This window comes from Lactuca sativa, chromosome 7 (assembly GCF_002870075.4).
Source record: "Lactuca sativa cultivar Salinas chromosome 7, Lsat_Salinas_v11, whole genome shotgun sequence".
NCBI classification, from domain to species: domain Eukaryota; kingdom Viridiplantae; phylum Streptophyta; class Magnoliopsida; order Asterales; family Asteraceae; genus Lactuca; species Lactuca sativa.
The window spans coordinates 89,639,877-89,784,055 of record NC_056629.2 but is presented as its reverse complement, the minus strand read 5'-3'; positions in this window follow the sequence as shown (position 1 = coordinate 89,784,055).

Genomic DNA, 144,179 nt, shown 5'->3' with positions numbered 1-144,179 from the left:
CAAACTCTAGCCCTCAACTTGAGGAGGAAATTCCTGTTGAGCCAATTGACAAATCTGTACCTCTGAGACGTTCCACGAGAGTTAGGAGTGCACCTGAGCATTACTATGGATTCCATATTACTGCAGAAGGTGAGACACTTATTAGTGATGAAACACTAGTAAGTCAAGATGACCCTAACAGCTACGAGGAAGCCATGGCAGGCCCCGAGTCTGCTAAATGGAAGGAGGCTATGGATAGCGAGATACAATCCATGTATGACAATCAAGTTTGGAACTTGGTTGAAAATGTACCAGGTCGTAAGACAGTAGGGTGCAAATGGGTCTTCAAGAAGAAGACCGACATGGATGGTAAAGTACACACTTATAAGGCTAGACTGGTTGCAAAGGGCTTCTCTCAAATTCCTGGAGTGGATTATGATGAGACCTTTTCTCCGGTAGCCAAGATTAAGTCTATTCGGGTTCTGTTAGCCATAGCTGCATTTCATGACTATGAAATATGGCAGATGGATGTCAAAACCGCTTTCCTTAATGGAAAGTTGGCTGAAGATGTTTACATGAGTCAGCCAGAGGGTTTTGTCAGCAACGAGTACCCTAATAGAGTGTGTAAGCTTGAGAAATCCATTTATGGATTGAAGCAAGCACCTCGCAGATGGAATCTTTGCTTTGATGAAAAGGTCAAGGAATTTGGCTTTTCTAGAAGTGAAGATGAATCTTGTGTGTATGTCAAGGCTAGTGGGAGTATAGTTAGCTTTTTGGTATTGTATGTGGATGACATACTACTCATAGGAAACGACATTCCAACCCTGCAGGAAGTTAAGTCCTGGCTTGGGAAGTGTTTCGCTATGAAGGACCTTGGTGAAGCTGCCTATATTCTAGGGATAAGAATCTTGAGAGATCGGAGTAAAAGACTAATTGGACTTAGTCAGAGTACCTACTTGGATAAGGTGCTGAAGAGATTCAGCATGCAGGATTCCAAGAAAGGAGAGTTACCCATCCAGAGTACCACCAGATTGAGTAAGACACAAAGCCCTAGCACTGAGGCTGAGATAGCAGAAATGAGTCGAACACCTTACGCTTCGGCTGTAGGATCGATCATGTATGCTATGACGTGTACTCGACCCGATGTAGCTTTTGCCTTGAGCATGGTTAGCAGGTATCAGGCGAACCCTGGCAAGGCACACTGGACTGCGGTAAAGAATATCCTCAAGTACCTACGAAGGACTAAGGACTGGGTCCTTACCCTTGGTGGGAGTGATGACTTGAGAGTTGTTGGGTATAGTGATGCTAGCTTCCAGACTGATAGGGATAATTTCCGCTCTCAGTCGGGCTGGGTCTTTACCCTAAACGGAGGAGCAATTTCTTGGAAGAGTTCCAAGCAAGAGACAGTGGCAGATTCTACTTGTGAATCAGAGTATATTGCAGCTAGTGAAGCAGCAAAGGAGGCGATATGGCTGAAGAACTTCATTGGAGACCTTGGAGTTGTACCAGCTATTAAAGAGCCAATGGAAATTTTCTGTGATAGTGAAAGTGCTGTTGCCTTAGCCAAGGAACCAAGGGATCACGGGAGATCCAGACACATCGACAGAAAATACCATTTCATCAGACATCGGATCGAAGAAGGACTCCTCGTGGCAAAGAGGGTATCATCGGATGAGAACCCAGCAGATCCCCTCACGAAAGGACTGAGTAGGGTTAAGCATCTTCAGCATGCTCGGAGCATAGGGCTGAAGGATGATATAAGTTTTAGTAGTTAGATAACCCGGAAATTTGTAAAGTGTAATTGACATTTGATGATGAATAAAAGGTGTTTTATTTATGAGTAAAGTGTTGCTATCTCTTGTCAATCGTTTACTACATTTCTTTTGCATGTTTTGACTTCCAGAATAATTTTGTTTGGTATAACATATTATTCAAACCTCCACAGTCGGTCATATGTTGGAAGTAGATATGAATCAAGACTGTCATGTTTGGTTGTAGAGGTCTTGGACAAGGCTACAACAATCATGAGTGCTCATAAGTTCTGAGCATTGGACACAACCCACGCTCACTGGAATCACTTCATGGAATTTTATCTCGAGTGATCGTGAGACGGTAATATCATATAAGTCTTCAAACCTAGAGATATGATTTGTTACTTACAAGTTGGTTATGCATTGACTGTACGAAACCGCATTGGTAACTCGATGTTATAAAACATACTTTTGTGTGTAATTCAATAAGTGGTAGAACAAACATATGAGTCGAAGTTTATCTGTTCCTTCTTGGATTAGAAGCTGGTATCTGGGCCCCTCGATGATTTTGTTTTGACCCATGTACCGGGCCCGGTCAGAACTAAGTTGATGTGTTCAATTAAGTTCTATGTCAAACAAGTCGGAAATCGGGAAACAAATGTTGGACAATAAGCAAGACATGTTCCATGTATTTGTCCGGCTGATATCTAGAACAGAGGATTATATGATCACTTATCTTAAATGGCGTATCATCATCTTCTCAGTTCCGAGAGACCTTGAAAGAGCTACGATTGCCGGTCGGTTCCTGAAGTACTAGAGATATAGTTATTAGACTTATCCAAGTGGGAGACTGTTGGATAAGGTGTCTAAGTCCATAACTATTTCGGGCTTGTACTTGACCCGACCTGGCATGGTCCATTTGGGTTGCATGGCACCATGCAATTGGATAGACTAAATGAGAGAAATAACACTTGGAGATTATTAATATATTATAAGTTCTAATATATTAATAATATTATTTGATTAGTTTGATCAAGAATTAATTAAGTGATCAAAGGATAACTAATTAAATATATGGGTTGATTATGTAAATCATCCATATCTTGTATAGTGGGCTAAAAGGCTCCATGGATTATCAAGTTGGGTTCTACCCATAGGATGCTCCATGGATGCTCCATGGGAGTTACAAACCCATGGGTCATGGAAATGAAGAGTCATGACACATTAGGGTTTACATGGTGTAACCCTAGATGTGCCAACACTATATAAAGATCCCATTCTCCACCAAAATCGGTTAGACAAAAGAAACTAGAGGGCTTGGCCGATTTTGAGAAGTGTGTGTTATCTCAAGAGTCTTTCCAAGAGCATTTGGTGTTGTGTGAAGCATTTGAGGCATCACACTTGGGGTGCTAGGCTCACAAGGTTTCAAGGAACACAAGCAACAACAAGGTAAGTTATTCTATCTATGATTTCAAGTTAAAATTGTTCCCCATGTATGCTAGATAGGAATATAACCTTGGAATTCAACTTTGCGTGATAATTAGACAAACATAGATCCAAGGTTATTAGGGTTGCATGTACACTTAGGAAGTGTTAGAATGCTCAAAACTCATCACATATCAGCAAGCGAAGTAGCAAATGAGGCAATGTGTGTAACATCCGGAATTTCTGGTATTTTATTTATTCGTTAAATTTCAAGTTTTATGGAAGAACTTGACGAGTTGATGCGTAGACTCGCCGAGTAGAGACGCGAATCATTATCCGGGTGGATAGATGGACTCGGCGAGTCGCCCCAAGGACTCGGCGAGTCCACGCTGTTTAATGAAACCCTAATTCCTCGGGTTTGGTGCCTATTTAAAGGGCCTTATGGCCGTCATTTGCGGCTACCAGACCCCAGAAAGAAACTCTAAGTGAGCTAGAGCGTTTGTGAGAGGAAAAGAGTCATTTCTTAATCATTTGTTAGTGTTTTGCAAATAGAAGAGGACCAAGACAAGAGGAGGCTGAAGAGGGTGCTAATCCAGTGATTCTAGAGCTCAGAGACTTAATTTTGAGGTATTCATTCGACCCTCTTCAGTTTATAGTGTAATTCTTAGAGTTAGGGCTTTTTAGCCCTTTAGAGGATGGTTATATGGACTAATTGGTCCCTTCTCATGTGGGTGCTATAGATCTGGACCCAAAGAGGTCCAGAGACCCTTTTCCCTTGAGCTTTATGGGTGTTAATGGAGGTTATGAGCTTAGGATGTCATTTTAGAGGCCATATCTTCAAATAAGGCCTTTGAGCCTTTACATGAGCACCAAGATGCTAGCTTTACGTGATTATAATGCTTTGGCAAGCTGGATCTATGGTTTAGAGGAGCGGATCTGACCTCAGGAGGTCAGTTTAGCTTGAGCATGGCATGAACTCGCCGAGTTCAATAGTCGACTCGGCGAGTAGGATGAGGGTTTTCCCGATAATCACACAGTTGGCGACTCACTGAGTTGGGGAAGCGACTCGGTGAGTCAAAGGGAATCTAGAGGACAGAGTGCACGATGGTACTCGCCGAGTCAGGAGCCGGACTCGGCGAGTTGGGTCGGGACATTTCACAGAATGTGATCAGTGACGATTTGTAGTGTTGAGGTTGACTCAGTGAGTCGAATGAGGACTAGGAGAGTGAAGAACACGTGTGGACCCGCTGAGTCACAATTGTGCACTCGGCGAGTTTGGTCAAGGTTGACCGTTGACTTCGTTGACTTTTAGGGTTAGTCAATGTTTGGACCTTAGAGTCATTGGAAGGGTAGGATAGTCTTTTACCCTTCCTAGAGGATGTATAGAGAGAGAGAGAGAGAGAGAGAGAGAGATTAGCCTAGCCCGGAGGGTTGTATTAATTAGAGTATTTATTTCATGTGATTAGGTAGGGGCTAGACCAGAGTTTACCGAGTCAGAGATTTACTGAGATATACGAGGTGAGTCTTCTGATGGGTTTTGAGCATTCTAACACTTCCTAAGTGTACATGCAACCCTAATAACCTTGGATCTATGTTTGTCTAATTATCACGCAAAGTTGAATTCCAAGGTTATATTCCTATCTAGCATACATGGGGAACAATTTTAACTTGAAATCATAGATAGAATAACTTACCTTGTTGTTGCTTGTGTTCCTTGAAACCTTGTGAGCCTAGCACCCCAAGTGTGATGCCTCAAATGCTTCACACAACACCAAATGCTCTTGGAAAGACTCTTGAGATAACACACACTTCTCAAAATCGGCCAAGCCCTCTAGTTTCTTTTGTCTAACCGATTTTGGTGGAGAATGGGATCTTTATATAGTGTTGGCACATCTAGGGTTACACCATGTAAACCCTAATGTGTCATGACTCTTCATTTCCATGACCCATGGGTTTGTAACTCCCATGGAGCATCCATGGAGCATCCTATGGGTAGAACCCAACTTGATAATCCATGGAGCCTTTTAGCCCACTATACAAGATATGGATGATTTACATAATCAACCCATATATTTAATTAGTTATCCTTTGATCACTTAATTAATTCCAAATTAATTCTTGATCAAACTAATCAAATAATATTATTAACATATTAGAACTTATAATATATTAATAATCTCCAAGTGTTATTTCTCTCATTTAGTCTATCCAATTGCATGGTGCCATGCAACCCAAATGGACCATGCCGGGTCGGGTCAAGTACAAGCCCGAAATAGTTATGGACTTAGACACCTTATCCAACAGTCTCCCACTTGGATAAGTCTAATAACTATATCTCTAGTACTTCAGGAACCGACCGACAATCGTAGCTCTTTCAAGGTCTGTCGGAACTGAGAAGATGATGATACGCCATTTAAGATAAGTGATCATATAATCCTCTGTTCTAGATATCAGCCGGACAAATACATGGAACATGTCTTGCTTATTGTCCAGCATTTGTTTCCCGATTTCCGACTTGTTTGACATAGAACTTAATTGAACACATCAACTTAGTTCTGACCGGGCCCAGTACATGGGTCAAAACAAAATCATCAAGGGGCCCAGATACCAGCTTCTAATCCAAGAAGGAACAGATAAACTTCGACTCATATGTTTGTTCTACCACTTATTGAATTACACACAAAAGTACGTTTTATAACATCGAGTTACCAATGCGGTTTCGTACAGTCAATGCATAACCAACTTGTAAGTAACAAATCATATCTCTAGGTTTGAAGACTTATATGATATTACCGTCTCACGATCACTCGAGATAAAATTCCATGAAGTGATTCCAGTGAGCGTGGGTTGTGTCCAATGCTCAGAACTTATGAGCACTCATGATTGTTGTAGCCTTGTCCAAGACCTCTACAACCAAACATGACAGTCTTGATTCATATCTACTTCCAACATATGACCGACTGTGGAGATTTGAATAATATGTTATACCAAACAAAATTATTCTGGAAGTCAAAACATGCAAAAGAAATGTAGTAAATGATTGACAAGAGATAGCAACACTTTACTCATAAATAAAACACCTTTTATTCATCATCAAATGTCAATTACACTTTACAAATTTCCGGGTTATCTAACTACTAAAACTTATATCATCCTTCAGCCCTATGCTCCGAGCATGCTGAAGATGCTTAACCCTACTCAGTCCCTTCGTGAGGGGATCTGCTGGGTTCTCATCCGATGATATCCTCTTTGCCACGAGGAGTCCTTCTTCGATCCGATGTCTGATGAAATGGTATTTTCTATCAATGTGTCTGGATCTCCCGTGATCCCTTGGTTCCTTGGCTAAGGCAACAGCACTTTCACTATCACAGAAAATTTCCATTGGCTCTTTAATAGCTGGTACAACTCCAAGGTCTCCAATGAAGTTCTTCAGCCATATCGCCTCCTTTGCTGCTTCACTAGCTGCAATATACTCTGATTCACAAGTAGAATCTGCCACTGTCTCTTGCTTGGAACTCTTCCAAGAAATTGCTCCTCCGTTTAGGGTAAAGACCCAGCCCGACTGAGAGCGGAAATTATCCCTATCAGTCTGGAAGCTAGCATCACTATACCCAACAACTCTCAAGTCATCACTCCCACCAAGGGTAAGGACCTAGTCCTTAGTCCTTCGTAGGTACTTGAGGATATTCTTTACCGCAGTCCAGTGTGCCTTGCCAGGGTTCGCCTGATACCTGCTAACCATGCTCAAGGCAAAAGCTACATCGGGTCGAGTACACGTCATAGCATACATGATCGATCCTACAGCCGAAGCGTAAGGTGTTCGACTCATTTCTGCTATCTCAGCCTCAGTGCTAGGGCTTTGTGTCTTACTCAATCTGGTGTTACTCTGGATGGGTAACTCTCCTTTCTTAGAATCCTGCATGCTGAATCTCTTCAGCACCTTATCCAAGTAGGTACTCTGACTAAGTCCAATTAGTCTTTTACTCCGATCTCTCAAGATTCTTATCCCTAGAATATAGGCAGCTTCACCAAGGTCCTTCATAGCGAAACACTTCCCAAGCCAGGACTTAACTTCCTGCAGGGTTGGAATGTCGTTTCCTATGAGTAGTATGTCATCCACATACAATACCAAAAACCTAACTATACTCCCACTAGCCTTGACATACACACAAGATTCATCTTCACTTCTAGAAAAGCCAAATTCCTTGACCTTTTCATCAAAGCAAAGATTCCATCTGCGAGGTGCTTGCTTCAATCCATAAATGGATTTCTCAAGCTTACACACTCTATTAGGGTACTCGTTGCTGACAAAACCCTCTGGCTGACTCATGTAAACATCTTCAGCCAACTTTCCATTAAGGAAAGAGGTTTTGACATCCATCTGCCATATTTCATAGTCATGAAATGCAGCTATGGCTAACAGAACCCGAATAGACTTAATCTTGGCTACCGGAGAAAAGGTCTCATCATAATCCACTCCAGGAATTTGAGAGAAGCCCTTTGCAACCAGTCTAGCCTTATAAGTGTGTACTTTACCATCCATGTCGGTCTTCTTCTTGAAGACCCATTTGCACCCTACTGTCTTACGACCTGGTACATTTTCAACCAAGTTCCAAACTTGATTGTCATACATGGATTGTATCTCGCTATCCATAGCCTCCTTCCATTTAGCAGACTCGGGGCCTGCCATGGCTTCCTCGTAGCTGTTAGGGTCATCTTGACTTACTAGTGTTTCATCACTAATAAGTGTCTCACCTTCTGCAGTAATATGGAATCCATAGTAATGCTCAGGTGCACTCCTAACTCTCGTGGAACGTCTCAGAGGTACAGATTTGTCAATTGGCTCAACAGGAATTTCCTCCTCAAGTTGAGGGCTAGAGTTTGAAGTTCCTTCACCGCTTGATTCTTGAATTTCTTCAAGATCAATTTGCCTCCCACTGTCTCCTTGGCTTATAAACTCTCTTTCTCGAAAGACACCTCTTCTTGCTACAAAGACCACATTGTCACTAGGTCTGTAGAAGAGGTAACCAAAGGATCGCTGTGGGTAACCGATGAAAATACGCCTCTCGCTTCGAGGTTCGAGCTTATCATGAGTCTCGCGTCTCACGAAAGCCTCGCAACCCCAAATCTTGATGTGGTCTAGTTTAGGTACTTTACTAGTCCACATCTCGTGAGGAGTTTTGGCAACTTTCTTTGTAGGGACTAGATTAAGAATATGGGCGGCAGTCTCTAAGGCATACCCCCAGAATGAGATTGGTAGCGTAGCTCGACTCATCATGGAACGAACCATATCTAGCAAGGTTCGATTACCCCTCTCAGCCACACCATTCAACTGTGGTGTCCTGGGAGGTGTCAATTGTGAGACTATCCCACATTCCCTTAGATAGTCGAGGAACTCTGAACTAAGATACTCACCACCACGATTGGATCGAAGCATCTTAATGTTCCTGCCCAATTGATTCTCGACTTCCTGTTTAAATTCCTTAAACCTCTCGAAAGTCTCTGACTTATGCTTGATCAAGTAGACATATCCATATCTACTATAATCATCAGTAAAAGTCAAATAATAACGATTAGCATCCCTTGTGGCATGTTTGAATGGTCCACACACATCCGTGTGTATAAGGTCCATCAAACCTTCACCCCTCTCACACGAACCTGTGAAGGGTGACTTTGTCATTTTTCCAAGTAAGCATGATTCGCAACTATCATCTGACTTTAGGTCAAATGACTCCAAGACTCCATCCTTTTGGAGTTGGCCTATGCGCTTCTTGCTTATATGTCCAAGACGACAATGCCATAAAGATGCTTTATCCAAGTTATTATTAGTAGAATCAATACACAAAACATTATTTCCTAGGTTATCAACAACAGATACAACTTCATACACACCATCACAAGGTAATGCTTTAAAATAAAGAATATTATTAAAGAAAGCATCAATAGAACCAACTTCATTATTAAATGAAAAGGTAAACCCTTGTTTGTACAAAGCATGAAAGGAAATAATATTTCTTGCCATTCCTGGCGAATAACAACACTTATTCAAATCTAAACTAAACCCACTACTTAGCGATAAAGTATAAACTCCAATCTTGGTAACAGGTATAGCTTTCCTATTCCCCATGATCAAGTTTATCCTTCCTTGCTCCACATCCTCACTTCTTCTTAGTCCCTGCAAGTCACAACAAATGTGAATACCACAACCGGTATCAAGGACCCAAGAATTAGAATGGGGTGAGTTATTAGAAATGATAGTGTAAATACCTGCATGGTTGGGTTTAACTTTCCCATCCTTCACATCTTGCTGGTATTTTGGGCAGTTCCGCTTCCAATGAGCTTTTTCATGGCAATAGAAGCATTCAGCCTCTCTTGGGTCAGAAGAAGGAGTAATGAAACCTTTCTTGGTTCCACTTGAAGAAAAGCCATCAAGGGTCCGAGCCTTGGTACCCTTCGAAGATCTCTTTCTCTTCCTCCATCGATTCTTCCCAATTACCAAAACCGGAGTAGAGTTTTGAGTAGAAGTGATAGCAACCGACTTCCCCTTAAGACCTGATTCTGCGGTCTTGAGAAGTCCCTGAAGTTTGCTGAGGGTGACTTCTTCCTTGTTCATGTGATATGTCATGCGGAATTGATCATAGCACGATGGTAAGGAATGCAAAATAATATCTATTGCAAGATCCTCCGGGAAGTTCACATTAAGCTTCAGCAAACGATCCACATACCTTTGCATTTTTCTGCATGTGGCTCATGACGGATTCCCCGTCCTTCATCATGGTTGTTATCATGGAGCAGATGATTTCATACCTCTCTTGTCTTGCACTTTGATGGTATCTTTCCATCAAATCTTGGTGCATGTCATAAGGGTAGAAATCCTCATAAGACTTTTGGAGTTCCGCTGTCATCGTGGCCGTCATGATGCAAGCCACTTTCGTAGCATCCCTTTCATGTGCCCGAAATTCAGCGATCTCCTGAGGAGTTGCATTGGACTCATCAACCTCCTTAAGCTCCTTGTCAAGGACATATTCTTTGTCCTCGTAGCGGGTAATCATCCTGATGTTTCTGATCCACTCATTGAAGTTGGATCCATCAAAGGTGACTTTCCTACACAAGTTCATAAGGGTAAAGGAGCCATTAGGATTAGAGCCAGAAGCATTGTTGAAAGACATCTGAAGGAAAGAGGACAAGATTAGTTTACATATAAGAGAGTCCTTAATAAAACACCCAAATGTAGTATTAACGCTAGGATCCAATCACAATATAATATAACTTAGAAGAGGTATGCCGTAATCTAAGCTATATCATATTTGAAAGGTAGGTGAATGACGATTCACCAATTTCCACCACGAAAACCGCAATATTTTAGTATTAGGTTTTTGAATGGTTCTTAGAAATTCCTAGATTCTTTGAGATTCAATGAACTTTTCAAAGGCATGTTTCAATCTCGAGTGCCCTCCAAGTTTTGTGACTGGGATACCGAGGATCACAAAACGAGGTGTGAAGTAACCATGCAAATCACTTGGTACCCTTAAAGTTTATCACTCAATCGATGTGCCGGTTAACCACACACGCTCCATCGATACTATAATAAACCCTAAGTCACCCTTTACCTACCTTGTTAAGTCCAAGTTAGTGTGCCGGTTAACCACACACGCTCCACCAACGACTTAATCAAAGTGTAAAGTGTAATTTCATGGATTAGCACCTTATTCACATTTTTCCTAAAGTAACTAAGATTGGGAATTTAATAAAACATTTAGTTACTTTATAATATTCATCATACTTTGAATGAGAATTAATAAGTCCTTGTCTTACCCGTTCGGCTAACGACCCTCCACCGATCAAGCAAGCGGTGGGTGAGAGTGGACACCCATTAAGTCACCATTTTATAGGCAACAACCTTATACCCACCTTATAGACCGGCTTCGTGAATGAGGCGTACTAGCGGTAAGACGACTTTGTTCTTATACATATATATATATATATATATATATATATATATATATATATATATATATATATATATAATTATTAAATCATAATAATATAAGTATAAGGGTTGAATTTTAACTTTTAAAATTCTAGGGGTTGGAACTAAAGTTTTAACTTAACTTTACTTGTTCCAAAACTTGAGGGCAAGTTTTGTAAACTTTCAAAACTTTTCATTTCATGTAACTTATGAGTTTAATAGAGTAATAAAATGAGGACTTTTCATTTTTCCTAACTCTTGTGTTCTTTTAATGGTTTTTAACCCAAGAGACTTTTGGTTTTCCATAACTTGAGGACAAGTTATGGACTCCATTAAAAACACATTATGATCATGAATTAATCTACCACATAGGTTACAAATAATTCCTATGATCATCTAAACATCATAAGAACAAGAATATGAATATGAACACTTTCAAGAATCAAAATCACATTTAATCTTTGTAATTTTGATAACTAGTTGTTGTAAATGAGTTAGAAAAGACATTACACCTTCTAAAACAAGTTTTCAAGTACCAAAACATTTTAGGGTAATGATTCTAATCCATTTCCAACAACTTAAGTCGAAATTCTGCACTCTGTCGACCCTACTCGCCGAGTGCATAAACCTACTCGCCGAGTAGGTTGAAGATACACATGAACTCGACGAGTCCTCCCCATGGACTCGCCGAGTCCATCAGTCAGACAGTAAGATTTTCAACTTTCTTCAACTTTTAAGCACATATAACAAACAAACAAGCCTAGGCTCTGATACCACTGATGGGTTTTGAGCATTCTAACACTTCCTAAGTGTACATGCAACCCTAATAACCTTGGATCTATGTTTGTCTAATTATCACGCAAAGTTGAATTCCAAGGTTATATTCCTATCTAGCATACATGGGGAACAATTTTAACTTGAATCATAGATAGAATAACTTACCTTGTTGTTGCTTGTGTTCCTTGAAACCTTGTGAGCCTAGCACCCCAAGTGTGATGCCTCAAATGCTTCACACAACACCAAATGCTCTTGGAAAGACTCTTGAGATAACACACACTTCTCAAAATCAGCCAAGCCCTCTAGTTTCTTTTGTCTAACCGATTTTGGTGGAGAATGGGATCTTTATATAGTGTTGGCACATCTAGGGTTACACCATGTAAACCCTAATGTGTCATGACTCTTCATTTCCATGACCCATGGGTTTGTAACTCCCATGGAGCATCCATGGAGCATCCTATGGGTAGAACCCAACTTGATAATCCATGGAGCCTTTTAGCCCACTATACAAGATATGGATGATTTACATAATCAACCCATATATTTAATTAGTTATCCTTTGATCACTTAATTAATTCCAAATTAATTCTTGATCAAACTAATCAAATAATATTATTAATATATTAGAACTTATAATATATTAATAATCTCCAAGTGTTATTTCTCTCATTTAGTCTATCCAATTGCATGGTGCCATGCAACCCAAATGGACCATGCCGGGTCGGGTCAAGTACAAGCCCGAAATAGTTATGGACTTAGACACCTTATCCAACATCTTCTCACTATACTTTACCTTGAGTAGGTAACTAGAGTTATGTGATACAGTGTTTGTATGCTATATATGTGTTATGTGTTTCACTGCATTATTCTATGTGATTTATGTTGTGCATGTTTAGAAAGTTAGAACTTGAGGGTTCACAGAGTTTGGGTGCACGGACCCACAGAGTTATAGCCTCGAGTGGCTAATATGTGTTATATGTGGTATTTTGGGGAACTCACTAAGCTTGTGCTTACAGTGTTTTGTGTTATGTGTTTCAGGTACTAGTGAGGATCACGGAAAGGCGCCGACTTGATCAGTACACACACGGGATTTTTATGTTATGAGATCTTGGGATTGATATATGTTATGAATTGAGTTTTAAACAATGATGTTTTCATGAATAATGAATGAATTATGTTTTTATAAAATGCGAAAAATTGTTTGGAAATTTACGATGTTACAAGTTGGTATTAGAGCCTTGGTTTGAGGGATTCGAGTACACCTTCGGGCGTATTTGAACTCAAACTGAGGATTTGGGAAATATTTTCAAAAGAGAACCAAGTTTTCTAAAAAGAGTGAAAGATTTTTGGAAAACGCAGAGCAGATTCGTGTGTACGATCAGTCAACGCCCGAACGGTGATTTCCCAAAATACCCTTATGTTATATGTTTATGAGATTGATATGATGTATTCTCGTGCTAGAGTGGGCTAGGTATTCCTATTAGGACTAGAGTGGCCTGATTTGTGATGCCTTAGCGTAGGAGGGGGTGAGCTACTATGAGATGCTTGAGAGTGAGTAGGTAGCAGTGAGGAGCCTATGAGAGATCTGTTAGAGAATGGGTTATGCATAATAGAGTACTTGGGACTTGGGATCCTTACAAAAAGGATAATGGTAACCCCACCATTCACTACTTCATTCGCTACAGCACCCGCTGGTCTAGCTAATTGTCCACCCTTTCGAAGTGTGATTTCTATGGGGTGTATACTGATACGGTGTGGACGGTAGTATTGGGCCCGTACTACTGAAAACACCGGGGCGGTGTACAGTTCAAGTAAGAATCTTCGGGATGCCAGGGATCAAGGAGGGATGAGTTATCGAGTGCGAGTATGCTCGAGTGAGTTTCTAATATGTCGTATGTTGTATTTCAGAGGTAGATCATGGTGAGGACACGTCATACACCAGAGAGCAGCAGGGCTAATGATGAGGAGATCCGCCGGATCATCCATGAGGAGGTGGCTGCTGCCATCAGGGAAGAGATACCAGAGATGTTTGGGTGTATTAAGACCATGCTGATTGAGACTTTTGATGAGCGTTATGCCGCTCTTTCTGAGGCTGCTATTGCAGCGGCCATCGCAGCCGTCGCTGCTGCTAGGCCGCAGGGGGGGTGACTCGTTGTTGTTCAGGGAGTTCAGCAACACGAAGCCACCAGAGTTTGATGGGACGCAGGATCCGATTGCAGCGATGAGATGGGTATCTGACATTGAAGGGTGTTTCTATGCATGCTCGTGCCCGGAGCACTTGAGGGTTCGGTTTGCGCTGAACCAGCTTCGCCTGGGGGCGAAGGACTGGTGGAAGTTCGCGACAGCATACTGTTCTCCAGCAGAGCTTGCTGCGGTGACCTGGGAGAGGTTCACCACCATGTTTCGTGATGAGTACGTTCCCTCAGTGGAACGGGATCGGTTGGTACAGGATTTTTTGACCCTCAAGCAGGGTACGAAGTCGGTTACGGTTATTACCATGATGTTTCATGAGAGGGCGATGTTCTGCGCTGAGCACGTGTCTACTGAGCAGGCACGCATGAGCCGTTATCTAAGTATTTTGAGGAGAGATATTCGGGAGTTCATGGCGAACTCCTGGTACCGGACATTTGCCGAGCTTTAGGCAAATGCCTGGAAGAGGGAGATCGAGTTATAGACTCAGGCTAGGGAGGAGGCGGAGTCTCAGGGGAGGGATCGGCGACCGGCGTAGTCCCAGCCGGCAGCTAAGCAGGCCAAGCCCGCTGATTCCAGAGCAGGGAGCCAGAAGGGCCGCACTTGTGGAAAGTGCGGCAAGGGTCATGATGGAGTTTGTAGAGCTGGATCTTGCTACAAGTGTGGAAAGGAGGGGGATATGGCCAAGGACTGCCCCAAGGGGTTTGAAGTGTGTTTTCACTGCAACCAGACTGGACACTGGAAGGCCAAGTGTCCGCTACTGCGAGGGCAGCACAGGGAGCTTCTCAGGGGTCTTCCCCTGCTGCTGTTAGAGCTTCTAATAGTTAGCCGGTGAAGACCGAGACGCCGAAGGCTCGGGGGAGAGCCTTCCAGTTGACTGCGGAAGAGGTCCGCCCAACGCCCGATGTCGTGGCTGGTATGTATTCTTTCATGTATTTATTTTAATATTTGAGATTTTGTGCTTATATATGATATGCGTAGGTACTTTTCTTGTGAATTCTGTATCTGCTTTGGTGTTATTTGACTCGGGTGCGAGTCAATCTTTTATACTGTTGGATTTCAGTCAGCACATCAATATTAGTCGAGAGGCGTTGAGTCGCCCTATGAGAGTCTCCATCGCCGACGAGAGAGCAGTGTATGCCACAGAGGAGATTTGAGGATGTGTACTCGAGATTTTCGGTGTAGAGTTCCCTATTGATTTGGTCCTGATCGTGATGGGGTACGTTTGTGTCATCGTGGGCATGGATTGGTTGAGCAGATTTGGAGCAGTTATCGATTGCGAGCGGCAGCTGGTGGCTATACGAGACCCAAGTGGGGGAGTTCTTACGGTGTACGACGCGGGTACCCGTCCAGATTCAGCGTTTTGGTCGGCTGCTAGAGCGAGGCAGAGTCTACATCAGGGATGTAGTGGTTTTGTACCGTATGTGATGGATACGAGAGTTGATGCAGAGAGACCGAGTTCGGTTGAAGAGGTTCCGGTAGTGCGTGAATTCCCGGATGTCTTTCCGGAGGAGTTACCGGGTCTGTCTCCCGAGAGGCAGGTTGAGTTTCGCATTGATTTGATTCCAGGGGCAGCACCTATTGCCAAGGCGCCCTATCGCCTTGCACCTCCAGAGATGCAGGAGTTATCCTCGCAGCTTCAGGAGCTGTTGGGGAAGGGGTTTATTCGGTCGAGCAGCTCGCCGTGGGGAGCACCGATCCTTTTTATGAAGAAAAAGGATGGTTCGCACCGAATGTGCATAGTATATCGAGAGCTGAACAAGTTAACAGTTAAGAACCGTTATCCTTTGCCGAGGATCGACGATTTGTTCGATCAGCTGCAGGGAGCATCTTGGTTTTCCAAGATTGATTTGAGATCTGGATATCATCAGATGAGGGTGCGCGAGGAGGATATCCAGAAGACCGTATTCAGGACTCGTTATGGGCATTATGAGTTCGTGGTGATGCCATTCGGGCTCACCAATACACCTGCAGCGTTCATGGATCTCATGAACAGGGTATGCAGACCGATGCTGGATCGATCAGTGATTGTGTTCATTGACGACATTTTGGTGTATTCGAGATCCAGGGAGCAGCATGAGGAGCATTTCCGAGAAATCCTCAGTATGTTGAGATCGGAGAGGCTTTACGCCAAATTCTCCAAGTGCGATTTTTGGTTACGAGAGGTATAGTTCCTTGGTCACCTCGTTAACCAAAAAGGGATTTTGGTTGATCCGGCCAAGATCGAGGCAGTGATGAGATGGGAAGTGTCGAAATTTCCTTCTGAGATCAGGAGTTTTCTAGGGTTGGCCGGCTATTATCGGAGGTTCATCAGGGATTTCTCCAAGATTGCTGTTCCTCTCACCAGGTTGACCCGGAAGGGTGTGGTGTTCAGCTGGGGCCCAGAGCAGCAGGCCTCGTTTGAGACTCTTCGCCAGAGATTGTGCGAAGCCCAGGTGTTGGCTCTTCCAGAGGGAATGGAAGACTTCGTGGTGTATTGTGACGCATCGATATCTGGGTTGGGCGCGGTATTGATGCAGAGGGGGCATGTGATTGCGTACACATCGAGGCAGCTGAAGCCCCATGAGGCAAGGTATCCCACCCACAATCTAGAGTTGGGGGCTGTGGTGTTCGCCCTCAAGATTTGGCGCCATTATCTGTATGGGGTTCGGTGTACGATATACACGGACCACAAGAGTTTGAAGTATTTGATGGATCAGCCAAACCTGAACATGCATCAAAGGAGATGGTTGGATGTGGTAAAGGATTATGATTGCGAGATCCTGTACCACCCGGGCAAGGCTAATGTGGTAGCCGACGCCCTGAGTCGTAGGGCAGAGAGCGCCCCGATTCGGGATATTTGTATGAGATTGATAGCGATGACTTCAGTTTTGGACACCATCAGAGGGGCTTAGGCTGAGGCAGTGAGACCAGAGAACCGTAAGAGAGCGAGTTATCGGTCAAGTGTCGGAGTTCGTGACCGATAGCAGAGGGCTTATGACCTTCCAGGGTCGGATTTGGGTACCGTTTGCTGGAGGAACGCGTACCATCTTGATGGAGGAGGTGCATAGATCGAGATTCTCGATCCATCCCGGGGCCACTAAGATGTTTCTGGATCTTAAAAGGGAGTATTGGTGGCCCTGTATGAAGAGAGATGTAGCGTGGTTTGTTGAGAGGTGCCTAACCTGTCGTAGGGTTAAGGCCGAACTTCAGAGACCGCATGGTAAGTTGCAGCCACTGGAATGTTGGATAAGGTTTCTAAGTCCATAACTTATTTGGTATATACTTGACCCGACCGGCATGGTCCATTTGGGTTACATCTCATCCAAACTATTTATGGATAATTTTATGAGAGTTATACACATATGTTTATTAATATATTATAAGTTATAATATATTAATATGAAGTTATGTTATTTAATTAGTCTTAGTTTTAAATTAATTATGAATTAATTTAGAGATTAAAAGAAAGACTAATTAGATTATGGGCTATTGGTTTTATATGGTGTGGGCTAACACTCATTTGTTGATGGGCTAGGCTTTGATGGAAGTCCATGGATGATCCATGGAGCTTTTAACCCATGGATCCTTGGAAAGGAAAAGTCATGGGTTATTAGGGTTTCACCCTAACCATGTACACTATATAAGCATGCTTATGGAGCATGAAATGGAAACTAGTGAACTAGTGTGTGTGAGCTTGTGTGTGGCCGAAATATACAAGTGTATATACTCTCTCAAAGTTTTCCAAGAGTTTGTGGTGTTTTGTGATTCCATTTGAGGCATTCACACTATTGGTGCTTGGCCCTCAAACTCCTTAAGAACCAAACTCATCAAAAAGGTAAGTAATCTCTTCTAACTCTTTTATGTTGAAATGTTCCCCATCCCATGTTAGATAGGTTATAAACCTTGGAAAATTATTATTTTGTATGTATTTAGACAAACATAGATCCAAGGTTTATTAGGGTTCATGCACACTTAGGAAGTGTTAGATTGCTCAAAACCCAACATGGAAGTCCCAGAGTGGAAATGGGAGCAGATATCCATGGATTTTATCACCAAATTGCTGAGAACGGTGAGGGGTGTCGATGCAATTTGGGTGATAGTAGACCGCTTGACGAAGAGCGCTCACTTTCTCGCCATTAGTGAGAGTTCTTCTGTGGAGAAGTTAGCAGATATATATGTGAGAGAGGTGGTATCATGGCATGGGGTGCCGATCTCGATTGTGTCAGATCGAGATGTGCGTTTCACTTCCAGATTTTGGAAGAAATTCCATGAGGAGTTGGGTACAAGGCTACATTTTAGTACCGCATACCACCCACAGATTGACGGTCAGAGCGAGCGGACGATTCAGACGCTTGAGGACATGCTCCGAACATGTGTGTTGGATTTTGGAGGAAGTTGGGACACGTATTTTCCTTTAGCGGAGTTTTCCTACAACAACAACCATCGTTCGAGCATTGGTATGCCGCCCATTTGAGCTGTTGTATGGGAGGAGGTGTCGGACTCCCATTTGTTGGGGAGATGTAGGGCAACGAGTGATGGGTAGCACGGAGATTGTGCTTCAGATGACAGAGCAGATACAGCAGGTCAGGCAAAGATTGTTGACCGCTCAGAGTCGCCAGAAGAGCTATGCGGATAAGCGACGATCCGAGCTTGAGTTCCAAGTCAATGATTATGTTCTCCTGAAGGTATCAACTTGGAAAGAAGTGATTCAATTCAGGAAGAGGGTCAACCTAGGGCCCCGATATATTGGGTCGTTAAGAGTGATCGCGAGGGTGGGCAGGGTAGCGTATCGCTTGGAGCTACCTGCGGAGTTGGAGCGGATTCATAATACCTTCCACGTGTCTCAGTTGAGGAAGTGTATAGCCGACGAGTCGGCGGTAGTGCCGTTAGAGGACATTCAGGTGGATGCGAGCCTGAACTACGTGGAGAGACCAGTTGCGATTATGGATTGGAAGATCAAGGTTCTGAGGAACAAGGAGGTGCCTCTGGTGCAGGTTGAGTGGCAACATCGGAGAGGATCCGAGTTGACTTGGGAGCCAGAGCGGGAGATGCTTGAGTAGCATCCGGAGTTATTTCAGGGATGAGACTTCGAGGGCGAAGTCTGATTCATGTGGTGGAGAATTGTAACATCCGGAATTTCAGGTATTTTATTTATTCATTGAATTTCAAGTTTTATGGAAGAACTCGACGAGTTGATGCGTAGACTCGCCGAGTAGAGACGCGAATCATTATCCGGGTGGATGGCTGGACTCGGCGAGTCGCCCCAAGGACTCGGCGAGTCCACGCTATTTAATGAAACCCTAATTCCTCGTGTTTGGGGCCTATTTAAAGGGCCTTATGACCGTCATTTGCGGCTACCAGACCCCAAAGAGAAACCCTAAGTGAGCTAGAGCGTTTGTGAGAGGAAAGGAGTCATTTCTTGATCATTTTTTAGTGTTTTGCAAATAGAAGAGGACCAAGACAAGAGGAGGATGAAGAGGGTGCTAATCCAGTGATTCCAGAGTTCAGAGACTTAATTTTGAGGTATTCATTCGACCCTTCTTCAGTTTATGGTGTAATTCTTAGAGTTAGGGCTTTTTAGACCTTTAGAGGATGGTTATATGGAGTAATTGGTCCCTTCTCGTGTGGGTGCTGTAGATCTGGACCCAAAGAGGTCCAGAGACCCTTTTCCCTTGAGCTTTATGGGTGTTAATGGAGGTTATGAGCTTAGGATGTCATTTTAGAGGCCATATCTTCAAATAAGGCCTTTGAGCCTTTGCATGAGCACCAAGATGCTAGCTTTATGTGATTATAATGCTTTGGGAAGCTGGATCTATGGTTTAGAGGAGTAGATCTGACCTCAGGAGGTCAGTTTAGCTTGAGCATGGCATGAACTCGCCGAGTTCAATAGCCGACTCGGCGAGTAGGACGAGGGTTTTCCTGATAATCACACAGTTGGCGACTCACTGAGTTGGGGAAGCGACTCGGTGAGTCATAGGGAATCTAGAGGACAGAGTGCATGATGGTACTCACCGAGTCAGGAGCTAGACTCGGCGAGTTGGGTCGGGACATTTCACAGAATGTGATCAGTGATGATTTGTAGAGTTGAGGTTGACTCAGTGAGTCGAATGAGGACTAGGAGAGTGAAGAACACGTGTGTACTCGCCGAGTCACAGTTATGTACTCGACGAGTTTGGTCAAGGTTGACCGTTGACTTCGTTGACTTTTAGGGTTAGTTAATGTTTGGACCTTAGAGTCATCGGAAGGGTAGGATAGTCTTTTACCCTTCCTAGAGGATGTATAGAGAGAGAGAGAGATATTAGCCTTGCCCGGAGGGTTGTATTAATTAGAGTATTTATTTCATTTGATTAGGCAGGGGCTAGACAGAGTTTACCGAGTCAGAGATTTACTGTGATATCCGAGGTGAGTCTTCTCACTATACTTTACCTTGAGTAGGTAACTAGAGTTATGTGATACAGTGTTTGTATGCTATATATGTGTTATGTGTTGCACTGCATTATTCTATGTGATTTATGCTGTGCATGTTTACAGAGTTAGAACCTGAGGGTTCACAGAGTTTGGTTGCACGGACCCACAGAGTTATAGCCTCAAGTGGCTAATATGTGTTATATGTGGTATTTTGGGGAAGTCACTAAGCCCTTGCTTATAGTGTTTTGTGTTATGTGTTTCAGGTAGTAGTGAGGATCACGGAAAGGCGCCGACTTGCTCAGTACACACACAGGATTTTTATGTTATGAGATCTTGGGATTGATATATGTTATGAATTGAGTTTTAAACAATGATGTTTTCATGAATAATGAATGAATCATGTTTTTATAAAATGCGAAAAATTGTTTGGAAATTTACGGTGTTACAATACGGTTGAAAAACTTCATCGTAGACCTTGGAGTTATTCCTTCCATAAAGGAGCCTGGGGAAATTTTCTACGATAATGAAGGGGCGGTTGCCTTAACCAAGGGACCGAGAGATCATGGAAGATCCAGGCATATCGAAAGAAAGTACCACATCATAAGACATCAAGTAGAGGAAGGGCACCTCTTGGTGAAGATGATATCGTCAGAGGACAACCCAGTAGATCCTATTACAAAGGGACTGACTTGGGTTAAGTACTTGTAGCATGTGAGGGGCAATGGTCTAAAGGACGAAATTAGTTTTAGTGATTAGATAAACCGACACTTGTAATAGATAAATTGTAATTGACATTTGATAATAAATAAAAGGAGTTTTATTTATAACTAAAGTTACTTTTTGTGTCAATCGTTTACTATTGTTTGCCTTTGCATGTTTTGACTTCCAGAATAATAAGATTTATTCAGACTATCCATAGTCGATCATACTTTGGAAGTATGTATGAAAGAATACTGTCATGAGTTGGCTTATAGATTTTGTTGGATTAGGTGTCTAAGTTCATAACTATTTCTGGAATGTACTTGAGCTGATTAGCATGTTCCATTTGGGTTGCATGGCATTGCAACACTTGGATAGACTAAATGAGAGAAAGGACACCTAAGGATTATTAATATGTTACAAGTTCTAATATATTAATAATATTATTTAAATAGTATTGATCAAAGAATTAATTTAGAATTAATTAAGTGATCAAAAAGAGACTAATTAAATATATGGGGTAGATTGTGTAAATTATCTATTCTTGTATAGTGGGCTAATGATCCATGGTTTGTATGGATTGGGTTAAAACCCATAAGGTGATCCACGGATAGTCCATGGAGGTTATCATGAATATGTAAAGCCATGACAATTAGGGTTTACATGGTGCAACCCTAATTGTGCCACAACTATATAAAGACCCCTATGCAAGCAAAATCGAACTACTACTAGTACAAGATAGAGGGCTAGCCGATTTTGAGGTTTAGTGAACTTCTCTCAAGGTTATTCCAAGTTTTGTGGTGTTGTGTGAGACATTTGAAGCATCATACTTGAGGTTCTAGGCTCACAAGGTTCTCAAAGAATCCATACAACAAAAGGTATGTTCTTATTCTAGCATTTATGTTTAAAAGTTCCTCATCCTATGCTAGATAGGTTAAGAACCTTGGAAAATCAATTTTGCATGTATCATAGTAAAACATAGATCCAAGGTTTCTAGGGTTTGATGTACACCTTAGGAGTGTTAGAATGCTCAAAACCCTTCATTGGTATTAGAGCCTAGGCTTGTTTATTTGATACTTGATGCAATCTTGTTGAAAAAACTCAGTTTTCTGCATTCTGCAGCATGAAATCGCCGAGTCCATGGGGGGACTCGACGAGACCATGAGTAAAATCATCCTACTCGCCGAGTAGGTTTGTACACTCAAAGAGTAAGATCCCTAGAATGCAGATTTTCGAGTTTTGCTGCTGGAAATGGACTAGAAACATTACCCTAAACTGTTTTGGTGTTATAAAGCTTGTTTTAGATGGTGTAATAGTTATTCTAATCCAATGTCAATAGCTATTATCTAAATTTCAAGTTTTATATGGATAATTTATGATTCTTGAAATTGTTGATATGCACATTTATAAACTTATGAGTTTAGAAGATCATAGGAATTATTTGTAACTTGCTTGTTAGTTTAATTCTTGATCATTATGTGTTTTAATGGAATCCATAATTTGTCCTCAAGTTATGGATTACCAAAAGTCATTCTTTTGAAGTTCATTAAAGAAACACATAGGTTACATAAAATGAAAAGTCTCTCATTTTAATAAACCATTAACTCATAAGTTATGAAAGATGAAAAGTTTTGAAAGTTACAAAACTTGCCCTCAAGTTTTGGAACATGTAAAGTCACTTTAAAAACTTTAGTTCCAACCCCTAGAATTTTAAAATTTAATGTTCAACCCTTATACTTTATAATATTATAAGTTTAATAATAATTATATATGTATAAGAACAAGTCGTTTTACCGTTAGTAGGCATCATTCACGAAGCCAATCTACAAGGGGGTATAAGGTTGTTGCCTATAAAATGGCAGCTTAATGGGCGTCCACTCTCACCATCGCTTCCTTGATCAATGGAGTGTCGTTAGCCAAACGGGTAAGACAACGACTTTAAATCTTCATTAAAAGTATGATGAATATAAAGTAACTACATGTTTTTATAAATTCCCAATCTTAGTTACTTTAGGAAAATGTGAATAAGGTGCTAACCCATGAAATTACACTTTGCACTTTGATTAAGTCGTTAGTGGAGCGTGTGTTGTTAACCGGCACACTAACCCTGACTTAACAAGGTAGGAAAATGGTGGCTTAAGGTTTATCATAGGTCGGTGGAGTGTGTGTAGTTAACAGGCACATCGATTGAGTGATAAACATTAAGGGTACCAAGTAATTTGCATGGTTACTTCACACCTTGTTTTCTGATCCTCGGCATCCCAGTCACAAAACCTGAAGGGCACACTCGATATTGAAACATGTCATTGAAAAGTTCAATGAATCTCAAAGAATCTAGGAGTTTCAAAACCAATTAAAACCTAATAATTTATTTCGTTTTTCATTGTGGAAATTGGTGAATCATCATTCACATACCTTCAAATATTTTATAGCTTGGCTAACAGCATCCCTCTTCTAAGTTACAAAATATTGTGTTGGGTCCTAGACTTAATATTACATTTGGGTGTCTTATTAAGGACTATCTTTATATCTATTCTAAACTTGTCTTTCTTCTTTTCAGATGTCTTCCAACAATGCTGCTTCTGGCTCAAACCCTACTGGCTCCTTCTCTCACATGAACCTTTGTGGGAGAGTCATTTTTGATGGATCTAACTTTAAGGATTACATCAGGAACATCAGGATGGTCACTCGGTATGAGGACAAGGAATATGTCCTTGACAAGGAGCTTAAGGAACTTGAGTCGTCTGCTACTCCTGAGGAGATCGCTGAATATCAGACACATGAGAGAGATGATACCAAAGTGGCATGTATCATGTTGGCCATAATGACAGCCAAGCTCCAAAAGTCCTATGAGGACTATTATCCTTTTGAGATGCATCGGGATTTGATGGACCGCTACCATCAGAGTGCTCATCAAGAGCGATATGAAATTATCTCCTCTATGATAACAACCCAGATGAAGGATATATGGTGAATCCATCACAGGCCACATGCAGAAAATGCAAAGGTATGTGGACCGTTTGCTGAAACTGAATGTGAACTTCCTCGAGGAATTGGCAATAGAAATCATTTTGCACTCCCTAGCTTCATGTTATGATAATTTCTGTATGACATACCACCTAAACAAGGAGGAAGTTACACTTTGAAAACTTCAATGACTCTTGAAGACCGCGGAAAGTGGTCTTAAGAGTAAACCGGTTGTTACCACACCTACTCCTACCGCGGCCCCTGTCTTGGCAATCGGGCAAGGCAAAGGAAAGAAGAGGAAGAGCCCTTCGAAGGGTACCAAAGGAAAGTATCTGCCAACCCTAAAGAGGCTGAATGTTTCTATTGCCATGAAAAAGTCGCACTTGAAGCGAAACTGCCCAAAGTACCTGCAAGATGTGGAGGATGGGAAAGTGAAACTCAACCATGCTGGTATATAGACTATATCGTCTAATAATTCACCCCATTCTAATTCTTGGGTCCTTGATACAGGTTGTGGTATTCACATATGTACTTATAAGAAGAAGTGAGAATGTGGAGCATGGGAAGATAAACTTGATCACGGTGAATAGGAAAGATTCACCTGTCACCAGGATTGGAGTTTATTCTAAATTTCTAAGTAGTGGATTAGTGTTAGATTTGAATAATTTTTGTTACTCGTCTGAAATGGCGAGAAATATTATTTCCTTTCATGGTTTGTACAAACAAGGTTTTACCTTTTTATTTGATAATGATAGTGGTGGTATTAATGCTTTCTTTAATAATGTTTTTTATTTTAAAGCATGACCTTGTGATGGTGTATATGAAACTGTGTTGGTTGTTGATAACCTAAGAAATAATATATGACGTATCGATTCTTCAACTAGTTTGGATAAAGCATCATTATGGCATTGTCGTCTTGGACATGTAAGCAAGAAACGCATAGGCCAACTCCAAAAGGATGGAGTCTTGGAGTCGTTTGACCTAAAGTGAGATGATAGTTGTGAATCTTGTTTGCTTGGGAAAATGACAAAGTCACCCTTCACTGGTACTTGTGCTAGGGGTGAGGGTTTGTTGGACCTCATACATACTGATGTGTGTGGACCCTTCAGAACTGCCACAAGAGATGCTAACCGCTTCTATGTGACTTTTACTGATGATTTTAGTAGATATTGATATGTCTACTTAATCAAGCATAAATCAGAGACCTTTGAAAGATTCAATGAGTTCAAATAGGAAGTGGAGAATTAGTTGGGCGGGAACATTTAGATGCTTCGATCCGATTGAGGTGGTGAGTAACTTAGTAAAGAGTTCCTTGACTATCTTAAGGAATGTGGGATTATCTCACAATTGACACCTCCCAGGAAAACCACAACTTAATGGTGTGGCTGAGAGGCGCAATCGAACCTTGTTGGATATGGTTCGTTCCATGATGAGTCGAGCTTCGCTACCAATCTCATTTTGGGGGTATGACTTAAAGACTGTCGCCCATATCCTTAATCTAGTCCCAACAAAGAAGGTTGCCTAAACACCTTATGAGATGTGGACCGTAAAAGTTCCCAATCTGGACCACATCAAGATTTGAGGTTGCGAGGCTTTCGTGAGGCGCAAATCTCACGATAAGCTTGAACCTCGAAGTGAGAGATGTATTTTCATCGGCTACCCACAGAGATCCTTCAGTTACCTCTTCTACAGACCTACTGATAATGTGGTCTTTGTAGCAAGGTCAAGAGTCTTTCGCGAGAGAGAGTTCATAAGCCAAGGAAACAGTGGGAGGCAAATTGACCTTGAAGAAATTCAAGAGTCATGTGGTGAAGGAACTTCAAACCCTAGCAATCAACCTAAGTAGGAAACTCATGTTGATCCGACAGAAGATTCTGTACCTCTGAGGCGTTCCACGAGAGTTAGGAATGCACCTGCGCATTACTATGGTTTCCATATTACTGTGGAATGTGATATATTTATCATTGATAATACACTGGTGAGTTTGGATGAACCTAATAGCTACACGGAAGCCATAGCAGGCCCTGAGGCTGCTAAATGGAAAGAGGCTATGGACAGCGAGATACAATCCATGTATGACAATCAAGTTTGGAACTTGGTTGGCAATGTACCAAGTCGTAAGACATTCGGGTGCAAATGGATCTTCAATAAGAAGACTGGAATGGATGGTAATGTACACACTTAAAAGGCACGACTGGTTGCAAAGGGCATTTCTCAAACTCTGGGAGTTGATTATGATGAGACCTTCTCACCAGTTGCGAAGATTAAGTCTATTAGGGTTACGCTAGCCATTGCTGCATTTCATGATTATGAAATATGGCAAATGGATGTCAAAACCGCTTTCCTTAATGGAAAGTTGGTTGAGGATGTTTAGATGGGTCAGTTAGAGGGTTTTTTCAATACAGAGTACCCTACTAGAGTCTGTAAGCTTCAAAAATCCATCTATGGATTAAAGCAAGCACCTCGCAGATGGAATCTTTGTTTCGATGAGAAAGTCAAAGAGTTTGGCTTTTCGAGGAGTGAAGATGAATGTTTTGTATATGTCAAGTCTAGTAGGAGTATAGTCAGCTTTTTGGTATTGTATGTGGATGACATACTACTCATAGGAAATGACATCCCAACTCTGCAAGAAGTGAAGTCCTAGCTTGGGAAGTGTTTCGCTATGAAGGACCTCGAAGAAGCTGCCTATATCCTAGGGATAAGGATTTTGAGAGACAGGAGTAATAGACAAATTGGACTTAGTCAGAGTACCTACTTGGAGAAGGTGCTGAATAGGTTTAGCATGCAGAATTCCAAGAAAGGAGAGTTACCGATCTAGAGTAATGCCAGACTGAGTATGACTCAGAGCCCGAGTATAGAGGATGAGATAGCAGAGATGAGTCGAGTACTATATGCTTCCGCTATAGGCTCGATCATGTATGCTATGACTTGTACTCATCCTGATGTGGCCTTTGCATTCATCATAGTCAGCAGATATCAGGGGAACCTTGGCAAGGCTCACTGGACTGTGGTAAAGAACATTCTCAAGTACCTGCGGAGGACTAAGGATTGGGTCCTTACCCGCGGTGGGAGTGATGACTTGAGAGTATTAGGGTATATTGATGCTAGCTTTCAGACTGATAGGGATAATTTCTGCTCTCAGTCAGGCTGGGTCTTTAGCTTAAACGGAGGAGAAATTTCTTGGAAAAGTTCCAAGCAGGAGACAGTGGCTGATTCAACTTGTGAATCAGAGTATATAGGGGCAAGCGAGGTATCAAAGGAGGCTATATGGGTAAAGAACTTCATTGGAGACTTTGGAGTTGTACCAGCTATAAAGGAGCCTATCGAGATTTTTTGTGATATTGAAAGTGTAGTTGCCTTATCCAAGGAACCAATGGATCACGAGAGATCTAGACACATCGACAGAAAATACCATTTCATCAGACATCGAATAAAAGAAGGTCTCCTCATGGTAAAGAGGGTATCATCGGATGAGAACTCAGCAGATCCTCTCACGAAAGGACTGGGCAGGGTTAAGCATCTCCAGCATGCGAGGCGCACAGGGCTGAAGGATGATATTAGTTTTAGTAGTTAGATAGCTTTAAAATGTGTAAAGTGTAATTGACGTTTGATGATGAATAAAATTTCTATTTATTTATGAGTAAAGTGTTGCGTTCTTTTCAATCGTTTACCATCGTTTCAATTTGCATATTTTGACTTCCAAAATAATTATGTTATGTTATTTCATATTATTCAAATTCTCCACAGTCGGCCATATGTTGGAAGTAGATATAAATCAAGACTGTCATTTAGTTGGTTGTAGATGTCTAAGGTGTTGGACATTGCAAAGTGTTTCTACAACATTCATGAGTGCTCATAAGTTCTGAGTATTGGATTCAACCCATGCTCACTAGTATCACTTCATGGAATTTATCCCGAGTGATCGTGAGACAGTAATATCATATAAGTATTCAAACCTAGAGATATGAATTGTTGCCTATGAGTTGGTTATACATTGATTGTATGAAAACGCATTGGTAACTTGATGTTATAAAACATGCCTTTATGTATAATTCAACAAGTAGTAGAACAAGCATATGAGTCAAAGTTTATCTGTTCCTTCTTAGAATTAGAAGCGATATCTGGGCCCCTCGATGATTTTATGTTGACCCATGTACCGGGCCCGGTCAGAACTAAGATGATGTGTTCAATTAAGTTCTATGTCAAACAAATCAGAAATCAGGAAACAAACAATTGGACAATAAGTAATACATTGTTCCATGTATTTGTCCGACTAATATCTAGAACAAAGGATTATATGATCACTTATATTAAATGGTATATCATCATCATCTCATTTCCGCGAGACCTTGAAAGATATACGATTGTTGATCGGTTCCTGAAGTCATTCTTGCAGTTATAGTTATTAGACTTATCCAAGTGGGAGACTGTTGGATTAGGGGTCTAAGTTCATAACTATTTCTGGAATGTACTTGACCCGATTAGCATGGTCCATTTGGGTTGCATAGTATTGCAACACTTGGATAGACTAAATGAGAGAAAGGACACCTAAGGATTATTAATATATTACAAGTTCTAATATATTAATAATATTATTTAATTAGTATTGATCAAAGAATTAATTAAGTGATCAAAAAGAAACTAATTAAATACATGGGGTAGATTGTGTAAATTATCTATTCTTGTATAGTGGGCTAATGATCCGTGGTTTGTATGGATTGGGTTAAAACCCATAAGGTGCTCCATGGATAGTCCATAGAGGTTAAAAACCCATGGATCATGGAATAAGGAAATCCATGACAATTAGGGTTTACATGTTGTAACCCTAATTGTGCCACAACTATATAAAGACCCCTATGCAAGCAAAATCGGACTACTACTTGCACAAGATAGAGGGCTAGCCGATTTTGAGGTTTAGTGAACTTTTCTTAAGGTTATTCCAATTGTTGTGGTGTTGTGTGAGACATTGGAGGCATCACACTTGAGGTGCTAGGCTCACAAGTTTCTCAAGGTATCCTAAAAACAAAAGGTATGTTCTTCTTCTAGCATTTATGTTTAAAAGTTCCCCGTGGTATGCTAGATAGGTTAAGAACCTTGGAAAATCAATTTTGCATGTATCATAGTAAAACATAGATCCAAGGTTTCTAGGGTTGCATCTACACCTTAGGAGTGTTAGAATGCTCAAACCCCTTCAGATTTGTCTTAGGAGTTACGCATAGCAATAGGTGTGCTACACCATTCATGAGTACTTCTGAAATAAGATTTGAGTTTTGGATCAACCCGTGCTTACTTGAATCATTTCATGGAATTTATCTCGAGTGATCGTGAGATGATAATATCATATAAGTCTTCAAACCAAGATGTATGAGTTGTTGACTACAAGTTGGTTGTGCACCGATGATACGAAAACGCATCAGTAAGTTGATGTTATAAAATGTATCGGTGTGCATGATTTAATGGGTAGTTAGTACAAGCATATAATTTCAAAGTTTATTTGTTCCCTTTTATCCTAAGAGGATTAAAAGCGATATGTTGGGCCCCTCGATGATTCTGTTTTGACTTATGTACCAGGCCCGGTCAGAACTAAATTGATGTGTTCAGTTATGTTCTATGTCAGACGAATCAAAAATTGAGAAACAAACTGCTGGACAATAAGTATGACATTGTTTAATGTATTTGTCCAACTGATATCTTGAGAAAAAAGGATTATATGATCCCTTATCTAAAGTATGTGTCAATCACTAGGTCAGAGTTGACAGTGGCTTTTGAAAGCTTATGAATGCTAAGTCGGATCCTGCACATTGGCTGTTATGGTTACTAGACCTATCCAAGTAAGAGACTGTTGGATTTGGTGTCTAAGCCCATAACTACAACTGGGATGTACTTGCCCCAATTGTAGCATGGTCCTTTTTGGGTTGCCTTCACCAGTGCAACTTGATAGGATGGATTTGGGGAATAATGTTTTTTATGGTTTATTAAAATAGTACAAGTATAATATATTAATATAAAATCATATTATTTAATTAGTATTGATCAAGAATTAATTTGGAATTAATTTTGTGATCAAAAGAGACTAATTAAATATAGGGGGATTGATTATGTATATCAATCATTCTTATAGTGTGGGCCAATGATCCATGATTATGTAGGTGCGCTAAACTAATCCATGGATAGTCCATGGAGGTTAAACCCATGGAGCATGAGAATGTGGAAAGTCATGAGTTATTATGGTTTACAAATTGTAACCCTAGCATGTGCAACACTATAAATAAAACTCCCTAGAGCCAAAATCGTCTACACCATCTCTTCGAGATAGACAACTTATTCTCTTAAGCCTCCTCTTGCATTTTGGTGTTTGTGAACCAATAGAGGCATCCCACTTGAGGTGCTCAAGCTTTCAAAGGTCAAGAACTCTACCCAACTCAAGAGGTAAGCATCCAAACCATGTTTATATTGTATAGCTTAAATTGTGTATGCTAGATAGGGAGAATGCTTTGGAAAAATTGAAAATGCATGTATAATTAGAGAAAACATAGATCCAAAGCATTTAGGGTTGCATGTGCACCCAAGGAGTGTTATAGTGCTCAAAACTCAACACTATTTATAAGAAAACATCAAATATACGAAACTACGTTATTACCAAATTAGTAAACGTTTACATGCAAAATATATTAAAACGCAACACTTATCATTTTCAACGAAATATACATTTTAGACTATAATAGGTATAGTTTGGAGAACGTTCACATTATTTTACTCTTTTTGGGGCAAAGAAACGATTATATAAAAATACGATTATTTTTATATTTTATAACTATTACGAAAGAGGTAACAATTTTATATTAACGATTTCATTGCAAAAATACGTAAACTCGTTGGACATTTGTGAGACATTGTCTTCGTCGTACCTATCAAGGTATACATGGAAGTCCTATTTTATAACCTGAGTCTCCCTTCGGAGAGCGTGATACTTGTGTATATATCTATACGGGATAGATGCCCCTGCACCCTAGCTAATAGCTACAACCAAACCGGTAGGTTATGAGTGACAAATATCAAATAGTTTGACGCTTGAAGAATGTCGCGGCAGACAAATCATTTGTCAGTACAGTTATGAAAACGCACATGATAAACGACAATACATTATTTTACGTGAAATTGACTATACACTTTTTTTTACGCGAAAACACATATCTTCAATTGGTTTTATAAATGAATAAAACTACATGTCATATACTTAAGTATGGTAATATACTTACACTTTTTGGTCTTGGAGTAATTAAGACTACAATTAAGCTTTAAGTATGGTAATATACTTACACTTTTCGGTCTTGGAGTAATAAAACTACATTTCAACTTTAAGTATGGTAATATACTTACACTTTTCGATCTTGGAGTAATTAAGTTTACAATTCAGTTTTATGGAAAAATATAGGATTTTTTGGGATAAACATAATTAGTTTACAAGCAAAATAGTTAATAGTTCAGTTTATAGTTTACGGTTCACTTTACGATTTACAATTCAATTTTTTGGAAAATATAGGATTTTCCGGGATAAACATAATTACTTTACAAGCAAACAGTTCACAGTTCAATTTACAGTTCACAGTTCAGTTTTATAGAAAATATAGGATTTTCTGGATAAATTCACTTACATTTTCAAAGAACAAAGAACATACTTTTACATACCAAATGCTTATGAACTCACCAACTTAAATGTTGACACTTTTTCAAAACTACTTGTATTCTTAGGAAAATAGTAGACAGGTACACACACATGGTCTGAGAAGATGGAGCATAGTAGCTTCAAGTGTTTGTTTTGTTATTTACTTTTGGAGTCAATCAAGTTGTGCTTCGAATACAATGTAAACACTTTCTTATTAATACAATGGTTGTTATTGCTTTGATTACTATTATTCATTGTTATGATATTGTACATGATTTCCTCCGCCCCCGAACGTTTCCGCCGTTCCGGTTTGGGGGTGTGACACAAGTTTGGAAACAATTCGATGGGAGAAATTAAAGGTTATGTCATGATGACAAATGGGAAATTCACAATCCGCAAGGTAGCTTATGTTGCAGGATTACGAGACAATTTAATAGTTTTCTCAATTGATTGCTAGTACTGGGTAAAAAGTTTCATTTGATGAAGAAGGATACGTAATTGAACATAAAGAATCAAATAATGTTCTTCTTAAGTCCAAAAGAAAAAAGTAGATGCATCATCTTGATAAGAAGACTTTTGAAGGAACGCTATATGTTTTCTTCCTTGTGAAAGCAACTTCTGATGATAGTTGGTTCTGGCACAGGAGGCTCACGCATCTTAATTTTAAGGATATTAACAAACTCGTTTTGGGTGATCATATGTGAGGACTTCTACTGCTCTAACATGATATAGATCATTGGTGTGCTACTTGCTAAATGGGAAAGAAAAGTTACAATAGTCATTCATCTGTAATGTATACCAAGATTGTTGAGCCACTAGAATGACTTAACATTTATTTGTGTGGAACGTCTTCAATTGAGAGCATTGGTGGTAATAAGTATATAATTGTTATTCTTGATGATTTTTCTTTATTTATGTGAGTTTTCTTTCTTAAACAGAAATATGAGACCTCACAAAAGATGATTGATTTTGTGAAGAATGTTGAGTTACAACTACAAAAGCCAGTGTTGAAGATACATAGCGACAATGGAACTGAATTCAAGAATCAAGTATATGAGGAATTTTTGAAAAACAAAGGCATTAGTCATAATTTCTTATCTCCTTACACACCGCAACAAAATGGTGTTGTTGAATAGGACAATTAGTCATTATGTGAAGCTGTGAGAACAATGCTTTCATTTGCAAATCTATGACTCTATTTCTAGGTGGATGTTATTGAAACAACATGTTTTATTTACAATAGATCTTACATTAATAAGCAATTTTTAATTACTCCTTATGCAATCTTAAATAATCGCAAACCTGGTGTGAAATTTCTCCATGTGTTTGGTTCTGGGTGCTTCTTTCACAAGTCAAAAGAGAATGACAATAAGTTTGATGTGAAAGCAGATGGGGCTATTTTGTTGGGATATTCTCTTACTTAAAAATCTTATCGAGTTCTCAGTAAGAGATCAAGGAAAACTGAAGAAAGTTACTGATTCACTTTTGATGAAAAGTACATCAAAATTTTTTAACAAGATGTCAATCAAAGCAAAGAAAATTTTCCTTCATCATGTTCTAAAACAATTCCTCTTATGATTTTTTATTATGATTTCTTATATTTCTTTTATGAACCAGACAAGGAAATTTCATCTAAAGCAAAAGCAATAGATAATCACGATAATGAAGTTGGTTGATGAAGTGATAAATAACATTGATTTTCGTGTTGAGGGGGATGCTTCTATCTTAACTATTCATTCAAGTACTCCAGTTGAGTATGATAGCATGGAAACTCCGATTTCACGTACATGCGAAGTAGAACCTACTGCATGTGAAAATGCAAATGTGATACACTAGTACAGGGTAGAATTCAACAAATCAGGATGTTCAAATCCTAGGGGTGAACTCTTTCAATAACGATCATGTCCAGGGGCAATTAATAAATTGGTGATAATTGTGATTCTTTAGAAAACTTGAGAAATTAATTATGAAGTGTGATTTATGAGTAGGATCTCAACTATACACCTTTGGTAACATGCACAAAAGATCATCCATGATCACATGTGTTCGGTCAAAAATCGACTGGTGTTCTTACTCAATCTCAAAAAAGGGAGAAACAAGCATTGCTAAATGCAAATCAAGAATTTTACATGTGCAATTCATTTATTTCAAAAATTGAACCAAAGATAGTTAAAATTACTCTTCATCATTTGGACTAGGTTGAAAGAAACAATTTTTGGAGATTAATTCCAACATCTTTAAATGTTTCGGTTGAAAGCCTAAAATGGGTTTTCACAATAAATTAGACAAAGAAGGTAATGTTGTACGCAACAAGGCACATCTCATAATGAAAGGGTACTTCCAAGAGGAATGAATTGACTATGAAGAGACATTTTCTCTTGTTGCAAGACTGGAATCTGTTCGCATTTTCTTGGCATATTCTTCAAGGTTTAGGCATGATGGAAGCAAAATTCGTTCCTAATTCAAACTCAAATTGAAATTGCGAGAAAAAATGTATTCATATATGATGAGATGCAAGACGCCACAGGCCATCGCAATCTATTTCTTGTATCTAATGTTATGTTCATATGTGAGCGAGTGAGAAGTGTCGCAGGCTGGCACGATAGGTAATACTTTTTAGCTTCGTTGTTTGCAGTTTTATCATTTGTTATAGTTACTGTTTATCTGCAATAGGCTGCGACGCATCCTTGTCCCAGTCTATTTTTTTTCTTATTCTTATTTCTCTAAGTTACTTTTCATATGAAATGACCCGTAAGCCGTCACAACCCATTGTAGTCTTATTTTTTTCTAAAATCTTTAAAAATCCAAAAATATATTTTTTCTGTATTAAAAGTTTTCAAAAATCCAAAAGGATTTTATTTTTCTATAATTTAAAAAAACTCCGAAAAGATTTTGTTTTTCTAAAAATTTAAAAAATACAAAAATATTTTATCTTAAACTTTGAAAGAATTTGTGGTGAACAAATGTTGTTCAATTATGCAACTAAGGAATTGGCAAGAAACATTTTATGTTTCGCAATGCCAGGAACATTCAGTGTCCCTAGAAGCATGTTGCAGCATGATATCTTAAGACTCATAGTTTCTCTCTTTGCGAAGCCTTAATGAAATTTCTTTATTCTATGAATTTCTTCCCAATAGTCTATATTAATAGAGATCGACGAGCTACCCCACTCTAATCATGTTTGGAGCGTAGAGATTTTTGCTTGGTCAATGTATCTTATAGCAGAGGTACAATGATTCTTCTTTTAACCAATCTCAGAAACCCATGATGTCTTAGGTTTAAAATAAATTAAACATAAATTTCATAAGTTAGTGTCAATGATCTTTAGTCGTTGTTGCCATAGCTAGAGTAAAGCACCAACAAGTTATCACATTATAAATTGATGGTGAATTACAAAATTCTAGCATTAAATATCGAATTGATGGAAGAAAGGAAGTGTGTTTCACTATACCAACTGCACTTCATATATTTCTTTCAATAATATCTCTATTGAAAATTCATTTAAAAGCCTTGAGGTTTCATGTTATTTCCGACTTGAAACTTAAGTTTTATAAATTATTTGTTGATGACTTTGACATTCACAACATGGATAATGTGAGACACCAAAATCCCTACTTATTTTCCAAATCTCAATTCTTTAGCATAATCATACACTTACACTTAAAACCCATAAGGTTTTTCGTGCAAACAAATCAGAAACCAAGGTTTTACAAAGTCCAAGTTAATAATTATATATCATTATCACCATGGTACATATGAGGATCCTATCATTACATACTTCTTTCTATAATTTTCTATAGTATAAAACATGAACCAAGATTTTACCAACTCTATGTTTGTGATTCCAAACATTTTCAACATGGTTGTGATAAAATGCCACAAACTTTACCTTGGTTCTAGTAATGGATTTTTTCTTTGAAGTAATCTTGGTCATAATTCCAATGGATACTATTTCGATATATGCAATATTGGATGGTAGAATAAGTGATCACGAAACTGCTGCAAACTGAAATGGCATGTTTCTACATCGTGAGAAGGTTATTTGTGGTTATTCTATGAAGACTTTTCTGTGAAAGCTTTGCTGAATAACTGCTATATTTTCGTTGAAAGATTGATGACTTGGCATATTCTTATAGGACCACTCACAAGTGATGATGAGCGTGGGTGTAAATCTAACGTGGGATTAGACAAGCATTTCTTGCACGTATTTGGTGGTTTCTCTCTCCAAAATTTCTGGTCTTTTCTAATTCATAATGGACATTTCCAATTCCCAATTCATATAAATGCGCAAATTGTCTAAAATTATGTTCTTTATGCTTTTAGATGATTCTCAGGCAATTTTCAGCAATTAACAACAAATTCGAGTTTTCAATATTCTTTTCATTTTATTCAATCAATAATTCCTTCATCTACTGGTCATGTCTCTTTCATGGATCAATATGTTTCGTCAATTTCTCTGACGATCAAACCTAATCGAAATATGACCGTTGACCTGGATGCTTCGAAGTATGATCATGTAGTTCAACCTTTGATTGAATGCCTCAATAATTTTGCATTGAAGTAAGCTCTTGTTCATCATGACAAGTATTGATGACTACTTTCACATTATCCTACTCTACGACGTTATCTAATCCTACTATTTATGTGATGAACATTGAAGTGTATGGGCGTAAAACTGAAATTTGCTAGTTTTGTCAATTGGTGAGCCTTATTAGAAACCAAAATCAAATTTGACTGCTAATATTCTTCATATTTTCCATCTGATGGCGCTACACTCTAGTTTTGACGGTGGTATACTTTCCTGCAGAATGAAATGTTAAGTTTACCATCTTCTTCAAGTGTTTTTCTGAACACACTTCTGGTTCAGATAATACTAGCAAGTTATTTTATACCCTGATGTATGGGATTTATATTGGGGAGAAGGTTGATTTAGTTAATGTGTTATGGGATCAGTTTGTTCATAGTTCTACTTCAACTTCAAAGAATACTGAGATTTCTTGTGCTAGATTATGGCCAATAGTGGTTAAGAATGCATGTGATCACTATCATGTATCTCAAACAGAAGGACTTCATATGGATTTGATTCCAAGAAATAATATTAACACATACATTTGTTAGGGTGGATGATGCTTTCTTGAGAAAGTGTGAAACAATAGTAAAATTCTCAAGATGTACAAGCAATATTCAAAATTTGGTGAAATACATATTCCACCATCTGTAGAAGCTATTTTGGATGTTGGGAATGCACAATGTAGGCCAGGGGGAAAGAGGAAAGCCAAAGTATAGTAATCACCATTATTCCATCTCTATCACCACCTTAAACAACTTCTCATGTTCAAACCGCAACAGTTCAAATTCGAACACCACCAGTTTCATCAACTCAAACCACTATCCTAATTCAAGCACCAATCTTTTATAGTTTCCACGGCCCAACCATCTACATCACAACAACCATCTATGACTGTGATTCCACAGTATTTATATATTCCAACTTCTGAACCAATTCAGACTTCTCTGGTTAAGAATAATGCAATACCATCATGGGTTGATGATGAGTTTGCAGTTAATTTTGAAGATGCAGTGGAAATTATTGGGGTTTTTTTTATGGTTTTACTAAACTAGTATTGGCTCCATCTATTCTTGAAAATGAGAGTGGTATTGATGAAGCTACAACAACTACTCCTATCACGAAGAGGGAATACCTATTAACGAACATGGAGCTAAATGTCCTGGTTCGTAGAGCAGGCTCATTTTTTCCAATGAACTTTCAAAATACGATGTCACTTCATGAATCGAATATAAATACTATTCTTTTAGAGAGCAAGAGATTTTTTGATGCTCAGGACAAGTTAGTTAATGAAACAACTGCAAATTTTGATGTTGCTCTTTCTAGGCCACTGAAGCATTAATTATCTAAAGTGGATATTGTTCTCTCAGAAGTTCAAATTCTTATAGATTTAATTGTACCTGAGAACATGTAACATACACGTTCTGAAATTGTGTATTGTTATTATTAAAAGTGAATAAAATTGAGTGTTGAGTTCTAACATATAGTTTTTACTAGAAATGAAATAAAACTATGTTTAGAATCACTCATAAAATATTGGAAGTGTTATGAGATTCCAATTAATAGCCAAATAATGAAAATTTAGCGAAAATATATAATTTTAAATAAGTAAAATTTTATTATTTGATATTTTAGAGAATCTCGTTAGAAGTGTTTAGGTGAAAACCTCATCGAAATCCGAGTTATAACAAAGTTATGACCAATCGAAGATCCGCAACAAAACCAGCACAACGCCGAATGACGTAAAAAGTCAGTTTTTGATAAACTACTTTGTAGCCTTAGTAATCTAAATGAAAGTCGTAGTATTCGTTAAACAGAGAAGTTCGATAAAATGAACGCCAAAATCTGACTTCGTATGAGGAAGTTATGATTTTTCAAAGTTTCAGCTTAGCAGTAGACAACTAAAAACTCGAATTTTAGATCGAGTGATTTTAGCCGACACAACCTCAATGAGAATTGAAGGTCTCGTCATTTGTAGTACAACGGTAAAAAGTCTGACAAAAACGGATGTCAGATGAAGAAGTTATGGATTTTTAACGGATTTTCCTGCTCCGGTCTGTTAAAAATAATAATATTAAAATTAAATTCAAAATTAGCCGACGAAATCTAAATGAAAGTTGTAGAGCATAATTTTAGCTACACGTGCATATAAAGAACGTCAAAAACGGAGTTCATATGCGAAATTTATGAATTTCGGAAGATTTAGGCTCAAAATCCGAGAATTTCGGATAAACTCGCATGGATAAGCCTTGTCCGGAACCGGCCTCGTCACCCGATGCGCTGTGCGTCCGAACGTCCGATGCGTGTTGCCTTCTGATTGGAACGAGGCCGAAGCCTATCCCCGTCTGATGCGCCTCGCTCCGTGTCACCCTTCCGAGCCTCGCACCTGGCCGCCTCGCATGCGCGACGTCTGGCCTCTGAACCGAGCTACTGCTACCGCGTGGCCTTCGCAGCTGCTGACTCCTCCAGCCTCGGATCCGACCCTCACAATTTTCACCCTATAAATAAGAGGGCTGCGAACCCTCTCGAGGAAAATGGGAAATTAACCATTTTGACCCCCCTTTTTCATATTTTTGCTATTTTGACATAACCCGAAGCCCCGATATTAATTTTAGCACCCGAAATACGTACCGAAGTTCCCGTGAAGCCCGAAAATTTTTATCTTTTTGGTTTTGAAGCTCTACCTTCACAGAGTCCGGTTTTTCAATAAATCTCCCGGTTTTCAACGACTAAAGTCATATTTAGAGCCGAAATGCTACACAAATTATTATTTTGACCGCCAGATTATTTCAAGATGAGTTCAATATATAGGAAAAATTGTATGTTATGTGTTATATGTGTTGTGTGCTTTTCAGTGTTATTATTCTGAGTTATTTTCCCTTGTTATTTTATTCGCTATTTTTAATAGCAAAGTTATACTTTTAACCATGTGATCAGTGAAAGGACTTAGATTCACGGTGGTACTGGTATGTAGCCTCTGGCCATGTAGAACATGTCTCATAAGAGAATGACTTCTATTCTATGGCATTGGCATAAGGTTAGATAGGATTGGTATGTAGCCTGTGACCATGTAGATCATGACTCCGTAAGAGAATGAACTCTATTCTATGGTATTGGCGAATGGTTAGACAGTGCTATAAGCCTGAAATCTACTAAAATGTTAATCATAAATTATTTGTCTTCGGTGCCAGTTGGGCCAAAGCTTTATTGATGCATATCAAGTATTGAAATCGTTGTGTCTCATTGATCGTAAATCTTTGAACCAAATCTTGAGCTGATATTGAAAGCCTGGCATATGATACGCATATGTTATTGTCGTTCTTGTTCCCTATTGCTTCTGTCATATTGGTATATATAAGGCATGAGATTATATTGTGTGTATATATATATATATATATATATATATATATATATATATATATATATATATATATATATATATATATATATATATATTGAATTCACTAAGCGTTATCGCTTATCCCTCTCAATGTTAAACAATTGCAGGTGATGAGTATCCAGTATAGTTTTATACCGCTAGAAGATTTAGAATACTTAATACTATTTTTCTGTATTTTAATTTTCATGTATGTATATAAATAATAGATTCCTGGGCAGATATGTAATGTAATAAAACTTAGTCGGTTTGTATCCAATCTTTTGTAATCACTTTATCAATATAAAATATTGTTTTATAAATATGCATGTAGCATGTTTTGAGGAAGTAACTTAAGATTAATGTTGGAATAGTATGAAAGTTTGGGTATTTTAGAAATACGAAAGTTGGGGTCTTTCAATCATGGTATCAGAGCAGTGGTTTAAGTGAACTAAATACCACAGATTGGTATTTAGACTTAAACTATTGGAAGTTCAATATATGAACAGATTCATAATAAGTATATGGATACAAACCATAGGAAATACTTAAGTGGGGGATTGGGTAATGATAAACCCTAGTATTCTAAGATATTAAGTTACTTCAAAATTTTCAGAAAATTAGTTTAAGTGAACTAGGAATTTTGAGAATTTCTAAGCTTAAACAAGAATTGTTAAGTAAAGCTGATACGATATGTATCTGGTATATTTTAGGTTGAATACCTAATGGAGTCAAGCACTAGAATATTAAGAAGAGATATGCCTTATATTCTAATATGTGCTAAATGATAAATGAATATAGCATGCCTTAGGGTGCTTATCTATAATTGCTATTATTTGAGAAATTTTAAGGTCTGTTGCCGACCTTGGTTTAGAAAATTTTATGTTTAGAATTCTAAGAATTTTCGTCATAGAATTTTTCGAAGTGATAAAGTGACTTATGATAGTTGACATCGATAAGTTTATAAATAAGTGATCGCGAGATATCGTAAAATAATAAATATGAATTGTTATCGTAATAAGTGTATTAATACCAATAGAGTGGTAATATACATTTAAAGATGTTTGATATATAATAACATCTTTGGAAGAAAGATGTGTGTTTGAAACATGTTTGGGCAAGATAAATGTGTTGGTGCAAATCCACGAAGTTGTTCCACCGCTGTATAGATTGAAGAAGTGATTGTTTAATAGAGTCGAAAGAACCGAAGATGGTGATCAGTACTTCGGCAGTATCACAATTAATGTTGTGCAAGATTTAGAAGAATTAAAGGAAGATCAAAAGAAAGGCTAATGAAGTTTTCAGACTCAATAGGCCAAGACTTTGTGATGTAGTATGTAGTTCGAGTAGTAACCTTATAAAAGATGTTCAGACTTAGTATTTAATAATACTAAGTGATGATTGACTTCTATCCCATCCTTATCGAGGTCCCATTGTGTGTTAATCCGACTTTAACATACAAGATTGGGATGGTGAATTGAGTCATTTAGTGTTAAAAGGTTAAGCAACTTACTTGTTTAAGTAAGGTAGAATGCTTAGTTGAAGAAGCAATACACTCATAATATTGTATGAGAAGAGATGTTGTAGTCAGCAATAACAGAGAACCAACTTGAAGCTAGTAGAGCTTGCTAAGATGCAACCATATTGCATACTTCCTAGGATAGACTCCTATAAAGTAGACTTAAAGGAATACACCTAAGAGAAGAAGACTTACTCATATACAGGAATGACGATGACAAGGAAGAATAATGAAATAAACAAATGTGCATGGTGAATAATATGAGTTAAGAGATGATGCAGGTATTTGGAAACGCTTTGTCTTCATGCTAAAAGAGTAAATTTAGGTATTGCATGTCTTGCAGAGTAGACACTACCCGAGAAAGAATTTATACGAAGAATTTGGAAGTGAAATTCCTATTAACCTAGGAAAAGTATTAAAATATGCTAGATCAAGCATATGCAAGAGAAGAATCCTAGAAGGCGAATATAGGAAATCCAAGATATGTTCGATAGAAACGTGAAATCCTTAATTGAGTCTAGAGGAAATTGTTGTCTGTACTTGTTTGAACACATTCATGTGTGATAAGTCGCTTTGTGAAAACTTTTGAACAGTAACTTGGGAATTGCGAGACAATACTTGGGACGATTATGAGTAGGTGTGAATAGTAGTAGAGGCCTATACTACTGGAAGCACATGACTCACACTTGGATTAGGGAAAGTCACAAGGTTACCAAGGAGCTAGTAATTGATTCCGTTTTATTCATGCATACCGTTACCATGATTTCGGTAATGACTCAGAAGATGAATGTTTTTCCGACCTTAGTGGTCATATCAAACCGAGTCTAAAATAGACAAGTATGTTACATGGTTCAGAGAAACAAGATCGATGTAACATCCGACCTAATCCGGGAGATTGAAATGAAAGATAATCAAGGCGATCAATAGAAGTATCGCAATCACCGTTATAGTAAAGAATTTTGTAGCAAGAAGTGCTGCATACTAGAATATGATTATATTACATTAGAACATGAAGGAAGACGAGAGTTTGGTTCATTGTGTGTCTCTTATGTTATGCATTTGAAAGTCATTAGAATATGACCATTGGATTTGTTGTTGTAGAAAAAGTAAAGACAATATCTTGGGTTTAGTCTATAAACCAAGAAGAAGCAGGAGTCTGCAATGGAAATTTAGTTTTAACTCAAAGAATAGGATCGAAGGCCTAATAGAGAATGATGAGCGGGTGTAAGCTTGAACACCGCTAGTAACTAAGAAGTTTGAAGAATTTGACAATCGTTTGGCAAATAAAAAGTTAAATATCGTACATTTTAGATTACCACAAAGGAAGTAAGTTTAGACTCGAATGTTGTGACTAGTAATTTTCTCGTAAACTCTAGATCTGCTCACATCTTATTTGATTTCAATGCCTCAGATTCTTTCTTGCCTTATAAATTCACACATTCTTTTCAAATTACTTGTTACGCAACTGTTCAATCATCTCATATAGATGATATGGGAAGTATATCATTACTTACTAATAAAGTCTATAGAGATAGTACCATAGGAATTGAAGGTTATAATCTTCTTGCTAACCTAATTCCTATCTCCTTGCCCAACTTTGATATTATTCTCGGCATAGATTGGTTATCAAAGAACCACGCAAAACTCTTGTGCTATGAAAAGATGCTCCAATAGAGAAATACACACCAGTATACTTGGACGGAATTGTGGCGAGACATGGTGCGCCACTAAAGATTATTTCCGGTTGTGATACTCGTTTCACTTCTCACTTTTGGGCGAGAATGAAGCATGAATTAGGATCTCAGGTTGCTCTTAGTACAACTTATCATCCTCAGATAAATGGTCAGAAGAAGAGAGCAATCCAAACAGTAGAAAATATACTGAAGGTATATAATGTATTATATGAGCGTAAATGTCATACTCAAATATGTTGACATGACATAGGACAGAAGATCTTTGGAGGCTCTGAAATGATTCAAGACATCACTGACAAGATACAAATTTTCCGAGAACGAATGAAAGTGGCCTAAGATCGACAGATGTCCTATGCAGAAAAGAGGAGACGACCCGTAGAATTCCGGGTGGATGATTTAGTAATACTGAAGGTATTTCATGAAAAGGCGTTATGCTACTTTGGAAGAAAGAATGGTAAGATTTGTCAAGTATACATGATGTGTTTCATGTAAGTTATTTACATAAATGTTTGAGCAATTATGATGAGACGGTTCCATTTATCCGAGGTGAAACTGGATAATAAGTTAAGTAGAAGAGATCCTAAATGAAAGAACGACTAATATACGTAATAAAGAAGTGAAGTTGGTACTTCTCAAGTGGAAACACCATCGAGACTCAAATTATACTTGGGAAAAATAAGAGTGAAGTATCCCCAATTGTTTTAATCGTTATGATTTCGGGGACGAAATCCTCAAAAGGAGGAGGTATTTGTAACATACACGTTCTGGAATTGTGTATTGTTATTATTAAAAGTGAATAAAATTGAGTGTGGAGTTCTAATAGATAGTTTTTACTAGAAATGAAATAAAACTATGTTTAGAAGCACTCATAAAATATTGTAATTCTTCTGAGATTCCAATTAATAGCCAAATAATGAAAATTTAGCAAAAATATAAAATTTGAAATAAGTAAAATTTTATTAGTTGATACTATAGAGAATCTCGTTGGAAGTGTTTAGGCGAAAACTTCGTCGAAATCCGAGTTATAACGAAGAAGTTATGACCAACCGAAGATCCGCAACAAAACCGGCACGACGCCGAATGACGTAATAAGTGAGTTTTTGATAAACTACTTTTTATCCTTAGTAATATAAATGAAAGTCATACTATTCATGAAACCGAGAAGTTCGATAAAAAGAACGCCAAAATCTGACTTCGTATGAGGTCTCATCATTTTTAGATCGAGTGATTTTTAGCCGACACAACCTAAACGAGAATTGAAGGTCTCATCATTTTTAGTACAACGGTAAAAAATCTGACAAAAACGGATGTCGGATGAAGAAGTTATGGATTTTTAACAAATTTTCTTGTCCCGGTCTGTTAAATTCAAAATTAGCCGACGAAGTCTAAACGAAAGTTGTAGAACATAATTCTAGCTACACATGCATATAAAGAACGTCAAAAACGGAGTTCATATGCGAAAGTTATGAATTTCGGAAGATTTTGGCTCAAAATCCGAGAATTTCGGATAAACTCGCATGGATAAGCCTTGTCCGGAACTGGCCTCGTCAACCGATGCACTGTGCGTCTGAACGTCCGATGCGTGTTGCCTTCTGATTGGAACGAGGCCGAAGCCTATCCCCGTCCGATGCGCCTCGCTCCGTGTCACCCTTCCGAGCCTCGCACATGGCCACCTCGCATGCATGACATATGGCCTCCATACCGAGCTCCTACTGCCGCGTGGCCTTCGCAGCTGCTGACTCCTCCAACGTCGGATCCGACCCTTGCAATTTTCACCCTATAAATAAGAGGGTTGCGAACCCTCCCGAGGAAAATGGGAAATTAACCATTTTCACCCCCCCTTTTTCATATTTTTGCTATTTTGACATCCCCGAAGCCCCGATATTAATTTTAGCACCCGAAATACGTCCCGAAGTTCCCGTGAAGCCCGAAAAATTTATCTTTTCGGTTTTGAAGCTATACCTTCGCAGAGCCCGGTTTTTCAATAAATCTCCCGGTTTTCAACGAATAAAGTCATATTTAGAGCCGAAATGCTACACAAATTATTATTTTGACCGCCAGATTATTTCAACGTGAGTTCAATATGTAGGAACAATTGTATCTTATGTGTTATATGTGCTATGTGCTTTTTAGTGTTATTATGCTGAGTTATTTTCCCGTGTTATTTTATTCGCTATTTTTAATAGAAAAGTTATACATTTGACCATGTGATCAGTGAAAGGACTTAGATTCAAGGTGGTACCGGTATGTAGCCTCTGGCCATGTAGAACATGTCTCATAAGAGAATGACTTCTGTTCTATGGCATTGGCATAAGGTTAGATAGGACTGGTATGTAGCCTCTGACCATGTAGATCATGACTCCGTAAGAGAATGAACTATATTCTATGGTATTGGGGAATGGTTAGACAGGGCTATAAGCCTGAAATCTACCAAAATGTTAATCATAAACTATATGTCTTCGGTGCCATTTGGGCCAAAGCTTTATTGATGCATATCAAGTATTGAAATCATTATGTCTCATTGATCGTAAATCTTTGAACCATATCTTGAGTTGATATTGGAAACCTGACATATGATACACATATGCTATTGTCGTTCTGGTTCCCTATTGATTCTGTCATATTGGTATATATAAGGCATAAGATTATATTGTATCTATTTATTGAATTCACTAAGCGTTATCGCTTATCCCTCCCAATGTTAAACAATTGCAGGTGATGAGTATCCAGTATAGTTTTATACCGCTGAAAGATTTAGAATAGTTAATACTATTTCTCTATATTTTAATGTTCATGTATGTATATGAATAGTAGATTCCTGGGTAGATATGTAATGTAATAAAACTTAGTCGGTTTGTATCCAATCTTTTGTAATCACTTTATCAATATAAAATATTGTTTTATAAATATGCATGCAGCATGTTTTGAGGAAGTAACTTAAGAATAATGTTGGAATAGTATGAAAGTTTGGGTCTTTCAGAAATACGAAAGTTGGGGTCTTTCAGAACACTAGTTATCATCAAAAAATTACATGAGCTATTAATGCTCTTGCTGAGCACTATGGTATTGAGGCAAAAATGATAGATACTAGAGCAGAGAAAGAGAACAAAATGAAGTCTCTTAAGTTCGAGTTGAGAAATATGAAGAAAGATATTGTGAAGAATGGCGAGGAGCTACTACTTTTCAAAGGGAAGAATTTGAGAACAATCAGAGATTAGTTCGCATTATAGAACAAAAAGACACTCCTCACTTTGACTATATATCTAAAATGCTTGATGTAAAACTACAACCTATCATTTCGCAACTGTATGCTTCTTTAGGTGTTACGAGTAGTGATGCTACTTCGCAACAAGGGGGATATGGTTTTGCTTATGTAAGTATCAACAATCCATATGTTATTCCTCTAATGATGAAAAAACCTAATGCTCCAAATATTGTAATGGCTGGAAGATCTTTAAGAAGGCTTTTGGAAGATATCACTATAGAAATTCCTGATGTTAGTAATACTGAGGGAACAAGTTCTATTAGGATTTTATCGTATACTGAGGTTGACCCAAATGATGAAGATGCTGAGAAAGAAGCAAAATTGAAGAAAGATTAAAGCAACTTCAAATTGAACTAGATATACAAGAGGCTGAGAAGAGAGTAAAAGAAGTTGCAAAAGCAACTCTGAAAGCCTTATGGTCTGACTGGACGATTGAAAGAATTCAAGATGAGGCTATCAATAATGTTGAGAAGCTTTGGATAGATCTGGGATCAAAGTTTGTGGTTGAGAATAAAATTGATTGTCAATTGGACTTTCCATTAATAGCGAGAGCGTTTCAATTCTATAACATCCATGAAATTTCAATAAAATTTAAACTTTCAAAACAACCCATTTATTAAAGAAGTGTTTACAAAACCGTTGTTTCCAAAGCCTTTATTTAAAACCACAATCATTTACACATAGTTTTAAAAACAATAACGTTATTAGAGTTTACTAGAAACCATAAGTTCCAAAAATGTGAGCACGAAGCTTAGTGAGTGAAACTGTAAACCAAAATTGTAAGCACGAAGCTTAGTGAGTTCCCTCAAAGTTCCAATACACAAACAACAACACATATACAAAATAATAGCATGCAATGGGTCTATAGCTAACAAACTGGATTACCCCTAAGCCCACAACATAAATTTGGCTTGCCTCCTAGGCCCATAACTTATGCCTGGCTTACTCCCTGGCCCTTAGTACGAGTCTGGCATCGCTACCCAACCCTCAGCTCGTATCTGGAATGCCCATGAGCCCTCCGTACGAGTCTGATATGCCCTTCCTGGGCCACAACTCATATCTGGATTGCTCCAATACCCTCAAGCCCTCAGTACGAGTCTGGCATCTCAACTGGGTCCTTAGCTCATGTCTGGAATGCTATTAGTATGAGTCTGGAATGCCCTACCTGGCCCCTAGCTCCTACATGGAATGCTCCAAGGTTTGTTGGCTACAACACGAAGCAGTACTAGTCTGGCATGCCCTACCTGGCCCCCAGCTCCTACATGCAATGCTCCAAGGTTTGTTGGCTACAACACGAAGTAGTACTACCTCAACCCATTCACACCATATGTCGATATATATCAGATAATATCATAAACAGACAATTCACAGGTAGTCCTACAGATCTACCAGACTAGCATAACAAGACTAGCATGCATAACTATATCATACTCAGCATATCAACAATATCAGGTTATCAAACCAATGGGCCTTCCTTGGTACCTTCTACCCGAAAGTATAGTGAACAAAACTCAACTCGCACTGCTGATCACACTGACAATCCCTGGCTGCCAGATTCTGAATTTCCATAACAAGACATCACCCCATCAATAGTTGATTCCATGAATAACCTCTAGTTGCAGATCCGTTATCACCCACGCACTAACATATAACAAAATGACAGTCCATCAACATACTCATAATTCGAGTCCAATTCAGCGTAAAAGACCTTTTCACCTTCCTTAAGCTTGGCCCAAAGCTAAGGCCCAAACTAGATGATAAAAGGCCCAATATCAAAATAAACTCCTTAAGTCCAAATATGACCCACTTTTCCAAATTTGGCCATCACTCAAGAAGATCCAGCAAGCCAAAAGCCCAAACCATAAAATCCCAGATGGCCCAACACAACCCAATGCAAACCAAACCTGAATCTTGATCCAAAAATGCTCAAATTACATCAAGGCTGACACTTGACCCAAATATCAAAATTGGGCACAACTCCTTATTGGGCGTTATCCAAGGTCCGATCCTATAATTATCCCAAAACACACTTATCTAGGTAGTCCATTAGGGTTCATGAATCCAAGCACAAACAGATGGCCCAAACCCGCAGCCCAAAGTCTGAAACCCAACAGAGGTGTATAATGGGCTTACCCCTTTGGTACGTTGGGCATACCTGGCCTCGCATTAACCACCATCGGGGTGGTTGACTCAGTACGTAGGGCGTACATCAACTTATGCGGGGCGTACCCTTGTATTCCTTGAAATCCTTATAAGTGCTTAATGGATTAAGCACCTAAGCTCAAACTTTTGATCCATGACTCAGAGTAATCCCAAATCATAAAGTCTCAAACTTTAACACTTTAGACGTCCAAAAAGGTCTTAATACATGGTCTGGATTCATTAAGACCCCTTACAAAGAACAAGTGACCTCATTTTTATGCCTTAGGACCCATCCTTGGGTCTAAAAGGACAGCCCAACATGAACAAAACAAAACATGCACAATATTTGGACTTTTAGGACAAGAAGAATACCAAAAAGCAACCAAAACAAGATCTAAGAATCCAAGCATAAAGGTAGAAGCTTTATACCTCTTGAAGCTTAATAAGAAGATGATAATCCCATATCTAAAAGCTTGCTTCCTTCCTTGATTCCTTTGATGCACTAACTTCTCCTTCAACCAAACAAGAAACACACTCTTAACCCATATACACAAACTAAAGGAGTTAGGGTTGCCACAAACGATTCTAGAACTTAGAGGTTGAAAAGATGGGGGAAAGGGTCCATAATGAGGCTTAAATACTCCACAAACCCTTAAATTGAGGGTTTCACCCAGACACACGTACGCCCGGCGTACTCACATGTACGCCTTGCATACTACTCATGCTCCCATAATCACCATTTTGCCACTAGGGCTTCCCGTGGCCACTTTTTTCCAAACCAAGGACCAAAAATGACATAAATAAAACCCAAGGGATGAATTTGAAGTTACTTAAAAATCGGGGTGTTATAACTCTCCCCCACTTAAATTCGATTTTTCCTCAAAATCATTAGTTTCCATCCCTAGCAAGCCCAACATCCTAAGGGGCTTCCCCCACCGACCATTAACATGCAATGACCTTCCGAAGGCGACTAAACCTAAAAGAAATCTTTTCAACCCAACGAGAATGAATCCATAATCCCATGCATCAAACTAACCCTAGCTTATCTGAAACCTCAAGACTCAAAATGGGCCTGACTCCCTGATAGACCACCTTACTGAACAAATGCTAAATCCATGACACTTATCCATCAAACTATCTATTCAAGTCTTGTTGATAACAATTCCATGAACACAATGAGATACTAGACATGAGTTTCCTTAACTGTCAGAACGATACGCGGCTGCTATTAAAAACCATATGAGTTGCCCGACCTTCATACCGATACAACCATCCCATAGCAAACACACATGAATTAACTCCTGACCCTCCAGCTGATTCCCTTGACATACAGATCCCTTACCTCAAACTGCCCTGCCTTTCAGACCTTGCATGGATACACTCACAATTCTCAATGTGAGTTCCCACTAAAAATCATCCTGAAGTGGCCATCCATAAACTTTCTCATAAGTTCTTCCTTAAGGCTGATGTGCATCCATCCATGAATCTACCCCCAATCCCTGAATCGGAGTCACCACAATCGTGCAAAAAAGATCCTCAACACAAGTCGATAGCGAACCTATCCCAATCTAAAACCATATGATGTACCAAAATCTTAAAATAATTGTTGACTGCCTGCCATATTACCAACCTTCGACCCGATGAGAAAAGATGATCAAACCAAGAATTTCCGCATTTCATCTAACCCCGATCAACAATTTATGCACAAAAAGAATTACGATACATACGTTCCACCTACACTTTCTGATACCTGACTAATACTCCCAACAACCCTCGACCGCTCCCTGCCCAAACCAACTGATTTATGGGTCTTCCGATCCCCATCAACGTGTCAATACTGAGGGTATCATAAATAGAAGAAATGAATAATCATGTTTATTAGGCCCACAACTTATGACTGGAATTAGGGATGAGCATACGACCCATGGGACCGAACCGGACCGGAAAAAAACCGGGACCGGACCCGAACCGAACCGGATTATCATATTAATGGGCCGGTTTTCGGGTTTGGTTTTTATCAATAATCGGGTTTCGGGTTTGGACCGGACCGTACCCGAATTAAAGGATTTAACCCGAACCGGACCAGAAAACCAAAAATTATTTTCTTTTTTTTTATTGACAAACAGTAAGTAAGAATTACCAAAATAAAAAAATGTTGTCCCATTGAATTGATTCCACCTCTCCTGTGGATCACATTATAGTATCAATTTTTTTTGTTTCGACCTCTTCTCTTGATCGTATTATGATGTTGATTTTTTTTTTCTCCAAAAACCAAAAGTTACTTCCTACTACATTTTTTTTAATAAAAATAGTGCAATTTTTTTTAAATAATATAATATTTTTTGGTAAAAATAATGTTGTTAAGTGTAATTTTTTTTAAAAAAATAGTGCAGTTTTTTATATAAAAATAGTGATGTTAAGTGCAAATTTTTTATATATAAATAGTGTATGTTTTTTTTTAATAAAATAGTGTGACTTTTTACTAATGTTTTATTTGTTTGCATACACCTCATTTGCACGTATTCTAATTAGAGTCTCGCATCGTACCATTGTATTCATCATCTTTTATGTATTTTTTTAGTTGAATTGTGCAAACAACAAAGATACGAATGATGGATGTTACATAATAAGATTATAATTTGAAATACTATGCTAGAGAGTGACATGACAAACAAAACCTGAAACTGTAAACAACAAACATACGAAACCTAGTTCGGTACATGATTGGACCGAAACCGTAAACAATACTACTAAAGTCTAATTCGGTCCAAAACCCGAAACCCGGTTTAGTACCCGGAACCGGACCGGACCAAACCCGGACCCGCTACACCCAAAAACGGTCCGGTTTTCGGGTAAGGTAATTCACGATTTTCGGTTTTGTAGGTTTTCGGTCTTCGGGCCGGTCCGGTCCGGGTTCAGCCCGTTGCTCATCCCTAACTGGAATACCCCTACCAGTTCCACAACACAGGTCTGGATTGCCTCTGAGCCTACATCATGAATCTGGAAATACCCTCCCCTGCCCTCAGCCCATGTCTGGAATGCTCTCGATCTCACACCGACCTTGTCGGTATTACAACATTCGCCTGACACTCAAGGCCAAAAGATACTCACCACACTCCATTGCTTTGAAGGGACCTAAAAAACATCCCTCATAATTATTAATCGAGTACAACAATGTTGCAAAACTACCACACCCCATTCTCTTCATAGAGCATGCTACTACCCAAGCAAAATCTTAAGAAACCATGGTCGCACACGACCCGAGAATAGGATAATGGTCAAACTCTTGACCCAAAACGAAGGCTATAACCCAACAGAACTATGCACATTCTTATGGAACCTGAACCACATCTATAATGGAATATTTCCCAAGGTAAATCAACACACCGCCTCTATCAATAACAGAAAACATCCTCATCACCGATTGAAACAAGATCCCATACTTGATTGAGACTGCACGGATCCTACCAACACGAAACTAGCTCGAGAAGACTTCTAATACAAACTCAAAAATTGCCAAAATTAAGTCTACTATGAATCAAAACTTCCACTCCACCATTGAGGGCGAGCTTACCCATTGACCAAGGGAAACACAAACACACTACACAGGACGGTCGGTGACACATTCTTCGCTCTTAACTGTCACCAATTAAATCGTTCCGAGGATTCCTGCTGAATGACAAACTCAATGACCAATCGTTTAGGACACCTTGACACCAAAACAGAGGGCCACAAACCCACCTGGAGCTGAACATACCCGCTTTTGGAAAGTTTCACCGATCAAAATCTGTCCACTTAAATCTGAAAACAGCAATCCAAACAGCCACCGACAAAACCTTCAATGGCTGATGCTCAACCTGAAAATTCCCAATTCTCCCCCATTTAGAACACTAACCACCACCCACTGGTGGAGAAACCAAAACATAACTTAACCAACCCAGCCAGGTATCACCATACTTAACCATGGAAAGAATAACATATGTAGAATAATCCTCCAGATATGGATCAAACGTACCCCAAGAGAAACTAAATTCCATCTATGGAACTCGGAATGTCCCACTTATAACCTCTTACAAGCATCGACAGCTACCAATTTGATGGGTTTTGAGCACTATAACTTCCCTATGGTGCACATACAACCCTAATGCTTTGGATCTGAGTTTTCTCTAGTTATACATGTAATTTTCATTTTCCAAACCATGAAGCCTAACTAGTGTACAACATTGATATTTGAAACATAAAAACAAGTAAGATGATTACCTCTTTGTTGTACCTAGTAGAACTTGACATTTCAAGAGCTTAGCACCTAAAATTTGATGCCTCTAATAGAGTCACAAAACACCAAAAGCAAATGGAGAACAATGAGAGAGAGAGAGAGAGAGAGAGTGAGAGAGTGAGTGAGAGAGAGAGAGAGAGAGAGAGAGGCTAGGAGGCACCAAAACGATTAAGGTTCATGTTGGAACTCTTAGGCACCATTTTGGTGATGCTAGGGGTTACATTTATAGTATGGAATTCCTAGGGTTTCACATGTAAACGCTTTTCACTTCCTTGGGCCTTTAGTGCAATAATCCATATGATAAGCCCTTTGGACTAACTCTTCATGGACTCCCACATAAAATTAGTCCATACTAATCAACATGGATCATTAACCCAAACTATATATATATTATTGATTTACTTAATCACTCCCTGTTAATTTAATCAGTCTCTTTTGATCACTAAATTAATTTTAAATTAATTCTTGACGAATACCAATTAAATAATATGATTTATCAATTAATATAGTATTCTTATAATATAGTAATAAATCACAAATAACCTCTTTCTAAAATATTTATCCTATCAAATTGCTCTGGTGAATGCAACCCAAAAGGACCATGCTACTATGGGGTCAAGTACATACCAATTATAGTTATGGCTTAGACACCTAATCCAACAGTCTTTGTCCGTGTGTTGTTTCCCGAATTTCAGTTTTTGACGACTGAGAGCAAACCACATCGAACACATCAAGTTAGTCCAGGCTTGGTCAAGCGCTTAGGTTTCCATCACTAAATCATCAAGGGGCCCATAGATATCACTTTTATCCCACATTGGGTAAATGTAACGGATAAACTTCGACTCATATACTTGCTCAATTTGCTCATCAAATCACACACAACAATACGTTTTATAACACCAAGTTACTGGTGCGTTTACGTATCATCAATGTGCAACCGACTTGCAAACTATAGCTCATATGTCCGTTTCAAGAATATAAGATATTATCTTCTCACAATCAATCGCGGTAAAATCCATGAAGTGAGTCAGATGAACATGGGTTTAATCCAATATTCAAATCTTATTACAGGAGTACTCATGAACACTGTAGCAAACTTGTGCTATGTCTAAACGCTTAAACAATCTACAGTCAGATTCATGACAGTCTTACCTCATTACTTACTTCCAAAGTATGATTGACTATGGATTTTTGAATAATCCTATTTTTCGGGAAGTAAAACATGCAAAGTGAAACACAAGAATAATCGAATCCAATATGGTCTCAATACTTTTGAATATAAATATAACACTTATTATTTAATCACCATATTGATTACACATTATTCATTGTATAATGTTTCGACTAATCAACTTAACACTTGAATTAAAAAAATAGTCATCCCATGCTCTTAACATGCAAATTATGTTAATCTATGGTCCTTTCTTTTAATAAATAGCTCAATTGAACACATTTTCCAATGATATTCATTTCACAATTTCCTAATCCTTATCACAAGTATATGAATACCATATTTTTGCCACTACTAGAATCTTTTTGAGTCTTAACTTTCATGCAATGATCCTTTTGTAATGTCTAGGCACAAAACTTATAGGGACTTAGATAATGATATTACAAAGTATTCCATTTGAGAATGTTACAAGACAATTCCCAGGAATTGAAGTCTCACATTCAAAGAGAATTTCTTAAACATCCTTTTTGCATCAAAGTTTCTAACCTACGTATAGATTCTTAATATCCAACTCCCATTATGGAAACATAATTTCCATATGACTATCTATTCTAAATAGAATCTTATCTATTCAGAATCATATCAATATGGTTCATCTATTACTATACTTCCAATTGTCCACAAGCAAGCAATCTTCGATAAACCTTAGATTGTCCTTGACAGTTGTTTAACAGTTTCAGCTATATCCGATTCTGGACCTTTTTCCTTCTTAACGCACTAGGAATTTGAAAAATCGGAACAAGTGAATATTATATCATATGCAATCGATCCTATACCCGAAGCATATGGGATACGATTCATAATGTCTTACATAAAGACATGATACTTGACCAGTCCTTTGCTATAATGTTGCCATATTTAGAATTTCCAATGTTGAAACATTTCAACATTACATTCATATATATATACATATATATATATATATATATATATATATATATATATATATATATATATATATATATATATATATATATATATATCCAAGACTAAGTCCATTTAAAATTTCAATCTATGCTTTTAGATTCGAAATGAAGTATGATTTCCCTCTCCGTTAAATTTTACTATAGCGAAACAACTTTCCAACCTAAAACTGTGTTTCCTATATATATAGCATTGCTAAATTGCAACACTCAATGTAATAATTGTGCTCCTACTAGCATAATGATTATATACTTACACGCATAGCACTTATGCTCCCCCCTAGCTTTGACATGTACCTAGAAATCAGCTAGACTTCTAGAAATCACTACTTATTGACTTTCTTACCAAAGTTCAGATTTCTGATACGAAATGCTTCGATAAGCCATTATCTATGCTTCTTAAGTTCATATACCTTTCCTTAGATAGCTCATATGCGCGTCTAAACTATTTAAGAACTTACAACAGTAAGTCCCGAATGCTCAGACTATTTGCCATTTCTCACAATTCGAACCACGAAGAGGGATGTCGTAATCATAATTGAATTTGAGAATGCAATTAACACAATGCTATCTCTTTAAATCTACTTAGTAAAAGTGTTTCCTCACAATCATTTTCATGAAGTGGAGAGAAACCTTATGTCACTTAGATTTTATGGCGTATACGTTCCTATCCACGTGAATTTTTCATAACCATAAACACAAGACAAGGTTTGTGAAGAATCTGAACCCATATGGACTGAACTTGTTCAATCTTTATTTCTTGCCATGTGGTGGCACAAGGGCATACCATGTCTTCCAAGTTGTTCAGAAACTCACCCTTATTGATCAATGTACTTTCAGTGATCCATGTGCTTTGCCTTATGCAAACAATTGAAAATCATAGAACTCACATGCATAGTTAACTTTTACTGGAATGAGCACATAAATAAGAATATGTCCACACGATAGGATACAAACCTTAAGTTGTGTGCTAGTGTTTAACAATAGGTTTATTCTTGATTCGTTCTTGAAACTTTTCAAGATCTTTAAGACTCCCACTGACCTCTTGACATATAAGATTCTCTTCTCAAGAAACATTTCTTGACACACAAATATTCAAGAGTTAGTGTGGATTCTTATCATGAATGACACTTCATATAGTTGGTCTCCGTTGGTCTTTGTCTTATCTAAGACATCACAACTACCAATTACAAATGTGCGTGAGTAAGAAAACTTTTCAACTCCATATTTCATGATATGTTATAAACCTACTTGGGATATGTCACTCAAGACACAATCTTGGAGTATAACTCTAAGACTTGATTTTGGAACGAAGTATGACTCATCCTTTTGATTTTAACCAATTCAACAATTTCCGATACCTCTTCTTAGTCATGTAATTGCACTAAGTTGTACTTTGAGGATTAATTCTGACATGGTTCCATAATCATTAGGATGATCATAAAACACGATACTAAAGTATTCTCCTTTCCTTTCATATTGGAGAAACTTTTATCTTTCTGCCTAATTGATTCTTCTTATTCGTTCTGCTTATACTTCAAAACTTTTCAAGGTATCAAAATTATACTTAACCTTTTAAGCAAAACCATATTTACTAATCCACTAGTAAATCATGACGAATAGCCTTTATCATTCTTTGTGGTGGATATGACTTGTACACATTAAAGTGTACTAGATCCTTTAGTCCTTCACTTGACTCACATACATATGCGAACAAGAAATTAGTCTTAATTTTCCTAAGTACCAAGATTTTCATACATCATATGATTCCAATCACATGATTTCAAGTTTCTGTCCAATTGAAACTTGGGCGATGAAAATCTTTCCTTACTTAGAAAATTACGACAGTACCACAATCAATATAACTAAGAATCAAACATTTTCAACATTGCTATTAATAGAAACATATAAAAACAATTTTCACAAATGTCATTGCAATGAAACATAAAATATGATAAAACCAAATTTTTCTTTATTTATAAAAATGTGGAAAACTTTTCCTTTCAATTCAAATTCAAATGAAAACTATGTTACTAAATATTCCTAAGCAATCTATCATAACTCCTAAACAACCAGCTCGAAAATCTGGTCATCGAACCATGCGATCGAAATACATTTCTTCATGATCAGACTCAACATGCTATTTCCTTTAGGCTTCATTATTTCTCTTTGATTATGCAAGACATCAAAATGTAATCTTATCACATCATGTATTAAGAACCTATAAATAGGAACTTAATTGAGTTAAATAGTGGACTTACCTGAAGTAGAACCATACAATTTGATTTTACCCTCTCTTAGATCTCTCACGTAGTCAGGGCAGCTTCGCTTCCATTGTCCCTTTAAATGGCAGTTGAAACAAGTGGACTCTTTGGCATTCGCACATGAAACTATTTCAGAACTAGCTTTTCTCTTATGGTCAAATCTTTTGACCATGGCCAATTCCTTTCCCTTAGGAGAAGGAGTCATTTATGGGATGTCTATTTCATTACCTATGTCAATTTGGGATGTAGATCTTCCAATCAAATTTGCTTGACCAGTGTGCCAAATCATTGCTGATTCAGCAGCAATCAGCAAATATGTAATATCAATAAGGGTCACGTCGTGATCTGTCATAGAGTAGTCTTCAACAAACTGACCATACGACATGGGAAGTGATTGAAGAACCAAGTCAACAACCAGCTTCCTCGGGAAAGCGACACCCAACATTCCCAACTTGTCAATATGCAACTTCATCTCCAAGACGTGTGCACATACAGACTTTCCATCTTCATGTTTATTGGCCAATAGGGCTTTAGTGACCTTGAAATTTCAAGTTGACGAACATATGGGTTAGGGAGAATTAATTGAGGAGGTGGAGGAAGTGAAGAATGATTTCTAGTTCCTCGATCGAAATGTGGAACATAATCTTCATGAGGAAAGCTTTTTCCAAAAGGATAAGGTAGACCATAGTTGTCAAAACTAGACATCTAGAAGGGGAGAAATTCAAGTTAGTTGATTCAATCCTTAATATAACACCCAAATGAAATATTAAGGCTAGGACCCGGCAGAATAATTTACAATTCGGAAGAGGGATGTCGTAATCCAATTGCAAACTATTTGTCGGTAGGTAAATGACGATTTACCAATTCCATCATGAAAACGAATATATAAAAGAATTAGGTTTTTAAATGAAATTGAGATTCATTCAATTTTTCAATGGCATGTTTAATCTCGATTATGCCCTTCAACTTTGTAACTGGGATACCGAGGCTCACAAACAAGGTGTGAATAACCATGCAAATTAGCTCGGTACTCTCGAAGTTATTTACCACCTAATCAATGTGTCGGTTAGCTACACACGCTTCATTGATCTATGATAACCTACAAGCTATGATAACCAGACACACTCCACTGATGACCAATAAGGTGCAATGTGCAATTTCATAGGTTAGCATCAAATTCACATTTTTCCTAAAGTAACTAAGATTGGGAATTTATAAACTGTTTAGTTACTTTATATTTCATTATACTTTTAATGAGGATTTTAGTGTCCTATCAAACTCGTTCGGCTAACGACCCTCCACTGGTCAAAGGTGCAATGGGTAAGAGTGTATACCTAATGGCGGTCATTTTACAGGCTGCTTACTTAAACACCCCTTATAGACCAGCTTCATGAATAGGGCCAACTAACGGTAAGACTGACTTTCAACTTATACATATATAATATATTAGACTTTTCATTTTATATAGTATAAAGGTGTATTTTACACATTTAAAATACTAAGTGGTTTAATCTATTAATAAATTGGACATTTAATTTAATTAAACATAAACCATGGCATTATGGATTTATTAATTCTCTCTTTTAATTAACCACTTAATTAATTTAATAAAACCATAAGGGTGTAATTTGAACTATTCAAAATATCAAGGTTCTAAATTTAACATTTCACAATTAAGGCTACTTAATTAAATTTTAAGTTACAAAACCAAGAGATGTATCTTTTTAACCTTTTCAAATTACTAGGATTTTGAGATTTAATGTTTCATCAATGAGACTTTTCAAGTTCCAAAACTTGAGAGCAAGTTTTGAAACTCTTCAAAACTTTTTGAATTCCATAACTTAGAATTTAAAGTTCCATAAATAAGATTTATCAAATTCCAAAACATGAGAGCAAGTTTTGAAACTTGTCAAAACTCTCTTGGGTCAATTTGATTACAATTAAATTAAGCATATAATTAATTATATCACAAAATTGACCTTATCTAATTTCATATAGCAAGATGATTCAAATCCAATTCTACAAATAATTAGCATTCACAAAATCAAATAATTATCTTAAAAATTGACAATCATCATTCAATTTGGATGAGGATAATAATTACCTTATCAGAAAAATCAAATTTTATCATTCAAAACGGTTTGTGGTAATGATCTTAATCCAAAACTGGCCAAAAAACTCGAAAATATACAAACATGGGATCCTACTCGTCGAGTTCATGGCATGGACTCAACAACTTCAACACATATGATCCAACTTATCGAGTTCCCTTATGTGACTCGACGAGTCCAGCAGTCAGTGGCCAAAAATGTCATTTTTCCAGCTTTGAAAATCAAAGAATTGCATCAATATAATAGAAAACACCCTAGGATCTGATACCACTGATGGGTTTTGAGCACTATAACATCCCTATGGTCTACATACAACCCAAATGCTTTGGATCTAAGTTTCCTCTCGTTGTACATGCAATTTTCATTTTCCAAAGCATGAAGCCTAACTAGCATACAACATTGATATTTGAAACATAAAAACATGTAAGATGATTACCTCTTTGTTGTCGCTTGTAGAACTTGACATTTCAAGAGCTTAGAATGTCAAATGTGATGCCTGTAATGGAGTCATAAAACACCAAAAGCAAATGGAGAATAATGAGAGAGAGGCTAGGAGGCACCGAAACGACTAGGGTTCATCTTGGAAATCTTAGGCACCTTTTTGGTGATGCTAGGGGTTACATTTATAGTATGGAATTCCTAGGGTTTCACTTGTAAACCCTAATTCACATCCTTGGGCCTGTAGTGCAATAATCCATATGATAAGCCCTTTGTTGTCACCTGTAGAACTTGACGTTTCAAGAGCTTAGAACCTCAAATGTGATGCCTCTAATGGAGTCACAAAACACCAAAAGCAAATGGAGAATAATGATAGAGAGGCTAGGAGGCACCAAAACGACTAGGGTTCATCTTGGAACTCTTAGGCACCTTTTTGGTGATGCTAGAGATTACATTTATAGTATGGAATTCCTAGGGTTTCACTTGTAAACCCTAATTCACTTCCTTGGGCCTATAGTGCAATAATCCATATGATAAGCCCTTTGGACTAACTCTTCTTGGACTGCCACATAAAATTAGTCCATCTTAATCAACATGGATCATTAACCCAAACTATATTTATTAGTGCTTTACTTAATCAATCCCTGTTAATTTAATCAGTCTCTTTTGATCACTAAATTAATTCCAAATTAATTCTTGAAGAATACCAATTAAATGATATTAATTCTCAATTAATATATTATTCTTATAATATATTAATAAATCACAAATAACCTCTTTCTCAAATATTCATCCTATCAAATTGCTCTGGTAAATGCAACCCAAAAGGACCATGCTACTATCGGTTCAAGTACATACAAATTATAGTTATGGGCTTCGACACCTAATCCAACACAATTTATGAACCACACACACCTTCCTTGCTTGCAATCTGAATGAAGATCCGGCACCTGGGCTTCCCATCTCCCAAGAATACGGATCTTGCTCACATTGCTAAGATACTCGTGCCGCATCAAAACACTTGTGCACACCAGGGCAGACATGCTATTCCCAACCACCGTGACCAACATACCTCATGATGAGAATCCCATCTAACTCAGGAGGTGAAAAGACTGCCCACTCCCTCTAACTCGGAAAATCGAAGGCAAAAAAAATCGTTGTCGTAGATAACGACAATCCAACACTTAAATTCCAGATGCAATTCCAAATAGTTCATAACAACCACTCCTTCCCCCTTACTCGAGGCTCAATACACGACCCCTAACATAACCCTCGAGACTTCCAATTAACATACTCATCTGATTCTGAACCATTCCAGCCACATCAATTTCGCCACATAGCCTGAATAAACACAAAACGCATCATCACCTAAGCATCCCAAGCCAAAACATCAACAATTACCAAACCACTACTTTGAACCATGGTATCTAACCGTGCTTTTTTTTCCTGACCAGCCCCTAGATTTCCCAAAATCTTCCTTGAATAGAGTATGGATCATGTGCTTTCAGTAGTACGGGTCCAATACTACCTTCCACACCTATCCATACTTTCCTCAAGAATTATCTCAGGTCCTCTATGACGTAGTCACAATATTCCTGAATCCTACTTAACAACGAAACAACCACACTAAAGGGCTCCCTAGGCTATCCTAGGATTCCACACTTCTCTGCCATCAGCTGCTAAATAACTCCTCGCAATGTCAATTAGCCATTCCATGAATACAATCTCATGCGATAAAGCTCAGATAATCCTTCGAGTAACAGACTCATCCCTATAACGGTTGAACTCAGACAAAAGTTGTGCAGCAGGGTCAAATGTGTCACTCTGAGAGTATCCAACCTTTTTCACATGTGACTCGACATATTCACTTAATAGCTAACTCACATCACTCATGAGTTCCATAAAGCACAAAGTAAGCAACATTCGTGCAGTGGAGCATACTGACACCAAAAGCAATAAGACCAGACAGATTCTCCTATGAAATCCTCGATCTCAGACTCCCAACATCTCGCACGCATCTTCGCCCTGCCCTCACTCTCTCAACAGTGGCTAATCCTTCCTTATGCCGACCTACTATGAGCCGCGTCCAAACCAGGTAAACCACCGCTACCTCATCCAATAACACGACTGGCTGGCTGACCTCATACAACTCATCCATGAAACTTGCACCAACCCTGCAACACTCCTGTATGCTAGCCATACATAACACTGGACCCTATAGACATTTGAATATATGATCCTACCCTAAGCCCTTCATCAAACAAGAACAGAAAATGAGGCCAAACCAAATATTCTCAAGCTATAAGATCTTAGTTATATATAACCATGATGCACACACTAAGCAACTACAGTAATGATGTCAGTTTCATATAAAGGGGAATCCTAGGCTATCAAGCGTCATATAATCATGCAATTCCTGAAGATCCTTAGCCTATCACTATCATGTTGTTCTAACATATCACAATATCAAATAATAGTAAGGTACTTTGGGGTCAACTTATTGGCTACGACATATATTACACATCATATCCTCCTTAAGTATTTTTGAAAACTATTAGAACATCATTTTGAAAATGTTTTTCCGTAGTTTGAGAATAGATTCACATGAGTGTTCCTCCAATTCACTCAAACCAAGGCTCTGATACCAACTTGTAACATCCATAAAATTTCAATAAAATTTAAACTTTTCAAAACAACCCATTTATTTAAAAAGTGTTCACAAAACCGTTGTTTCCAAACCCGTTATTTAAAACTAGAATCATTTACACATAGTTTTCAAAACAATAAAGTTATCAAAGTTTCCTAGAAACCATAAGTTCCAAAAACGCGAGGATGTGTACGGTCATGCCTTCACCTTGCCACGATCCACTGAAGTACATGAAACTATAAACCAAAACTGTAACCACGAAGCTTAGTGAGTTCCCCCAAAGTACCAATAAAAATACAATAGCACATATACAAAATGACAGCATGCAATGGGTCCAAAACTAACATACTGGATTACCCCTGAGCCTACATCATAAGTTTGGCTTGACCCGTTGGCCTACAGCTTCTGTCTGGCTTGCTCCCCGGCCCTTAGTATGATTATGGCATGCCCTACCCGGCCTACAGCTCGTATCTGGAATGCCCATGATCCCTCAATATGTGTCTTTTATGCCCTTCCTGTCCCTCAACTCATATCTAGATTGCTCCAATACCCTCAAGCCCTAAGTACGAGTCTGGCATACCAACTGGGTCCTCAGCTCGTATTTGGAATGCTATTGAGCCCTCAATATGAGTCTAGCATGCCCTACCTGGCCCTTAACTCTTATATGGAATGCTCCAAGGTTTGTTGGGTATGGTACGAAACAGTACTACCTCAACCCATCCAAACAATCTGTCGTCATATAGCAGATAATATCATAAACACATAACCAAGCAACTCACAGGTGGTCCTACAGATCTACTAGACAAGCATAACAATACTAGCATGCATAACTATATCATACTCAACATATCAACAATATCAGGTTATCAAACCAATGGGTCGTCCTTAGTGCCTTTGACCCGGAAGTAGAGTGAGGAAAATTCACCTCGTACTGTCGATCACACATACGATCCCTGACTGCTAGATTCTGAACCGCCATATCAAGACAACACCCCATCAATAGTTGACTCCATGAATAACCTCTAGCTACAGATCCGCCATCACCCATGTGCTAACAAATACCAAAAATACAATCCATCAACATCTAGTCGCTGACTCATAATTCGAGTCCAATTCTGGGTAAATGACCTTTTTACCCTTCCTCAAGCTTGGCCCAAAGCTAAGGCCCAACACAACCCAATGCATACCAAATATGGCCTAATTTTCCAAATTGGGCCTTCACTCAAGAAGATCCAGCAAGCCAAAAGCCCAAACCATAAAATCCCAGATGGCCCAACACAACCCAATGCATACCAAACCTGAATCTTAATCCTAAAAGGATAAAATTACCTCAAGGTCCACACTTGGCCCAATTTTCCAAATTGGGCACAACTCCTTATTAGGCCTTATGCAAGTTTTGGTCCTCTAGTTTGCCCAAAACACACTTATCTTGATAGTCCACTAGGGCCCAAGAATCAACTCCAAAACAGATGGTCGAACTCGAAGCCCAAAGTTCGAAACTCAACATAGGCGTACACGGACGTACCCTTTTGCTACGTTGGGCGTACCTCGCCTCGCATTGACCACCACCAGGATGGTTGACTCAGTACACGAGGCGTACATCGACTTATGAGGTGCGTACCCTCCTTGTTATGATGAATTCAAGATAACTTATCATATGAACAAAGAGTTAATCACCTTGAGCAAACTTGCAGGATTGTTGAGAACTGCCGAAAGTGGACTTAAAGGCAAAGCTGTCGAGTCCGCCACTGCTGTTGTTTCCCCTGTCCTCGCTATAGGAAATAGAAAAGGGAATAAGAGGAAAGCTCCCTCTAAGAGACACAATGAAAAGTCCCATGATGGATCCCCTTCAAATGGATCCAAAGGTAAAGCCGGTTCTGCCACTCCCTCATTCGATCCTAAAGAAGCAACGTGCTTCTACTGTAACGACACGGGGCCTTGGAAACAAAGCTATCCGAAATACTTGCAGGACATCAAGGACGAGAAGATAAAGCCCTCATTCGTAGGTATTTATATTATTCAATCATATAACTCATCACATGCTAGTTCTTGGGTCCTTGATACAGGATGTGGTTTTCACATTTGTTCTGATTTGCAGGGGCTAAGAAGAAGTAGGGATGTGGAGCATGGGAAGATGAACCTGATAATGGGGAATAAGAAATCATCGCCTGTCACCAAGATTAGGATTTATTCTTTAGTAATTAGTAGTGGGTTAGGATTAAACTTAAAAGATTGTTCCTACTCGTCAGAGATGACGAAGAATATTATTTCTTTTCATGGTTTGTACAGAAAAGGTTTTAGATTTGAATTTAATAACGAAGTTGGTTCCATTAATGCTTTCTATAATGGTACTTTATATTTTGAAGATTTTGACTTGTAATGGTGTATATGAAACTCTGATGGTTGTAGACAAGTTAGGAAATAATATGTTGCATATCGATTCGTCTAATGGTTTAGACAAGGCATGCTTGTGGCATTATCGTCTTGGACATGTCAACAAGAAGCAAAGAGCCCAAATCCAAAAGTATGTAGTCTTGGAATCATTTAACCTAAAGTCGGATGACACATGCAAATCTTTTTTACTTCAAAACATGACTAAATCACCTTTCACTGGAACTTGTGAAAAAGGTGAGGGATTGATAGATCTATCACACACCGATGTGTGTAGGCCCTTCAGATCCACCACAAGGGATGCTAACCACTTCTATGTTATGTTCACCGACGATTATAGCAGATATGGGTATATCTACTTAATTAAGAAAAAGTTGGAAACTTTTGGAAAGTTTCAAAGAGTTTAAAAAAGAAGGGAAGAATCAATTGGGCAAGAAGATAAAGATGCTAAGATCCGATAGGGGTGATGAGTATCTTAGTATCGAGTTCCATGGCTATCTTAAGGAATGTGGAATTGTTTCTCAATTAAAGCCGCCTAGGACACCTCAGATCAATCGTGTGGCTGAGAGGTGCAATCGAACCTTATTGGACATGGTCCATTCCATGATGAGTCGAGCTTTGTTACCTATCTCGTTTTGGGGGTATGCCTTAGAGACTGCTGACCATATCCCTAATTTAGTCCCAACTAAGAAGGTTGTCAAAACATCTCACGAGATGTGGACAGGGAAGGTTCCCTCGTTGGCACATATCACGGTTTGGCGTTGCGAGACTTTTGTAATACGAGAGACTCATGACAAGCTTGAACCTCTTAGTGAGCGTTATATTTTCATTGGCTACCCACAAAAATCTTTTGTATGTCTTTTCAACAGACCGAGTCACAACGTGTTATTCGTAGCAATGAGAGGGGTTTCCCACGAGAGAGAACTCATATACCAAGAGGACAGTGGGAGGAAAATTGATCTTGAAGAGCTTTAAGATTCAAACGATGAAGGAACCTCTAACACTAGCACTCAACTTGAGGAAGAGATTCTTGTATAACCAGTTGATGAGTCCTTACCTCTAAGACGCTCCAATAGAGTTAGTGTTCCACCTGTGTTGTATGGTTTCCATATAAATGTTTAGTGTGATATGTTTATCAGTGATAGTACACTGATAAATTTGGATGAACCTAACAACTACAAGGATACCATGGCAAGCTCAGAGTCTGCAAAATGGAAAGAGGTAATGGACAAAGAGACCAGTCCATGTATGACAATCAAGTTTGGAACTTGGTTGACAATGTACCGGGACGTAAGACGGTCTGGTGCAAGTGGATATTCAAGAAGAAGACCGATACGGCTGGTTGTGAAAGGCTTTACTCAAACCCCTTGAGTTGACTATGATGAGTCCTTCTCACCAGTGACCAAGATTGTGACAACCGTCAAATTCTAGTCAAGTAGAAGTCAAACAAAGTCAACAAGTCAAACCGGTCAACTCAGTTAACCCTTATATACTAGGGTTTACGTTATGTAATTATTATAGAACTCGCCATTCTAATGAGAAATCAACAATTGAAAAATTCGTATATCTAGATTTCCTTAACCTAAAACTGTGGTAAGTAATGAACCAAAGCGATAAAACAATATTGCATACTCATCGGGAGTGTGTAAGATCCTTAAACATGGCTTAACCGGGTTTATGGACCTTGCGTTGCGATGCCAAACACTCAAAAAGGTCCCAAAAGAAGCCTCTCCCAATCTCTTTCACTCTAACTCTCTCTATTAAAAATCTCTCCCGAATATCTCTCAAAAAGTTCCTTTAACGTTTTGCAATCATTCGGGTCATCCTGACCCTTAACCGGGTCAAAAACCGCTTGAAACGGGGTAAAAACGGGTGAAATCCCTTAAGGACCCGAAACCCACTCTTTAGGGGCGAACTCTCTAAGGGTCGAAGGTCCCCTATTGGGACCGAAGCTGCTGAGAACCGAAGCCTCAGGACCGAACCCGAAGCCCTATTGAACCGAACCTGAAGCTGCCTACGAGCCGAACCCGAAGGTCCCTTCGGACCGAACCCCCCCCCCCCTTCGCCTTCGCTCCTTCTACCTTCACTCCATTTTGCCTTCGATTCCAGCCTTCTTAGGGCCGAACCCACGCACCTTCGGTCCCCTATGCGAGAAGCCTCATAGATTCAACTTTTCTTCCTGGTTCTCGACTAGTTTTACGTTTTAAGCCTGATTTTAATTATTTTAACGTGGTGTTTTCACCCAAAATCATATTTTAACTTATAGAACCCTTATTTCATAATTAATCATGTTTTTGGGGTACAATCCTTATCCAAGAAGAGTGGGTGGGATATTATTGGTGGAGTGTTGACTTTGCTTTAGTGTATGACACAAGCAACCACCCCATGCCCACTTCATGACCAACCCTTTTCCTTCCACCATACCTAGTCACTTCCATCGTCCTTCCCATCATTTCCTTCCAGCCACACACTTGAACAAAAGGTAGAATCATTATCTCTCCTCACATTTCTCTCATTTCACTCATTTTTCCTCCAAAAGACAAAAACCTTTCTCTCTCAATTTTCTCTTTAAATTTCGATATTCAAGGCCATTCTCGGAGCTTTTCTTCTACTTTTGGTATGTATTATCATCCTCCATAAGATTATTTCACTTCCTTCTACTCAAATCATAGATATCTTACACAAACATCATCACATTCATGTTAGATCTTCGAACCTTCAAGGCATCTTTTTAGTGTTCTCAAGTAGAACACTTCTTTTCTTCAACATCCATCCACTAAGAACACACAAGGTGAGTTGACATCCCTATATTTTCATGTTTTTTCTTAAGTTTTTAGGGGGGATACAAGTTAAAATACCAAGAACACAACTAAACTCAAACATCAGCTTTGAGCAGAAATGTTAATGTTCATTCACGGACTGTTTTGGGAAACATAAACATTTTAGTTTTCAAACCTGTATTAGATGCAAATATTTCAGGGTTATACCTTTAAAATGACTACTTGCAAATGTCCATACGATTTTTCTACAATTTATGGTGATTTTTGCAAAACTGCATATCACTGTAGCTATGAATTCAGACCAGTCCGTGAATATGGACATTTTCACACAAGTTAGAGACATCTAAAAATCACAATAAAATTTATGAACAAACTAAACCAATTTTCTAGACTCTAAGAGTTTGTGGATTTAGTTTTCGACTTCATATGATTTTTTTGTGATTTTTCCAAAACAACGCAGAAATGTTAAAAACAAGTTAAGAGCTTACAACTTTCATCACACTTTGTAACAAGTTGAGAAAAGTGTTAATCTTTGATGATTTCATGTTTTACCAATGTTTTCCATTGGGGTATAATTATATAATAGAAAATACTCACTGATTGGTAAGAGTCCTTTGTCATTACAAATAATACAAGATAACGCATGATACACATAGTTATGATTTTGCTATACATTCGACTCACATAAAATGGGGTTCATTTTCATTACAAACGTTTTGGATAAAGTATAATAGGTATAGTTTATGTTTCATATACCTTACAAATAGTTTTGTTAAACTATAGTAGGTATAGTTTATGTTCAATTACATTTCAAACTCATCACAAAGGGTTTTCAGTTTTGTTCACGTGAATCCGTTATTGAATAAATTTGTGAGACATTCGCTTCGCATTACATCTAATGTAACGAAATCAAAAGTCGTGTAAATTGTAACCAGAGTCTCTTGTAGGGAGAACATGATAGTTGTGTATAGATTTATATTGGGTCTGACAAACCCACACCTGAGCTGCATGCAACAGCTAGACCGGCAGGTCTGGGGTGATAAGTGTTTTTTAACTTGCGACACCTGAAGAATGTCATATTACGAGGCCGTCCACTACTAGAAAAACAGCCTTTAATGACGCGCAGTGATTTACGATTCGCAAAAACATGCATCCTAAAATAAATGCCATCTCTTATAAAATTTGAAAGATAGAGGACGCGTATTTGTGTGTGCCCTGAAATCATTGTTAGAAAAGAAAAAAAAAAAGAAATACGGAGGACGCCTATTGTAAAATGTGTGTCATGTAAGGATGTCGCTTTATATTTTTTAATGAAACACGCATTTTGAGTGGGAAATGAAATCCCCAAAAATTAAAAACCCCCCTGTGTGAAAAATTAAAACCCCCTCCGTTTCCAATCAGCAAGAAAGAAACCTAGGTCTTCATCTTCCTTTCTCTCTCTCTAACCTAAAACTGAAACTGTGATTTCACAGAGATCTCCCAAAGCTTTGCATATTTCACTTAAATCGTAATAAACGATCAATCATTATCTTCACCTATTCACTCGACAACAATCGTCCGATGTCGGCTTTGCGTCCTCAGCCCATCACCGTATGAGCCACCACCTCAGTCGGCTGCTTTTTCACCCTCCACTGAATCCTCTCTTTTTCACATCTCATCGATTTCCAAAAACTCCTTCACCAACACCGAGGACTTTCCCTTCTCCGCTGCTCTTTGGACATACTATCGCTTCCTCTTTAACTCTAAACAGTTCGCATGTTGCCCACCACCATCCTCTCCCACCTCTAACATTGCCTACCTATGCTAATACTACTGTACTCAAATCCCAGCGATGGAAGGAAACTCTCTATCACAGCAACAAAAAGTCGGAGACTGGAATGGGAGAAAGAGAAATAGAAATCGGAAAATCAACTTATACAGTAACTGGGGAAGAATCGATGATGCACACAACATGTTTGATAAAATGCCTCATCCGCCATGGTCTTAATCTACAAGTCTCTCTCTCTCTCTATCTCTCTCTCTCTCTCTCTCACTACCCCATACTGCTCGACAACCACCCAGGCACCCACCACCCTTCGTCTTCTCTCTGGTTCACCACACTTCTCCTTCCTGTGTTTGTTAGATTCGTCATCTGATTGGCGAGTTTTCTGTAAAAATGACCTTTCCGTTTCATATTTTATGGATACCTCAATCTTCCGTGATGATTATGAATGTAGTCATAGAGTACTCGCTTCACTATCATTTTCAATCATTTTAGGGCATGGAGAGGTAATTTTTCTAGTCGGGGAGGGTTTCAATTATATATCTACTATATCTATTTCTATCTTTTTATAGAGGATCGTTATGATTTAGGTTTCATTTTAGCGGCTTGCAGATGTTATCACTTATTGTTGGATCAAAAATAACTGATGGTGCTGATGAGGTACTTAATGTCTCTTTGTTTCTCTTAAATTTGAGGTAAATTAGGACTCACAATCATGTTTTTTCTCCTGGAAAGTATGTGAATAAGTGGATAACCATCGCAACCCCTTTCCAAGGTATGACCCATTATTATTAACTGCTGTTTTGCATAAATGATTTTAAAGAATATTTTTATGCGTGGTTAAGAAACCCAAGAAGAGATTATCCCTGAAACCAAGTATGTGTGTTTTTTGCATCTGTCTCATATTTACATCTTTTAATTTTTTCACATGAGGGAGTAGTAAATACTAAATACTTTTGAGCAAGCTAATGTTTAGGTATCTCATATGTGTATCAGGTGCACCAGGATGCATCAATGATTCTCTGTTAACTAGATTACAGTTTGTGGAGGGACTTGAAAGCTATTTCTTTGTGTCAAGGTGGCCATTCATGTCCCAATAGCCATCATAAAGGTAAGATTGTATCTATATAGATTATATAAAAAAAATTTATAACCATATTGATTACATGTTTTTGTGTCAAGTTGGACATTCATGTGCATACCACAGGCTATCTTAGGAATGGATGTCGTCTGTCAAGCCAAGTCTGGAATGGGGAAAACTGATGTTTTTGTTCTCTCTACACTACAGTAAATCGATCCTGTAGCAAGTCAAGTTGCTGCACATGTCCTTTGCCACACCAGAGAACTAGCTTATCATGTCAGATTTTCATTTGTAACCCTCCAACAATTTGAAAATGTTATCAGGTCAGATTTTTATTTGAACTAGCTTTCTCATTTCTATAAATTATACAAGATTGTATCTCATGCAAAATATTTATAATGTCTCTATTTTTTATTGTTGAACAAAGGAAGGATACCCTTCAATATGATGTCCCTGTTCAAATAATTGAGATTTGTGTCAAGGTGGCCATTCATGTGCATAAGGGTAAAGAAGAAGGTGATGTGATGATTAACTGATTACTAAAACTTTTAACATTCTTTTAACAGAAGTGCTAATACATTTTGGGTGCTATTTGGTGAATCTTTGTTACGCATGTGCTATATCAACTGATGAAAAATATGTTAATTTATGTCTCCATCATTATACAGGTAAGATTGGTGAAAAATAGGGACAACAATGAAATAAAGGGTTTTGTATTAATTTGTAGCATTCAGGCATCCATGGAATCCATTCACGACTCTCTTGCTGAGGCGTTGGTTAAATTGATAGAGGAGGTAGAGTTTCCTTTCTTTTCATTATGTTATACATTTTGGATGATAAATGTCTATATTACCCTTTGATCTCATATGCTTTTTTTGGTGCAGTGTGAAAAATTATGGTCAAAAGTGTATGTTGTATGGCCTAAAAGCAGAACTAGAAGCATTAAGACAAAGGCACTCTGATGTACTGTAGTTGATGGGTGAAAGAGATGAGGAGGTAAAATTACGTTTTCACCCTTGATTTATTAAGGGTAGTTTTGGTGTTTTCATATAACTAGTATCATCTTGGTAGTTATATCTTATTTTGTTTGTTTACTTATTTTATTATCACTAGTTTGTTTTATCTTAGTAACAAACGGAATAACTGATTGGTTTCATGGTAATTTTGCTTGTATGTTGCTGGGAGAGCTTTGTGCTAATATTGTGGACCTGAAGAAGACGTACAGAGAACAAGTACACATGCATGTAAATAAGGTAAAAGAATATATATTTTATAAATTTAGTAAAATGAAATTGATAAAAAATAGTATACTTTATAAAAATCAATAGCTACATAATAGTTTGGTGGCTAAATTAAAAAAAATGAGTATACGTTGTTTTTTTCCTGTAGATAACCCTTCCAAAATGAGGTAAACGAAATAAAATAATGTTTTTTTCATCATCATAAAACATATAAGTGCTCGATCACTACAGAAAATACCTAAGTGGCTAAAACAATAAAAAATGAAGAATCTCTATTCTATTTACGTTATTAAATGTTTGTATCTGCAGATTGCTGCTTCAGGGTAGTTTCTTACAAATGAATTTCAATTAATGGTACATGGTGTAGTATATGGTGGGTAATACATTATAACATTAAGATTTTTTTATGTTTATTTCAGTCTTCTTAATGCATATATGTATAAATACCTGAAAGATTTGACACACTAAATTATTAACCAGAAAACATAAGAAAATTGGATAAAAATATCTCACAATATGACACTCACATTTGTTTCTGATCATTCTTGTGATACGAACTTTTAGAATGATTTGTAGCTGAATACAACTTTTCTATAACATTTCTAAAGTCTTATAGAAAAAGAAATCAATTTGTGTATCTTAATGCACCATATAAGTAGCAATTATTACATGGTGATTGGAGACAAAATCAACACGTGTGGATTTCTATAAAAAAATGTTAAAAACTAATCATTTTTTGTTTTACAAATTCATATTTATGGACCTTCTATCACCTTATCAGTCCAACTGGTGGTATTTTCCCTGAAATAGGAACGACATCATTTTGTCCTCAATTCCCGTTTTTCCCCTGCTCCTCTACTAATGATGCAAGAACGGTTCCAGAGTGTTATCAGTCAACTTTTTCAATGTGAGTTGCTGCATCTTTAGCCTTATTTACAGTTCTGACTTCTGACTTCACTTATATACCTCTATGTGGTGTTTATAGAGAATTATCCATATGCTCACACAAATTTCTGTAGCTGATTACACATTAATTTAATTATGCAGGTTTTGAAGTTTTTGATGGAAAAGAATAGTGTTAATGCTCTTCATAGAAAAGTATGTTGGTATTTTAGGAAATTTGGCTAATAATTTAGTTAATTATATAAAAAATGTTGAAATGTTACATTTGTCTACTATTGGAATGATTATTTGTATGACATTAACTTTTGTGAAATGTATTGTATTTTTTGTATATGGTATTTTATTTTCTATTATGAGACATGATATGCAAATTTAATTTGAAATTCAGAAAATCTATAAATAAATTTTTTTTTTTTAAAAAAAATTAAAATTACGATACGCAAAAATGTGTGTCGTATTAATTTATGACATGGCCTTTCTTGACAAGGGCTTCCTTGGTACGCAATGCGTGTCATAAACACGCGCGTCGTAAGGTTACGACACCCAAATGCGTGTTGTCTTCCTTTATGACAGGGTCTTCCTTGATACGCGTCGTAAATGCGCGTCGTCTCTCTTTATGACAGGGCCTTTCTTGACGCGCATTTGCACGTCGTCTGAGCGTTTTACGACACGCAATGAGCGTCGTAAAAGGATGTTTTTCTAGTAGTGGTCTAAGTCATAGTATGGTGATAATAACTCACATGTGGTATTAACAAAACATAAGATTTACGGGTTTTACTTCCAAATTTAACGAGTTTATGTCGATTTAAATTTGCATAAATTTCTTTAAGTATGGTAAAATACTTGTACACTTCGGTCTTGAATTTTAAGACTACAATGCATTATATTAGAAAATATGGGATCATTCTTGAACAAACATCACTTTTACAAGAAAATGATTTTTGCATCACCTTCAAAAGCTTATGAACTCACCAACTTAATTGTTGACACTCTTTCAAAACTACTTGTATTCTCAGGAAATCAATAAATAGGTAACCATGTGCTTTTGAGGATGGGACGTAAGGCGTCAAACATTTCAGTTTTGTCAACATAATGTAATTGATTTGGAAACATGTAAACTCATACTATGGTGTAACTTTTTCAATTATATTTATGTTGGTTGTGTTACTTTGATCACTATTGTAATTATTGTTATGATACAATACATGAAGTCCTCCACCCCCGAACGTTTCCGCCATCCTAGGTATGGGGTGTTCTAATACTTTGATCTACTAGACGCACTGAGAGAACACAAACAAATCCTCCCCCGCCGCCTCCCCAATATGATCATGTTATGTTCTAGGTTGCGGTTACAGCCGTAGTGGCAGCTGCTCCGTCCCAAATCAGCACTGATGGTGCCAGGAGAACACGGAATGGTATTAACAACTCTACTCAAGGAGATAGCTAAGGGCGTTCGAGAGAATGTTCCTATAAAGACTTCACAAATGGCAAACCCGATTCTTTCAATGGAAGCAGGGGTGTCATCACTTTGATGCATTTGTTCGAGAGGACTGAATCCGTCTTTGAGATCTGTGCGTCCCCCGAAGCAGACAAAGTCAAATTTGCAGCTTGCACCTTCTCCGGTAGGGCCCTCACTTGGTGGAACGGCCACGTAAAATTGCTGATACTCTCCGTTGCAAATCCGCTAAGTAGGGAAGACTTGAAATCTATGATGCTGAAGGAGTATTGCCCAAGGTGTGAGGTGAAAAAATTAGAGCAGGAATTGTGGAGTCTCAAGATGACGGGCTCTGACCTTGCAACTTACACCGCCCGATTCAATGATCTAGCGCTCCTCTGTCTAGCGATGGTTACACCGGAAAGCAAGAAGGTGGAACGTTATCTCTGGGGACTATCATCCCAGATTCAAGATAGTGTGCTGGCCTCAAGACCAACCACTTTTGACAGTGCCAAGCAGTTGGCACAGCAACTCATTAATCATCGGGCCAGCCATGTCACTGTGCCAACCACCTCCGATCAAGCAAAAGGAGGGAACAACAAGAGGAAGTTCTGGAACTATAAAAGGAAGCAACTGGCGTAGGATCCTGCAAAGAAACAGCAAACTGTTGTCATCCATGCTGCCACTACTCCCTCCACTCTGGCTCCACGAAGGCAATACGTTGGAACTCTTCCCAAGTGTAAATTCCACCACACCGGTGCTTGTCGGGAAATGCACTGCAGTAATTACAACAAGAAGGGGCACACTGCTCAATTTTGTAAAGTGCCATCCCAATCCGCCCCGGTCGCCAACACCCGAGCAAGCCAAACATGTTACGATTGTGGAGAGGCAGGGCACTTTAAAAGAAACTACCCAAAACACGAAACCCCAATGTTGGGGGTGCAGGAACAGTCCTAGCATTAGGTCATGGAGAAGCATTCAAGGACCCCATGGTGGTTACCGGTACGTTCCTCCTCAATAACTCTTATGCATGCATACTTTTTGATAGTGGGGCCGAGAGGAGTTTTGTGAGCCACCAATACAAACATTTACTTAAACGAAATCCCCAGTCACTAAAAAATTCATACGTCTTAGAAATAGCAAACGGAAAGGAAGAGTGCACTAGTGATATATACACAGGGTGTAACCTCACTCTAGACAATCATTCGTTCAAAGTCGACCTAATGCCGGTCACAATAAAAAGTTTCGACGTAATCATCGGTATGGATTGGATAAGTTCTAATCGTGCCGACATTTAATGTTACGAAAGGGTCGTTCGCCTTAATCTGCCAAATGGCAAAACTCTTCTTATCTACAGCGATAAACCCAATACAAATCTACAAATCATTTCTTGCGTCAAGGCTCAAAAGTACCTCCGAAAGGAATACCACGCCTTCTTAGCCCACGTAGTAGATAAGAAACAAGAGGTGAAGGGTATCAAAGACATTCCGGAGCTGTGCAACTTCCCCGATGTATTCCCAGAAGATCTTCCAGGTGTACCACTCGTGCGACAAGTCGAATTCCGAATCGACTTGGTACCCGGAGCTACCCTAGTAGCCAAGGGTCCAGACCGTCTAGTGCCGGCAGAAATACATGAACTGTCTAGTCAACTGAACGAATTGTTAAGAAAAGGGTTCATCAGGCCGAATTTTTCACCCTGGGGAGCACCAGTCCTATTTGTGAAGAAGAAGGATGGATCTTTTCGCATGTGCATCGACTATCGGGAGCTAAACAAACTCACCGTCAAGAACCGATATCCCCTACCCCGAATCGACGACCTCTTCGACCAACTTCAGGGAGCAATCTACTTTTCAAAAATTGATTTGAGTGCAGGTTACCATCAACTGCGAGTTTAAGAGGATGATAATCCCAAGACAGCTTTCAGAACGTGCTACGGCCATTACGAATTTGTGGTGATGCCCTTTGGACTAACAAACGCACCTGCAATATTCATGGATCTGATGAACCAAGTGTTTCGACCCTTCTTAGACAAATTCGTAATCGTATTCATCGACGATATCTTGGTCTATTCACGAAGCGAAGAAGAACACAACCAACATCTGCGACTAGTATTGGAGACTCTAAGAGCTGAGAAGCTTTATGCTAAACTTTCAAAGTGCAGATTTTGGCTCCGAGAAGTGGGATTCCTTGGCCATGTAGTTAGCGAAAAGGGTTACATGTGGATCCCTCAAAATTCAAAGTGATCGAAAACTAGACTACACCGACAACACCAACGGAAATCCGACAATTCTTACGGCTTGCTGGATACTACCGAAGATTCATCCAAAACTTCTCCAAGATCGCTAAACCGCTCACCACCTTGAATAAAAAAGGTGTGATGCTTAAATGGGATGATAAGCAAGAAACAACATTCCAAACGCTGAAACGAGCCCTGTGCAACGCACCAATCTTGTATCTCCCAAAAGGAACCGAAGACTTCGTAGTGTATTGTGATGCCTCGAATCAAGGTCTTGGATGTGGAGTCATCCAGAGAAGGAAGGTCATCGCTTATGCGTCAAGAGAACTTAAGACGCACGAGGTTAATTATACTACTCACGACCTTGAACTGGGAGCAGTAGTGGTCTCTCTAAAGATCTGGAGACACTATCTCTACGTCACAAAATGCACTATCTTCACCAATCATAAAAGCCTTCAGCATATCCTCAACCAAAAAGAACTCAACATGCGACAGAGAAGATGGGTTGAATTGCTGAACGACTACGAGTGAGAAATTCGCTATCATCCAGGCAAGGCCAATATAGTGGCTGACGCCTTAAGCAGAAAGGAATATTTGGGTCACCGAGTAAAGTCATTAACAATGACAATCCATTCACACCTGACCACACAAATCAAGGAAGCTCAACTAGAAGCCTTGAAACCAGAGAATGTGGCAGGTGAGGCATTAAGAGGGGTGGATAAGAACCTAGAAGTCAAGGATGATGGAGCTCGATATCTCATGAACCAGATCTGGACACCGAAGTTCGGTGGGTTCCGGGACGTCGTCATGAACGAAGCACACAAGACTCGATACTCCATCCATCTAGGTTCGAATAAGTTGTATCTAGACCTCAAGAAATTGTACTGGTGGCCGAACATGAAAGCCGATATTGCTACCTATGTGGGCAAGTGTCTGACTTGCACCAACGTCAAGGTGGAATACCAAAAACCCTTAGCATTGCTGCAATAGCCTGGTATACCGGAGTGGAAGTGGGAACGAATAACCATGGACTTCATAACCAATTTACCTAAGACATCAGGCAGACTTGATACCATATGGGTAATCCTAGACAGATTGACCAAATCAGCGCACTTCATGCCAATAAAGGAAACCGACAAGATGGAAAAATTGACTTGAACATACATCAAAGAGGTTGTACGACTGCATGGTGTGCCGATATCCATTATCTCTGACAGAGATAATAGGTTTACATCACGGTTTTGGCAGTCTTTACAGAAATCCCTGGGGACTAGACTTGACATGAGTACGGCCTACCATCCACAAATCGACAGACAGAGCGAGCGAACCATACAAACACTAGAAGACATGTTGAGAGCCTGTGTAATAGACTTTGGTAAAGCATGGGATACCCATTTACCGCTTATCGAATTCTCCTACAATAACAACTATCACACTAGCATCAAGGTCGCTCCATTTGAAGATCTTGATGGTCGCAAGTGCAGATCACCCATGTCTTGAGCAGAAGTAGGGGACACACAGCTAGCTAGGGGACAAGTCCCTAATAGCACCCTCACTGGTCCTGAAATAATAAGGGAGACCACAGAAAAGATCGTTCAAATTCGGGAAAGACTGAAAGCATCTTGAGATCGACAGAAGAGTTATGCCGATAAACGATGCAAACCCTTGGAATTCCAGGTCGGTGATCGAGTACTAATGAAAGTTTCCCCTTGGAAAGGAATGATACGCTTTGGTAAACGTAGGAAACTAAACCGAAGGTACATCGGACCATTCGAAATCCTTGCCAGGATTGGCCTAGTGGCGTACAAACTCCGATTACCACAAGAACTAAATCAAGTACATCCTACCTTTCACGTGTCAAACCTAAAGAAGTGCCTGTCCAACGAGACTCTCGTGATACCCCTCGACAAAATTGAAGTTAATGAGAGTCTACACTTCATGGAAGAACCAGTTGAAATCATGGATCGAGAGATCAAAAGAACGAAAAAAAGTCGTGTATATATTCCCATAGTTAAGGTTCGTTGGAACGCTAAACGAGTACCCGAGTTCACCTACGAACGCGAGGACCAAATGAAAGAAAAATACCCACATCTCTTCCCGAACTCTTGAAGTCCCATTCAAAATGCAAATTTCGGGACAAAATTCCTTCTAACGGGCGGATTATGTGACAACCGTAAAATTCTGGTCAAGTCGAAGTCAAACAAAGTCAACAAGTCAAACCGGTCAACTCAATTAACCCTTGTATACTAAGGTTTACGTTATGTAATTACTGTACAGCTCGCTATTCTAATGAGAAATCAACAAATGAAAATTTCGTATATCTAGATTTCCTTAACCTAAAACTGTGGTAAGTAATGAACCAAAGCGATAAAACAATATTACATACTCATCGGGTGTGTAAGATCCTTAAACATGGCTTAGTAGGGTTTATGGACCTTGCGTTGCGAAGTCAAACACTCAAAAAGGTCACAAAAGAAGCCTCTCCCAATCTCTTTCACTCTATCTCTCTCTATTGAAATTCTCTCCCAAATCTCTCTCAAAAAGTTCCTTTAACTTTTTGTAATCATTCGGGTCATCCCAACCCTTAACCGGGTCAAAACCTGTTTGTAACGGGGTAAAAACGGGTAAAATAGCCTTAAGGACCCGAAACCCACTCTTTAAGGGCGAACCCTCTTAGGGCCGAAGGTCCCCTATTAGGACCGAACCTGTTGAGAACCGAAGCCTCAGGAAAAAACCCGAAGCCCCATTGAACCGAACCCGAAGCTGCCTGCGAGCCGAACCCGAAGGTCCCTTCGGACCGAACCCCCCCCCCCCTTCTCCTTCTCTCCTTCTACCTTCACTCCATTTCACCTTTGGTTCCAGCCTTCTCAGGGCCGAACCCTCGCACCTTCAGTCCCCCATGCGATAAGCCTCGTAGATTCAACTTTTCTTCCCGGTTCTCAACTAGTTTTGGATTCTAAGCCCGATTTTAATTACTTTAACTTGGTGTTTTCACCCAAAATCATATTTTAACATATAGAACCCCTTATTTCATAATTAATCATGTTTTTGGGGTATAATCCTTATCCAAGAAGAGTGGGTGGGATATTATTGGTGGAGTGTTGACTTTGCTTTAGTGTATGACACAAGCAACCACCCCATGCCCACTCCATGACCAACCCTTGTCCTCCACCATACCTAGTCACTTCCATCGTCCTTCCCATCATTTCCTTCCAGCCATACACTTGAACAAAAGGTAGAATCATTATCTCTCCTCACATTTCTCTCATTTCTCTCATTTCTCTCATTTTTCCTCCAAAAGACAAACACCTTTCTCTCTCAATTCTCTCTCTAAATTTCGAGATTCAAGGCCATTCTCGAATAATTTCTTCTACTTTTTGTAAGCATTATCATCCTCCATAATATTATTTCACTTCCTTCTACTCAAATCATAGATATCTTACACAAACATCATCACATTCATGTTAGATCTTCGAACCTTCAAGGCATCTTTTTAGTGTTCTCAAGTAGAACACTTCTTTTCTTCAACATCCATCCACTAAGAACACACAATGTGAGTTCACACCCCTATCTTTTCATGTTTTATTAAGTTTTAAGGTGGGGGGGATACAAGTTAAAACACCAAGAATACAACTAAACTCAAACATCAGCTTTCAACAGAAATGTTAATGTTCATTCACGGACTATTTTGGGAAACATAAACATTTTACTTTTCAAACCTGTATTAGATGCAAATAGTTCAGGGTTATAACTTTAAAATGACTACTTGCACATGTCGATACGAGTTTTCTACGATTTATGGTGATTTTTACAAAACTGCCTATCACTGTAGCTATGAATTCAGACCAGTCCGTGAATATGGACATTTTCACACAAGTTAGAGACATCTAAAAATCACAATAAAATTTATGAACAAACTAAACACATTTTCTAAACTCTCAGAGTTTACAGATTTAGTTTTTGACTTTGTATGATTTCTTTGTGATTTTTCCAAAACAATGCAGAAATGTTAAAAACAAGTTAAGAGCTTACAACTTTCATCACACTTTGTAACATGTTGAGCAAAGTGTTAATCTTTGATGATTTCATGTTTTACCGGTGTTTTCCGTTGGGGTATAATTATATAATAGAAAATACTCACTGATTGGTAAGAGTCCTTTGTCATTACAAATAATACACGATAAGGCATTATAAACATAGTTATGATTTTGCTATACATTCGACTCACATAAAATGGGGTTCATTTTCATTACAAACATTTTGGATAAACTATAATAGGTATAGTTTATGTTTCATATACCTTACAAACTATTTTGTTAGATTATAGTAGGTATATTTTACGTTCAATTACATTTCAAACTCATCACCAAGGGTTTTCAGTTTTGTTCACGTGAATCTGTTAATGAATAAATTTGTGAGAATTCGCTTCGTGTTACATCTAATGTAACAAAATCAAAAGTCCTGTAAATTGTAACCAGAGTCTCTTGTAGGGTGAACGTGATAGTTTTGTATAGATCTATATTGAGTCTGACAAACCCACACCTGAGCTGCATGCAACAGCTAGATTGGCAGGTCTGGGGTGACAAGTGTCATTTAACTTGCGACGCCTAAAGAATGTCGTATTACGAGGCCGTCTAAGTCATAGTACGGTTATAATAACTCACATGTGGTATTACCAAAACATAATATTTACGGGTTTTACTTCCAAATTCAACGAGTTTATGTCGATTTAAACATGCATAAATTTCTTTAAGTATGGTAAAATGCTTGTACACTTCAGTCTTGACTTTTAAGACTACAATGCATTGTATAAGAAAATATGGGATCTTTCGTGAACAAACATCACTTTTACAAGAAAAGGATTTTTGCATCAACTTCAAAGCTTATGAACTCACCAACTTAATTTTTGACACTCTTTCAAAACTACATGTATTCTCAGGAAATCAACAAACAGGTGACCAAGTGCTTTTGAGGATGGGACGTAAGGCGTCAAACATTTCATTTTTGTCAACATAATGTAATTGATTTGGAAACATGTAAAATCATACTATGGTGTTACTTTTTTAATTATATTTATGTTAGTTGTGTTACTTTGATCACTATTTCTATTGTTGTTATGATAGTATACATGAAGTCCTCCACCCCCGGGCGTTTCCGCCATCCTAGGTTTCGGGGTGTGACAAAGATCAAGTCTATTAGGGTTATGTTAGCTATCACTGCGTTTCATGATTATGAAATTTGGCAGATGGATGTCAAAACCGCTTTCCTTAACTAGAAGCTAGCTGAAGATGTTTACATGTGTCATCCAGAGGGTTTGGTGGATGCTAAATACACCAATAGTGTGTCCAAGAATATAAGTCAAAGTTTATAAGTCAAAGTTTTTGTATGATTTAACTAGTAAGTAGTACAAGAATATAAGTCAAAGTTTATATGTTCCTTTTATCCTAAGAGGGTAAAAGCGATATCTTGGGCCGCTCGATGATTTTGTGTTGACTTATGTGTCAGGCCTGGTCAAGAATGAATTGAGGTGTTCAATTAAGTTCGTTGTCAAACAAATCAGAAATCGAGAAACAAACTGTAGGACATTGAGAATGATTATGTTCCATGTCTTTATCCACACGATATCTTGCAGAACGGAGGATTATATGATCCCTTATCTAAAGGATGCGTCATTGACTAGGTCAGAGTTCGACAACGGTTTTTGAGAGCTTTGATTGCTAATTAGATTTTGAAGTCATACTGGCAATTAGAGTTATTAGACTTATCCGAGTGGGAGACTATTGGATTAGGAGTTTAAGCACGTAACTATAATTGGTATGTACTTGACCTCATAGCAACTTGACAGGATGCTTTATGAAAAGGAGGTTGATAAATGATTTATTAATATATTATAAGAATAATATATTAATTGAGAAATCATATTATTTAATTAGTATAGATCATAAATTAATTTGCAATTAATTTATTGATCAAAAGAGACTGATTAAAAGAATGGGGATTGATTAGGTAAATCAATAAAAGTTGTAGTTTGGGCTAATAGACCCTATTGATAATGGGTGGATGAAAACTCTATGGGAGTCCATAAAGATTTCGTCCATGGCCTTCCATGTGGGGGTATGTAGATTGCTTAGTGCCTAAGCAAGGGAATTAGGGTTTCCAGTTGAAAACCCTAGTAGCAGCTCAACTATATAACGACCCCTTGGCTATTGTTTTTGGTCCCTATGCTTTATAGAAGAACCCTATCCGAAATTGATAGCCTCCATACCCTCTCTCTTGTTCATCTTCTGCTAAGTGGTGTTTGTGACTCTAATAGAGGTTCAGAAATTGAGGCACTAAGCTTTTGAAGGTCAAGATCAAGCTATCAACAAGAAAGGTATTCTTCTAACCCTAGTTTAGTTGTTAAATCTTAAAACTGTATGCTAGATTAGGGTTCTTGCTTTGGTAAATTGATTTTCATGTATAACTTGAGAAAAAACTAGATCCAAAGCAATTAGGGTTGCATGTGCACCATAAGAATGTTGTAATACTCAAAACCCATCAAGAACGAATTGTACAACATACATCGTGGGTGGTACAATGTTCAAATTAGAGATTTTCTCGTTCCTACAAAAAACTAAGATCTTTAAAATTTGATTTGTTTGTTGCAAATGAAACTCGTCTTGTTAAAAAGGTATCTCAAATGGATTCCAAATTGTTCATGATTTCAATTCGTGCATTTCATTTTTCACTTTTTTTATCGTGTTGTTTCAGTTGGATCGAATTCGTTTCAAACCCCTTTGATGATCCAATTAATTTTTTTGATCAAACATCAAAATCAAAATCATTTTCTAAAATTATGATTTTTACTTTTGAAATTCAAGCCCAATCCAAAAGATTTAATCCATTACTATTCACTAAATCCATCTTTGAGTCCAAATAATTCGGTTATTGTTCATCGATTTAATCCACAGATTATTTTTGACAAGTCTGGAGAAACATAGACAAGCTTGCAACCTGTAGATGTTTATAAGCCATGCACGGGTAGGTTTACAACCTGTATATTACATCCTCTCATTTTTAGAACCAAAAGAACTTTCTTTACACTTTAAAAATTATGATACTTCGTTTACAGAAAATTCCAGTATATAGATTCTTTTTTATAACAAAGATTGTCTCAAATAAAATCTTAAGGATGTGATAATCAATATAGATACATAATTTACAGTTTAAAGACCTAATGGTCAAGAACACCATTATGGTCTGTCTTTTAAACACTAAATAACCTAATCAAGTTCCATTAGCTTAAGTCTTGATACTTATGATGCATACAAACTGAGTGGTCAGGTTGGGAAACCTGGTGAGATACATCGTGATTTCAATCCCACAATATTATTATGATATATTCATTACTTATCAAAGCTTCAAAACCAACTGTTACTAAACAATATATCTCAAACTTAGATACCAATAAACCAAACATAGACATCCCTAACCGATGTTCAGAGATCCTAGTCCACATTTATCAGGAAGATCATTGTTTTAGAGTCGGGGTTTAACTACATAGCTAAGGGCTTCCTTGGCTAGTAAAAATCATAAAGGCACATGAATCAACAAAGTATTTGATGAATATGGTATCCCATTCATCTACATCACTAGATTATGAACCCACACTTGCAACATAATTCACAAGACGGTCTAGAATGATCAAGTGTTGTCATCTTACTATGGTTGATGACCAAACATATCATTACAATTTCCTAATCTGGACCCTCCATTTTTGGTCATTCAAAAAGTAATACTATTTATACCCCAGTATATATTTCGTACCATCAACACCTGATAATGTCTTGGAACATAATTCTACTCTCTGTTCCTAACTTACTCATTCTCCAAATGAGACTAACTAATGTCAAACTTCATTTAACTAGGCATCTATAATAAGTCTTATCTCATTAACATAGAAAACTACTAGACTTCTGATATCAACTTTGTTTAGGCAACACTATCCTAATTTATTGTATATATTTAACATAGAGTATTTATGTATTAATATAATGCAATCTTCCTCTCTCATAATACTTCTGTTATTATGATAACATAATATATATCTTAACACATATAGAACTGTATCGGATTCGCAGATCATATATCCTCAAATACATTTCAAAGACATACTCCAGGAAATAAGCATATAGCTCACATATAAACATTTCAACATATATTCAATATTTGATTAATGCTTGTATTAAAATCATGTTCATGAAATGGACAATGCACTCACCTGAGTTAGGTGGATGATTGTAATTTAGGTAGAGCTTCAGCTAACATATTAGCTTCTCTTTTGATCTGGCCTAAGTATGATTAATACTAATTCTTAGTCTAATGTTCTTGGCGACTAATAATATTTTAGATTCTTCACTTATCTCAATGTCTACATCAAGATCTATCAAGTAAGGAATAACTAGGTAATATCATATCGGAGGTAGGGTCCATTAGGTATAAAGAGTATACAATTTGGAAATCCCACTTTAAACACCTCACTAAATCAAGCCTAGACATCCTTCATGTAAGCAAATCAATCAGTATAATGACTTGGAATCACTGATAAATCTTATTTATAGGTTCATAATAATGACTATGAAGATAAATATAAGTTACACTAGAAATAAAATAAGTGTAGCTTAACATACAAAAAAATATTGCGAAAATCGGGAACTTGTGTAGGCAGAACTCCATCCTATATACTTCTATTCGTCTGGCTCCTAGAGCTCAAGAGACTACTAAAATAACCTAAAGCATAAAAAATCAGACTCGAGAAAATGAAATGGCTAAGAGAGGTTTTGGAGGATTGTCACACCCCGAAACCCAAGGCGGAATCGTTCCAGGGCGGAGGTGACTTCATGTTGAGTGTCATAACCAATGTGCATAGTAAGCAACGTAAACAAGCATTACATTACATATGAAATTTACAATTGTTTAAAAACCAAGTGTTACAGGTGTTATACATATATATATATATATATATATATATATATATATATATATATATATATATATATATATATATATATATAGATATATGAACAAAAGTAAAGACGTGTCTTCTACGTACTCCGTCTTCGCCAAAAGGATCGCTGAGTACCTGTCTAATGCGGACCTGAGAATACAAGCAGTTTGAAAATCAGCATAAAGCTGGTGAGTTCATAAGCGGGTTGTTTTCTGAAAATGTACAAGTTTCCTTTCGGTTTCTGAAAAAGTTATGTATCCAAGAAAATCCCATATTTTCTTATATGTAAACTTTAGTCATCTGTTTTGTTACACGATTCTGGTTATGAACAACTGTTATCCCAAGAAAATCCCATATTTTCCTAAAAGTTATTACCAATCTGAAATGTAATGTAAAAGATGTATACTGAAAACCTGATTATCCTTGTGAAAAGTATTAGTTTTAACACGTATATAAAACTAATAAATACAAAGTAAACTAGTTAATGAATCCATTATTACTAACAAGTAAATCTTTGTTATCCAAATTGCGAGTTCCATAACCATATAATAGACTAGATATGGCAATAAGTAGTCCAAATCACTTTATGACTTTCGTCACCCTTGAACCTTTCGGTTCGGCTGTAGCTAGCAGCCAGGTGCGGGGTAGTCAGCCCTGTATAGATCTATACACTCAAGTCATGCTCCCTATCTAAGAGATTCTGGTTACAAAAGCGGTCCTCCACTCGCGTAACTCTGTGGAGTGTTCCCGAGGACGTTTCTCCAATTTATAGGAATAACAGATTTACTAGTAATAATACAGAAATATCCTGTTACAAACGATGATCCTCCACTCGCATATCTCTGTGGTGTGTTACCGAGGACAAAACAATGTACTAGGTTTCATGTTCAAAGTTCAAAGGTTATGCTTTTAACTGTTATAATGTGGAAAACCATTTGTGAAAATATAAAATACAACATTTTATAACGTTTTTCACAAATAATACGATAATGTGTTCTGCAAGTTCAAACGGTTGTTTGTTACGACTGTCAGTGTTAAAGCATATGAAGTATGAAATATAACACATGTAAAACAAGTTTTGAGTACAAGTATTCCTTGTACTTTGCTTGTATTCCCCCTGAAAACAGTGAAAAACATTGAAAAAGGGTAGGCATATGAACACACCAGGCGAGAAAACGTGACGGATTGGATGCTAAGTGTCGGTTCGGGGCTTGATAACGCGTGTGGTTCCTATGTAGTATGAAATGATATACAAATGTATCTAATTAGACTTTAAATCACTAATTAGATATAATTATGCACTCCAAGACGTGAAAACACTTCAAATCAAGTGTTTGGAGTGACACTGGTGACATCTACAGATGTATAGGGCTTTGGATAATGTGTTTACTCTTCAAGAATAAACTCCTTATGGGGTTTTCGGCCCTAAGACCAACTCCACATGAGTTCATGGCCGTGAACTCATGGGTGAGGGGTTTTATGTTGCTAAATGGTCAAGTATCACTTGGGGAAGGTTGATATGATTAAATCTAAGGCATAAGAATGGATTTAATCATCAAGGACACCACCAAATGGAGTTTACGGCTGTAAACTAGGATTTTACGGCCATAAGCTCCTATATGTCCATTCCTTTCATGATTTGGTGGCCCTAGATCAATCATATGTGATTCAAACAAATTTTACAAGCCTTATAATGAGTTTAGGGCATCATTTGACTTGTGTATGTGAGTTTATGGCCCAGGAACCCATTCTTGGGGGGTTTATGGCCATGAACTCCTAAAGGAAAGGTTTTCATCATTTTTAAGGCCCCTAAATCGATTGTGGTTGGTTCTAGACTTTAATCTAAGGTTATTGGTGTGTTTAAGTGGCATTTAAACACTTGAAATTGAGTTTACTACCCATGATAATGAGTTTACGGCCCAAGCATGTTCTTGGGCAGTAAACTCATGTTTACTCCCCAAAAGTTATGTTCAAGGTGTTCTAAGTCAAATCCAATAAGTCCCTAAGTCGAATCCAAGCTTCATAAGTGATTTGGGAGGGTTTTTAGGCTCTAAAACCCAACTTATATGTGTTCACGGCCCAAGAGCATTCCAGGGCCGTAAACAGATGTTTATGGTCCTAAATCATAGATTGAACACGGATTTGAAAGCTAGAAAGGTTGTACAAGTTAGGAAGGTTACCTTGATGAAATGGAGCTTGAAATGAGTGATTTTGGATCAAAGGCTTGGATTTGAGGAGAGAGGTTAGAGAGAGAGTAGTGAGAGAGTGAAAAAGCTTCAAAATGAATCTTAAACAACTTTAAATATGTTTCAAGTTTTGGACACGATGGAAATTTACCCGATACCGACGTTAGACGATGCTTTTGGTCGCACCCGATTATGTCGCCGTAACCCGATATGGTCGATTCTAAAATTTTTCCGATTACTAAAATGGGGTGTTGTTATGAGTTCTAAACATATTTGAACACCCATTAAGTCATAAAAGCAAGCTCAAAGTTAATGAATTAATTTAATAACGTAAACGGAAACGAATTTGAAAACGACGAATATATTATTGAAACAGGTTACAAATGACGGAACGAACTTCAGGTTGTCACATTATCCTCCGGTTAGAGGGAATCTCGTCCCGAAATTCAAGATTAAGATAAAAATCATGGATCTGGAAATAGATGCGGATACTTCTGTTTCATCGAGTCTTCACACTCCCAAGTGAATTTCGGTCCCCGCTTGGCATTCCAGCGAACCTTCACTATCGGGATGCGGCTTTGCTTCGTACGTTTGATCTCTTGATCCATGATTTCGATCGGTTCCTCCACAAAGTTTAGGTTTTCATTGATCTCGATCTCGTCCAGAGGGATCACGAGGGTTTCATCAGATAAGCACTTCTTAAGGTTCGAGACGTGGAATACAGGATGGATGTTACTAAGCTCATGGGGTAGTCGAAGTTTATAGGCTACAGGACCGATCCTAGCGAGGATCTCGAAGGGTCCAATGTACCTCGGATTAAATTTCCCATGTTTTCCAAAGCGTACCATGCCTTTCCATGGCGATACCTTCAACAGGACACGGTCTCCAACTTGGAACTCCATAGGTTTCCGTCGGTTATCAGCGTAACTCTTTTGGCGATCTCATGAAGCTTTCAATTGTTCCCAGATTTGGATGATCTTTTCCGTGGTTTCGCGAATGATTTCAGCACCAGTGAGAGCACTGTCGGGAAATCGACTCTTGGCTAGCTGCGTGTCCCCTACCTCGGTCGAGCACAGAGGGGATCTGCACTTGCGACCATAGAGGGCTTCAAACGGAGCAGCCTTGATGCTGGTGTAGTAACTGTTGTTGTACGAGAACTCGATCAGAGGCAAATCTGTGTCCCACGACTTTCCGAAATCGATGACACATGCTCTAAGCATGTCTTCCAGGGTTTGGATAGCTTTCTCACTCTGTCCATCGGTCTGAGGATGATAGGCCGTACTCATGTCTAGTTTGGTTCCAAGAGCCTTCTGAACAGACTGCCAAAATCTGGAGGTAAACCTGCTATCTCGATAAGAGATTATGGACGCAGGTACACCGTGCAGTCGCACTACCTCTTGGATGTAGATTCGTGTGAGTCTTTCCATCTTGAATGATTCTTTGATCGGAATGAAGTGAGCAGATTTTGTCAAACGATCGAAAATTACCCAAATGGTATCGTACCCACTCGGATACTTGGGTAACTTGGTGATGAAATCCATAGTAATCATCTCCCATTTCCACTCGGGTATCTCGGGTTGCTGAAGCAGACCCGAGGGTTTCTGGTACTCGACTTTCACCTTGGCGCAAGTCAGGCACTTGCCCACGATTGTAGTGATCTCGGCTTTCATGTTGAGCCACCAGTATTGTTTCTTGAGGTCCAAGGACATCTTATCAGGCCCCGGGTGAACAGAGTATCTGGTCTTGTGTGCTTCCTCCATGACAATCTCCCTGAATCCTCTGGACTTTGGAATCCAGATTCGGTCCATGAAACAGTAGACTCCGTCACTTCTGATCTCAAGTTTCTTATCCATTCCCCTCAAGGCTTCATTTGACTCGTTCTCGGGTTTGAGGGCTTCTATCTGGGCTTCTCGGATTTGCATGGATAAGTGGGAATAAATTGTCATCGTTAGTGTCTTCACTTTGCGGCTCAAACTTTCCTTTCGGCTAAGAGCATCTGCTACCACATTGGCCTTGCTGGGATGGTAGCGGATCTTGCACTCATAGTCACTGAGTAGCTCTACCCATCGCCGTTGCCTCATGTTTAAGTCTTTTTGATCAAGGATGTGCCGCAGGCTCTTATGGTCTGTGAAAATCGTACACTTGATTCCGTAGAGATAATGTCTCCAAATCTTCAGTGCAAAGACTACGGCACCAAACTCTAGGTCATGGTGGTATAGTTGACCTCGTGTGACTTCAGCTATCTCGAGGCATAAGCAATTACTTTTCCTCTTTGCATAAGCACACAGCCTAAGCCCTGATTATACGCATCACAATAGACAACGAAGTCCTCTATCCCTTCGGGTAGGGATAGAACAGGCGCACTGCACAAGGCTTGCTTTAATATATGGAACGCTGTTTCTTGATTTTCACTCTAACAAAAGAGTACACCTTTCTGTTTAAGAGTGGTTAAAGGTTTGGCAATTCTATAAAAATTCTGGATGAATCTCCGATAATAGCCGGCGAGACCCAAGAATTGACAGATTTCTGTGGGTATCTTCGGTGCCGACCAATTCTCTATCGCTTTGATCTTGGATGGATCCACGTGAATACCTTCTACGCTTACCACATGGCCGAAGAAAGTTACCTTCCGAATCCAGAATTCACACTTGGAGAATTTTGTGTACAACTTTTCGGATCTAAGGGTTTCCAACACTGACCTCAAGTGTTGCTTATGATCTTCTTCACTTCTGGAGTAGACAAGTATGTCGTCAATGAACACGATGACGAACTTGTCTAAGAAGGGACGACACACACGGTTCATCAGGTCCATGAACACAGTCGGTGCATTGGTTAGACCGAAGGGCATCACTACGAACTCGTAGTGTCCATACCGAGTCCTGAAAGCTGTTTTGGAAACATCACTCTCATGAACTCGTAGCTGATGGTACCCTGACCTAAGGTCTATCTTTGAGAAGTAGCTGGCTCCCTGAAGTTGATCGAAGAGGTCATCTATTCGTGGAAGGGGATATCGGTTCTTGATGGTCAACTTATTTTGTTCACGATAGTCGATGCACATTCGAAAGGATCCATCTTTCTTCTTTACAAAGAAAACCGGAGCTCCCCAGGGTGAGGAACTCGGTCTGATTAACCCTTCGTTAAGTAGCTCGTTGAGTTTGCTGGATAACTCCTGCATTTCTGCTGGATCTAAAGGATATGGAGACTTGGCTACGGCGGTAGCTCCAGGGATTAGGTCGATGCGAAACTCAACTTGACGTTCAGGAGGAATTCCCGGGAGCTCTTCGAGAAAGACGTCAGGAAAGTTGCCGACTTCAGGCATCCTCACGAGATCTTTAACTTCCTGTTTCTCGTTAATGACATGAGCTAGGAATGCATGGCAATCCTTTCACAGAAGCTTTTGAGCTTCGATGCAGGAAATGATACAAAGATTGGAGCTAAGCTTATCTCCATAGATCATGAGAGTCTGACCAGAAGGAAGGTTGAGACGGATGGCTTTTTTGTAACAAAGGATATCAGCATGATTGGGACTCAACCAATCCATGCCGATGATGACATCAAAGCTCTTTATAGAAACTGGCATAAGATCAATGGGAAAAGAATGGTCGTTCAGGGTAAGGGTACAACCTATGAAGATATCGCTAGCGTTTTCTTTCTCACCATTAGCCATCTCGACGGTAAACGTTTCGGTTAATGATTGAGGATTATGTTTAAGGTTATGTTTGAACGAATGACTAACAAAGGTTATTTCAGCACCCAAATCGAAAAGAATACTAGCATAAGAGTTGTCGAGAAGGAACATACTCGAGACAACGGTGGGATCGGCGACTGCCTCCTCTCGTCCCATGGCTAGGACTCTCCCGGTATTATCAGCTGTCACATTCTTGGGGCAGTTTCTCTTGAAAATGCCCAACTTCTCCACAATTATAGCAGGCTTGACCAACACCTGCTCCAGAATATTGATTTGTGGATTGGGCTGGTGCTTTGCAGAATCGGACCGTATGCCCTTTTTTACCGCAGTTGGTGCACGATAGCTCACGGCAGGGGTCGGGGTTATGGTGGTATTTACACTTTTCACACTGAGGAAGGTTACCAGCATACCTACTAGTAGGTGTTTGAGCTATGGATCCCACAATAGAAGCAACAGCAATAGGGGTAGTAGCAGCATGGACTGCTACCGTCTACTGTTTCTTTGAGGATCCTTGAGAAGGTTGGCCTTTCTTCTTCTTCCAAAATTTTCTTTTCTCACCACTCCTCTTGGTCGGTTTAGGAGTGGTGGTTGTTTCCTCAACATCATCACTGTGGTCAATCAGGGTCTGGGCTAAACTTTTGGCGTTGTCATATGTATCCGGTCTCGTAGCTAAGACATTTCCTTTGGTCGGTTGGGTCAGCCCCCAAAAAAATCTCTCTATCTTCTTACTCTCCGGGGTAACCAATCCCGAACAGAGTAGCGCCAGGTCATCAAATCTCAAAATGTATGCGGCAATATCGGAACCCTTCATCTTCAGGTTCCAGAGCTCGTGCTCTAACTTCTGTATTTCGCCCCGAGGGCAGTACTCAGCTAGAAGAAGTTCTTTCATGGCTTCCCATCCCATAGCATTAGCTACAAGTAGAGTTAAGGATTTGACTCGGCCGTTCCACCAAGTCAAAGCTTTATCGGTGAAGGTACAAGCGGCGAACTTCACCTTATCGGACTCCGAACAAGCACAGATTCAAAGATAGATTCAATTTTCTCGAACCATCTGGTGAGGGAAATGACACCTCCAGTGCCATCAAAGGACGTGGGTTTCGCGTTCATGAAATATTTATAGGAACACTCCTTTCGGTGTCCCTGGCTACCTTCCTGGTTTTGAGGCTGGGGACCACCTCCTGAACCACCGGGGTTCATTTGAGACATGGCAGCTGCTACTGCGGCAGTAACAGCTGCCTGGAACATCACAAAGTCAAATTGAGGAGGAGGTGGTGGCGGAGGAGGATCGTTGTTCTTTGAGTTGGGTCTCTTTCTTGGAGGCATCTTGATCTATAAAGATCAGGAAAGAGAGGATGGTAAGTCCTCTGAATTAAATCAAGAGATATGACAGATATTGAATTCTATTAAGCGATAAAGCAGGAATGAATTATCAAAGCAGATAAATTATCGCTAAAAGGATGATCGAGGAGCAACGTTGGAATGAGGATTTCTATAACGAAGCTGGTTCTAGAAATACTCCCATAGTATTGCGTGATTCGCTGCGATGACGGCTCATTGTTTGGTATTGGGTAAGTTTTAGGCATGCCGCATACCACAGTCACTCCCAAGCACATGTTGGTCGTGTCTCGAATGAATATAGTTGGCTAGGCTATATTGATCCTAGACACGACTACATAACTGCCCAGGTTTAACCGCAGCATACAACACCCATTTACTTATGTTTTGTTCTACTTGTAGTTACGGATCTCGATGACTAGGTATACTTATATACTTTTTGAAAATACTCATATTTTAAAGTATACTTTTAGTTCAGGGCACTTAGGCCCCTTAGTGTTTATAGTCTTATACCATGTAAGGTTTGGTATACTTAGTTCACTATAAACAAGGGCTCTGATACCAATCTGTCACACCCCGAAACCCAGGGCGGAATCGTTCCGGGGCGGAGGTGACTTCATGTTGAGTATCATAACCAATGTGCATAGTAAGCAAAGTCAACAACCATTACATTACATATGAAATTTACAATTGTTTGAAAACCAAGTGTTATAGGTGTTATACATATATATATATATATATATATATATATATATATATATATATATATATATATATATATATATATATATATATATGAACAAAAGTAAAGACGTGTCTTCTACGTACTCCGTCTTTGCCAAAAGGATCGTTGGGTACCTGTCTAATTCGGACCTGAGAATACAAGCAGTTTGAAAATCAGCTTAAAGCTGGTGAGTTCATAAGCGGTTTGTTTTCTGAAAATGTACAAGTTTCCTTTTGGTTTTAGAAAAATTTATGTATCCAAGAAAATCCCATATTTTCTTATATGTAAAGTTTAGTCATCTGTTTTATTACACGATTCTGGTTATGAACAAATGTTATCCCATGAAAATCCCATATTTTCCTAAAAGTTGATTACCAATCTGAAATGTAATGTAAAAGATGTATACTGAAAACCTGATTATCCTTGTGAAAAGTATTAGTTTTAACACGTATATAAAACTAATAAATAAAAAGTAAACTAGTTACTGAATCCATTATTACTAACAAGTAAATCTCTGTTATCCAAATTGCGAGTTCCATAACCATACGATAGACTAGATATGGCAATAAGTAGTCCAAATCACTTTTTGACTATCGTCACCGTTGAACCTTTCGGTTCGGCTGTAGCTAGCAGCCAGGTGCGGGGTAGTCAGCCCCATATAGATCTATACACTCAAGTCACACTCCCTATCTAAGAGATTCTGGTTACAGAAGCGGTCCTCCACTCGCGTATCTCTGTGGAGTGTTCCCGAGGACGTGTCTCCAATTTATAGGAATAAGATATTTACTAGTAATAATACAAAAAGATCCTGTTACAAACGATAATCCTCCACTCGCGTATCTCTATGGAGTGTTACCTAGGACAAAACAATGTACTAGGTTTCATGTTTAAAGTTCAAAGGTTATGCTTTTAGCTGTTATAATGTGGAAAACCATTTGTGAAAATATAAAATACAACATTTTATAACCTTTTTCACAAATAACACGATAATGTGTTCTGCAAGTTCAAACAATTGTTTGTTACGACTGTCAGTGTTAAAGCATATGAAGTATGAAATATAACACATGTAAAACAAGTTTTGAGTATAAGTATTCCTTGTACTTTGCTTCCATCCCCCCTGAAAACAGTGAAAAACATTGAAAAAGGGTAGGGGTATGACCTCACCAGGCGAGAAAACGTGACGGATTGGATGCTAAGTGTCGGTTTGGGGATTGATAACGTGTGAGGTTCCTATGTAGTATGAAATGATATACAAATGTATCTAATTAGACTTTAAATCACTAATTAGATATAATTATGCACTCCAAGACGCGAAAACACTTCAAATCAAGTTTTTGGAGTGACCCGGGTGACATCTACGGACGTATAGGGCTTTGGATAATGTGTTTACTCTTCAAGAGTAAACTCCTTATGGAGTTTTCGGCCCTAAGACCAACTCCACATGAGTTCCCGGCCGTGAACTCATGGGTGAGGGGTTTTATGTTGCTAAATGGTCAAATATCACTTGGGGAAGGTTGATATGATTAAATCTAAGGCATAAGAATGGATTTAATCAACAAGGACATTACCAAATGTAGTTTACGGCTATAAACTAGGAGTTTACGGACGTAAGCTCCTATATGTCCATTCCTTTAAAGATTTGGTGGCCCTAGATCAATCATATGTGATTCAAATCAATTTTACAAGCCTTATAATGAGTTTAGGGCATCATTTGACTTGTGTATGTGAGTTTACGGCCTAGGAACCCATTGTTGGAGGGTTTACGGCCATGAACTCCTAAATGGAAGGTTTTCATCAAGTTTAAGGCCCCTAAATCGATTGTGGTTGGTTCTAGACTTTAATCCAAGGCTATTGGTGTGTTTAAGTGGTATTTAAACACTTGAAATTGAGTTTACTACCCATGATAATGAGTTTACGGCTGAAGCATGTTCTTGAGAAGTAAAATCATGTTTACTCCCCAAAAGTTAATTTCAAGGTGTTCTAAGTCAAATCCATTAAGTCCTTAAGTCGAATCGAAGCTCCATAAGTGATTTGGGAGGGTTTTTAGGCTCTAAAACCCAACTTATATGTGTTCACGGCCCAAGAGCATTCCAGGGCCGTAAACACATGTTTATGGTCCTAAATCATAGATTGAACACGGATTTGGAAGCTAGAAAGGTTGTACAACAAGTTAGGAAGGTTACCTTGATGAAATGGAGCTTGAAATGAGTGATTTTGGATCAAAGGCTTGGATTTGAGGAGAGAGGTTAGAGAGAGAGTAGTGAGAGAGTGCTAAAGCTTCAAAATGAAGCTTAAACAACTTTAAATATGTTTCTAGTTTGGGACACGGTGGAATTTTACCCGATACCGATGTTAGACGAGGCTTTTGGTCGCACCCGATTAAGTTGCCGTAACCCGATACGGTCGATTCTAAAATTTTTCCGATTACTAAAATGGGGTGTTGTTATGAGTTCTAAACGCATTTGAACACCCATTATGTCATAAAAGCAAGCTCAAATTTAATGACTTAATTTAATAACGTAAACAGAAACGAATTTGAAAACGACGAATTTATTATCGAAACGGGTTACAAATGACGGAACGGACTTCGGGTTGTCACAAGGATTTAGTGTGGTCATTGGAAATCTGTGAATATATATATATATATATATATATATATATATATATATATATATATACTATGCGGCTCGCACATTGCGCACAAAAAATAGGCGCGCCTCGCCCTGCTGATGATGTCACCCCTCTGAATGCTCGCCACGTGTCATCGTGCTACTCATCTGGGCCATTGCTTCTAGAATCCGCCATGTGGCCCATTCTCATGGTGCCACATATCTCATTCACATTACTCCACGTCGATGTGTCTCTCGGAGGAAGGGGTTGCCGACCATGTCACGTGGCGCAACCAGGTGATGCCATGTCATCAGTCTAGGTAAATTCTCGCAGATCTTCAGACGACCATAAATTTTGCGTATAAGCTTCGTTTTTTACGTTCTTTATATACACGAAATCCTTTTGACGAGATCTATAACTTAATTCAGGTCTCAACAACTATTTCTCAATCTAACTAAAATTCATATTTATACTAGTTTAGATTGTTAAAGTCCATGCGAAATTCATAACTTCTTCATGCGAACTCCATTCTTGGCTATCTTTGTATTGACAGAATCCTAATCAAGAGATATTTAACTCTAGTTTTGATTGTTTTATCTTACAATCAATTGATTTGAATCTCGATTTTGTGTCCGTGATATTGTGTTGAAACTTCAAAAAATCATAACTTCGTCATATAAGGTCAGATTTGGACGTTCTCTTTATGCACACTCTCGTTTTGACGATTACTATGACGTTCATTTAGACTACTTATAATAATAAGAAATCTATCAAAAATTCATTTTTTATGACACACATCATTGGGTCGGTTTATTCACTGAACTTCGAAAAAGCATAACTTCTCTGTACGAAGTCGGATTTTAGAGTTCTTTAAATGTACAAAATCGTTGTTATACCTACTACAACTTTGGATAAGAATATTTATCCTAAATAAGCTTCTATCAAAATGTTTTTTTTATCGCTTATCGATAAATCCCCTAAAAGACATATAATATATAGTCTACAACACGCAAGACTAGGCACCTTCCTATTTGAGGATTCAAATTATAATGATTATAACTTATTATATCTTAATTGTTTAGCCCGATGTTGTAGGCATTACACTGTAGGTGTTAATCAACCATACATGGGTAGGTCTTCGACCTATGGATGTTAAACAAACTATACATGGGCAGGTCTTCGACCTGTACGTGATAAATGAACCACACATGGGTGGGTCTACAACATGTAGATGTTAATGAACTATATATTCTTGAGAGTATTCTATTTGCTCCATGGTTTCTTTATTGATATATTGCTATGGAATCCACGAAGTAGTAACATCTACTTAGTGATCCTTTAACGAGATCCTCATCGTAGGATTAGGGAGTAAGAATAACGGGAATGGGTAATTGGGTTATATGTTTGATATGAAACAAATAATTAAAACAAAATAATTATATTATTGTGGTTTGAAAACCCTATGTGCTCACTAGGCATCCTAACCTGAACCACTTAGTTTCTTTAGTATAATAAGTTGTTGTAAAGCCTGAGAGGACTATGTTTATGCTTATGTTTCTTATATCAGTTATAACATCCCAAGTTTTTAATAAACAATGAAAATTATTTCATCAGAAGTGTGTTTATCTCAAATATTTATTATAGGACAAATTCTGCATTTATAAAGAATACTCTGTTTTAAAATAAGCATAAAGAAAAGGTATTTTTCAGGCTGTGAAAATAAGGATGTCACAAGGATTCTTATGCAGACAACATCCAAAAGGTTATTCCTCCTGAGATAACTACTTTGACTCTACTTAATCCACTAATTTCATATCCCTCTGTTTCAGAACCTCCTGCATCAAAACCTATCTCACCACAAAGGATTTCCACTATTGAATCCATTTAGGAGGAGATACGTAATCTGGATATCCCCGAGAACATATATAATGTGGAATCAAATGTCAACATTGGTGAAATTCTAAATATCGAAACTTCACCACATAAATCAACTCTATATATCAAAACATCCGTTCCAACAAATGTCGACACCCATATTTTCTCACCATCACCAAAATCACCACCACGAGTTCTGATAATCTTACTACCACGGTACCAAATGTTTCACCAACTTTTACAGTTATTCTACAAAAACCGTTGCATGATACCATCTTTTATTTTAAATCTACAAATCCATCGAATAATGAAGTGGCTGGTGTACAACATCTAAATATAGAAGTTGATGAGCATGATGATGCTTTTGATTTTTCGTCCAATTTTGTTTAACACAGAACATGAAATATAAAATATGATGCAATTATGTGTGGTTAACAATAGAAAAACTTGAATTTAAATCTTAGCTAGTTACAAGGAGATTGTCAATACACTTTTCAATTTAATAGTCTAGTCGTTCTATATCCATTCCAAGATAAAGTGCATTCGAGCATGGTGTCTGAACCTAATTCGGATAAAAGGTGAATACCTTTAAACCTTAGAAAGGATTCTGATACCTTAAGAGTTAGACAGGTGATCAGTCTCTACGAAGGGAATCTTGTAAAAGATTCTTGGAAATATCTTGAGTAAAATCTTGGTTTCGTTGTCAACAAAAAAATCCTATGAGAGGTGGAATTAACTTAGCTAATGCCCTTCTGATTCTTAAGTAGGTATCATTTTTTAGAGAATAAAAATATACAAAAAAATATTTATGAATAAAAATTCTATGAGAGGTGGATTTAACTTACCTTGATCGTTCATCGTCGATCTCAACATAAATCTTTCGGAATCCACTTGAGAATTTGAGACACCTTCCTGATGATTATTTTTCCGTTTGCAACCCACGAATCAGACATTGAATATTTGGGTTCTTTCTTTGGAACAAGAAAGTCTCCAATCTTCACATTGTACCACACACGATGCATGTTGTACAACTCGTTCTTCATGTTCTTCAATGATCTAGCATCATCTTCAAAAGAACCATCAACACTTTTGGGTTTTGGATACAAATTCATTGCAACACTTGATGATTGTTGCTTTGGAACTCAAATTTTCTTCATAGATTTGGTTTCATAACAACTTTTGAAGATTTTTGTGAAGAAACCTATTTTTTTCTTGATTTTGATCTTCTTCTTCTTTTTCTTCCTTTTCATCTTCATGGACCTTGAAGATCTGAATTCAAGAACAACTTCATTCTTCAGAAATTAAACTTTGCATGTTTGAATCAAATCTTTTGGAGTTTGATACATATTAACTTCTTGGATAGAAGGCTTTCGATATGGCACCATTCCTTCAAACGAATCACAAGAACTCAAGCAATCAACGGCTTGAATTCCAATTGAACGAAGAACTTTAACATCTTCATCAAAATCACATTGAATTCCCATTTCTTGAAATTCAACAAACTTAAGAACATGACGATCATTTTTGTCTTCATCAAGGGAAACATACTCATTCTTGAATAATTCTCTTTTGTTTCCTTCCTCTTGATTTTCACACCAAGATAGCATGTTCATGATGATTTCAAGGAAACGTCTAATTTTCGAAAGTGGTTGAAATATAAATCTTCCATGATCATCTTTCAATCCTCCATTAGAAACCAAAGTATCCGATGAAATCAGTCCGCCTTTCAACAATAACCCAAAAATTGTTTCTCGTTGACCTTGTATTTGACATCTCCAATCATCACAACCCGATACTCATAAGCCAAATACACCATGATCACAAGAACTCAAACAACTTCTAGAGAGAAAGTAATACAAACAAGTATTGTAGAGAGATAAAATCGAATTATGGATCCAATCAAGGAAAATTTTGATTTCTAGAACACAAACACCCTCAATCACGAAGAACTCACAACAACGAAGATTCACTCAAACCATGTAGTCATCATGGATCAATTCTTGAGAGATACAAGAACACCTGCTTTGATACCAATTGTAGTGGTGTTAATCATGATGATGGACTCGGAATATGAAATGATTTAGTGAATCATACAAGAATCATGAACACAAGGAGTAAATAATCACATTTAAGCTCTATTAGAATAGTAAGAGTACAAGTGGGTTTGTTCTTTCTTACACTAAACTAACTCTCTAAATGGGTCTCTTACATAATGGGAGTCACTCACTTCCAAATTATAGGAAAGACTCAACCTATTTACTCATACAAAAGGGTAAGTCTGCACTCAACATCTAAGGAGAACTTTGCACCCTAACACGCTTGTTTAGGATTTATCTATTCACGATTATTGATTTACCTGGGTAGATCTTGAGGCCGATAATATTCCAAGATCTCGACAGGATGCTTCCTTCCAAGGTGGCAAACCAGTATGCCCCTTTGTGGAAATTTTAAGCATGATTCCTAATCCTACATCTCTATAACTCGAGGCTATATGTAACGCCCGGTTCTTGGTACATATTTAAATAACAATTTTTCATATTTAGTAAGGGACTCGATGAGTTGGAGGCCCCAAACTCGTTGAGTAGGAATTGGATATGTTGGACGTGGGACTTGAAGCCCACTCGACGAGTCGACGAGCATCGACTCGACGAGTAGGTCAACCAAAGTGAAACCCTAATTTTCAGCATTTACGCCCTATTTAAAGGCCATAACACCCCCATTGTGGCCTCCCTCATCGCCTTCCTTAGTCTAGAAAACCCTAATTCGAAACCCAAAACCATTTTGAGTGTTCTTGAGCCATTGTTGTGTACATTTGGTCATTTTGAAGCTTGAGAAGAAAGAAGAAGATAGGGGCATCAAGAGGAAGCAAGTGGATCCAAAGTTTGTGTTCCATTTCCAGATCATTTGAGGTATAAAGTTTATACCTTCTCCATTCATCTATTAGATCTCCTCTTGGAGTAGTTTAGGGCTTTAAGGATCCATTTTTGGAACCATTAATGGATGCAAGCATGTTTTGGGGTATTGACTTCAGATCCAGAGTCTTTAAGGGAGTCCATGACATAAAGGTGCCAAAATTTATGGCCATGGGAGTCCCATGCATCCTATGAACCACTTTTTAGGGATTTTTGAGCGAAATGGACCATGAATGAACGTAAAGTTTGTAACTTTACGTTTTAAATCGACCCCGGGAGGCCAGATCTATGTTTTGGATGCATTAAGCCCAGTTGAAATCGACTGGATAGATTTGGATAATGGGGGACTCGATGAGTCGTTCTTAGGACTCAGTGAGTTGGGTCATGGTTCCCCAACCTTCTCTGTTACTTAGCAAACTTGTTAAGTCTAGAAGGTGACACAACCAGTTAGACGTGTTTTGGACTTAAAGGTCAAGAACTCGACGAGTCCAAGGATGAACTCGGTGAGTCAATGAGCAAATGTCCCGACCTATATGAAGTAGAACTCGATGAATCCAAGGAAAGACTCGACGAGTTCAATTGGAAAGTCTCGATTCTGTCATAAGTAGAAAGTCAGCGAGTTAAAGGGTAACTCGACGAGTCAGATCGCGAAATCGAGATTCTCTGAAGTATGGAACTCGACGATTTGATGGACTAACTTGGCAAGTCGAGTCAACTAGAATGTTGACTTGGACTAGAAGGTTGACTTTGATCAAGATGTTGACCTTTGACTAGACCATTGAGCATATTTGACCCTTAAAGGGGGTTGTAAGTATGAAAGAGTAATTAAAAGAGATGTTATGTGTAGGAGTTTGAGGAGAGTTGATCCCAGCACCGAGGATAGTTCAGTTACTACATGACATTGATGTGAGTTAACTTTTAGTAGAAGTAGGTCTAAGGCACCAAGGCCGGCCCACTAGTAAGAGTTATAGTAGAGATGATTGTCTATGTGATAATTGTCTGGTATGTTGCTATCTGTTATGATAAAGTTCTAGTATGCTATGATGTTATGTGATAGGATGGGTAGGAGAGACCCCAGTACCGGTCAATTGGACTGAAAGGGTATGCCAGCACCCAGATATGCTTGGCAGTATATGATATTATGTTGATGCACTAGGATGTTATGTGGTAGAGTAGGGTGAAATAGTCCCCGGTACCAGTCGAAAGGACCGAAGGGGTAGACTAGCACCCTGATATGCTAGGAAAGATATTGGTCAAAAGGGTTAAAGGGGTATGCCAACACCCTGATATGCCAGGCTAGGTAGCGGCTAATAGGACTGAAGACGTAGGCCAGCACCCTGATATGTTAGGCAGTTACCGGTTGAAAGAGACCGAAGGGGTAGATCAGTACCTGGATATGATAGGCAGTATGTATGTTATATATTATTTGATATGATGGGGGAACTCACTAAGCTTTATGCCTACAGTTTTCAGTTTTTGTTTCAGGTCCTTCTTCTTCGATGGAAAGGAGCCAGCACGGTAGCAGCACATCACACACATGATTTCTGCCTATGAGATTCTTGGAATTTGTACTCTGACATTATTATGATATGGTTTTCATATACTTTATCTGTGGTTTTATGAAATAAATTACTTGATGATGTTTTCTTAGTAATTGTTCTATGAATTGCTATATTAAAAATGTATTTTTTGGTCTTGAGTTTTGGGATGTTACAAGTTGGTATCAAAGCCTTGGTTTGAGGGATTCAGACAGACCTTCGAGGGTGTCTGGACTCAAATTGAGGGTGTGAAAGATTTTTATAAGAAAATAGGTTTTTCTTTTAAATTTAAAATAAAGAGTTTTGAGAAAGAACAAGGTGTGTGTGATGCGTGCAATCGGTCGAGCTTAAGTATGTTTTCCCCAAGATACCCATACATGTTATGTTATGATATGATATGATTATGAGAACTGCATGCTAGATTAGGGCTGAGGATCTAGGAAGGATGCCTTAGATGCCTATTATATGTGTATGACAACCTCATGCTAGATTAGGGCTAAGGATCTAGGAAGATGACTTATGTGCCTGCTATATGTGCTTATTAAATTTGATGCTAGAAATAATTAATCAATGATAAGATGGTCTGCATAGGATATCATTGGGTTTGTTACTCAATGCTCGAATGTTGCTTGCTTTGTGATTTTAGGAGCTCTAGTTATCTTTAAATAACTAGTAAACGAATACGTTGAGTTACATATTGCGAGGACTAAATAATTTCAGAAGGTTAGGTCTAGCCCTATTTTGCAGCTCTTGTTTGAGTCCAACCGTTGTAGGGTAGGGCTATTCATTCGAAGAATTATCTGGTCTTAGTGATATGTAATAGTACTCGAGAGCTAGTTAGGTAAAAGTAGCAGGGATTTCTGATGCAACTGATGGCAGAGAGTAGGTCGGAGAGTTACCCTAGGGTAAGAGTAGGATGAGATTAGTGCAGTGAGAAGTAGTAGTAGAAGGGACCTGGTGAAGTCAAGACAATCCTTGAGGAATGTACGGATAGATATGGAAGGTAGTATGGACCCGTACTACTGAAAGCAAAGGATCCGTACTCGAGTCAAGGAGGGATGAGATAGAACCAAGGAACTTGTAGAGTGTGTGAGACCTCTCAAGGTTATATATGACCCTGACAATTATGTCTTTTGTTTCAGAATGGGAGTGGCACATCATGGAGCAGGAGGTTCATGGTGTGGGTCAGGATCAGGTGCAGGTTTGGGTGCAGGATCTAAGCCAATTGATGATGGACTATGCGAGTTCATCGCATCTGAGATCACAAGAGACATCCTGAAGGCGACCCTTGAGATTTTTGGGTTGATCAAGTAAGGGATTGTAGAGCTGATGGAGGAGCACCTTAGGGCGTTCAGGAGCGACATGGCATCTAGCCAGACGGGGACACATACACTATCCCTCAAGGATTTTAGGGGATGTGGTGCGCCACACTTCCACGGGGTGAAGGACCACATCGTGTCCAGGAGGTGGATTGAAGACATCGAGTCTGCTCAGCTGATGAGTTTCTGCCCAGAGGGGTCGAAGGTCCGGTATGCTGCAAGGTGTTTGAGGGACAGAGCTAGAGATTGGTAGGAGGCAGTCAACGACCCATTGGGAGCCCCAGCCATTGAGTCTATGACCTGTTCGGACTTTTTGTGACTAGGTTTAGGGTTGAGCTTGTGCCAGCTATGGAGATTCAGCAAGTGGCCAGGGAGTTTCTTGACGTGAGACAAACTACTGATTTGGTGGTGGAGATTACCGGCAAGTTCATGGAGAGGGCCTTACTGGTACCTCAGTATGTAGGGGACGAGGAGATGAGGAAGACTTGGTACTATGATATGTTGAGAGCTAGCATTAGGAAATATGTCAACCACTTAGCAAGCCCGACCTTGGAGGATATGATAGCCAGGGCGAAAGAGAGGGAGATTGATATTGAGCACATCCGGAAGAGGAAGGCGGAGGCTGGGCAGGTTACTGGGGTTTCGGGGAAGAAAACCAAGGGATCTAAACTAGGTCGAAGGGCCATCAGGGCCACAGCCGTTGTGGGAAATGCGTCAAGACTCATGAGGGAGTTTGTAGACTGGGATCATCAGGATGATATAAGTGCGAAAAGCTTGGGCATTTTGGTAGGGATTGTACTGCCCCTACCCACACCCTCTAGACGCCATAACTGCTTTGCTTCCATTGCAATCAGAAGGCCCATAAAAAAGGCTAACTGTCTGAGGTTGACATCAGGAGAGCCAATGGTGACGCTAGCTCCAGCGACCCTGCGGATCACGGATGACCGACAGGGCAAGACAGATGCTCTAATGGTGAGGAGCTAAGCCTTCTAGCTGACCACCGAGGAGGCGCGTGTCGCACCGGATGTGGCAACGGGTATGTGTTCTTCTACCTAACTCTTGTTATATGATGTTTATGATATTTATGTGCTATGTTTATGTGTTGTTTAGGATCGTTCCATGTGAACGGTATCCCAATTCAGGTGTTATTCGAATTGGGGGCTACCCGATCATTTGTCTCCCTTGCACTTAGCAAGAGGTTTACTAAGTCTCGGGTACATTGGACTGTCCTCTAGAGGTCGAGATTGTTGACGACCGATCTATGCGAGAATCGGAGGTTTTCATAAATTGCGTTTTGAGGTTATATGAAGAGCGTTACCTTGTGGACTTGGTTCCCAACCATTGCGTGGGAAGAAGGTTATCATCAACATGGATTGGCTGAGCCTTAATGGGGAGGTGATTAACTATACACAGCAGTTAGGGCGAGTCAGGACCCCAAGTGGGAGAGAGCTGGTGATTCAGGGCGAGAGGCCGCAATGTGGACCAGCTATGTGTTCGGCAGCGAGGGCTAGACACTACCTTCAGCAGGATTCTGTAGGGTATGTCGCCTTCGTTATGGATATCCGAGAGGCGGGTAAGGCAACTGTGAGTGATGTACCAGTGGTGAGAGAGTGCATGGACACATTTCTAGGGGAGCTTCCCGGGATACCTCAACAGAGGCAGGTGGAGTTCAGGATCGACCTAGTCCCTGGTGCGACTCCGATAGCCAAGGCACCATATCGATTGGCTCCTCCTGAGATGCAGGAGTTGTCTACCTAGCTGCATGAGCTGTTAGAAAAGGGATTTATCAGACCGAGCAGTTCGCCTTAGGGAGCCCCGATCTTATTTGTGAAGAAGAAGGACGGGTCGCAATGGATGTGTATAGACTACCAGGAGCTGAACAAGGTAACGGTGTGGAACCGTTACCCCCTCCCGAGGATTTATGATCTCTTCGACTAGCTACATGGAGCATCTTGGTTTTCTAGGACAAATTTGCATTCAGGCTACAACAAGATGCGAGTCGAAGATGAGGAAGTATAGAAGACTACTTTCTAAAATCGCTATGGCCACTACGAGTTCGTGGTGATGCGCTTTGGGCTCGCCAATGCCCCTGTTGCGTTCATGGATCTCATGAACTGCGTATGCAGATCGATGTTGGATCGGTCTGTGATAGTCTTTATAGATGATATCTTGGTTTACTCTAAGACGCAGGAACAGCACGAGGAGCACTTGTGGGAGGTGTTGGATACCCTGAGGAGGGAGAGCTTGTATGGTAAGTTCCCTAAGTGTGAGTTCTGGTTACACGAGGTGATGTTTCTAGGGCACCTTGTTAATCAGAACAGGATTTTGGTTGATCTTGCTAAGGTGGAGGTCTTGATGAGATGGGAGGTTCTGAAGTCTCCATTTGAGATTCGGAGTTTCCTCGGGTTAGAAGGCTATTATTGGAGATTCATACAAGATTTCTCCAAGATACCAGTACCCTTGACCAGGCTGACGAAGAAGATCGTTGTCTTTTGCTTGGGGCTTGAGCAGCAGGCAGCATTTGAGACTTTGAGATAGAGATTGTGTGAGGCACCGATCTTAGCCATGCCAAAGAGTGTAGAGGATTTTGTAGTGTACCGTGACGCGTCCATCTTAGGTTTGGGGGTAGTATTGATGCAGAGGGGCACGTCATCGCTTACGCCTCAAGGCAGCTGAAGCCTCACAATGTGAACTACCCGACGCATGATCTAGAGTTGGGGGCGGTTGCCTCTCCCTCAAAATTTGGCGGCATTACCTCTATGGGGCTGTTGCACTATATACACGGATGACAAGAGTTTAAGGTACCTCATGGATCATCCGAATCTGAACATGAGGCAACGTCGGTGGCCAGATGTGGTGTAGGATTATGATTGTGAGATCCTTTACCACCCGAAGAAGGCCAACATTGTGGCCGATGTGCTGAAATGCAAGGCATCCTCGATTAAAGATATTCGCTTGAGGATGATGGTGGTAACTCCACTTTTGGAGCGGATCTGAGAGGCGCAAGTTGAGGGTATAATGCAGGAGTGTCGAAAGTGCGAGTGGATCATAGTCCAGGTCGCCTCGTTTAACTATGACAGTCGTGGGCTGCTGACCCTGCATAGGAGGATCTGGGTTACATAATGGGGCGTAGTATGGAAAATTTTGATGGATGAGGCCCATAAGTCCAGATTTTTCATCCATCCCGTGGTGACAAAGATGTATAGAGATCTTCGCCTTGACTACTGGTGGCCCTGCATTAAGTGGGATGTAGTCTGGTACGTCGAGGGATGCCTGACCTGCAGGAAGGTCAAGGCCAAGCACCAGAGGCCTCACGGCAAGATACAGCCATTGGATATCCCTATGTGGAAATGGGAAGATATTATTATGGATTTCATCACGAAGCTTCCCAATACCCCACGGGAAGTTGATTCGATTTGGGTCATCATGGATCGATTAACCAAGAGTGACCATTCCATTCCGATCAAGGAGAGCATTTCAACTGAGAAGTTGGACGACATCTACATTCGAGAGGTAGTAGCACGACACAGAGTGCCAGTCTTCGTGATTTCTGACAAAGATGTGCGGTTCACTTCCAAATTTTGGAAGAAGTTTCACGACGATTTGGGTACTCGTCTGCATTTTAGCACGACTTTTCACCCACAGACGGATGGTCAGAGTGAGCGGACCATCCAGACCTTGGAGGACATGTTGCGATCGTGTGTTTTAGACTTTGGTGGTAGCTGGGATACCTACCTTCCCTTGGCAGAGTTTTGCTACAATAATAGCTACCACGCATGTATAAACTGTCATGCCTTCAAGATGTTGTATGGGAGGAAGTGTAGGACCATGATATGTTGGGGATAGGTTGGGCAATGGGTCAAGGGGAGTACCGAAGTGGTTCTCAAGATGACAGAGAGGATACAGCAACTTAGGAGCAAGCCTCAGACTGCTCAGAGTCGGCAGAAGAGCTACGCTGACAGACACCGATCGAACCTAGAGTTTCAAGTCGGGGATAGGGTTCTCCCGAAGGTTTCACCTTGGAAAGGTGTCATCTGGTTCTGGGAGCAGGGCAAGTTGGGCCCTAAGTACATTGGTCCTTTCAGAGTTGCAGCCCGGGTGGGCAAAGTAGCGTATAGAGTGGATTTGTCAGTCGAGCTTAGTCAGATCCACAGTACCTTTCATATCTCCTAGCTGTAGAAGTGCCTGGTAGACGACTCTTCGGTGGTGCCTTTAGAGGATATTCACGTGGATGAAACCTTGAACTACATTGAGCGACCCGTAGCCATCCTTAACATGAAGACCAAAGACTTGAGGAACAAGAAGTTCGAGTTAGTGAATGTGCAATGGAAAGACTGTTGGATATAGTGTCTAAGTCCATAACTTTATTTGGTATGTACTTGACCCGACCCGGCATGGTCCATTTGGGTTGCATGGCATTGCAATACTTGGATAGACTAAATGAGAGAATATGGCACTTATGATTATTAATATATTATAAGTTCTAATATATTAATAATAGTATTATTTAATTAGTATTTGATCAAGTATTAATCTAGTATTAATTTGGTGATCAAAGTGAGACTGATTAAATATATAAGGGTTGATTATGACAATCATCAATTCTTTTATGGTGGATTAATGATCCATGGTTTATGGGTTATGGATGTAACCATTTGGAGCTCCATGGATAATCCATGGGAGTTACAAACCCATGGGTCATGAGAAATGAAGAGTCATGACAATTAAGAGTATTCATGTGAAAACCCTAATTGTGACACCACTATAAAAGGGACCCTTTGGCTAGTGAAATCGGAGCTAGTAAGGTTACTAGAGAGGGCATAACCGATTTTGAGTGCTAGAAGTATTCTCTCAAGTTATTCCAAGTTTTGTGGTGTTGTGTGAAGCATTTGAGGCACAACATTTGGGGTGCTAGGCTCACAAAGTCTTGAAGGAATCCAAGCAACAACAAGGTATGTATTTCTACTAGTTTTATATTTTATGTAATCCCCATGCCATGCTAGTTAGGATATAACCTTGAAAAAGAAATTTGCATGTATATAGAGAAAACATAGATTCAAGGTTATTAGGGTTGCATGTACACTTAGGAAGTCTTAGAATGCTCAAAACCCATCAGTGGTATCAGAGACCAGGTTTGTTTTCTGTATACTTGATGCAAAACTGCTTGAAAATCGAAAAAACTGCTCACTGTCGACTACACTTGCCGAGTTCATGGGGAGGACTCGCCGAGTCCATGTACAAATTCATCCTACTCGTCGAGTAGGATCATGCACTCGACGAGTAGGTGCGTGTTGGGCAGTCTTTTCGTATTTTGTTGCTGGAAATGGATTAGAATCATTATCCCAATCTGTTTTGGACTTGTAAAATCTGTTTTTCAAAATGATAATGATTATGTTAATCCATTTTACATGAATTTTAACAATTTCAAAGTATTATATATGTTCATATGATTTCTTGAAATTGCTTGACATGAATTTGTGTTCTTATGTGTTTTTAGAAGATCATAGGAATTATGTGTAACCACCATGTGTGTTTAATTCTTGATCTTAATTGTATTGATGGTGTCAATAACTTGTCCTCAAGTTATGGATAACCAAAAGTCACTTCTTTTAATTGTGATTAAAGAACTAAAGAGGTTTCATAAAATGAAGAGTCTTCATTTTTATGAACCATTAAAACTCATAAGTTACAAATTGAAGAGACTTGGAATAGTTTCAATTCTTGCCCTCAAGTTTTGGAATTTGAAAAGTCTTACACTCTAATACTTTAATTCCAAATTAAACCTTAGATTTTTAAAAAAGTTTAAAAATCAACACTTATACTATTATTATAATTTTATTATATAGATGTGTATAAGAATATGTCGTTCTTACTGTTAGTAGGCCTCATTCACGAAGCCGGTCTATAAGGGGGGTATAAGGTTGTTGCCTATAAAATGGTGACTTAATGGGTGTCCACTTTCACCCACCGCTTCCTTGATCGGTGGAGGGTCGTTAGCCGAACGGGTAGGATATGACTTTAAATTCTCATTAAAAGTATAATGAATTATAAAGTAACTATACATTACAAATTCCCAATCTTAGTTACTTTAGGAAAATGTGAAATTGGTGCTAGCCCATAAAATTACACTTTGTACCTTACCAAGTCGTTAGTGGAGCGTGTGTGGTTAACCGGCACACTAAAATGGACTAGTAAGAGTGGTAAAGGGTAACTTGACTTTATTATAGATCGGTGGAGCGTGTGTGGTTAACCGGCACATCGATTAGGTAATATTGTTAAGGGTACCAAGTCAATTTGTATGGTTATTCACACCTTGTTTGTGATCCTCGGCATCCCAGTCACAAACTTGAGAGGGCACATTCGAGATTCAAACATGCCATTGAAAAGTTCAATGTATCTCAAAAGATCTAGGAGTTTTCAAAACCAATAAAACCTAATAATAAAATATTTCGTCTTATGGTGGAAATTGGTAAATCGTCATTTACCTACCTTCAAATATTTTATAGTGTGGATTACGGCATCCCTCTTCCACCTATAAATAGTTTGTTGGATCCTAGCCTTAATATTTCATTTGGGTGACTTATTAAGGACTCTTAATCTAATGAAACTTATCTTCCTTCTATTCCAGATGTCTTCCAATAACGATGCTGGCTCAAACCCTACAAGCTCCTTTTCCCTAATTACTACTAGAAAAACAGCCTTTTACGACGCTCATTGCGTGTCGTAAAAGGCTCAGACGACGTGCAAATGCGCGTCAAGAAAGGCCCTGTCATAAAGAGAGACGACGCGCATTTACGACACGCATTTATGACGCGCAATTACGACGCACGTTTACGACACTCAATGCGTATCAAGGAAGGCCCTGTCATAAAGGAAGACGACACGCATTCGCGTGTCGTAACCTTACGACGTGCGTGTTAATGACACGCAATGCGTATGAAGAAAGCCCCTGTCAAGAAAGGCCATGTCATAAATGAAGATGACACACATTTTTGCGTATCGTAAATTTAAATGTTTAAAAAAAATTAATTTATATATTTATTAATTTTTAAATTAAATTTGCATTTAATTTCTCATAATAGAAATAAAATACCATATACAAAAAATACAATCCATTGCATAATATAAAATAAAATTTCATACTCAAAAAATAAAATAAATTGCACAAATTATAATGTCATACAAAGAATCATTCAAATGTTAAACAAAAATAATACATTGCTAACATGGGTTATACATTCCTGTAAAACTAACAAATAATCATACAACTCTGTTTCTTACTAGAAAGGAATGCCAAACATGATTACAAGTCTCCCTTAATCTTGATTACTCACCTGCTTAAGTAGAATGCTGTTGTTGAGAAGGTTACCTAGCAACAGAGAAAAACACAACACCTCTCCCACAATCACAACATCATTTACAGAAAAAGGATTGTCAATTACTTTCATTAAGACTTTCATTCAATCAAAAAAATATTAAATAAAAGGGTGAAAAAATAACTTACTTTTGATAAGTTGATCTCCCTTAGAGCAAATACAACTAATTCAAAATTGTAAATGCAGTGACATATTTAAAATTGTAGCGAGTACTGATGTGGGTGATAATCAACATTAAAATTGTAAATGCAGTGACATATTTAATATACAAATTATAAATTCGAAAGTCATTTCCATTATGTCTCCAAGTTTGTGTATTCATTTTATATAAATTATAAATTCAAAATCTCTCATAAATGATAAGATTTATGTATTACATAAAAATCAGGTCAACCTTAATGTTAGAATTATAGAAAGGTGAGTAGCACGGTTATGTAAGTACCTTAGTATAATAGAATGTGCAAATCCAAATGTCTATTTCTGAATATAATTTACATTGTCAACCTATAATAATGTAAAACAATAGATTCAGTGGAAGATATTTTGCCCTCGATTGTAATAACAATAGTAAGGGCAAAATGGTCATTTTTTGCAGTCATGTTACGTCTGTTCATCAATGGAAATAAATAGTACTAAGAACTAACCTGGTTATGCCATACATCAACAAGACATAATCCAAACACATTTTATATAAATTTTATTTATTATAAATTTTATAAAGTATAATACAACAAACAAAAACAAATACCTATAGAGTACTATTGATCAGTTGTGGCCCATCAGAAGGAGAACACTGTCAATACCAACAACTCTAACCATCAATGCAATGTTCATTTTTTTAATACTTGTTATTAAATATAAACACATTGAATTAAAATATACCTAAATTAAAACATCAATGACAGGTAGTATCAAAATCATTTAGAAGAAAGATCGAAAACCTTCAGATATTTTATGCACTTAAATTAACTATGACTCAAACCTCTGTGATAGGGGTATCCAAACAAAAAAGATACTCGGTCCAAAACACATAATATAATATTGTTTTATGAAATTTGAGATTTAAAGTAACTAAGATTTAAAATGAAAATGATTAAAAGCTAGTAAGATTTATAATGAAAATGATTATAAAAATCAAAGAAAAATTAAACCAGCAGCCAATTAGAAGATGCATGGACCATTGTATTTGGAACCCAACGGATCTACATAAACAAAACTACAATTTTCTTATTTCTGGAACATAATATCGGGCACCATAATAATTTTAGGAAGTAATAAAAAAGAAAGACTATATATGGAACAGAGGATACAACTTGCTTTGCATTAGTAACTACATCTAAAACACTTTTCCAATCGTCCTTTTCAAATATGGTTTTCCCGAGAAATTCAAAAAGTTTAAATTTTTTTAAAACAAATATAATAGTTATCAGATACTATTACTTACCGATCAATCTAAAAAATTTCTTTCCTCAATCTCATCAAAGTAGCAACACTTAGCCTTGGGATTATATCATTCTGTTTATCAAAAAACAAGAATTGAAATTGATACCAATAAAAATAATATATAAATATATAAATATATAAACCAACCTGCATACAAACAGTTGTGACAAAATCAGAGCAGCTATCGGCAAGATCTCTAGAAACACAAGGTGGTGTTCCATATCCAACAGATGTAACAATATCAGGGCTAAAACCTAATTCATCGCATGTCTTTTTTCGAATCATAATGGATAGCATTGAAGCAATTGCACCTCCAAATGAATAGCCCACTAGCCTTAACCTAAATCCCTATAACAAATTATTAGTTATTATTTAAAAAATAAAAAGAAAAAGAAAAAGGAAAAAGAAAATTAAGAAATTGAGCACCTGATGTTTGTGAAGGCAGTCATTAATGGTTCCCATTTCATGAGTGAGAAACCAACGAGCAGCTTCACAAGTTCCAAAATGAGTGGAATACCCTTCAAAATTAACTTCAACAAAGATTTGTCCTTTATCCTGATTAAGACAATTAAGACAGAAATTAAGCTGATTCAAAAGAGAAAACAAGTCCAATATATGGATTTTTTTTATCAATAAGAACAAACACTAATTTAATTAACTGAGTCAAATTGTTTTCTTTTCTGTTAACCAATTGAAAAAAAAGATCAACGAATGGAACATACTAATTTAAGGCAGACATTAATGGATCCCATTATTTTTTAATTCAATTACTTTTTTTTCTTCCATTCTTCAGGAAGTTGTTGAGGTTTGGTCTTTATCCATCCATGTAAGTGAATTTAATTTCTTCAGATTTGTTTCTATGTTTAATATACCGTTATTTTAAGGTGTTTGATTGTTTCATTTTATTTATTTGCTATAGAAAGCAAGCAAACTTGTTGCAAAAAGATCACAAATGGATGGACAACTTTTTCTCATCAAGCATCTTCTTATATTAAGAGAACAGATTGCACCTTCTGACATAGAATTCTTAGTCACACACAAGGAACTGGATTTCTCCAAATTGCTGGTTAGTATCTACTTCAACTTCTCCTTTTTCAAAAAAAAAAAATAATAAATAAATACAATAATCTCTTAAAAGAATCTGAAAGTTTGTATTCATTTGTATGTGATCACTTCAGGAGCATCTGAGACGAATTCTTAGAGGTCAAACCTCATTATTTGATTGGTCAAGGTCAACTTCTTTGGCAAGGACACTATCGCCTCGAGTTTTGGAAAGTCAAATTGATGCAAAGAAGGTATACAGTTAGTAATTCATGGTTTGTTGCCCGTTTTTTTGTTTTGATTTAATTATATTGGTTTTTGTATTTTTGTATTATTAAATGTAGGAACTTGAGAAAAATCTGAAAGCCACATGTGAAAGTTTATTATGTCAGTCACTAAGCTAGTAGTAGACCCCATGCTTTCCTTTGTTACAAAGGTTAGTTATTTATCTTCTCTCTTTTTCAGCAAAATAAATAAGGGGACAACCTGAATAAACATTTATTTATTTTTTTTGTGTTTCTTGAAGGTGACAGTTGTTAGGGTGGCATTGTTATCAGGTGATCAAAATCAGAAGTTAGAATAAGCTATGGGAAAATCACTCAAGGAGCACGCGTTTGCTTCACCAGATAAGGTTGCTGAAATCGTGCAGAAGGTATGTGCTTATAAATCCATTATTTTTTAAACCAATTACTATTATTATTATTATTATTTAAAAGTTATATTGTTTTGGTACAGGTGAATGCAGGCATGCAGAATGAGCTGCCAAGAGTGATGGAGAAAATGAAGCTTTATCTACAAAATCCATCGACACGTACAATACTTTTCAAACCAATCAAGTAAGATTTTTAATCTACAATCTCTTAAATATTTTAAAATTTCTAGCTTTTAGATGTTTGATAAAAATGGTCAATGTGAAGTCAATGTTTGGAATGAGGGAGTTGAATAATTTGATGACAAAAATCATACCTTGTCATCATTTAATCCAGCATCCTCAAATGCCGAAAAAGTATCAACAGACAACACTTCTGCCCACTTCAAAAATAACATCAAGATCCATCATCATAATCAAAAACCATTAGCAATTTAGCATAAAGAATAAAAGTATATAAGATAGATACCTTATAACTGTAGTATCCAACAGCATAACCACCTGCAAAAATATGGCCAAAACCACAAAGGAACCTGTCTTCCTCAAGCAGGGGAAGTACTTGAGTTTTTTCACTCACTCTTCTCTCAACATCATAGATCGACTTGGACCCACCAGGTACATACTTGCTATGAAGCTCCAGGTCAACCGTTGCAAATTTAAGCTAACAAGTATCAACAATTAATTTATTTATTTACTAATTTCAATTATTATTTTATTTAATAAATGAATTATTATGAATATGAATCTCACCTGACGGAGGCTAAGGGTGCCAGCACGGAAAGTTCTAGCAGCAAGAAGCTTTTGATATATCTCTTTAGGGAGAGTCTCCCCGGTTTCATAATGTTTTGCAATACTCATCAACGTATCCCTGTAGTGTCTCATATATTAAGTTTTTTATTTTCTGGGTCCAAAAAATGATTTGATTCTATATTATATAGGTACCTACCTGTGTTAGCACCAATTTTCCATGAATTGAGAAGGTAATTCAACAGCATCCCACTCTATGCCACGAATGCCAGCAACAAGCCCTTCATCTGGTTTTGTTAGCATGTGCTGAAGTGCATTACCAAACTCATGGAACACAGTCTCCACCTAAATTAATAACCAAAAATATATGCCCAAACTCACTTTAATAATCCGATTAATTAAGAGCTTCCAACCAAAATATAAACAACACAAGTTTGCACACGTTACATTACATCATATTTTCATCATCTCATTTGGCTATGCATATATGGATGGACGTCAAGAAATTTCATAAGGCTTGGCTTGTCTCCAACAGGTGGCATTTAATTACAAGATGCGACGCAGAACAGTACGATTGGAAATGAAAAACGTCAAAATAAGTCAAAATTAGACTAAAAATCAAGGCCTATGTTTCTTAAATTGGATATTCAAACAACATTTAGTAGACTCAATTGAATGTATGGAACATCAATTTCATCAATTGAGGAAGAATTGCAAGATGCAATGCAGACCAGGTGTGATTGGAAAAGGAAAAAGTCAAGATAAGTCAAAATTAGACTAAAAATTTAAGGTGTACGTTTCTAAAGAACGCACCGCCTCTACCGATTCATCTACGCTTCACCTGGACAAAGCGTACGTCTCAAATCCAACCACAGAGGCAGCGCCTCTAGTTCCGCCATGGTCCGCTTCGCCTTAAGGCGCGCCTCATGGCGTATGCTTCTGACGAGTTTTAAAACGATGTGTGCGACAGATCAAAGCAAAAAAGAAAACGTAAAGTACTCTAATAAAAGAAGGAAAAAAGATACAGAACAAGATAAGAACAAGTGTGGTGTAGACATACAAGTAAGGCTGTAGAGGGGTGAATAGGAGGCTGGGATCGATCCCGAGCGATGACAGAAGTTTAGCTACCCAGGAAGATGCTAATACCGGAGAAGAACTCTTTTATGAAGTTCGGCATCACAAGCGATTACAAGAAAGGCGCGGGTGTTTAAGCCCTTTAGGGTTTATGAGATGGCGCGGGTGTTTAAGCTCTTTAAGGTTTATGTTTTCCTGTGTGTACTAATGATTTTGCAAGAAAGGCGAGGTGAGTGACCGAAATCCTCAACCTCTGTGCACACAGCAGGTTCATCTGACTCCAGCGTATTAGCGACCGATTGTTATTACGATTTAAGTGAGATATGCTAAGCGATGGGAGATCATTATGAAATTGCAGGTTGGGTTTTAGGTTAGAGAGAGACAAAGGAAGACGAATACCCTACGCTTCTTTCTTCATAATTGGAAGCGGAGGGGGTTTTAATTTTTCACGGCGGGGTTTAGTTTTCGGGATTTCATTTCCCGCTTAAAACGTGTGTTTTATTAAAAGAATATAAAGCGACAGTGTTACATGACGCACATTTTTTAATGGGCGTCCTCGTTCTTTTTTTTTTCCTTTTCTGACACTAATTTCAGGGCACGCATAAATGCGCGCCCTCTATCCTTCAAATTTTAGAAGAGAAGACATTATTTTTGGGGCGCACGCTTTTGCGTATCGTGAATCACTGCGTGTCATTGTTTGCGCGTCATTAAAGGGTTGTTTTCTAGTAGTATAATGAACTTGTGTGGTAAGGTCATCTTTGATGGATCCAACTTTAATGAGTGGATCAGAAACATCAGGATGATTACCCGCTATGAGAACAAAGAATATGTCCTTGATAGGGAGCTTAAGGTTGTTAATGAAGCCACTGCTACTCCAGAAGAGCTTGCGGAGTTCATTGCGCATGAGAAGGATGCCACCAAGGTGTCCTGCATCATGATGGCCACAATGACTCCGGAACTCCAAAAATCTTATGAAGATTTCTACCCCTATGAGATGCACCTAGATCTGATGGAAAGATACCATCAGAGTGCGCGTCAAGAGAGGTGTGAAATCATTTCCTCCATGATAACCGCAAGGATGAAGGATGGTGAACCCATCACCGGTCACTTGTAGAAGATGCAGAGGTTTGTTGACCGGTTGCTAAAGCTCAATGTTGACTTCCCTGAGGAATTGGCGATTGACATCATTCTCCATTCCTTACCTTCAAGTTATGATCAGTTTCGTATGACTTATCATATGAATAAGGAGGAAGTCACACTTAGCAAACTTCAAGGACTCTTAAGGATAGCCGAAAATGGCCTTAAGGGTAAAGCGGTTGCTACTTCTACTCCTTTAACAGCCCATGTTCTTGCAATTGGGCAAGGGAAGGGTAAGAAGAAGAAAATCCCTTCAAAGGGTACCAAGAGTAAGACTCTTGATGGTTCCTCTTCAAGTGGGACAAAGAAAGGTCCCATTACTCCTTCTTCGAACCCAAAGGAAGCACAGTGCTTCAATTGCCAAGATAAGGGACACTTCAAGCGAAGCTGCGCAAAATATCTGCAAGATGTAAAGGATGGGAAGGTTAAACCCACCCATGCAGGTATTTACACAATATTGTCTAACAACTCATCTAATGCTAATTCTTGGGTGCTTGATACAGGGTGTGGTATTCACATTTGTACTGATTTGCAGGCACTAAGAAGAAGTGAGCAAGTGGAGCACGAGAAGATAAACTTAGTCATGGGCAACAGGAAAGCATCACCTGTTACCAAGATAGGAGTTTATTCCTTATTGCTTAATAATGGGTTAATGTTAGATTTGAATAAGTGTTGTTACTCGCCCGAAATGGCGAGAAATATTATTTCCTTTCATGGCTTGTACAAACAAGGTTTTACTTTTTCATTTGATAATAAAAATGGTGTAATTAATGTTTATTACAATGTTGTATTTTACTTTAAAGCAATACCTTGTGATGGTGTATATGAAGCCGTGAATGTTGTAGACAATCTAGGAAATAATGTGTTGTATATTGATTCTTCTGATAGCTTGGATAAAGCATCCTTGTGGCATTGTCGTGTTGGACATGTTAGCAAGAAGCGCATAGGCCAACTCCAAAATTGACCTTAAGTCAGATGATAGTTGCGAGTGTTGTTTACTTGGAAAAATGACAAAGTCGCCCTTCACAGGTACTTGTGATAGGGGTGAAGGTTTGTTGGACCTTGTACACACAGATGTGTGTGGGCCCTTCAGAGTTGCTACAAGGGATGCTAATCATTATTATGTGACTTTTACTGATGATTACAGTAGATATCGATATATTTACTTAATCAAGCATAAGTCAGAAACCTTTGAAAAGTTCAAAGAGTTTAAGGAGGAAGTTGAGAATCAATTGGGCAGGAACATCAAGATGCTCCGATCCGATCGGGGAGGAGAGTATCTTAGCATTGAGTTCCTTGACTATCTTAAGGAATGTGGGATTGTCTCACAATTGACACCTCCCAGGACACCACAGTTGAATGGTGTAGCTGAGAGGCGCAATCGAACCTTGTTGGATATGGTTCGTTCCATGATGAGTCGAGCTTCGTTACCAATTTCTTTCTGGGGGTATGCCTTAGAGACTGCCGCCCATATCCTTCATCTAGTCCCTACTAAAAAGGTTGCCAAAATACCTCACGAGATGTGGACTGGGAAAGTGCCCAATTTGGACCACATCAATATTTGGGGTTGTGAAGCTTTTGTGAGGCGTGAGACTCATGACAAGCTTGAGCCCCGAAGCGAGAGGTGTATTTTCATCGGCTACCCACAGAGATCCTTTGGTTACCTCTTCTACAGACCCAGTGACAATGTGGTCTTTGTAGCAAGAAGAGGAGTCTTTCGTGAGAGAGAATTCATAAGCCAAGGGGACAGTGGGAGTCAAATTGACCTTGAAGAGCTTCAAGAATCAAGTGGTGAAGGAACCTCAAATGCTGTCAACCAACCTGAGGAGGAAACTCCTGTTGAGCCGATAGATGAGTCTGTACCTCCAAGACGTTCCACTAGGATGAGGAACACACCTAATTTTTATTATGGTTATCACATCACCACCGAAGGTGATACATTTATCAATGATAGTACACTGATAGATTTGGATGAACCTAATAATTATAAGGAAGCCATGGCAGGCCCTTATTCTGCGAAATGGAAGGAGGCTATGGACAGCAACATTCAGTCCATGTATGACAATCAAGATTGAAACTTGGTTGACAATGTACCAGGTCGTAAGACAGTTGGGTGCAAATGGATCTTCAAGAAGAAGACCGACATGGATGGGAAAGTACACACTTATAAAGCGCGACTGGTTGCGAAGGGCTTTACTCAAACTCCGGGAGTGGACTATGATTAGACCTTCTCACCAGTAGCTAAGATTAAGTCTATTAGAGTGTTGTTAGCCATAGCTGCATTTCACGACTATGAAATATGGCAAATGGATGTCAAAACCGCTTTCCTTAATGGGAAGTTGGCTGAGGATGTTTACATGGCTCATCTAGAGGGTTTTGTCGATCCAAAATACCCTAATAGAGTGTGTAAGCTTGAAAAATCCATTTATGGATTGAAACAAGCATCTCACAGGTGGAATCTTTGCTTTGATGAGAAAATCAAAGAGTTTGGCTTTACTAGGAGTGAAGATGAGTCTTGTGTGTATGTTAGGGCTAGTGGGAGCATAGTTAGCTTCTTGGTGTTGTATGTGGATGACATACTTCTCATAGGAAACGACATCCCAACTTTACAGGAGGTTAAGGCCTGACTTGGGAAGTGTTTTGCTATGAAGGACCTTGGGGAAGCTGCCTATATCCTAGGGATAAGGATATTGAGAGATGGGAGTAAGAGAATAATTGGACTTAGTCAAAGTACTTATGTGGATAAGGTACAGAAGAGGTTCAATATGCAAGATTCCAAGAATGGAGAATTACCAATCCAGAGTAATGCCAAGTTAAGTAAGACTCAGAGTCCGAGTATAGAGGCTAAGATAGCTGAAATGAGTCAGATACCATATGCTTCCGCTGTAGGCTCGATCATGTATGCTATGACTTGTACTCGCCCTGATGTGGCCTTTGATTTGAGCATGGTCAGTAGATATCAAGGGAACCCTGGCAAGGCACATTGGACAGCGGTAAAGAACATTCTCAAGTATTTGCGGAGGACTAAGGACTGGGTCCTTACCCTCGGAGGCAGTGATGACTTGAGAGTGGAAGGATATAGTGATGCTAGCTTTCAAACTGATAGGGATAATTTCCGCTCTCAGTCGAGCTGGGTCTTTATCCTAAATGGAGGAGCAATTACTTGGAAAAGTTCCAAGCAGGAGACAGTAGCTGATTCGACTTGTGAATCAGAGTACATAGCAGCAAGCGAGGCAGCAAAAGAGGCGATATGGCTGAAGAACTTCATCGGAGACCTTGGAGTTGTACCATCTATAAAGGAGCCAATGGAAATTTTCTGTGACAGTGAAAGTGCGGTTGCTTTGGCTAAAGAACCAAGAGATCACGGGAGATCTAGGCACATTGACAGAAAATACCATTTCATCAGACATAGAATAGAAGAAGGACTCCTCGTGGCAAAGAGGGTATCATCGGATGAGAACCCGACAGATCCCCTCACGAAGGGACTGACCAGGGTTAAGCATTTACAGCATGCAAGGTGCATTGGCCTGAAGGATGATATTAGTTTCAATAATTAGATTCCTGAAACTTGTAAAATGTAATTGACATTTGATGATAAATAAAAGTTGTTATTTATTTATGAGTAAGGTGTTACTATCTTGTGTTGATTGTTTACTATGTTTCAATTTTGCATGTTTTTACTTCCAGAATAATTACGTTATGGTATATATCATATTATTCAAACCATCCACAGTTGGTCAAACTTTGGAAGTAAGTATTGATTCAAGACTGTCATGAATCTAGCTTGTATGATTTGTCTAAAGTGCTTTAGACAATGCAATGGTTGCTACAACATTCATGAGTACTCATAAGGGCTGAGTATTGGATTCAACCCACGCTCACTTGCATCACTTCATGGAATTTATCTCGAGTGATCGTGAGACGGTAATATCATATAAATATTCAAACCTAGAGATATGAGTTGTTGACTATGAGTTGGTTATTCATTGATTGTACGAAAACGCATTGGTAACTCGATGTTATAAAACGTGCCTTTGTGAGTAATTCAACAAGTAGTTAGTACAAGCATATCAGTCGAAGTTTATCTGTTCCTTCTAGAAATAGAAGCGATATCTGGGCCCCTTGATGATTTGGTTTTGACCCATGTACCGGGTCCGGTCAAAACCTAATTGATGTGTTCAATTTTGTTCTATGTCGAAACAAATTGGAGATCGAGAAACAAATGCTGGACAATAAGTAAGACCATGTTCCATGTGTTTGTCCGGCTGATATCATGAGAGCAGAGGATTATATGATCACTTATCTTAAATGGCATATCATCATCATCTCAGTTCCGAGAGACGTTGAAAGAGCTATGATTGCTAGTCGGATTTTGAAGTCATCTTTGCAAATATAGTTATTAGACTTATCCAAGTGGGAGACTGTTGGATATAGTGTCTAAGTCCATAACTTTATTTGGTATGTACTTGACCCGACCCGGCATGGTCCATTTGGGTTGCATGGCATTGCAATACTTGGATAGACTAAATGAGAGAATATGGCACTTATGATTATTAATATATTATAAGTTCTAATATATTAATAATAATATTATTTAATTAGTATTTGATCAAGTATTAATCTAGTATTAATTTGGTGATCAAAGTGAGACTAATTAAATATATAAGGGTTGATTATGACAATCATCAATTCTTTTATGATGGATTAATGATCCATGGTTTATGGGTTATGGATGTAACCATTTGGAGCTCCATGGATAATCCATGGGAGTTTCAAACCCATGGGTCATGAGAAATGAAGAGTCATGACAATTAAGAGTATTCATGTGAAAACCCTAATTGTGACACCACTATAAAAGGGACCCTTTGGCTAGTGAAATCGGAGCTAGTAAGGTTACTAGAGAGGGCATAACCGATTTTGAGTGCTAGAAGTATTCTCTCAAGTTATTCCAAGTTTTGTGGTGTTGTGTGAAGCATTTGAGGCACAACATTTGGGGTGCTAGGCTCACAAAGTCTTGAAGGAATCCAAGCAACAACAAGGTATGTATTTCTACTAGTTTTATATTTTATGTAATCCCCATGCCATGCTAGTTAGGATATAACCTTGAAAAAGAAATTTGCATGTATATAGAGAAAACATAGATTCAAGGTTATTAGGGTTGCATGTACACTTAGGAAGTGTTAGAATTCTCAAAACCCATCAAACACCACAAGGGCTTAGAATGGACTTGTTATCCAGAGGAAGAGATGACGGAGCACTACCCCGAACTTTTTCTGGAGGCAGCAACAAACTTCGAGGACGAAGTCAAAAATACGTGGTAGAGATTTGTAACCCCCGGTTCTTGGTACATATTTAAAAAAGAATTTTTCATATTGTTTAAGGGACTCGACGAGTTGGAGGCCCTAAACTCATCGAGTAGGAATTGGATATGTTGGACCCGGTACTTGAAGCCCAATCAACGATTCGAGGAGCCTCAACTCGATGAGTAGGTCTGCCAGAGTGAAACCCTAATTTTTAGGGTTTTCATCCTATTTAAAGGCCTTAAAACCCCCCATTGTGGCCACCCTCATCCCCTTTCTTAGTCGAGAAAAATCTAATTTGAAACCCTAACCCATTTTGAGTCTTCTTGAGACATTGTTGTGTACTTTTGGTGATTTTGAAGCTTGAGAAGAAAGAAGAAGCTTGGAGGTTCAAGAGGAAGCAAGTGGATCCAGATTTTGTGCTCCATTTCCAGCTCATTTGAGGTATAAAGTTCATACCTTGTCCGTTCATCTATTAGATCTCCTTTTGGAGTAGTTTAGGGCTTTAAGAAGCCATTTTCGGAACCATTCATGGATGCAAGCATGTTTTGGGGTATTGACTTCAGATCTAGAGTCTTTGTGAAAGACCCTGTCTAATTTGTTTGGTCTAGGCATACTGGTTACTGGTAGTGATTGTGTAGGAAAAACCAATTTTGTCTAGTTTACGGTTGTTATGTGTTTACGGCCGTAAACTCCTTGCGGTAGTAAGTCATGGCTATATATAGGGTGTTGTGTCAGACTTTAAAGGTAGTTGATGCCTTCGTGTTTTCTCCAAGTTGTATCTGACGTTTTATTTCTTTAAGGCGTATGCAATCTTGGTTCGTTTTGTTATTTGCTTATTATTTCATCTTTGCTTCTGTTATTTGTCTTTGATCATTGGTAGATCCGTTTTTCGGGCTTTACAATTGGTATCAGAGCAAGACCAGTGTCAAAGACTTCCTACAGTTGCGATTTTGCTCAAAACGATATTCGCAGCGAAAGAAGGGTTTTATTACAGTCGATTTTCGTGTGTTTAAGAGTTCATGGTCCGAGCTTACGGCCGTAAACACCAAGTTCACGTCCGCAAGCTATTCAAGGCTCATACACCGCAAATGAATCTCTTCTATAGCAAATCGAGTTCCTGACTTAAGGCTTTCAGAATAATATTTCATTGCATTAAAATTCTCAAATAAAATAAATTCTTAACAGAAAATCATTGGCCATAAAACTCAAAGTTCCTTTAGAAAATCATTGGCCGTAAATCGATTATCTGATAATCGACTTTAGAAAAATTGAATCTTCAATTTTTTTGTTCCAGAATTTAAAATTTTCATGGGCCGTAAACAAGGAGTTTACGGCCGTAAACACTTCTCGGCAGTAAACCTTTCTTGAATTTTAGTCGAGTAATTTTCGAAATTCACAGTAAACAGTAAATTAATAATTTTTTTTAATTGAAAATTAGGTTTTATTTAACAATTAATTAACTTTAATTTAAAAAAATGGAATCACAAAGTCCTAATCATATCAAGAACTCGATGCTGTGATGGGAACAACCACACGCATTCCAAGACTCATGTCCGCTGATGGTTTCCCCGAGTGGAAATATAGAATTGAGAAATATATAAAGATGAAGGACTTCAAGATTTAGAAATGTGTTATAAAGGATCCAGTCAGAATCACCACTACAGTTAGGGGGCAGGTGGTTGACAAGAAAATTGAAAACTACACTGATGAAGATTTTGAGAGTGTAAAAGAACAAGAAAAGGCATTGGCCATTTGGACTATGGCCTTATCTCCAGACATTGCTCAAGGATTCAGAGAGTATACTTCTGCTAAAGCACTGTGGGAAGCCCTTATTGAAGTATATGAGGGAAATGAAGACATGCGAGAGAGTCGCCAAGATATGCTGAGGCAACGTTTCAACATGTTTAACTATGTGCCTGGAGAGACTCTCGAAGCTCAACTGCAGCGATTCACAACTCTCAATACGGAGATGACTGTGGCAGGGATGTTCTATACAAAGTCAGAAATTAATAAGAAGCGACTAAATGCTCTCCCAAAATCTTAGGACATGAACGTAGCTGTGATTAAGAAGACTAAGGATCTTAATCGCCTTTCTCTAGCTGAAGTGATGGTTGTCATCAAAGCGTGTGATATTGATGACAAGCAGCGAGAGATCAATCATGTGAACTCCTACTCAGCTGCCAATCTTGGCATTTCAACTAACAATGCTCTTTCTTCTTTCTCTTATACCCCTGCAGGTTCATCTTCTTCTGCACCAGTCATTCACTACCCACAAAGTCAACCACTCATGTCTGCCCAAACTGCTCCATCCTCAAATGTGGCCTCCTCTTCAAAAGGAAAGGAGGGTGATGAAAACCTTGTCTTTACAGTAGGGCTTGTGAATTGCTACAATGCACTTGTAGCTGGGGAGCTTCCGCCTTAATTGTCATTTGCAGATCTTGATCAAATCCATCCGGAGGACGTTGAGGAAATGGACATCACATGGCAAATTGCCATGGCTGTATTTAGGGCAAAACAGTTTGCCAAAAAGATAGGGAAGAACAATTGGGGAATGAGCGCTGATAAGAAGGTTGGATTCAACAAAGGAAAGCTTTGGTGTTTCAATTGCCACGAGCCAGAACATTTTGCTCGTGATCGCCCACACCCCGTTAAAAGGGTTAATAATGACAGAACAATGGTTGCAGTTGGGAACAACCGAAGCAGTGGTCAAGCAAAAAATGAAAAGGCCATGGTTGCGCAATCTTTCAATTGGGATGATCAAATACAAGCTCTCAACTTATCTGGACCAGAAAATGCTCATCTGGCACAGGTAAGGGATGATACTGCTGCAGGGATTGTAGCAGCTGAAGACAGTGTGATGAAGCTACAATTTGCTTTGATGGTATCCTCTTCCCATGAACCTAATTCGTCCAAGGAAAGTCTCCCATCATGCTCTAAGGCTTGTATAAATTATGTAAAAGCTTTACAAGATAAAATTGAGAAATTAGGCAATGAAGTAGAAAATCTTAGGATTCTTCGTGAACTCAATGAAAAATTAATAAGAAATGTAGAAGACCTTAGATATGAAGGGTACCAAATTCGAAAATGACAAAAACCACTTAAAGCTCAACTAGAATCTAAAATTAAAGACTTTAGGAGACTCCAAGAAGACTACAGTAACAAATGTGAAAACTATGATTATGTAGTCAAACAAAATGCTGAGCTAGTGGCTGAAGTTGAATCTTTGAAAGGAAAATTTGAGACCGCCAAACTTGATGTTAGAAAATATGATTTCTCAAGTGAGTTGGTTGCCAATATGATAGACCAAAGTATGCAGTTTAAAAGGAATCAATCAAAAGGTCTAGGGTATAATCATGTACCCCCTCCTTTCAATCATTCATATGTGTCCAAGCCTTTGTCCAAAGAAGAGATTGTCAATGAATCATTTATGATTTATGGCAAGCCCTCCGGTTTTGTTTCGGGAGGATTTATTAATGTTGAAAGTACTAACATTTCTACTTTTCCAGCAGATCAATCCTTGAATCTGTCAAAGCACAAAGTTGAAGGATGTGTTTCTGAAAATAAAATCGAGTCCAAACCTGAAGTTTTCATTTTAAATAAAGACAATTCTTTTTCAAATGTTTTAAGTGACAATATTTCTTGTGGTGTTTTTAATTCTTCTGATACAGTAGCTGCTACTTCTGATACAGTTTTGAGTGCTTCTAATATGTCTGATAAATTTTTGAACAATTTGGTTGACAATTTGAATGTTTGTGATAAAAATGTTGAGACACCACTAGTTTCACAACCCTCCATGAGTATAGCACCCTCACTTGCCTCACAACCTAATGATGTTGCATGTTCCTGTGAGACAAGCAAGGGTGTTTGTAGGGAAAACGAATCTGATAAATGCAGCACAAGTTCTAACAATAACAAGCAGATTTGTTTTAATTGTGGTACTAGTGGTCATATTGCTAGAAATTGTCTTAATCGATTGTTTGTGAGTCAGAATCTTCCAAGAGGGGAGAACGAGTTCAGAGGAAGGTCTTTAAATAGAAATTCCTCTAGAAGTCGCTCTCGAAATGATGATTGGGCAGATGAACAAAATAGAAAAAGGGATATTTTTCACAGACATAAAAAGGTTTTTAATCACCTTGTCCCGAGCAGTCTGCCAAAAAGGAGCATAGCCACGCCAAGGTCAAGCTCATCCCAAAGCAGTAGTGGGTCTTCAACCAACACTGGTAGAAGTCACACATGCTTTAAGCAGATTGTTAAGCATAAAATGACAAAGTTAACTGAGTTTTTCAGAAAACCTAATTATAAATGGAGGACCAAACCTGCTCCCAATACATCATTTGTGTCCTCAGAGAAGTTTAAGTGCAATAAATCTGAAAAGGCATCGGGATCACCCAGGAAGATCATGACCTGGGTGCCCAAATCTACTTAAACCCACACATTTTGCAGGGACAGTTGCGGGGACATGTTGTCAGACCCTGGTTTGTCGAGAGTGGCTGTTCCCGGCATATGACGGGACATATCACCCAACTGCACAACATTCAAGTATTTAATGGGGGTATGTCTCTTTTGTGGGTGGGGATGGAGGGAAAATCACTCACAGGGGAACCGTGTCAAATGGAGTTCTAAGTTTCAAAAACGTGAATTTCGCTCCCGAGTTGAAACACAGTTTGTTAAGCGTTTCTCAGATTTGTGACAAGGGCTATTCTACGCATTTCACTGACAAGGAATGCATGGTCTTAAAGCCAGGCTTTGTCATCCCTGAAGAATGGATTCTCGTGAGATCAAAAAGGGATGGGAACGCCTATATTATTGATATGAATAGCAATCTCCCAGAACAAGTTACTTGTGTATTCTCCAAGATCTCCGAGCAAACTGCAATGCTGTGGCACCAAAGATTAGGTCATGCTAACACCAAGAATCTAAATCGTCTTGCGAAAAATGAGATGGTCTGTGGATTGCCCGTCAAGGACTTTATTACATTTGAAAAATGTGTGTCGTGCGCTCAAGGAAAGCACCATCAAAAGCCGCACTTGCCAAAACAGGTTAACTCAATCAGTCAGGTTCTTCAATTACTTCACATGGATTTGTTTGGTCCAGTGAACGTGCTAAGCATCAACAGAAGTTCTTACTGTTTAGCTGTGATTGATGATTTCTCTCGATTTACGTGGGTTTTCTTTCTATCCAACAAAGCGGGTGTCACTGAATCGATCAAGAAGTTCATTGTACTTGTTGAGAATCAGACCAATCATAAAGTGAAGGCGCTTCGTACCGATAATGGAACAGAGTTCAAGAATTCCGTTCTCAATCACTTCTGCGCTGAAAAGGGTATACTGCGTCAATTTAGTTCAGCTCATACACCTCAACAAAATGGTGTTGCTGAAAGGCGGAACAGAACACTCAAAGACGCTGCAAGAACGATGTTGTGTGACTCAAAGCTGCATGTTTTCTTTTGGGCGGAGGCGGTAAACACTGTCTGTTATGTTCAGAATCGGGTGCTTATCAACAAAGCTCAAATGAAAACTCCGTATGAAATTTACTATGGACACAAGCCGTCAGTCAGTCACTTCCGAGTATTTGGCTGTCCTTGCACCCTTCTTCACCTAGATGCCAATCTGAAGTTTAATGCCAAAGCCGATAACTGCTATTTTGTAGGGTATGTTGCTCGCACCGCTTATAGAGTCTACAATAAGAAAACCAAACAGATTGTGGAATCCTATGACGTCCGTTGGTTGGAAGAGAATGAGACAGACGCAAGAGTGGGTCCGGATTAGTTGTTTGATTATACGTCCCTTTTCAAATCCTTAAACATGTATTCAAATGATGTATCTAGAACTGGTTCGCATTGGAAGAGTATCTCTGAAGATGAAGACAAAGAAGTCGTGTACAAGCCTGTATCTAAACCTTCTGATTCATCGAAAGGAAAATATAAAGCTTCACTTGAAGGAGAGTCCTCTGACTCGCACAAGGGAGGATCTTCTACTACATCTGAGGGGAGCCTTCTGCTGCATCTGAGGGGGAGCCTTCTGCTGCAATTGAGGGGGAGTCTTCTGCAACATCTTCGGGAAAGTCCTCTGCTACTCCTCAAGGGGGGCCGTTCTTGGAACATGATAGTCCTCAACCAGTCCATACTGATTCTTCTGATGCTTAATCGACACCTCACATATCTTCAGAGAAAGAGTTCGTTCCAAATGATGCTTCCGCTGTCTCTTCAACCCTTATGGAATTACTCTTTCCTGACCTTATTGCAGATGAGTATGTCGCAGAACCATCTGGTACTACTCAACCAGCAAATGAAGGAGGTCTCAACATTCACACTCTACCTGTTTCTCTCAATGACATCAGCCAAGAAATACCTTCTAGGGTTCAACAGGATCATCCGATCGAAAACATCATCGTCCAGCTAGATGATGGTGTTAAAACTAGAATTCAGAGTGGAGACGTGAATACATGTCTGTATTCTTGCTTTATTTCTCAAATTGAGCCCAAGAATGTAGAAATGGCTCTAAATGAACCTAGCTGGGTGGATGCAATGCATAAAGAATTGCGTCAATTTGAAAAACTCGGTGTTTGGAAATTGGTTGAGTTACCGAAGGGCAAGAAGTCTCTTGACACACGATGGGTCTATCGCAACAAACAGGACGATTCAGGGGTTATTGTGCGAAACAAAGCCAGACTGGTAGTACGTGGGTTTCGACAAGTCGAGGGTCTTGACTACACTGAAGTTTATGCTCCAGTAGCTCGCCTGGAGGCTATTTGTATCTTCCTAATGTATGCTTCGTATATGAACTTTACTGTCTTTCAAATGGATGTCAAGACTGCCTTCTTGTATGGCAAGGTGAAGGAAGAAATCTACGTTGATCAACCTCCAGGGTTTGTCGACTCGAAGTATCCTAATCATGTCTACAAGTTAGACAAAGTGTTATATGGGCTGCGTCAAGCTCCTAGAGCATGGTATGCAACCCTAACAAAGCATCTGCTCGAACATGGTTACACTCGCGGCACTATCGATCAAACACTATTCATAAAGCATGTCGACAAGGACCAGATACTCATACAAATATATGTCGATGACATAATCTTGTGATCAACAAGCCAAAAGCTTTGCAAAGAGTTCGAAAGTGTAATGAAGAAAAGATTTGAAATGAGTTCGTTGGGAGAAATGACAATGTTTTTAGGGCTTCAGGTTAAACAGAATTCAACCGGAATCCAGCTACATCAAGCCAAGTATGTGGAGGATATTCTTGAGAAGTTTGCGCTTCACGATGCTAAATCTGCTTCTACACCGATGGCTGAACGACCTCTCCTGACTCCAGATCCTGAAGGCGAGTCCGTAGATCAAACTCTCTATTGATCGATGATCGGATCGCTGATGTATCTTACTGCAAGTCGACCTGACATTATGTTTGCAGTCTGTCAATGCGCTCGATATCAGGCTAATCCTAAACTCTCTCATCTTATTGCTGTTAAAAGAATTTTTCGGTATATCAAAGGAAGCCCTAAATTGGGTCTTTGGTATCCGAAGAATTCTGAATTTAATCTTTATGCTTTTACTGACAGTAATTATGGAGGCTGTGAGCTTGACAGGAAATCAACTTCTGGAGGATGTCAATACCTAGGTGACAGATTAGTTTCATGGCAATGCAAGAAACAGCACACTGTCTCGACTTCAACAGCAGAGGCGGATTACGTTGCTACATCAGCTTGCTGCTCTCAAGTTATCTGGATCCAACATCAGCTGTTGGACTACGGTTTCAATTACTTCGAAACCCCTATCTATTGTGATAATGAAGCGGCAATTCAAATAGCTAAAAACCCAGTCCAACACTCTAAAACCAAGCACATCGACATTAAAATTCACTTTATCATAGACTTTTATGAACGATATTTAATTTGAATCGAACAAGTCCACACTGATAACAATGTGGTGGACTTGTTCACAAAGCCTTTTAACAAAGCTCGTTTCGATGTGCTTGTTGGATCTCTGAAAATGATCCGTTTTGAGGATTAAGTTTTTTTATTTTTCTTTTTCTTTTTCTTTTCTCAATTTATTTTTGGTTTTATTAGTTTACATTTTAAATTTTTTGTTTCAGGATAGTTTAAAATTTGCGCATTATTTTGTTTCGTATTCTCACCCATGCACAAATTTAGGGGGAGAAATAAAAATCCAAAAACAACAAAAAAAAATCCAAAAATAGTGTCATTTCTGTTCAGCATTTTAAAATTTATTGTTGACAACTTCGGTTGTAAGTAATGTGATGGGAAATGAAATTAACAAGTGATAAAGGGCAACCTGAATCGGCGTAACGTACCTAACTTGAATCGTCTACGCTCTGTACTCGATGTGCTGGTAGGCACGAAAGATTTTGAATGGACTTGACTAGGAAAGTTGAACCTAATGAATTTGAGGATTTGACGAACTTTGACCTAGTTAGATCCGTTTAACCTAATGTCACGACGCTCGGATAGGTTGAGCAGGGAGATAAACATGAGAATCTACTCGTCACATTAATTGAACCCGTACTTGGAACCGTGGCTTAACTTTTCCTCGATGTGCGAATTCTGTCCTTAATTCCGGTTGGATGGGGCGACTGGTAAATTCCGATAAATTAGGTCTGTAGAATATCATTTTTTTCTTTCCGTCTATTAGCCATATGTTGTCTCCTTTGCGCGACTTCTAATCCGACCTGGTACACAACATATGCAACTCTATTTCTCTGCAGGATATATATATATATATATATATATATATATATATATATATATATATATATATATATATATGTGTGTGTGTGTGTGTGTGAAATATTTCTCATCTGTTAGCCATATGCTGTCTCCTTTGCGCGACTTCTAATCCGACCTGGTACACAGCATATGCAACCTTCTTCTTCTCAACCCCTCTGAAGTAGTTAGCAATAGAATTATGAATCTCTTCTCTCTCTGAATGGTTGTCTGCTCACCCGGTGTAAGGAGTACTCTAGAAGTTCTTGATGGCTGGGGCATATCAGGAAGCGGGAAACACGTTCCAGTACACTTAAAATTGAACTCATACAGATTGTCTGTAGACCTCGCTGCTCGATTTAGGTGGACAACAATATCCCTGGTTGTAGTCAGTTAAATGGTCATAAGGTGAATTTATTTAAGATTTAGGAGTTATCATAATTACAGGAAATTTACAATTAGATATATGCCTGAATCATGTCATTGGTAAAATGTCCAAAAAGTGTCACAAATCTTTCGTGCTTAAGTGGACCACAATACTGGCAATTGGTCAGACGAAGATGTGAAGATAAGGGTATCGACAAGCGGAATAAGGCCGTCCAACAACTTTGATCCAAGCATCACAAAGGTTATGGTGGTTAAATTTGTTGTGTAAAAATTATTTTAGTTAAAAAAAATTTCTCTCAATTTTTTTTTATTTTTTTTTATTTTATTTTATTTTAATTTTTTGTAAAAATGTTAAATTTAATTTTAATCTTTAATTACTTTTGCTATTTCAATTTTTATTTTTATTTTAATTTTGTTTTTTAAATTGTATTTTATTTTATTTTATTTTATCTTATTTTATTTTATTTTATTTTATTTTTCAAAAATTAAATTAATCCTCAAAGTTTTTGTTGGAAGTTGGAAATACTGGGTAATTATCAGGTAAGAGGTAAGTAAGGGTAAAAGGGGTAAAAAGGAGTTCACTGCCGGAATCTCCCCATTCACGAGTTTCCGGCCGCAAACTCTTCCTAAACCCTCTCAAAAGGCTAAAATTGTTTCTTTGATTTTCGGAAAACCGCTTACATCATCACAAAGGTAATCACTTCTAGATCACAAATATGTAATTTGTTTCGTGTTTGACCGTGTCATTATGCCAGAAATCACGAAAAACGATTCGACGGAGCTTACGGCCGTAAGCTTAGGCCGTAAACTCCGAGCACTTGAATTTTGGACTTGTTTTTAATTTATATTGGTGCTATTGATTTTTACATTCACGTATCTTCATGTCTTATGTGTTAATTCGAAGTGTAGAATCGATTTTTGGGGGTTTTTCCACTGAAGGTTCTTAGGTCGTAAACTCCGAGTTTACGGCCCAGGAACCATGTGTTTACTGCTTACGTTTCGAATAAAATAGTTAAGGTAATATCGTGTGTTGATTTTCAAAACAATTCTTAGGCCGTAAACCTCGAGTTTACGGCCCAAGAAAATATTTTTCAGTTCCTTTTATTTAAAATTATGTTTCACGATTTCCTTTAACTTCTTGGCAGTAAACTTGATGTTATCACTCGTTTTTATACAATGAAATTTTATTTTGGTCATATTTTTAATTAGAATTTTTTTTTTTGGGTCAAAATAAAATTCTATTTGGAGGTGTCTTACAGTTGTGTTTGAGTGCAGACAATGGCGAACCTAAAATTTGCAGATATGCACAACCTAACAATTGTACTCGCGGACCCTCCAGCTGTTCACTCGGATATGCGTGCAATGATTCATCGATTGCGTGAATGCTGCTTAGCATTCGCAATCACTTTCAATCCGGTGGTTTATCAAAGTTTAATACGTGAGTTTTGGGCGACTGTAGAGACACACATGGATTATGATGGCAATTTTACGGTGAAGGCAAAAGTACAGGGTCGAGAGATTGTCATTAATGAAAGCTTTATCCGTGAAGCGCTGCTAATTGATGATCAACCCAATTTCCCGACAGAGATTGGAATTGAAGATGTTCAAAGGGTTCTTGGAAGAATGAGTTACGAGGGAACCTTTCCGACGACGCTGAAAAAGTTGCTACACCCATACTGGAGGTTTTTGGGCCATGTTTTTGTGAGCTGCATCTCGGGAAGGAGGTCGGGGGCAGATGAGATCTCTCAGCGCACAACTGGTGCTCTGGTATCTCTTGCTGCTGGGTTTCGCTTTAATTTCTCAAAGTTCATCCTTGAGGAATTTGTTATCAACATCAAAGCTTCTACTCGGGATACTTTTCTGTTGTATCCCCGCTTCATACAAGTGTTCATTAACATTCAGTTTCCAAACGTGAGGAAGACGGGAGAAACATTGGCTATGAAGTCCTTGGGTCCCCACACGGTGGGACTCATCAAACAAAATTGGAAAGGCAAAGTCATATTTCGAGGACTATATCCTCTTGAAAAGTTTGGGAAATTTACTGAACTGGATGAAACTCCAGAGTCATATGATTCGTCTGAGCAAACTTCCTCGGAGCAGACATCTGCTGAAAAGTCAACGCCAACCAACATTGGTATAGATGTGTCCGAAGATGAAGAAACCGAGAAAGAAGACTCTCCAACTCCCAAAGTTCAAACTGTCTCAGAACATGAAAAAGAGTTGAGTGATGATCAAGTTGGTGGAGAGATGAGTATTGGTGAAGAGAGAAATGACACTTTTGATGATCTAGATTTGACTGGTTTTGATCGCGATGATATTGCAGCTTCGTTGGCAAGCAGTGCTAATGTTGTGTCTCATGAAAATCTTGACACAATTTTCCATAATGTCGATGATGTTGGTATTCACACAACTGAGACAAGGAAATCGAGCGAGACGTTTGATACGCGAACTCCTACTTCAAAGCAAATGGTGTCGACTTCTATTCCTATGGAGATGGTTATGGGATGTTCCTCTCCTGTGTCCGTTTCTCCTACTCTCGAACCGTTTGTGAGTGTGTTTTCTCCTGAAGCTGACCAACAACAATCTAAAAGAAGAAGACTTGATGCAAGACAATCTGAACTGATCACAAGTTTGGTTAGTGGGCTTCCTACCCCACCTTTCACTGCTACTACTACAAGGCTCACCACTACAAAGATGTTTCCTACTGGTCCGAGTTCAACATTCGATGTTGGTGGTTCCTCTGCATCGCCTGGTTTCTCAATTCCTAGATACCGTCGAGATGTTGCTTCTGAAAGGCTGGCGTTGCACATAGCTGAAGAACAACTTGTATCGCCAGATCCTCGAGGAAAGGGTGTTTCCATTGAAGAAGGTGGTGCTAGGGATGACAATCTTACTCTTGCTGGTCTGCAGAAAGAAATTTCGGTTCTTAGCCAGAAAAATATTGAACTTGATATTTAGGTGGCAGAGCTTCATGCCGAGAATGTCGATCTTCGTATCCAAGTATCCAAGCTACAATCAGATAAATCTAGTCTTGGCAGACAACTGGCTGAACTCAAGAAGGATAAGAAGGTGAAAAGCAAGCAGATCTCTGATTTACAACATCATTTTAATCTGCTGACTTCAAGTTATTTTGAGTTAAAGAAGAAACTTGAAGTTGATTTTGGTGAGAGATACCAGACATCCGTTGAAGAATAGAGGATTAATCTTCACGTACAAGTTTTTCTAGTTGACCTACCAGTCGGTCAGTCTTCTAGTACTGTTAAACGTGTTGTTGTTGAACCTCCATTGGCTCCATACATTCAAGAACTTATTCATCGTAATCAAGAAGATGATGTTCAGAGAGGACAATTGTTGTTTAAACGGAATATTAATCAGAATACATTTCGGAGTGAACCCTTAATAACTGTTACTGATCTTGAAGTTGTTAGGTTCCGAGATACATTTGGAGATAGATCAGGAGTGGCTGCCTGGGGATTTCATGATGCTCTCAGAATGTGGATTGTCATTCGTAAGAGTGGTAATTCATAGTTGTATATGGATATTCATGCATTTAGGTCGTTCACGAGAATTAATCTAAAGGAATTGTATCAAGCTCCGTTTATCAATCTTTTCAACACTCCTCAGGTTACTCAGTTTAAACACTTTCTGGATGATCAAGTGAAGAAAGGATTTCCATCGATGCCAACGGCAGAGTCAGTTATATTTGAACATCCAGATGTCTTGGAACCGTCTACTGACAAGCCGTTGCAGGTAGTGATGTGGCCTGCAACGAAACAAGTCAAGCAGTTTCTTGTACTTCAAGGCTATCAAGATGGATCTCTCAGTTCTTTGGAATGCTGGGTCTATGATGAAAATACATCAGGAGCGGTTATCAAACTTAATAATCGGTGTATTCGTTTGTACGGTCGCAGAGACTTGCTGCAATTCAGGAAATGGGATATTCATTATCTTAGCAACTTTCAAATTAAAGTTGTTGAAGATATTTACGAGGAAGGAGCCAAGGTGTACAAAACGATGGTCGCGGAGATTCTAAGCAAGAGAATGTGGAATGGAGCGATGGGCCAGATGGACGTGATGATTGTCTACAAAGGAATGGGCTCGAGCTAGTCCAAACCAAGGGGGAGATTGAAAGACCATGTCTAATGGTTTGGTCTAGGCATACTGGTTAGTGGTAGTGATTGTGTAGGAAAAACCAATTTTGTCTAGTTTACGGTTGTTATGTGTTTACGGCCGTAAACTCCGTGCGGTTGTAAGTCATGGCTATATATAGGGCGTTGTGTCAGACTTTAAAGGTAGTTGATGCCTTCGTGTTTTCTCCAAGTTGTATCTGACGTTTTATTGCTTTAAGGCGTATGCAAGCTTGGTTCGTTTTGTTATTTGCTTATTATTTCATCTTTGCTTCTGTTATTTGTCTTTGATCATTGGTAGATCCATCTTTCGGGCTTTACACTTTGAGGGACTCCATGGCATAAAGGTGCCAACTTTATGGCCATGGGAGTCCCATGCATCATATGAACCACTTTTTAGGGCTTTTTGAGCTAAATGGCCCATGAATGAACGTAAAGTTTGTAACTTTACGTTTTAAATCGACCCCGGGAGGACAGATCTATGTTTTGGATGCATTAAGCCTAGCTGAAATTGACTGGATAGATTTGGATTATGGGGGACTCGATGAGTCGTTATTAGGACTCGGCGAGTTGGGTCATGGTTCCCCAACCTTCTCTGTTACTTAGCAAACTTGTTAAGTCTAGAAGGTGACACAACCAGTTAGACATGTTTTGGACTTAAAGGTCAAGAACTCGATGAGTCCAAGGATGAACTCGACGAGTCAATGAGCAAATGTCCCGACCTGTATGAAGTAGAACTCGATGAATCCAAGGAAAGACTCAACGAGTTCAATTGGAAAGTCTCGATTCTTTCATAAGTAGAAACTCAGCGATTTAGAGGGTAACTCGACGAGTCAGATCGCGAAATCGAGATTCTCTGACATACGGAACTCGACGAGTTGATGGACTAACTTGGCAAGTCGAGTCAACCAGAATGTTGACTTGGACCAGAAGGTTGACTTTGACCAAGATGTTGACCTTTGACTTGACCATTGACCAGATTTGACCCTTAAAGGGGGTTGTAAGTATAAAAGAATAATTAAAAGAGATGTTATGTGTAGGAGTTTGATGAGAGTTGTTCCCAGCACTGACAACTGTTCAGTTACAGAACGACATTGAGGTGAGTTACCTTCCAGTATAAATGTGGTTCTAAGGCACCAAGGCCAACCCACTAGTAACAATTATAGTATAGATAATTATCTTTGTGATAATTTTATGGTATGTTGCTATCTGTTATGATTATGTGCTAGTATGCTATGATTGTAAGTGGTAGGAGGGGTAAGGGAGACTCCAGTACCGGTCGATAGGAACGAAAGGGTATGCCAGCACCTAGATAAGCTAGGAAATATATGATATTAGGTTTATGCACTAGGATTTTATGTGGTAGAGTAAGGGGTGAAATAGTTCCCGGTACCGGTCAAAAGGACCGAAGGGGTAGGCCAGCAACCATTATGCTAGGCAAGGTACCAGTCGAAAGGGTTGAAGGGGTATTCCAGTACCCTTATATGCTAGGCTAGGTAGCGGTCGATAGGACTAAAGGCGTAGGCCAGTACCCTGATATGTTAGGCAGTTCTTGGTTGAAAGAGACCGAAGGGGTAGATCACTACCTGGATATGATAGACAGTATGTATGTTATATGGTATGTGGTGTGATGGGGGAACTCACTAAGATTTGTGCTTACAGTTTTCGGTTTATGTTTCAGGTCCTTCTTCTTCGATGGGAAAGGAGCCAGCACGGTTGCAACGCATAACACACATGATTTCCGCATATGAGATTCTTGGGATTTTTACTCTGACATTACTATGATATGGTTTTGAGACACTTGATCTGTGGTTTTAAGAAATAAATCACTTAATGATGTTTTCTTAGAAATTGTTATATGAATCGCTATATTAAAAAAGAATTTTTTGGTCTTGCGTTTTGGGATGTTACAAGTTGGTATCAAAGCCTTGGTTTGATGGATTCAGACAGACCTTCGGGGGTTTCTGGACTCAAATCGAGGGTGTGAAAGATTTTTACAAGAAAATAGTTTTTTTTAATTTAAAATAAAGAGTTTTTGAGAAAGAACAAGGTGTGTGTGATGCGTGCAATCAGCCGAGCTCAAGTAAGTTTTCCCCAAGATACCTATACATGTTATGTTATGATATGATATGATTATGAGAACTGCATGCTAGATTAGGGTTGAGGATCTAGGAAGGATGCCTTATATGCCTAATATATGTGTAGGACAACCTCATGCTAGATTAGGGCTAAGGATCTAGGAAGATGCCTTATGTGCCTGCTATATGTGCTTATTAAATATCATGCTAGAAATGATTAATCAGTGATAAGATGGTCTGCATAGGATATGATTGGTGTTGTTACTCAATGCTCAAATGTTGCTTGCTTTGTGATTTTAGGAGCTCTAGTTATCTTTAAATAACCAGTAAACGAATACGTTGAGTTACATATTGCGAGGAATAAATAATTTCAGAAGTTTAGGTCTAGCCCTATTTTGCAGCTCTTGTTTGAGTCCAACCGTTGTAGGGTAGGGCTATTCATTCTTAGAATTATCTGGTCTTAGTGATATGTAATGGTATTCACGAGCTAGTTCGGTAAAGGTAGCAGGGATTTCTTATGCAACTGATGGCGGAGAGTCGGTAAGAGAGTTACCCTAGGGTAAGAGCAGGATGAGACTAGTGTAGGGAGTAGTAGTATTAGAAGGGACTTGGTGAAGTCAAGGCAATCCTTGAGGAAAATACAAATAGATGTGGAAGGTAGTATGTGTTGGATTAGGTGTCTAAGTTCATAACTATTTTTGTAATGTACTTGACCCGATTAGCATGGTCCATTAGGGTTGCATGCATCATGCATTTGGATGGACAAAAATGAGAGAAATAACACTTAATGTTTATTAATATATTATAAGCTCTAATATATTAATAATATTATTTAATTAGTATTGATCAAGAATTAGTTTGGAATTAATTAAGTGATCAAAAGAAGACTAATTAAATATATGGGTTCATTGTGTAAATCACCCATACTTGTATAGTGGGCTAATGCTCCATGGATTATCAAGTTGGGCTAAAACCCATAGGATGCTCCATGGGTGCTCCAGGGTGTTTTTGAACCCATGGATCATGGAAATGAAGAGCCATGTCAAGTTAGGGTTTACATGGTGTAACCCTACTTATGACACACTATAAAAGGAATATGTGAGCAACCAAAATCGAACACTAGTGAGAACAAGAGGGCATATCCGATTTTAGAGGTGTTCGATTTCTCTCAAGGTTATTCCAAGTGTATTTGGTGTTGTGTGAGACATTTGAGGCATCACACTTGAGGTGCTAGGCTCACAAGGTTCTCAAGGAATCCAAGCAACAAAAGCTATGTATTTCTTACTAGCTTTTATGTTTACAAGTTCCCCGTGTATGCTAGATAGGTTATGAACCTTGGAAAAAAAAATTGCATGTATCATAGATTAAACGTAGATCCAAGGTTTCTAGGGTTGCATGTACACCATAGGAGTGTTAGAATGCTCATAACCCTACAGTGGTATCAGAGCCTAGGCTTGTTTGTTTGATACTTGATGCAAAATTGTGAAAAAAACTCAGTTTTTCAACACTCTGCAGCATGAACTCGCCGAGTCCATGACTAAATTCATCATACTCATCGAGTAGGTTCGTGCACTCGACGAGTAGGAGCCCCAGAATATAGTTTTTTGACTTTTGCTACTTGAAATGGACTAGAAGCATTACGGTAAACTGTTTTTTTTGTTTTAAAACTTGTTTTAGATGGTGTAATGGTTATTCTAATCCATTTACAATGGCTAATATCAAAATTTCATGTTTTATATGTGTTCATATGATTCTTGAAATTTTGATATGATATTCATGTTCTTATAAGTTATTGTTAGATCATAGGAATTACTTGCTAAATTGGTTAATGATTAATTCTTGATCAATTATGTGTTTAATGGAATCCATAATTTGTCCTCAAGTTATGGATTACCAAAAGTCTCTCTTTTAAAGTCCATTAAAGAAACACATAGGCTACATAAAATGAAAAGTCTCTCATTTTATTGAAAAATTAACTCATAAGTTATGAAAGATGAAAAGTTTTGAAAGTTACAAAACTTTCCCTCAAGTTTCGGAACATGTAAAGTCACTTTAAAAACTTTAGTTCCAACCTCTAGAATTCTAAAAGTTCAAATTCAACCCTTATACTTTATAATATTTGAAGTTTAATAATAATTATATATGTATAAGAAAAAGTCGATTTACCGTTAGTAGGCCTCATTGATGAAGTCGGTCTATAAGGGGGGTAAAAGGTTGCTGCCTATAAAATGGCAGCTTAATGGGTGTCCACTCTTACCCACTGCTTCCTTGATCGGTGGAGGGTCGTTAGCCGAACGGGTAAGACAAGGACTTTAAATCTTCATTAAAATTATGATGAATATAAAGTGACTAAATGTTTTTATAAATTCCCAATCTTAGTTACTTTAGGAAAATGTGAATAAGGTGCTAACCCATGAAATTACACTTTGCACTTCGATTAAGTCGTTAGTGGAGCGTGTGTGGTTAATCGGCACACTAACCTGGACTTAACAAGGTAGGCAAAGGGTAACTTAATGTTTTTCATAGTATCGGTGGAGCGTGTGTGGTTAATCGGCACATCGATTGAGGGGTAAATATTAAGGGTACCAAGTAATTTGCATGGTTACTTCACACCTTTTTTTGTCATCCTCGACATCCCAATAAAAAAACCTGAAGGGCACACTCGAGATTAAAACATGTCATTAAAAAGTTCAATGAATCTCAAAGAATCTAGGAGTTTCAAAACCAATTAAAACCTGATAGATTATTTCATTTTTCATGGTGGAAGTTGGTGAATCGTCATTCACCTACCTTCAAATATTTTATAACTTGGATTACGACATCCCTCTTCTAAGTTATAAAATATTGTGTTGGGTCCTAGCCTTAATATTATACATTTGGGTGTTTTATTAAGGACTATCTTTATATCTAATCTAAACTTGTTTTTCTTCTTTTTCAGATGTCTTCCAACAATGTTGCTTCTGGCTTAAACCCTACCGGCTCCTTCTCTCTCATGAACCTTTGTGGAGGAGTCATCTTTGATGGATCCAACTTTATGGATTGGATTAGAAACATTAGGATGGTCACTCGGTATGACAACAAAGAGTATGTCCTCGAAAAGGAGCTTAAGGAACTTGAGCCGTCTACTACTCCTGAGGAGATAGTTGAATATTAGGCACATGAAAGAGATGCCACCAAGGTGGAATGTATCATGTTGGCCACTATGACAGCCAAGTTTCAAAAGTACTATGAGGACTACTATCCTTTGGAGATGCACCAGGATTTGATGGACCGCTACCATCAGAGTGCTCGTCAAGAGCGATATGAAATCATCTCCTCCGTGATAACAACCCGGATGAAGGATGGTGAACCCATCACGGGCCACATACAAAAATGCAAAGGTATGTGGACCGTTTGTTGAAGCTTAATGTGAACTTCCCCGAGGAGTTGGCAATAGAAATCATTTTCCACTCCTTACCTTCATGTTATGATCAATTCCGTATGACATACCATATGAACAAGGAGGAAGTTACACTCAGCAAACTTCAAGGACTTTTGAAGACCGCGGAAAGTGGTCTTAAAGGTAAGTCGGTTGTTACCACTGAAAGAAGAGGAAGAGCCCTTCGAAGGGCGCCAAGGGGAAGACCCTTGATGGCTCCTCTTCAAGTGGAACCAAGAAAGGTTTCGTCACTCCTTCTACTAACCCTAAAGAGGCAGAATGCTTCTATTGCAATGAAAAGTCGCATTGGTAGCGAAACTGTCCAAAGTACCAGCAAGATGTGAAGGATGGGAAAGTAAAACCCAACCATGCAGGTACATACACTATATTTTCTAATAATTCACCCCATTCTAGTTCTTGGGTCCTTGATACAGGGTGTGGTATTCACATACGTACTGATTTGCAGGGACTAAGAAGAAGTGAGAATGTGCAACATGGGAAGATAAACTTGATCATGGGGAATAGGAAAGCTTCACATGTCACCAGTATTAGAGTTTATTCCTTGTTTCTAAGTATCGGATTAGTATTAGATTTGAATAAATGTTGTTACCCGTCTGAAATGACGAGAAATATTATTTCCTTTCATGGTTTGTACAAACAAGGTTTTGCCTTTTCATTTGATAATGATAGTGGTGGTATTAATGGTTTCTTTAATAATGTTATTTTATTTTAAAGCATTACCTTGCGATGGTGTATATGAAATTATGTTGGTTGTTGATAACCTAGGAAATAATGTATTGTGTATTGATTCTTCCGCTGGGGGTAAGGGTTTTTTGGACCTCATACACACGGATGTGTGTGGACCCTTCAGAACCGCCACAAGAGATGCTAACTGCTTCTATGTGAATTTTATTGATGATTTTAATAGATATGGATATGTCTACTTAATCAAGCATAAGTCAGAGACCTTTGAAAGATTCAAAGAGTTCAAGCAGGAAGTGAAGAATCAGTTGGGCAGGAACATTAAGATGCTACGATCTGATCGAGGGGGTGAGTATCTTAGTACAGAGTTCCTTGACTATCTTAAGGAATGTTGGATTATCTCACAATTGATACCTCCCAGGACACCATAGCTAAATGGTGTGGCTGATAGGCGCAATCGAACCTTGTTGGATATGGTTCATTCCATGATGATTAGATCTTCACAACCAATCTCATTTTGGGGGTATTCCTTAGAGACTGCTGCCCATATTCTAAATATAGTCCCTATAAAGAAAGTTGCCAAAACACCTCATGAGATGTGGACCGGAAAAGTTCCCAATCTAGACCATCAAGATTTGGGGTTGTGAGGCTTTTGTGAGGCGTGAGTCTCACAGTAAGCTCGAACCTCGAAGTGAGAGGTATATTTTCATCGGCTATCTACAGAGATCCAGGGATCCATCACTAGGTCGAAGGGCCACAGGGTCGGAGCCGCTATGGGAAATGCGACAAGACTCATGAGGGAGTTTGTAGACTGGCATCATCGGGTTGCTACAAGTGTTGGGTTTTGAGCATTCTAACACTCCTAAGTGTACATGCAATCCTAAATACCTTGGATCTATGTTTTCTCTATTATACATACAAATATGAATATCCAAGGTAGTATCCTAACTAGCATATCAAAACCATGATTCATATGAATATAACTTGTTAGAATACATACCTCTTTGATGTAGCTTGACTCCATGATGCTCGAGAGCCTAGTGCCCCAAGTGTGACACCTTAAATGGTTCACACAACACCAAATGCACATGGAATGACTTGAGAGAAATGGAACACTTCATAAAATCGACTAGCCCTTTCTATCATACATATTAGCCGATTTTTCCCAAGAATATGATCTTTATATTGCGTCACCATTAGGGTAAACCCTAATTGCCATGGCTTTCCATTTCCTTGGATCCATGGGTTAAAATACACCATGGAGCATCCTATGGGTTTTAGCCCAAGTTGATAATCCATGGAGTTTTACCCCACTATAAAAGTATGGATGATTTACACAATCGTCCCATATATTTAATTAGTCTTCTTTTGATCACTTAATTAATTCTAGATTAATTCTTGATCAATACTAATTAAATAATCTTATTAATATATTAGAACTTATAATATTTTAATAAACCTTAAGTGTTATTTCTCTCATTTTAGTCTATCTAAATGCATGATGCCATGCAACCCAAATGGACCATGCCGAGTCGGATCCAGTACATACCAAATATAGTTATGGACTTAGACACTAATCCAAGAGTCTCCCACTTGGATAAGTCTAAAACTATTATTGTGTATGACTTCAAGAACCAACTGGCAATCGTAGCTCTCAAAAGCTGATGTCGAACTCTGACCTTGCCGATGAACTCTAACCTTTGTCAATGACTTATCCATTAGATAAGGGATCATATATTCCTCCATTCTAGATATCATATGGACTGAGACATGGATTATAAATCATTCTCTCTGTCTATTTGTTGTTTCTCGATTTCTGATTCATGATGCCTGACTAATTGAACAAATCACATTAGTCCAGGCTTGGCCAAGCACTCACATGTGTAATTATTAAATCATCGAGGGGCGCACAGATATCACTTTTATCCTGAGGGTAAAAGGAATGGATAAACTTTGAATCATATGGCTTGTTCTACTACTTGTTGAATCATACACAAAGGCACATTTTAGAACATCGAGTTATCAATGCGGTTTTGTGCAATCAATGTATAACCAACTCATAGTAAGAACTCATATCTCTAGGTTTGAAGAATATAAGATATTATCGTCTCATGATCACTCGTGATAGAATCCATGAAGTGATTCCAATGAGCGTTGGTTGAATCCAATACTCAGAACTTATGAGCACTCATGAGTGTTGTAGCACCACTTTGTCCAACAACTTAGACCTCTACAAGCCAACCCATGACAGTCTTGATTCATATCCACTTCCAACATATGACCGCCTATGGATGGTTTGAATAACTTTAGTCGTTCAGAAAGAACGACCTAGTTATTCTGGAAGTCAAAACATGCAAAGTGAAACACAAGAATAATCGAATCCAATATCGTCTCAGAACTTATGAATATAAATAAAACATCTTTTATTTATCACAATATTGATTACCCATCATTCATTGCATACTGTCTCAAACTATCAACTTTATACTTGAATTAAAACAATAGTTGTCGCATGCTCCAAGCATGTACACTATGTTCTTCTAAACAATAGGTTTGCCATACACCGAGTATGCACTCTATGTTTCTCTATGATCCTTACTTTGTGAAATAGATCGATTGAACATAGTTTTATTGATTCTCTTTTCACACTCCCGAATCCTTACTTCAAATGCAAGAATTCCAAATTTCTGCCATTTACCTAAATCTGTTAGATC